This window comes from Miniopterus schreibersii (assembly GCF_964146895.1).
Source record: "Miniopterus schreibersii genome assembly, chromosome: 1".
Lineage (NCBI taxonomy): Eukaryota > Metazoa > Chordata > Mammalia > Chiroptera > Miniopteridae > Miniopterus > Miniopterus schreibersii.
The window spans coordinates 38,600,937-38,745,115 of NC_138101.1; the positions used below are offsets into that span (position 1 = coordinate 38,600,937).

A 144,179-nucleotide genomic window follows, 5' to 3' on the forward strand; every position below is an offset into this window, starting at 1 on the left:
GGGAGGCAAATTTTCAGCTTTTGCCTGAGGGGAGAAGCAATTGCCCCACACTGCTGGAAAGCCTCTAGCCCTGCCCAGAGGAGTTTCTACAGCTTGAAGCTTGTTAAGAGACTGATAACAACCAGCCACCTCACCCTGTAGAGCTTCTATAGCCTGAGGCTCATTAAGAGAATCAGATTAACCAGTCTGCAGGCAGAGGCAGACCTCAGGGTGCTTTGAGTCTTTGCATGATCTCTTTTGGGACCCGGGCCTTAAAAAACAGGCTTTGGTGTGCTTCTCAGTCCTGTCCAAGTGCATCCAGCCCCCAGCAGTGGAGACTTCAAGCCTGGGGTTGTTGATAACCCCAAACGGGTACTCAGGGTACTCAGAAGTTCTGGACCGCTTCTTCCCGTTTGTGCTGCTCTCTCTCACCATCTATTTCTTTCATTTGTTCTGACCGAGCCTTCTGAACCTCCCTTTCTCACTCCCGAAGGCTGACCTCAATGCAGGCTTGCCTTTCAAGCTCCTTTTCTTTTTCAGAGTGTAAATTCTTGGCTATTTTTTCAATGTACTGCTTGAAAAGGTCCTCTCTCATTGATGAACTATCCACTGCTTTGTACCGTGGATTGCCTTCCACTTTGTCTTTTACTTTGCTCCATCAAGACTGACTGTCCAGGTGATGATTAGACAATAGCTCAAAGAAATCCGATTTAATCTTCTCACCTCTGGTCTTCGAATCTTCTTTCTCTTTCTTCCTTGCCGCTGCCACAAATTCATTAAACAAGGCTTCTCGATCTTTCATCTTTTCAATTGCTTTGAATCTTGAATCCTTAGAATGCTTGGCTGCAAATTCACTAAAAGTTGCTCTGGGATTAAATTTTACTTCCTCCATCATCCTTCTGAAGTCTTCCTTGGCTTGCATTATTTTGTTTTTCTTTTCCCTGCATGCTTCCTCTGCCCTGGTCTTTATGTACTGATCAAATACCTGTTTTCGCTCTTTAGGGTTGAGAAGTAAGTACCAAGGATCAAAAACTATCTTGTGCAACTCCTTCTCCCACGTTGAAAATGCAGACACCCCTCTCTCTAGCAGCATGTCCTTGAACTGCTTCATTCGGGCCTCCAGAGGGACAATGGCCCTTTCTTGGGCAGCTTTAATTTCAGCTTCCATTGCAGCTTCTTTGTCTGAATCAATGTCTTTATTATCATCTCTCTTCCGTTTTTTGGCTTTAACTAGTTCATCTTCTTTAAGTTCTTCCATTAATTCTTGCTCTTCTTTAACCGCACTCATAGAGAACTGCCACTTTTGGATGGACAGCATTGTCGGAGTTGGGTGCCTTAGCTTCCTCAGCTCTTCCATTCCTCTTTTATGAGGGGTCTCCTGAATAATTTTGTCAACATCTGCCCCTCCAATGAGATCATCAGGCTGGTCCCACATAGAAAGACTGGTGGTAGGGTTATAAAAGAAGACCCGCTCATCACCAGTCCAAACAACACTCCACAGAGTACCAGGAATAGGGGTAGTAGCTACTGGCTTTGCTTTCTTGGCAGCCTTTTCTTCTTCAGTCATCTCCTCTTCTTTGGGCTCCTCCTTTATCTCCTTTATCGGCTCTTCTCCAGGATCCTCCTCTTCCATCTCCATTGGCAAAGTTTCTTCAGAAGGTTCTTTAATTGGATCTTTAATCTTCTCTTCTAATTTTTTTTTCCTTCAGTTCTTGGGGTTTTTCCCATGTTGATTCTAATGTTTTATTATTATAATAATATGTCTTCCCATCTCCTGTTTTATATTCAGTCCATTCAGAAACAGCTGTTGCTCCAGCTAAGGTGGCAGGTGAAGCTGCAATAGCGACCTGGGGATGTATCATGGGGACAATGGGAGGGTCCATTCCTGGCAACATGCCAGTCTTGGTGGTAGTGACTGTCTTTACATCCAGGCAGCTGGCTATTTGCATCATTGCTACACCTGGAAGTGGAATTGGCTAGCCTGTACTAGCGCCGTTGTACCGAAAACAGCCACTGCTGCATATCTTCCTATTGTTTAGCCACTTTCAAAGGTGGAATTCCAGCTCAGCATTCAGATCATGGCTTATCTGCTCTGAGACACTGGCCAGGGTGGAAACCACAGGGAGACCAAGAAGGGTCATTTCCTCTTCAAAACTGATGCTAGTCTACCTGAGTGTGCCTTGGCCAGGAAAGGAAGAGCAGACGAAGGAGGTGGCATTTTTTTCAGGACATTGCACTGCTTTAGATATTTTTCTCCTATTTCTTTTTATTAAAAAGGAACTGATGACTGAAGGAAAAAGGAAATTATCCAGCTTTTACTACTAACCAAGCCCTGGGTCAGCTGCTTTACACACAGTACCAGGTCACTAAGTATGATTATGATCCCATTTTATGGCTGAGGAAACAGATTCCAGAAGCTCACAAATTGCATCTGACATTGGCCTGTACCAGATACCCTACAAAAAGACTGAGAATCCTAGCAGATCTACCTAACACTTAGCCAAAATGAGACCAAAAACCAAGCCTCAAATGAAAGAACAAAAGAAGTCTCCAGAAAAAGAGCCAAATGAAACAGAGATAAGCAATCGCTCAGATATAGAGTTCAAAATATTGATTGTTAGGATGCTCAACAGCATGGAAAAAGATTTAGAAACTATAAAAAATAACCAATCAGAAATGAAGAATGACATAGCAGAAATAAAGAATACATTGGAAGGAATAAACAGCAGATTAGACGAAGCTGAGGATCGGATCAGTGAATTAGGAAAAAATCACTCAATCAGAGACCCAAAACCAAAAAACCAAAAACAGGAGGACAGTCTAAGGGAGCTGTGGGACAGTATAAAATGTAACAATATTCATATTATAAGTGTGCCAGAGGAGGTAGAAAGTAAGCAGGGGGTAGAGAAGCTGTTTGAAGAAATAATGGCAGAAAACTTCCCTAACCTGCCCAAGGAAAAAGGCACACAGGTTCTGGAGGCACTGAGTCCCAAGCAAGAAGAATCCAAAGAGGCCCACACCCAGACACATCATAATTAAAACATCAATAATCCAAGACATAGAGAGAATCTTAAAGGAAGCTAGAGCAAAGCAATATGTTACCTATAAAGGAGCTCCCAAAAGTCTGTCAGCTGACTTCTCATCAGAAACTCTACAGGCCAGAAGGGAATGGCATGAAGTATTCAAGGTAATGCAAAACATGAATCTGAAACCAAGACTACTCTATCCAGCAAAATTATCAATCAAGCTGGATGGTGAAATAAAGAGCTTCTGAGACCAAAAAAGGTTAAAAGACTTTATCACTACAAAACCAGCATTACAGGAAATGTTAAAGGGACTGCTGCTAAATTATAAGTAGAAATAAAGAGAATGAGAAACATAGCTATAAAGAAACAAAATGTCAGTAGATAAATATCTTTCAATAATAAACAAATGTAAATGTATTAAATACCCCAATAAAAAGATATAGAGTGGCTGAATGGATAAGAAAACATGACCCAAATATATGCTGTCTACAAGAGACCCACCTCAGAACAAAAGACTCGTACAGGATGAGAGTGAAGGGATGGAAAAAAAATTTCCATGCAATGAAAAAAAAAAAAAGCTGTGGTAGTAATACTTACATTAGACAATAGACTTCAAAATTAAGACCATAGCAAGAGACAAGAATGGTTATTACATAATACTAAAGGAATCAATTCAACAAGAGGATATAACCCTTATAAACATATAGGCACCCTATATAGGAGCACCTAAATTTATAAAATAAACTTCTAGAGGACTTTAAGGGAGAGATCGACAGCAATACAGTCATACTCGAGGACTTTAACACCCCCCACTGACTTTACTGGATAGATGTTCCAGACAAAAAATCAACAAGGAAACAGTGACCCTAAATGACACACTAGATCAGATGGATTTAATCAACATTTATAGAACATTTTACCCCAAAGCTGCAGAATATACATTCTTCTCAAGTGCACATGGGACATTCTCAAAGATAGACTACATGTTAGGACACAGAACAAGTCTCTATAAGTTTAAGAAGATAGAAATCATATCAAGCATCTTATTGGATCACGATGGCATGAAATTAGAAATCAACTACAATAAAAACACTAAAAGACATTTAAACACATGGAAACTGAAAAGCATGTTTTTAAACAATGAATGGGTTACCAAAGAGATCAAGAAAGAAATAAAATACTTCCTGGAAACAAACGAAAAGGAACACACAACAACTCCAAATCTATGGGACACAATGAAAGTCCTGAGAGGGAAGTTGATAGCACTACAAGCGTACCTCAAAAAACAAGAAAAACTTCTAATAGGCTCTTTAATCCTACAACTGAAAAACTTAGAAAGAGAAAAACAAGAAAAGAGCAGAGTAAGTAGAAGGAAAGAAATAATAAAGATCAGAGTAGAAATAAATGACATAGAGACTAAAAAAAAAAATACAAAAGATCAATGAAACCAAGAGCTGGTTCTTTGAAAAGACAAACAAGATTGATGAACTTTTAACCAGATTCATCAAGAAACAAAGAGGACCCAAATAAATAAAATCAGAGATGAAAGATGTGACATAACAACTGACCCAACAGAAATACAAAGGATTGTAATGAAATGGATAAATTCCTATAAAAATACAACCTTTCAAAACTCAATCAGGAAGAGACAGAAAGTCTAAATAGGCCGATAACTGCTGATGAAGTTGAAACCGTAATCAAAGGGCTCCCAGGACACAAAAGCCCTGGCCTGGATGGCTTCACAGGGCAGTTTTATCAAACATTCAAAGAAGAATTAACACCTACCCTCCTCAAACTATTTCAAAAAATCCAAGAGGAAGGAACACTTCCAAACTCTTTTTGTGAGAACAGCATTACCCTAATTCCAAAACCAGATAAAGACACTACAAAGAAAGAGAATTACAGGCCAATATCCCTGATGAACACAGATGCTAAAATCCTCAACAAAAATATTAGCAAATCTGATCCAGCAATATATTAAAAAGATCATACACCATGACCAAGAGGATTTATTCCAGGGATGTAAGGCTGATAAAATATTTACAAATCAATAAACATGATACATCCTATAAACAAAGTGAAAGATAAAAATCACATGATCATATCAATAGATGCATTAAAAGCATTCAATAAAATCCAGCAACCATTTTTTATAAAAACTCTCAGCAAAGTGGGAATAGAGGGATCATATCTCAACATAATAAAGGCCATATATGACAAGCCTACAGCCAACATCATACTCAATGGCAAAAACTAAAAGAATTTTCCCTAATAACAGGAGCAAGACAGGGGTGTCCACTTGCAATACTCTTATTCAACATAGTACTGGAAATCTTAGCCACAGAGATCAGACAAGAGGAAAACATAAAAGGCATCCAAATTGGAAAGGAGGAAACAAAGCTATTATTATTTGCAGATGTTATGATATTGTACATAGAGAATCCAAAAGACTCTAACCAAAAAACTACTAAATTTAATAAATGAATTCAGAAAGGTAGCAGGATACAAAATTAACACTCAGAAATGGATATAATTTTTGTACACCAATAATGAACTCTCAGAAACAGAAACTAAAAAAAAATTCCATTTACCATTGCAACTAAAAAAATAATATACCTAGGAATAAACTTAACCAAAGATGTAAAAGAAAAGTAAAGGACACTGAAAGAAGAAATAGAGGAAGATATAAACAAATGGAAAAATATACCATGTTCATGGATTGGAAGAATTAACATCATTAAAATGTCCATATTACCCAAAGCAATCTGTAAATTCAATGCAATCCCTATTAAAATACCAATAGCATATTTCATGGATCTACAAAAAACACTTCGAAAATTTATCTGGAACCAAAAAACACCCCAAATAGCCACAGCAATTTTGAGAAAGAACAAAGCTGGAGGGATCACAACTTGGCACAAGAACAGACATACAGATCAGAGGAACAGAACAGAGAACCCAGAAATTGACCCATGCCATTATGGTCAATTAATATTTGACAAAGGAGGCAAGAACATACAATGGAGTAAAAGCAGTCTTTTCAATAAATGGTGTTGGAAAAATTGGACAGATACATGCAAAAAAATGAAACTAGACCACCAACTTACACCATACATAAAAGTAAATTCAAAATGGATAAAAAACTTAAATGTAAGACATGAAACCATAAAAATCTGAGAGGAAAACATAGGCAGTAAAATCTCAGACATTTCTCATAACAATATGTTTGCTGATTCATCTCCTAAAGCAAGAGAAACTAAGGAGAAAATAAACAAATGGGACTGCATCAAAACAAAAAGCTTCTGCACAGCAAAGGAAACCATCAACAAAATGAAATGGGAGCCCACTGTATGGGAGAACATATTTGCCAACGACACATCTGATAAAGGTTTAATATCCAAAATATATAAGGAACTTATACAACTTAACAAAAGGAAGACAAACAGCCCAATTAAAAAATGGGCAAAGGACCTAAATAGACACTTCTCCAAAGAGGACATACAAATAGCTAAGAGGCATATGAAAAAATCCTCAATATCCCTAATCATCAGAGGTGAAAATTAAAACCACAATGTTGTTATCACTTCACACCTGTCAGGATGGCCACCATCAACAAGTCAATGAACTACAAGTGCTGGCGAGGGTGTGGAGAAAAGGGCACCCTAGAACACTGCAGGTGGGAATGCAGACTGGTGCAGCCACTATGGAAAGCAGTATGGAGTTTCCTCAATAGATTAAAAACTGACCTGCTATTTGACTCAGTGATTCCACTTCTAGAAATATATCCTAAGGAACCTCAAACACCAATTGCAAAGAACTTATGCACCCCTGTATTTGTAGCAGCACAATTCACAATAGCTAAGAGTTGGAAACACCCCAAGTGCCCATCAGTAGATGAGTGGGTAAAAAAGCTGTGGCACATTCACACCGTGGAATACTACGCAGCTGTAAAAAAGATATTTTATCCTTTAGCACAGAATGGAGGGAACTAGAAAGTATTATGCTAAGTGAAATAAGCCAGTCAGAGAAAGATAAGTACCACATGATCTCACTTATATATGGAATATAATAAAAAAACGGATGTACAAAGTGGATCCAGAGACATAGACGCATGGAACAGACTGAGGGATCTCAGAGGGAAGGCAGGGAGGGGGGTGTGAGTGGGGAGAGATTAATCAGGGATTTTGTATGTTTATGGGCATAGCCTGTGGACACGGACATTGGTGTGGGTAGGGCCTGGGGGTGGGATGGATGTGAGGTGGAGGGGATCAGTGAAGTTAAAAATGGGACATCTGTAATGGTCTCAACAATAAAGATAAGGAAACATTAAAAAAAAAAAGAAAAGAAAATGTCAGTGAACACTAAAGGAATAAAACCAGACAGAATATGGTCTCTGGTCATAGTCAAATTAAGTTATAAATCTAATAAAACATTCCAGTGAATATTAAACTATACATTTTAATTAAATGATCATAAACTAGGGCACTTCAAAAGCTGTAGGGTACAGATAAAGACATTTTCAAGTGAATTATATTTAAATACACATATTACAAAATAAGCTGAAAATTAACGATCAAAGCTTCCATCTTAAGAATTACTTGATGGATAGACGGAGAGGGTGATGGAGTCCCAGTCAACAGTGCCTCAAAAATGGCTTTGCTTTGCTTGAAAAGAATAAAATAATCAAACCTAAAAGCAAGAGTAAAAGACAGAAAAGAACATGAGTGCTCCACTGGCTATTTTTAATCAATATTTTATTAGATATCCTAGACAACACAGTAGGAATTAAAGATAAATATATAAAGTTTATAAAGGAAGAATTAAATGTTATTATTCATAGATGGCATGATAGTGCAAGAAAAAGTACTTGACAGAATCTACAGAGAAATCATTAAAATTGATAAATTGTTTCAGTAAAGCACCTGAATATAAAGTTAAAAACAAAAATCAATTGTATTTCTGTGTACCAGCAACAAAAATTATTAAATAAAATTTAAAGAAGGCTTTACTTAAAATGACACCAGGTAGATAAAATATAGAAGAATAATTTTAACAAAAATTATGCTCTATTTTTACACTGAAAAAATTATTAAAGTAAATTAAAGAAATCATAAATAAAAGAGTGTGTTGTATACATGACACTTCTTGATCAATACATTAAATTTAATCCCAATACAGATCATAGCATTTTTAAAAATGGAAACTGAAGAATTAAAATGTATATGGAAACGCAAAAGGCAAATAATTGACAAAGCAATCTTCACGGATAATGAAAATGGAGATGTTATACTACCAAATTCTTCGTTATTTTTTAAGCTATATTAATTAAAACACTATGATGATGATGCATGAATAGAAAAATAAACTTACAGAATGAAATAGAGTCCAGAAGGAAACCCACATATATATAAACAACTGATTTTTAACAAACCTGGCTATAGTACAGTGAGGAAAGGACTTGTTTTTAGTAAATTGTACACAGTCAACTGGGTATCTCTCTGAAAGTAAAATGTATCTGGAGTCTTATACAAATGGATTGTAGATTTACATATAAAAGGTAAAAAATATATATTTTAGTAAAAAATGGAACATGTTAATGACCTGGTAGTAAGCAAATATTTCTTATATATGATATAAATTCTTATCATAAAAGAAATAATGATGAATTGGACTACATTAAGACTATGAATATCAAGACACCCTTAAGAAACCATAACAAGTAGAAGAGTCAGGGAAGATATTTGAAATACAAATAAAGGATATATACGTCTATGTACATATATGTAAATACACAACATACATGTACACACACCCACACACAAAGACTAACACAAAGACACATCCTCTCTTTCAAATCATTTTAAAAAGACAGTCAATGCATAGAAAAATAAGCAAAAAATATAAACAGGCACCTCACTCATAAAAAGGTTATTCAAATGACCAATGAACATGAAAAGTTACTTAACTTTATTAGTCAACAGGAAAATATAAATTATAACTATAGCATGATACACACCAAGATGACTAAAGTGAAAATTATATAAAATACTAAGTGATGGAGAGAGTGTGAGATTAAAATGCACTACTAGTGTAATTGCAAATCATATAACTACTTTGGAAGACTATTTGGTGGCATGTCTTAAACCCATGCATATTATATTATCTAGTAATTTAACCCTTAGGTTGGATTCAAGGAAAATGCAACAAGAATGTGTATACCAAAAATATGAACAAGAATGTTCATAATAATATTTGCAAACCATCAAGAACAAATAAATATTGGTAGAGTCCCACAATGGAATACTATATAGTAATTAAAATAGGGAAAAAATACTACAGCTATATGCAACATGGGTAAATATCCCAATTATAGTGTTGAGTGAAAAAAGTCAGTAAAGAGTCCATCTGTATCATTCCATTAATATACACTTCAAAACAGAAAAACCTAATCTTCCGTGTTGGAAAACAGGATTGTGGGTTTCACTGTTGGGAATATTGATTGGAAGAGGGTACTAGGGAGAGGAAGACTCTGATATACTGAGCAACTTCTGTTTCTTAAGGTATGGATCTGGTTACTTAGATATGTTTCCTTGGGAAGATTTATCTGGATATTTAAGATTTGTACACTAGTCGGTGTATGGTATCCTTAAACAAATAAGAAAAACTGCATTAATTAAGGAAAATTCAGATATTGGGATAGAAGTTTTGTACCACTCAAATACTATGCCTTTACCAATAAGCTGCTTTGAAAAGATTTTACTTTATATGTAATTATTATATATCCCTGCCCTTTTCTGATTTACTCTCTGTGTTTTGACTTTGCTGCAGAGACCCAGTGTGCTTCAAACCTAAGACTCCAAAATATGTCAATAAGAATTCAGGCAAAACAATGGCAGAGTATAGTTTTCCCACACACTAATCTATTCAAAAATGTAGCTTTTATCCAATGGAAGGTATAATTACCCAGGAAATAAGCAAAAATATTCTCAATGAAACAATCTGCACCAGTTCTTTAAGTTTACGAATAGTTCACACACTGAGCAAACTCTACTGGAAAAGTTGCCCATTTCTTTTATTTTAAAACACAGTGCGTATTTGGATGAAGGCCCAGAGTTGAGCTCTATAGTTCACTGGATTTTCTTCCTCCTTTTAAATTAGGTTTTATTTGCTTAATTTTTTTGCACCTCCAAATATAAATTCAATCAGTACAAAAAGAGTATCTTGGTAGCCATTATATCTGTTTCTCTCTTTCCCTCTCCTTCCCTCTTTCTCTCTCCCTCCATTCATACATCTATCTGGCAATTACTTTTAAAACAAGAATAGTTCATCTCTATCACTTGAAAAAAGTAACAGTTAATATAGCCATTGAAGCATCTTTGGTGTTTATATAAAATGCATAATTTGGAACAACCCCTTCCCAGCTATCTTATTGGCATCACCAAGGAGAACCACAAGAATCTTGTTTTCTTGACACATGTTTTCAGTAAGCTCAGGAACTTTGGTACTTCTGCTAATAGGACTAGAGGGAGGGAGGAGATAGAGAGGACTCAAGTTGTGAGAAAATATTTTGATCTATCTCCTCCTTTTTCTCTCATATTTAAAGTCGCATGGGAAGTTTCTCCATAATATTTATGACAGCTTGTTCTCTCCCTCCCTGAATAAGAGAGAACAGGACAGAGTACAGTCAGTCCTCATCTTATAAATAGGGTGCATTTAACAGTCTTGTTAGTCGTTTATTTGGACTCTATGCATTTTAACGGAGTTCTTTCTTTTGAGATATTTCTTTCTAATTAGTAAGTTCTCAAGTCAACACTCGAATCTTACATTAACCTATATGAGCTTGAACCATGGTATTGCCATCTTTATTTAAACATAACAAGAAACAACATGACATAACTCATAGAAGGAAAACATTCATAAATCTATTCTTCACATGTTTGTAGGCAGTATCCCTGCAACAGTCAGGCTCTGAGAGTGGATAGAGCTATGAACCTTTAAATTGTCAGCCTGGATACCACTACCTAATTATGTTCATGGTAGTGTTTTGAGGTATAATCTAACATTTGAAGGAGAGTATTTATATATAATTCTATATAGTGTCATACAGCAGTTAAGGATGACATTTTGGAGTTAAACAGGCTTAGATTTAAAACCTAGCTCAAAGTTTGAGTTTCCTCACTTTATAACAGATATACTTCTACTTCTACAGGATTGCCTGACATCTAATAAATGATCAATGCAAATGTTAACAAGATATAAAATATAACAATTATTCCACATATATCATTTAATTGTATACTATACAATAGCTATATATGTTAGTGAAGTCAGAAACTTCTTTGACTCTCAGCAACTTGCAAAATACATGTCCATTTTGAAGTCAGCTAACAACATGAAACTGAAAAGTAAAGAGCCCCCAATGGACAAAACTAGAAAAATTTGAGCAAGAAAATACAGTATTATTGACTTATAACCAAAAATATAAAATAAATATCCATAATTACTTACTGATATAAATAAATAAATGAGTAAATAAATAAATAGTGAAGTAAAAAGATCTCCCAAGCAGAATAATTCTAAGTAATTTCTGTAGACACTCCACCTTTCAGAAGGTAAACCATTGTTCTCTGCTTCTTAAGTGAAAGCTGTAGACTGTGATTTTCTTCCAAAGTGTATACTATGGAAAGGGAAAGAAAAACAGAGAGTAGAGACCTTTGTAGAGACCTGATAAACACTACTTCAAGTAGGTGATCAAGGTCAACAGCAACAGTGATAAGTCATAGTTAGTATATACTCTTGATGTCATATGTTGAGATGGTATTTTATGGTCTTTTCCCCCCAAAATACATTATTCCAGTATAGTCCTGAGAAAAATATCACATAAACCCCAATTGAGGGACATTCTACAAAATAGCTAACTGTTAAAAATGTCAGGATTATCAAAACCAAGGAAAGTCTAAGAAACTTTCACACCTAAGAGGAATCTAAGAATACAAGGTCATTAAATGTACTGTGGTACCCTGAATGGGATCCTAGAAATGACGTTATAGAATAAGGAAGAAAATCTAAATACTGTCTGAACTGCAGTAAATAGTAATACATCAATATTGCTTCACTAATTATGACAAATGTATCATATTAATGTAAAATATTAGTAATAAGGGGGACTGGGTCTGGAGTACCCAGAAACCCTCAGTACTATCTTGGAAATAAGTCTACAAATCTAAAACTGTTCAAGAAGAAAAGTTTATTAAAACCCCCAAAAAACACAACTGGTGTACTTGAAACCAGAGAGGGAGGTGGGACAAATGTCCATCACCTCTTTTGCTATATCCCCAGTCCTGTGGCAGCTCTGGAGGACCCTTTACAGACCCCAAAACTCCCATGCAGTATGATCCATAAATCTCTATACTTAATTGCCAATAAGACATGATGAAAATAGAAGTATTACTGAGGTCTCCTGAATGGCAAATCTATTCATTTCTCTTTTTCTTCAAGGCCTGTTCATCTATTAAGATAATAAAATTGATTAGTTATAATCTTTTCTTTAAAGGGCCAAGTTTAATGCTGACCAGAGAGATTAAAGATGGTGGAGGACTGAGTGAAAGCTACACTGACATCCTCCCAGGACCAAACTGGAATTACAACTAAAATACAGGAAAACCATTCTGAAGAATCAATTGCAACTGAAGACAAGCTGGAGAGCACCCTCATAACCAAAGAGGAAAAGCAGAGACAGCATAGAGACTGGTAGGAAGTGAGAGAGCTGGCTGGATTCCCACAGGCGGCAGCAGCAGCAGCAGGTTGGGAGGAATACCTCATGTGTGGGGGATCCCCAATGAGGACTCTGGGACTTAAACTCCAGGCTGAGCTTCCCAGCCAAGAGCACCAGAACTAAAAAAGGTGCCCACATAACATCTGGCTGTGAAAAGCACCAGGGTTTTTGTCTGCCAGGGAGAGATAGCTGGAAATGCAGACACCCTCTTAAAGAGACAATACACAAAGTTTTGTGTGCAGCCACTCACCATGGGCTCCAGCAGAAGGAGGGCAGAGTGGACTGAAGCTGTGTGAGGAGAATCTAGGGTTGTGGGCTCTGGAAATAGAGCTCAGAGGGCATCCCTCTGGATTCCAGTGCCGAGTCATTCCCCCATACTGCAGAGAACCTCTTTCACAGGCAGACATTTACCTTCCAATCAGCTTTTGCCTTAGGGGGAAGCAATTGCCCCACCCTGCTGGAAAACCTCTTGCCTTACCCCATGGAGTTTCTACAACCTGAGGCTCATGAAGAGAATCAGATTAATGAGCCTGCAGCCAGAGGCAGACCTCAGAGTACTTTGAGTCTTTGCCTGACCTGCTTCTGGACCTGGGCCTTGGAAAAGCAGACTTTGGTGTACATCTTGGTCCTGTCCAAATGCACACAGCCCCAACAGAGGGAATCTCAAGCCATGGGTTGATGATAGCTCCAAACAGGGTACTAGCAGGCCTACCTAATACATAGGAGCAAACCCAAATAGGCAGCCAAGATGGGGAGACAAAAAACAAGGCGCAAATGAAAGAACAAGAAAAGTCTCCAGAAAAAGAGCTAAATGAAACAGAGATAAGCAATCTATCAGATATACAGTTCAGAATACTGATTGTAAGGATACTCAACAGCATGAAAAAATATATGAAAACTATAAAAAATGACCAATCAGAAATGAAGAATGACATAGCAGAAATAAAGAATACATTGGAAGGAATACACAACAGATTAGAGGAAGCTGAGGATCAAATCAGTGAATTAGAAGACAGGGTAGAAAATATCACTCAATCAGAGACCCCAGAACAAAAAACAATTAAAAAACAGGAGCTGTGGGATAACATAAAATGTAACAATATTCACATCATAGTAGTGCCAAAAGAGGTTGAAAGTAAGCAAGGGTTAGAAAACCTGTTTGAAGAAATAATGGCAAAAAACTTCCCTAACCTGGTCAAGGAAAAAGTCACACAAGTTCAAGAGGCACAGAGAGTCCCAAGCAAGAAGAATTCAAAGAGGCCCACACCCAGACACATCATAATTAAAATGCCAAAAATTCAAGACATAGAGAGAATATTAAAGGAAGCTAGAGAAAAGCAATCTGTTACCTACAAAGGAGCTCCCAAAAGTCTGTCAGCTGACTTCTCATAGGAAACACTACAGGACAAAAGGGAATGGCATGAAGCATTCAAGGTAATGCAAAACATGGATCTGAAACCAATATTACTCTATCCAGCAAGGCTATCATTCAAAATAGAGAGTAAAATAAAGAGCTTCCCAGACAAAAGAAGGCTAAAGGAGTTTATCATCCCCAAACCAGCATTACAGGAAATGTTAAAGGGACTTCTGTAATAATAAGAAGAAATAGAGAGAGAAATATAGGCATAAAGAATTAAAATGTCAATAAATAAGGACCTATCAATAATAATGTTCAGGACTTTAAGGGAGAGATCAACAGCAATAGAGTCATAGTCATGGACTTTAACACCCCACTGACTTCATTGGATAGATCTTCCAGACAAAAAGTCAACACAGAAATGGCGACTCTAAATAACACACTAGATCACATGGATTTAATTGATATTTACAGAACACTTCACCCCAAAGCTATAGAATATACATTCCTTTCAAATGCACATGGGTCATTCTCAAAGATAAACCACATGTTAGGACACGAAACAAGTCTCTACAAGTTCAAGAAGATTGAAATCATATCAAGCATCTTCTTGGATCACGATGGCATGAAATTAGAAATCAACTACAATAAAAGCACTAAAAGACATTTAAACACATGGAAACTGAAAAGCATGTTTTTAAACAATGAATGGGTTACCAAAGAGATCAAGAAAGAAATCAAAAACTTCCTGGAAACAAATGAAAATGAACATACAACAACCCCAAATCTATGGGACACAGTGAAAGGAGTCCTAAGAGGGAAGTTAATAGCACTACAGGCCTACCTCAAAAGGCAAGAAAAATTTTTAGTAAATTATCTAACCCTACAACTTAAAGAATTAGAAAGCTCCCTTGTGAAGCTGCCCGAACCAGGGCTTTTGTTTGCTGGGAATTTTTTTTATTGCTGCTTCAATTTCATCAATTGCTACTAGCCTATTTAGGTTTTCTGATTCCTCCTGATTCAGTTTTACAAGATCTCACTCATAAGTGGAATCTAATAAACAAAATAGACTGAGGAACAAAATAGATCCAGAGACACAGAAGCATGGAACAGACTGATGAATCTCAGTGGGAAGTCGGGGGTGGGGGAGTAGGTGGGGAGAGATTAACCAAAGAATTTATATGCATAACCCATGGACACAGACAATAATGTGGTGAAGGCTTGGGGGTGTGTGGATGTGGGGTGGATGGGATCAGTGGGGGAAAACGGGAATATCTGTAATACTTTCAACAATAAAGATAACTTAAAAAAAAAAGAAACATACCAAAAAAATGTTTAATGCTGGCAAATACACTATCATTAGAACTCCAGAGCACTGGATACTTTCTTCAAGGTATCTAAAAAGTGTTAAGGCAATTGGTTTATGATTATGCAAGATCTGGGAAGGAGAAGCTATGATATTGAAGATGGATTATTAATATTGTGGAATCCTACCTCTTGTCTGTATTTACTTGAATGTGCTCCATTGCCTGTGAAATAAAAAAATGCTAATAAAAATAAATCTGATTTAACTTATGTAATAGCATGGACTGACATTACCAATAAGTGTAAATGGCAGATTGAGTATGCTATTATAAATTCCAAAGTTTTAAAGAAAAGGTATTTAAAGCACACAATAATAAATAAATAAAAAGCTTTTGTCAGAAATAATGAATTGGAAACAGTATATATTAATTAATGGCACTTTAATTTTTCCAACTTTTGAAATACTTATCAGGTTAAAGTATTTGCTTTATGTAAAAATGTAACATTAGTAATTAAAGATTACATGATAAGTCTTGGTAAAGTCATTTTACCATTCTTTTAAAGGCACTACAACCTAAACTTTAAGATCATCAATTAGAATGATGCACTAGCATTGTAATTTTGACCTGGTCACCTGATTCCCACTATTGCTAAGTACAGTTTTCCATTTCACTCAGGAGCATCTTTCATGACAAGTATTTTAGAGTGCTTAAAAGGGCAGAAAACAAGGAGATGTGGCTATATGCTGGCCTCCTTGCTAATAGATGTTGGCATATAAGGTTGAATGCTTTGTGACACTGTTTCATATAACCTGATAGAAGAGTTTATGTGGAAGAATCTTATAGCTTTAAATACTTCTAACCCATTGGAAGTTCACAATACTTATACAATAACTTTGAATGATCAAATGACTTGGTCCAAAACATTTGTGAAAACATAGAATAGCAATAAAGTTTAGAACATGTACTCTATTCATCAAAGAAACGGAACCATGAGATATGTATACATATGTACATGTATAAATGTATTTGCATATACACATGGGTACATGTTTATACGTGTGAAAACAGTTTAATTCCTACTGTCTGGACACATAAAGCAAATACAGCCAGAGAATTTTAGAATGTGGAAGAAACACAAACCAATTATTTAATTTTATAGATGAGAAAACTAAAACCTTATTTACTCAGTTTCCTGAAGTGTAAGCATCTCACTAAAGGACAATCCAAGATACTGTTCCTTTGGGAATCTTTTTGGCTCTTTCCCTTTTATCAATAATGACAAAGATTCACAGTAGGCACCTATTACAATAAGTACTCTAAACAAGTTCCAGTACTTGCTTTGAATGTCATGATGAAAATATTTGTTAAGCCCTACGTTGGCTTCTTAAAAAACAATTCCTTGACTTGATTAATGAGGTGTCATGGATGAGGGTATTTGCTATCCCTGTCTTTACATCACTTGCTATGGTTAGAGAAAAATTGAATGAGATTAATCTAAGTGGTTTTGTTTGAAGATAATACCAATGATTGCTGAAAAGGAATAATAATGATAAATTCATTGTTTAGGGAAAGTCACTTTGGTGGCAGTTCTCTAAATAATTTCAAAAGATATTCGATACTTTTAAAGCTGGAATTCTAGGGCGTGTGTTAATGTGTGGTGAGGAGCAGGTGAACCAGGGTGTTGCCATTTGAATCAGTGACTAAAAAATGGATAAGAAGCATTGACCTGTAAGAAAGATCAAGGACGATCTAAATTCTATTGTTTTCTCCACTCTTATCTCCAGTGCCTAGAAAACTACCTGGGGCAGAGCTAAAGCTCACTCAAATTTTTTGACTAAAGTCCAGTTACAGAGACATATTTCCACAAAGGGAAGCTAGGAAAAGTGGAAATTATTTAATCCTGCTAGTGAAGCAGTTACTGCAGCCAGTCTATTACACAGATTAAAGGCTAGCTCAAAGACACTTAATTTTTTTTCAAAAAGCGACCACAGCATCAGAAGTCCATACCACATTAACTTATTACTAAGATAATAAAGTGAATAGATACATGATTGCCTTTACTTTTTTGTTGTCAAGAGTATTCTAGAAAGTTGGAACTGGTCCACAATACCCTTAGTTATTCAAGGTTAACTAAACATGTTTCTAAGAAACATACATGCAAATTTCATTCCCAGAAATAATTTATAATACATATGATAAGTCATAAATGTCAAAATAACTATCTTCAGAATCATAGCTATATCACTGCCTATATCAAATTTCCTAGAACGTTTGCAGTTGGCATTAGATCAATCCTCTGCTGAGTCTGGGAAAGAGAAGTTACCAGCTTGAGGAGCAATTCCAGGTGCAGGGGCTGACAGCAGAGATTCGCTTACGAAGGCAAAATATTGTAACCCAAGTGATCGTAGCCACCTCAGTTGTGGCTCAGGTGGTCTGTCATGTGTCAGAACTTCTCCCCAGAACAAGTGAGGGCCCAGGGCATTTGGACCATGCTTGAGTTTGGGAACTTGGTTTAGCATTTAACTTGGCACATACAGATATGACCTGCAGGCAAAAGATTTTTTTTTTAACCCTCACCAGAGGATACTTTTTCCTATCCATTGATTTTCAGAGAGAGTGGAAGGGAGGAAAAAAGAGGAGGGAGGAGAGAGAAACACACACACATCGATTGGTTGCCTCCTGCACCCTGATGGGGGCCAGCGATGGAGCCTGCAACTGAGGTATGTACCCTTGATGGGAATCAAACCTGGGACCCTTCAGGCCAACTCTCTAACCACTGAGCAAGCCAGCTAGGGCAAGGCAAAAGGTTTTGCTGCACAGGGGGATAGAAATAATTACCTCCAAGGCAAAGCTGGACTTAACATATTGAAGAAGCCAAGCTGAGAGGCATAGTGTGAGATAGTGGATAGAATGGACATTGCATATGGAGGGCATAGTGGAGATTCAGCCAAGCGAGCATCCCTTAGACACTAGATTGGGAAATTTTAGCCTCAGCTATGATCTTGTCTGGGGTACCGAAGGTGCTATTAAAGGATCCAAACCTGTTCAGACACAAGAGGAAATAAACTGAAGTTCCCAAATGGAGACCAGAGCACAACAATAGGCAATTCTCAGGAGTTCAGAAGAGGCTGGTAAGATATGGGCAGGACTCTACCCAGGAAACAGGTTCCAGCCCTCAGTCCGGTTCTCAGAGTAGAGCTCCAGTTCCCAGGGAAGAGCCCACCGGGGACTAATGTTGACCTTTAACCTTTGCAAACTCAGAAATTAGATACTCAGAAATTAGGAATTTGGATACTCAGGTTAGAGATAGAAACATTTCCAAAATCCAAACCACATAATTTGGGACATGAAGCATGTTATCAAAATAGAGACACTGCAAGGTCATGAGCTATGACTCAGGGAACAACTTGAAACCCAGAAGACAGCAGTGGAACAGTGTGTCCAGATTTGTTTTCAGCAAAGGGAAACTGGGGCAGAGCTAGGAAGTATGGTGTCAGTGTGCAAACAACATTTCTTGGGCCATGTTAATAGGGAGGGAAACTTAATTTTAAGCCAAAATATATGGAGATTGGGTAGGATAAATACTTTCTTGACAGTGCTAGCTAGCCTAGGAAAAGGCAAGAATATTCTACAAAAAACTAATGATTGGTCCTAACTTTACAGAATTTGGCAGCCTGAGTAAGGAGCAAAACTGGGAATTGATTAATGACACTGAAAAATCAAAGTTTTAAAAGCACATTTGTTCCTTTAAAAACCCATTTGATTGCCCAAGTCAAGTCATAACTGCCCCTGTTTCAACAAATTACAGGTCAGTTCTTTCAGATTTGCAGCTTAGGCTCTTCAAAACTCTGTGTGGAACTGAAGGGCACTTCCAGCCATTTCCTTCTTATAAAGAACATCGAATTTCTCATTTTGGGCCATTGTGAAGTAATTCTTCCAGTCACCTACAATCCCTAAAAATAAGATATACAAAAACATGAAGAAATAAAATATTTCCATTATGAAGGAAAAGCTAACATATATCAAAAGAAAGCCTTAGAAAAGTTAAAGAAAGACTTCCCTTGTATTTGAATACTTTAAAATATCATTTCTGTTGTACTGGTAATTCCTCCCATCTAAAATGTGGAGTATAACTATAGAGTTTGACATTTAAAGACACATACTGAGAATTTTCTTGTCCAAATTTATGGGCTGTACAATGCATAGTTTCCTAAAAGAAATTCTTTTAGAGTTTCTAATTTTTCCTGGGTCATGGGGTTACAACTGGACACTGGTCGGGGCATATTTTATTTCATGAGTTACTTTTGGAAACTGTACAAAGGAGTGTTCATCAGCACAAACAAGCCATAAAATAAAAAGCTGATTAGAATCAGTTCCCAGGATACACACATGAGGGTGGTATGATAGTTGTAGGATACTTGTTATTTCTGAGTTCATTAGACTTATATTTGCATTTAGATGAGAAGAACAGCAAGAAACATAACATCCCTGAATGATCTTTACAAAAGTAAACTTTTGTCATATAAATTTATTTAATTTCTTCATCTTGGATGCTTATTAAATACTTATTTTAAAAATAAATTTTAATGTGCTGCCAATGTGCTTGGAGGAAAATATTTACTTTACCCTGTTATGAAATATTAAATATATCCTATTGACTTGCAATCTATATTAACTTGTGATGGTTTGATAAAAATTTCAAACCCTTTTAATAAAAGGCACCCCTTAGACAGGTTGTTTCCTTGGTTATTATACTTTGTTCTATGTTCACTTGATGGCAGGAGCTCTTAGGAACATGAGGGGAGTGTATATTCAGGATAGTACATCTATGACGATGTCATTAAAAACAGAGAGCACAGCTTTAACAGTAAAGAGTCACATTTAAAGTACTCTAATGAATGATTGTCTGTTCTGAATATAAATTAACACACACAAACACATTTGCTTTATAAGAAAAATGAAAGAATAAAAAAATTTTTGATACAATAAATATTGGCCAAAGCCGATTTTTCTGTTTTGTTGCAATTTGCGGCACAGATATAAATATTGGACATCATCTATCCTGTGCCTACTACCTTTACTACTGTGTCACTAAATTATAACATTGATTTATCCAACATAGCATCCTTCAAGAGTTGACTAGCCCTTTGGTCATTTCACTTTGAGGCCTCCTCAGCGTCCGTTTACACGCGCCTCTTGCGTTGCATTATGAGCCTCCTGAGGCAGACGCATGTGCCATTCAGCCTTGCATATTCTGGAGAATATGTGCCACATATAGATGCTCATGAAGAGTTTTTCCTATATGTAAATGAATGAATGAATGTGTATTCTTTAAATGTTTATTGAATGCATGAATGAATAAATAGAGGAATCTTGAACTGTTTAATAAGACTGGCTACTTTTTTATGTATTATTTACTATCAGAAAAATATTCCAAATGCTTCATATCATTTACCATAATCTTCCCCAAAAACATGTGCCATAGATGTTAGTACTTTCTCCATACTTTCAGTGATGTAACCAGAGTTTTGGCAGATTAATTTATGTATTCAAAGTCATAAATTCAGCAAGTGGCATAGTCCGGATAAATTCCAGACCAGTCTAACCACAAAGGACATGTTCTTTACCAGTTCCAGAGCCCATGTATAAACTGTGTCTCTTATTAGGCCAGTGTGCACTCTTTCAGGTTGAAGTTGGAGAAACCATATAATTCAGATACTGAGCTTATCTCCTCTACCTCTATACCCTACGCATAAAATGGTATCAATTTTCATATGACTGGGGATAAATCTCTCCTAGAAGTTTCAGTCAGTGACCTGACATGATAAAAATGTGCCTTGTTTTATAAAGATAATCTTCTGAGTCTTCCACTAGAAAATATGTGTGTATTATTAGTGGGGTTTTTTCAAACTTAAAATGCACCATTTACAATGAAAAATTTGCTTTGCCCTCTTATACTAGAGGTTATTTTTGAAAAGTTAAATGTAGTGTTTTTGAAAATGAAAAACAATTTTAAAACACTGAAACTATTTTCTATTTTAATAAATTATGGAGAAAAATGTTTTATAAAAAATTTAACCATATAACTCTTTCAAAATTAAGGGTTTTCTTCTACACACTTCTATACACAATTCATTCCTAGGGTTATATTTACCTCCCAGTGCAGCAATTCAATAAAGAATATTGAAAACAGAGGGTAGCATTATTAGGTGAATAATTTCTCAAATTTGTTTAGGTTAATAATTTTTTAAATGCATTTTTTTATCATTAATAAAACATTTTAACACAAATCATATACAAAAAGCGACATGGAAGTAAAGCTGTATTTCAACAATGAATGCCATAGTCCTCTACTGTCATCTTCCCAAGTTAAATTTAGATTCCATGTGTCCTATAATTCAGACAATATTTTTTGGAAGCAAAAAACTTCCATAGGATTAAAAAAAGTCCTTTCTCTGGTGAGTCCTTTTGAACAAAGTGACCACTATTTTCTAAATAATATGAGGACTTTAAAGAATATGGTACTGTACTGAGTGACAGTTTATCGCTGAGCAGAAAGAGGCCTATGCCAATTTAGACAAAGACTGAGGATTTAGATACAACACATTTGGAATGACTCATATCAGAATTGACAAGACCAGTCTCATTTAGCAGAGTAGTAGATTAGAGGAGAGATATGTATCAAATACTCAAGGTATTCTGACAATAGGTTTACATGCATTATTTCCTTTAACAGTTGCTAATCTGATTTTAGCAACATTTTTGTGGTTAGTATTTTTAGCGTGCTTATTTTACAGGTGAGGAAACTGGTGCCCAAAATGGCTAAGTAATTTGGTAGAGATGACAAAGCTAATCCTCCTGTCAGAGTAATGTATAAGAAAGTAAAAGGGGAAATTAAAATCAGAAAAATATTCACCTTTGCGCATAAAAGGAGATTTGCTGTGATCCATCACTGTACTTGGTAGGTGTGTGTAATTCACCAGAGGGTTGTCCTTCATCATTCCAAATGAGGTGTGATGGATGATCTTATTCAAGATCTCATCGTTTAGGTTTTTTTCTAGGAATCTAGCAACCTTCTTAATTTCCTGCATTGGATTCTATTAGTGGGGAAGGAGACATACCCAAGAAAGTGGTAAACATAATGTAAAAAATGATAATATTTATAATCTGTTATAATAAATGTTTATTTTGAATATTAAATCTATATTTGGTTGTCATTAATAATTTTAAACAATTAATTATAAAAATGAAAAAACCAATAATTTATATTTAGCAAAAATAAAGTAGAAATGTTTTATTTGTTATAAATCTTTTAATTTACATTTAAAGTACAATAAGAACAAATCTTGAGCTAAATATTAACAATACTTATAGAAAATAATCTTAAGGGCTATTTTAAGCTTGACTTGTAATCAGATTTGAACTGTGCATGTTTTAGAGACCCAATATCTTTTTATTCTTTCCATCTCTTTTTTTCTGCATTTAATCAAAATTTCTTTTTTGTTTTTAGTAACAATATTTAAAGACAAAAATAATAAATTCATGGACAACATCAAGTATAAACACTGACTTGGCCTTGCTTAAACATAGGTTATTAAAAATAAACTCTAATAGATGAGCAAAGATATCGAGACCTAAATTATTCATTAATCATTGAGGATAAAAAGAACAAAATCTGAGAAATGGATCATTTTCCAGATTTTAATGAGATAAACTTAATATTTGTAACATTTTAGGAAGCCAAACTAAAATCTGCATGGAGATGTCTAGAAAGATTTCGAAGAGTTGATATCTAAGCTGAGTTTAAAAAGATGAGTCAGAATTTACCATGATGTGTATAGTCTTTTGAGGTGTTGGACAATGAATTTCCATTAATAAAAAAGTTACAACTCTTAGAAGTATTAGTGTCTCATAGTATGTTCAAGGGAGAAAAATAGCAAAATGGTCAGAGTTAGATGTAAGTTGTTCGTAGGAGTGATAGAAGCTATAAAACTGGAAAGATAAACTGGGTTTAAATTGAGAACAACCTTGGATGTCCCATTGAAGGATTTGGACTGTATCTGTAACGCCAAAGGAAAGAAACAGCTTTTAATAACGTGTCTTATTAACTCTGTGTGTGTGTGCACGCACATGCACGTGCATGTATACACACGTATATGTTTTGGCAGGGAGTTCCCTAGAAAGGAAATTATGGTAATATTTTATGTGTGACAGCTTGATGAGGAAAAAGTGAGATGACTAATTAAGGGGTGGCAATGCTTAGAATAAATTAGAAGTCAGAAATGATGATGGTGGAGAAAAAGCCAAAAGAAAAGCTAGTCGTAGTACTAAGAAAACACATAGATGGACAGGCAAATAGAGAGCAATTTCTGTTAGGGACTCAAACTGTTTGGAGAATAACCTGGCCACAGCCAAAGTATCAGTGATGATGTTACTGTATAAACCAGCACAAGTTCAAGTGCAGAGTGCTGGCTCCTATCGAGTCTTCCTCTGCTGCATTTCTCTTTCAACTCATTTATTGAGAATTTATGAAGGCACTAATAAACCTGAAGTAAATTACTAGGCTTCTCTCTGAATTTTATTCGTGATATGTAATTATAATTTTGCTCTAATATTGTTATATTAAACCTCTTTATATAACATTGTCTAAGAATATCTGTATGGCAGTAGAAAAACATTGCCTTTTAATTATGATCTATATAGAAGATTTGAATGGGATACAAAGTACGTGGATATGTTTATAAAGCTGATTAAAACACACTGTAGATCAATTTAAATGAGTTGATTTGAATAAGGCATGTTAGCTCAGTAAAGAGGAAAGGTTGACACAAGAGAGTCATGTGGGATACAGCATATGTGTGACTCAGAATTTGGATACTGTGCCAGGTCAGAAAACGTATTTCTCCATTCTATGGAGAAAAGAAACTATATTAAGAAGATAAAATTTCTATTTTCAGAAAGCTAGTGTTATTTACGTTTACAGGAAGAGAGATACTTGGAATAGAAGAACATTTTTCTCTCTTATAAAGAATATGTAATTTAATCATATTAACCAAAACCACTTTAGCTGTGTATGCCACCAAATTGACATTAATTGCCTCAAACATTGGTAAGTTTTAGAGCACAGGTTCTCTATGGGCTGCAAACAAGTATGACAGAGGGTGGGAGCCTGTGCAGAGCAGAAAAACGCAGAGGACTCTTTTTGATAAGATGTGAGAAATAATCTGGGGGTTAATTAGAAATATGTGGAGCAAGGGAGATTGTACCTGGGGCATGATTTCTGGTAGGCAAAGTAAGAAAGTCACCAAAATGTTTATTTTACTGCTCACTCATCTATTTATTCATTAATTCAATCAATCAATTATTAACACAACAAATGACCATTGAGCCCTTATTTATGCAGTAGGTGCTAAATTAGGTACTGCGAATGCAGTCACACGAAGGTAGATATGCGCCTTGGCTGGTGTTGCTCCGTGGTTAGAGCATCGGCCACACACTGAAGGGTCACGGGTTCGATTCTGGTCCAGTCAGGGCACGTGAGGGAGGCAGCAAATCGATCTCTCTCTCTCTTTCTCCCTCCTTCCTTCCCTTCCTTTCACTTTTTCTAAAAATTAGGAAATCCTCAGGTGAGGAGGGTTAACAACAACAAAAGAACGGTAGGTATGGCACCTTCCATCATGAGCTGAAAGTCTAACAAGTATTCTCATTTGTATGCCCAGGCTCGTAGAACTAGAAAAGCTTGGTTTCCATATATTTCCCGTGTGTGGGCACACACACTCCTCCCATTTGCCTAATTTAAGTGAAAGAGCTCCAGAATAGGCCTGGGATCTGGCAGTAGTATTTGAACTAATGCCAGTTCATACAGGAGACAAGATGAATGTTTATGAGTCCCTGGCTAAGAGGGAGGTAGTAAGCAAATAAAGGAGGGGGGCACATTTGAAGAATGTAATAGGGCATGTGAACCAATGGGATGTTCAAGACATAGTTGAACTATATTCACTAAAGGGAAACTAATGAGGACAATTTAATTTCAAGCTTTGAAAACTGAATGGACATATAACATCATTAATCAAAGGCGAGAATAAAAGAAGAAAAGGATTACCTGGTGGAGAGAGAGAAGCAAGATTAGTTTAGTTTTGAACATGTTAAATTTGAGGGTCATTTAAATAAAAGCATGGGTTTGAATTCAGTGTAGAAATTAAAGTTTTGAAGGCATCAACAGCATATAAATAGTTTTGGCAATAGTGGGCATGGACATGAGCACCAAAATATAGTAAACAGCTTAAAAAGAGAAGCGACCAAGTGATAGATAGAGATCCACTGAAAAGCTGTGAGAGTATGATAACCTGTTAAATGGAGGAGAGAATTTCAGAAAGAAAAGGTGCTCACAATAAATACAATGGTTAAGAGGGGTAAGAGGAATAAAAATGTTATAGGTTTTACAATTAGAAAGTCATTAATGATCTTAAGATTTGGGGAAGTAGGCATGAAGAATTATATCATTTTGGACTCCATAGATTAAGTTGAAAATTTTATGTTAATCTTTTTACCCCAGGATGTAATGAGGAATTACCCAGAATGAATTTCTACCATTTTACCTCTTTCATATCTTCATAGAGCAAGAAAAGTATTGGGTGTTCTTCTTTTTTCTTCCACCAGCTCTTAACATGATTAAACCAGGAACCATAGGCCACTAAAATCAGAGAAAAAGTCTATTTCCATAAGCATTCATAAAATTAAAGATTTGTTTCTGAAAAATAAGTCAATGTTCAAACATTCTGTGGCATTAATAATCAAGGGGACTGAGAATATAAGGCCAATTTAAATTATATATATAGAGACCAAATATGAATTTACAAGCAATCAGATTTAAAAATATTATGTACAAGGAAACACTTTAATTGAAAATACATTGATCTCCACTAGGTTATACTTAGCCTCACATGGAAGAAAACTATTCTTTTATGAAGTACTATATAAATTATTTATTTAAGTACTATAAGTATGTGTACAACAGATTATACTAATGGTTTCGGCAAGGTAAGCAATTTCTACTGTGAGCAGAAAGTGAAAATGGATTTCTAGCAACTGAAAAGAGCTTAGAGAATATTTTCATTAAGCCAGTGTTTAATACCAGGTTTATATATTAAATACCATAGCAAAATATTAGACATATTTGATTTAATTTTTAAATGGTATTTGAATGTACTTGTTACTGACTTGGGAAAAATAAATGTTATGAAAGGAAAATTCATACCAGCAATAGTTAATAGTGTTATTAAAAGTTAAAAACATTACTTATCAATTTTAGGCCAAGGCCTACCTACCATTTCCAGCCATGAATCTCTCCAGATATTCTTCCCAGGTGCCAGGAGGAGGTTGCAAATTATTCATTAAGTCAAAGTGGTAATATGAGACTGCGACATCCTTGGCATTTCGAGCCAGATAAATCATCTGTCGGAGGAGGGGAAGAAATCAAATGGATGTGTGTGTGTTTTTTAAGAAAAAATTAACATACAAGCAAAGAAAGTAACATATTTGAAATCCATGAAATCTCTAAAAATCAATTAAAAAATTAAAAACACACACAACTAAACATACTCCTACCATTCAATTCAGCAGTTTCACTACTTGGAATTTACCCAAAGGAGTTGGAAAATAAAGTACACAGAAAAACCTGCGCATGGTTGTTTGTAGTAGCTTGATTCATAATTGCCAAAACTTGGAAGCCACCAATATGTCCTTCAGTAGGTGAGTGTACAAGCAAACTGTGGCACCTCCAGACAGAAAAGAAACTAAAAAAACACTAAAAAGAAATGAGCTATCAAGCCATGAAAAGACATAGAAGAATCTTAAATGCATGATACCAAGTGAAAGAATATAATCTGTAAAGGCTACATACTGTGTGATTCCAATTATACAATATTCTGGAGAAGGCAGAACTATAGAGACAGAGCAGTGGTTTCCAGGGTTGAGGGAGAGGGGGGGATAAATAGATGGAGCACAGAGATTTTTTAGGTCACTAAAACTATACTGTATGATATGATATGATATGATGATATATATATATATATACACACACATATATATCATGACAAATACATTTATCCAAACCCATAGAATGTACAACACCAAGAATGGATCCTGAGGTAAATTATGGGCTTTGGGTGATAATGTGTATCAATGTAAGTTCATCAACGGTAACAAATGTACCACTCTGGTGGGAGATGCTGACAGTGGAGAATCTAAACGTGTGTGAGGGCAAGGGATGTATGGGAAATCGCTTTGACTTCCACTCAGTTTTGCTGTGAACCTAAAATTGGCCTAACAACAAATAAAATGGCTGTAAAAAATAAAGTCTGTTAAAAAAAAAGAATAAGAAGGGAATATTATGAATAGCTTTTCGTTATAAAATTCAACAACTCAGAATTCCTCACACATCACAAACTAGCAAATGTCAGCTGAGATGAAATAGATAATCTGAAAAGCCCCACAATTACTGAAGAAAATGAATTTCAAATTTCTCCAAAAGCAAATTTCTCCAAAAGTCATAAATGTTTCACTGGAGAATTTTACTAATCAAATAAGAACTGACTTCCTTATGTTGAATTTTCAGAGAAGATCAAAATATCCAGGGGCTTGTACTGAGATGGGAATCCTGTTGCTACATAACTGGAAACTTTTAATATGTAGGATTAGACTAAAATAATTGAGCCCTGGCTGGGTGGCTCCATTGATCTGTCGGCCCATACACCAAAATTTTGCGGGTTCAATTCCTTGTCAGGGCACATACCTACATTGAGGGTTAGATCCCCAATTGGGGTAAGTACAGTAGGCAATTGGTCGATGTTTCTCTCTCTCATCCTCTCTCTCTAAAATCAATAAAAACATATCCTCAAGGTGAGCATAAAAAAAAAAATTCAAACACTTTCATGGAAATACTTTCTTATATAGCTCAGCTCTCAAGGTAACAAATAAATAAAACACCCGAGCAATTATTTACTATGTGAGTGAGTGAAGGGATTATGGTCACATTAAAAAATTGAGTGGCAGTCTAGAGTGTACCTTGCAGTTGTTCTTCCAAAAAGACTTAGGAAGAAGATCAGTTGGTAGATGTGTCTTCACAAGCCAGGGTGATGGATTCTTCTCTAATTGTTCTACACCTGGGAACATTCAGTTTGGTATACAGAGATATTAGAGTCTCCAAGGAGCCTGCATTTCCTAATTTTCTCAACCAACCTTTCAGAATATTTTTGAACAGTATATAATGCTACTAAATTTTGAACTAATCATAGGCATTATTTACCTGGATTGTAAGAGGCAATATTATATGATGATTAAGGGCATAGGTTATGAGGTTAGCCTTCTTGGATTCAAATTCTAACTCTATCGCTTACTCACTGCGAGACATTTGAAAGTATCCCAGTTTCTATATTTCACTTTCTTTACCTCCAAAATGAGGAGTAATAATAGCAACCTTAGCACTTTGGTTTTATCATGTCTGTGCCTATCATAAATAATTATAAAAATGTTTTTTCTTTGTCAAAGAGTTATTGACATCTAGTAAATCTCACATCAACTATTGTTTTGCATCAGCTATTATAGTATAGATGATGTCATTTTTGTGTAGCATCAGCTGTTTTTTCCTGCCTTTTCATTATTTCCTTTATGTGTCATATGTATAATGCAAAATGAAAATGTTGTGTAACTTTAAGGTATTAGTTGAACTCTCCAAAGTCATACAGCTACTATGTGGTAGAACTTGGTTTCACATTAAGTCTTTGGATCAGGGATATATAAACTTCCCTGAGGCAGAAAGCATTCATTTATTTTCTATGTTTAGAGCCAGAAGGATCTCCCTACATAAGTGACTTGGCCAGTCTGAAGGCACTTGTGGAGTAAAGGCATGCTCAGAGAATTTGTGACGTAGGCTGGGAAGAGCTATGCTAACCCCTTTCACTCACTATTCTCTTAATGGGCTAGTGGCCTTTATCGCACCCCAGATACAGCTGTTAAAGGTGTCATCTCCTAGAGTCACCAAGATCTCATTTCTTGTTCTCTCCTCTTTCAGGTGTCACATCCAAAAAATATTAAAGTCCTCTACATATATTTCACAATATTACTTATATCCAGTCTAACCTCTAGATTACGTGCTAATTCTACATTATCTTCCCATCTTTTGCATATGAAGACACACCTGCCCCAAATTTTATCTGACTCACTCATTCAAAACAACCCTATGCTTCAACAGCTTACCAAATTTTATTGCAGATGCTAAAAAACCACTCAGTCTTTCTAGTAAAACATCCCTTTATAACATTCTACATAGCACTTAATTTCATCATTCATTTACCTATTTGTTATCAGTTCCCATGCTTCTTCCATGTCCCTACCCCCAAACACACAGGGGTGGCATTTGTTTTGTTCACCAACAAATGCTCTGTAGAGAGCATTATATAACACACAGTTGTATTAAGAACTCCTTAAGATCAATGCGGGCAGGGTTGGCGGACTTAGAAAATAAAGATGCAAAAATTCCTGTTAAATTTGAATTTCAGATTAACAACAGATACTTTTTGGTATAAGTATGTTGCATGTAATATTTGGAATATACTTATATTAAATAAAATAGATACCTGAATTTCAAATTTAATTGGGTATCCTGAATTTTATATGAAAAAATTAATCACACACCTATAAAATTCCACAAGGTATTTCATTATGCTTCTACTGACCTGGTAGTCACAGTCTCTTTACTCAGCATGTAGAAAGCACAGACCATACTCTTCCACAGCTCACTATTCCTCAGTGCCATCATATGAACTCTTACGTCTGTTTCTTTCCTGACACTTTCCTCACATTGTTCCCTTTCCCTCCCTCAGCTTCTCTGAAAGATTTCTCAACCTCTTTCTTCTGTCTTGTCATTGTTTTGCCATTGAGATCCTTTAAAGGAACCCTTTACATGGGGAAATATAAATGTTGGGAACATGTAACGACACCACACGTATTCACATTCAGGACCCATAGTAAATCTGAGTGCCAACTTGTCTTCCTTTACCTGGGGAGCCTCACCTACTCACTCTCCAGCAATGCTCGCAGCCTCACTAACCACCTCCAACTCCTGTCTCCCACAAATAACCCCCCTCCCATATCCCTGATTACTTTGATTCTACCACTTTTTTAATTTCCTACTTTTCTTCAGCCCCGGAGTCTAAACTCACTCTAACATTCATTTTGGATGCTTGTTCAAAAATAATCCTTTAGTTCCAAGCTTTAGCATTTGCTCTCTGACTGACCTCACGCCACCGCTCAGGAGGAATGACATGCTCCCAACTGGTCCTGCTCCGCCTGTGCAAGTAGCTAGCTACAGCAGGGGAGAAAATTAGGATTCTGCTCTTTAAATTGATACACAGTTTCACTGCTGTACTTATGCCAGGTTTCCAGCAGCATGGAAGAGCCAGGCCTCATTTCCTAACACTTCTCACTTGCCTACAGGATACCATACTTTACTGATTGTCTCTTAGCTCACTGCTGCTTAAAAAGTACAAGCCCTCATGACCTGTCTCTGTCTAGCCTCCAATTGCTTTGCATCTCATACTTCCCTTCTTTCACTGTTGTTGGTTGTTGCGGTTGTTTTCTAGTCCCAGGACCACACCAGTGCCTTTTCTGCATCTAGGGCTTTGTAGCTAATACTCCATGTTCCTGAAATATGCTTTCTCCAACTATGTGCATGGTTTTAGGTCTCAGTTCAAGAGAGATGTCTCTAATCATCCAATCTAAAGTAAACTCTCCTGTTGTTCTCTTTCACTGAGCCTTACTCTTTGGATACATAAGGCCAATAACATGCACATATTGATAGTTTATTTACTTATTTAATGTCTCTATATTACCATAAATTCCTTGGGATTAGGACATCTAATTTACTAATAATTTTGTATCTAGCCCATAGAACAGTACATAATTCTTTAGAGGCACTCAAAGAATTAAGAAATAAAAATTGAACTGTATTAATAATAAATTTTATTTTTTAGGAGATGTTGGTACTTCTTTACTTATTTAACTACAATAAAGTCCTAAATTAGGAGCTTATTGTTCTAATCCATCAAATTCTACACAACAAAAGTCAATAAAAGATAAGGTACTTTCCTTATGTTATTGACCAAATTTTTAATTGTTTCCTACAACAAAACTTATTCATTTTTTGTTATCACACCCAAATATGTCATAGACTAAAACTTCAGTTTCTCTACATGCCTTGGTTATTGTATTACTTTCAAATTTCCACTTTATGTTACCAAATTTACTCCATTTTTTCAGTGGAAATCATAAATACAATAATTAATATGCTAGATAAATAATATAACAAAATTATAATTCCCAAATGGTTTAAAATTACCTGAAGTTCTTAGTCCAAGGACAGCCATTTCCAACATTGGGACTTTCACAGTTATAAAATCTCTCTTACACTTTTCAACATCTCCATCATTTAAAATCATGTCCACAATTTCACTTATCCAAGTGGTACCTGTGGCAGAAAGCAACATGTTTTTATAACCATCACCCAAATCTGAGGGATAAAGTACCTGTTGGAATCCTAACACTTTCTATTAAAAACTTAATTCTGTGGAGTTTTCTATGCCTCAAATTTCCATTTTAATATACTTGAAGTAGATAGCTAGACTAAGTGATAGGAATATTAATTTTACTTAGGATGATAATGATTTTATAGAGAAGTTGATTTTCAGAAAACAAAGGTTGAAGTCAGACCTGTATTTGTCAGGCCACAAAACTCACCTGATTTGGGGTAAGTGGCTATCACAATGTCATCTGGCCTGCTGTGGAACTGCTCAATCCTTTCCCAGTTGTCCACAAAAGCATAGATCATGGGATAGCCATGCACCATCTCCAAATTCTTTCTCAGGACATCTTTGGGGATACTCATTTTTTGTACCAGATTGTGCAAATTCTTAATAAAATATTTTCTGACAATCAAATCCTGGAGAAATAAAAGCATAAAAGTCAGAAGCTGAGTAACTAATGTTAATCTTAAGACACTGCAACATGACGCAAAGTAAAATTGGCCTCTAACACACTGAGCACACAGAGATCTAAATACAAAGGGCATTTTTGAGTGTATAAAGCTCCTGGCTCAGTGACAAGCAGAACAAAGGTCTTCAGTAGAAGCTTTGGAAAGAAATGGAACTGCATATTTTACTTTGAATTTAAAAATCACATTTCACACATCAATGTTAAAAAGTATATGGGCTTAATGCAAAATAAGTCCATCACTCATAATTACGCTTTAGTTGACCTCATTTTTCCTTATAGAAATCTGTTTTCTTTCTTACCTTTTTTTTTCTGTACTTAATGCATCTGTTTTATCTTCCTGCTTGTAAGATTACTTTTTCTTTATCACTGACTTTGAGTAATGGAATTATGATGTGCTTTGGTGTGGTTATTTTCACGGGCGTGTGTGTGTGCACGCATTGTGCTTCAGGTTTATCAAGCTTCTTAGACATGTGGGTTTACACTCATTATTTTTTTTTTTCCTGTCTTTCCCTCTTCCTTCCGGGACTCCAGGCCACATGAAATTGTTCACAGCTCACTGATGTCCAATTCAGTTTTAAATAATCCTTTTCTTGTGGTTTTAATTTGGTTAACATCTATTGCTTTGCCTTTGTGTTCGCTAACCTTTTCTTCTACAATGTGCAATCTGATGTCAATCCCATCCTATGCATTTTTTTCAGACATTGTGTTTTTTATCTTTAGAAGGTCATTTTGGGAATGATTATATGTTTCCTGTCTCAACTTTTCAAACATAATGAATACAATTATAGTGACTGTAAGCAGAGTCTGCTTAAAGACACGAAACAAGTTAGTGGCAACCCAGAAATAGACTTCAGTTTTCCCAGCTCCGCTCACTTTGTCATAGTGCAAATGTACCACGGGTGGTCTCTACCCAGAGTCAACAAATGTTCTTGATTTATCTTAGTCAAATAAGAAGTTCACAATCTATAAGGAAATTTTTCTTTCACAAAATAAACTTTCCCCTGACATAAAGCACAAGCTCTCCACACTGCAAAAATGTCAGAGAAGAATGGTATGAGTAACAAGATGAAAATAAGGTAGCTGACTTGAATACACGCTGGTCACATCTGGGATGGGGTGTAACCAATTCAGAAACCTGGGAGGATTAGTCCTGAATTAGCATTGCTTCATTGTGACTAGTGGATGAAGATGATTTCAGAATTATATGGGGAGACAGGTCCAGGAAGTAGGACTACAAAACATAAAATGACTAATCTCATTGAACTAGGTACATTGGAAGATGCTCCATGAATGATACTTACTTTCAAATATAAAGTTAGTTCATAAAAAGTCTTTTAAACCCTATCATCAAGTAACAATTTTATGTGGTTCTATAGTATAGCCTACATGACACAGGAAGTCTTCCTATTAAAGTTAAGCCACAGGTTGAAAATGAAAATGTCTAAAATTTGGTTTTTAAAAAGATTAATGAAAAAAAGAAAAGTGAAAAACAATACACCTCTTAGGATAAACTAAGTCATCTGACTTCCAAACTGAATGGCTCTTTCACTGAGAAAAGAATATTGCTTCCATTTGTCCCATCCTATACAAAGTCCAGCTTTACTTTGTCCACATCGAGTCCAGGATACTGAAATAAATAAACAACATACTCAACATACTGGAAAGTACGTGTGTGTGCACACACGTGTGTGGGGGTAGAGGGGAAATGGGAGGGGAGAAGTGAGGACTGAGAGGATTCCTTTTTCCCTTCTGAAGCTCCGTGATTCACCAGAAGACAATCCTGGCGTGTTTCGGAAGAGTCCCACCGGACCCAGAAAAATGAAAGTGACCATTGGAGGCCCGAGAAATCCTGCACAGCATAAACAAGAGCTGAGTTTCCTGTGGAAAAAATGAAACATGGCAAAAACATTCTAATCATAAGCATGTTCAAAACAGAAATCATTCAGAGAGCACAGTTCTCTGTGGCTGAAAGAGAAAAACTTAAAGAAGACAGATTTACAAAGCAAGCTTTACCTCACAGTGTGGTCCCTGTTTTGGTGGTCATTGTCTGCCAGTGCTGCTGCTGAAGGGAACCCTGGGAGCTGGAATAATTCACCAGGGCAGGGCTGGGGGCCAGGAGGGGAAAGATAAGTTTAGGAAATAAGCTGAATGTGGTCGGCGATGTTACAGGCAGTTACCATCCAAAGGTTTGAGCTGCAGAGGCAAAGCACACAGAGCAGGGCCTGCTGCTTCTCCAGCGGGCAAAGCTGGGAGGCGCCGAGAAGGAGCTGGGCCAGAGGGGCCAGGGGGAGTGCAGGGGTGCTCCAGGGCCCGAGAGGGGTGCCCAGCCAGGAACCAGAAGGGTCCTCGGGGACAGGCTCGCTCCTCCACCCCAGGCAAGGATGGCTTCCAGTCAGCCTCGTTATGATAAAAAGTCCTGGGGGGGGTGTGTGTGTGTGTGTGCGTGTGTGTGCGTGTGTGTTTTCACCTGAAAGAACCGTGAATTGCCAATATCTTGGACAGAGCAAACATTTGCTGAAGAAGTAACAATTTTGGCAGCAGAAACAGCCAGGCTAGAACTAATGGTTTCAGAATGTACTTGCTTTCTGTTGCTCTGATCATTTCTACAAGGTCTTAGCATTTTTTTTTTGATTTTTTTTTTTTGTATTTTGAGTGACAGATACACAGAGATGGAGTGAACAAGAAGTTTGTAGAGTTCCATATGTTTCTTTTTTCTTTTGTTTCTCTTGCTCTAGGAGATGTATCAGAAAATTCCACTATGTGGGATGTCTGTGACTTCACTGCCTATGTTTTCTCCCAGGATTTTTATGGTTTCGTGACTTACATTTAAGTCTTTTATCCATTTATCCATTTTGAGTTTACTTTTGTGTATGGTGAAAGTTCGTGGTCTAGTTTCATTTTTTTGCATGTATCTGTCCAATTTTCCCAGCACCACTTATTGAAGAGACTTTCTTTTATCCATTGGATACTCTTGCCTCCTTTGTCAAATATTAACTGACCATAATGGCGTGGGTCTATTTCTGGGGTCTCTGTTCTGTTCCATTGATCTATATGCCTGTTGTTGTACCAATATCAAGCAGTTTTGATTACTGTGGTTTTGTAATACAGTTTGAAGTCCGGTAATGTGATCCCTCCCATATGGGACTACATCAAACTAAAAAGCTTCTGCAGAGCAAAAGAAAACAGCCTCAAAATACAAAGGAACCCCACGGTCTGGGAAAACATATTTGCCAAGGATGCATCTGATAAGGGGCTAATTTCTAAAGTGTACAAAGAACTCATATTACTCAGCAAGAGGAAGACAAACAATCCAATTAAGAAATGGGCAAAAGACCTGAATAGACACTTCTCCAAAGAGGACATACGGATGGCCAAGAGACACATGAGAAAATGCTCGACGTCGCTAATCATCAGAGATGCAAATTAAAACCACAATGAGGTATCACTTCACACCTGTCAGAATGGCTCCATCAACAAATCAACAAACGACACGTGCTGGCGAGGGTGTGGGGAAAGGGAACCCTGGTACACTGCTGGTGGGGATGCAGACTGGGGCAGCCACTATGGAAAACAGTGTGGAGGTTCCTCAAAAAATTAAAAATGGAGCTGCCTTTTGACCCAGTGATTCCACTCCTAGGAATGTATCCTAACAATCCTGAAACACTAATCAGAAAGAATATATGCACCCCAATGTTCATAGGAGCACAGTTTACAATAGCTAAGATCTGGAAACAGCCCAAGTGCCCATCAGTAGGTGAGTGGATAAAAAGCTGTGGGACATTCACACCATGGAATACTACGCAGCTGTAAAGAAGAGGAATCTCGTACCCTTTGGGACAGTATGGATGGACCTGAAGAATATTATGCTAAGTGAAATAAGCCAGGCAGAGAAAGACAAACATCACATGATCTCCCTTATACGTGGAATCTAAAGAACTTAATAAACTGATGAACAGAATAGATTCAATGACATGGAAGCATGGATGAGACTGACGAAGGTCAGAGGGATGGAGGAGGGCGGGTGGGTGGAGGGGGAGAGAGTAACCAAAGAATTTACATGCATATATGCACAACCCAAGGACATGGACAATGATGGGGAGAGGGACGGGGGAGTGGGAGGGGACTTGGTGGAAGGGGTCATTGGGGAGAAAAAGGGACATCTGTAATATTTTAAACAAAAATAAAATTTAAAAATTTAAAATAAATAAATAAATAAATAAGAAAGAAGTTTGTGGAGGGTTAGAAATATGCTCCTGCCCTTTACCTCCGCTACCTCAACCACCCTATAAGATTCTCTCTCTCCCTTTTTTTTTTTTTAAATCTATCTTTATTGATTCCAGAGAGAGGAAGGGAGAGGGAGAGGGAAAGATAGAAACATCAATGATGAGAGAGTCATTGATCGGCTGCCTCCTGCACCCCCCCTGACTGGGGGTGGAGCTGGCAACCCAGGCACTGGCCCTGACTAGGAATCAAACCTCGATCTCCTGGATCCTAGGTTGATGCTCAACCGCTGAGCCACGCCCGGCAGGGCCCCGATAAGATTCTCTTATGGTCTAGTTATAACCACCAACTCCTTGCCCTGGCAGTTATACTGATATAGGCTTAGGGTAGTCAAAAAGCACAGAAAGAAACTAGCACATTCTTTTAATATCTTCCATTTACTTACATATTTTTAAAGAAAATTTAAAGACATATTTGAGTTTCTAAAAGACCTTGCTGTTACCAATGGATTTCTAATTTTTTTCAGTGAGTGTTTAATTTTTAATTCATGGGGGGGGGGGGTGTAGAAGTATTTGTGAGAGAAAGAACACAAAAAAAGTATTTATGTGCACCTGGGTTAGTTGTATTTTGTTGCAATTATGGGAACCATAATCCTCAGCCTATCTGCTATAAGAATTTGGAGAGCATTGAGACCCATCATATTAACGCCAATCTCGCTCTCCTTGAGGATCTGGAACATAGGATTTTTCTGAGATATTCTCTAAGCTAGTTTGTTCATTTTTTGTATAATTTTGTGACTCTCTAAACTAGGAATTTTTTTTTCTTTTGATGGCACATAAAGATATTAGCTCCCACAAATCGCCTCCCCTTCTTGCTAACCATGAAATCAAATGACACGTTCCAAAGACACAGTCAATACAGTTCTATTATCACCAAAAACAAAAGTTGGGGAAATTATATTTTCAATTGGATATACAAATCTGTTACTAAGAATTAATATTTTCATTGTTTGTTGAAAAATCAATTGAAATAGGCAAGATGATAATGGACATCTAGACAACGTGAAATCAGGCAGAGTTTGGAGACCTGTACAATTCTACCTCAGGATCTCTTAAATAAATTTATCAGTAAAATAGACGAGTGCACTATCCCAACCACAATTAGTGAAGCTATTTGAAACAGCAGCAGGAACGCTGAAACAGTGGGAGGAGCCTAATGGGCAAGGGGGCAGACTTCAGAGCCAGACCCTCCAGAGCTTTCAGTCTCAAACTCAAGTTTAACTTCTCTGTGCCTCCACAAGAAAAAAAAAAAAATTCTAACAAAAAAATGTAAAACTCACTTATCTTAGTTGAAGTCAACTTTAAAATCACCGTGTAATATGAGTTTATGCACCACAGGACAATAAGGGGAAAAATGTGAAGCCCATGCTGTAGATTTAGGGCAGGCTGTCGGGGCAGCAAAGAGAAAGGTGTGTCAACCAGGTCCGTTTGTTGTGTTAAATATATGAAGGGTAAGGAAGCACTAATAAAGAAATTTTCCACACAAGAAATAAACTTTGGTTATTCTTGTTTGCTCGGTTGTGCTCATAAAAATGTTCACAATGACAAATATTTGTGTACACGTGCACTGACCTAATGAAAAGAATGTGTACAGAAAGCAACACTGTGACTGAGAATTTTCATCAAAACAGCATGGGTACTGCACCAATATCCACCGCATGGACTGCTTCTAAATGTGACTCTTAGTGTGATTAACAGATACATTGAAAAGAAATACATTGTAAAAAAGATTCTAATTTTTTTACAGTAAGAACAGCCTTGAATGGTTGCAATAGGAAGTGGAAGAGAGGAGGGGATATGACAGCTCCCTATTCCTGGGTAAGCTCCACAGACTAGCTAAATCCTGTTTTTTAATGAGAAAAACATTGCACACTTACTGTACTACACTGATGTTAATTTGGTAAGATTTCTTTATGTGGGTTGAATTTTGAGGTTTTTTTCTTCATGAAGAAAAATAATGTTCTTACAAAAAACAAATCTCTGAAATAATAAAGCAGCCTTTAGAAAATATGCTTACTGACTTTTTATTTTATTTATTTATTTATTTATTTATTTATTTATTTATTTTTAAAATATATCTTTATTGATTTCAGAGAGAGGAAAGGAGAGGGAGAGAGAAAGATAGAAACATCCATGATGAGAGAGTCACTGATTGAGCCCACAACCCGGGCATGTGCCCTGACCGGGAATCGAACCCCGATTGCTTGGATCCTAGGTCGATGCTCAACCTCTGAGCCATGCCCAGCCTGGCTGACTTTTTATTTTTAAATAAAATCTCAAGCAACTGCTGCAATGGAAACCTAATTTTTTTCATGGAAAAATTGCTGCAAAACAAATTATTGGTTTGAAAGAAAATTAATTATGGAAGCTATGAGAAGTTTAAGATTAAATTTACAGTGCATGTAAAATAAAATAAATGTTATCATCAACAATATCCCTCACTAAAAAAATTCTTACAAAATTTCTAAAGAAACTGAAAATGGACCCATGGGAAAATTTTGTAACATTACTAGTTTGTGCCTGAAAGGTCTCCATGTGTACCTATGTACCAGCTTTGGCAAAATACCGGACATTTACATATAGGCCTTATCATGATCACCAACAGGGAAAACATTTTAATTTTTATACATATATTTATATATTTATAAGAGCCAGTATTCTCAAAATACTGTAATGGCAAAACTTGGAAGTTAGATTGGTTGGAAGTTTTAATCTTATGTGTAGTGTTTTCAAGTTCAATTTATCCAAACTTCTGAAATAGACTCAATGCAATGAGTCGCACCCTAGTTCAGTGACATTTCTCCAACTGGTTGAAATGGATCGAAGACACTTTTCTCCTCATATTTGTCATTTCTTTTCATTTTAAAATATATATTATGCAGAATAAAATTTTACATAGATTTTTTTTAAGCAGAATATACTATTTTAAAGAAATTTTATTACAGCAGAGGAAATATAGTCAATAATAATGTAATAAATATCTATGGTACTCGTTGGATACTGGAAATATCAGGGGGAACACTTTGTAAAGCTTATGCTTGTCTAGTCACTATGTTGTAAGCCTGAAACTAATACAAAATGATATTGAATGTAAACTGTTATTGAAAATTTTGTTTTAAATTTTGTTATCAGAAAAGTCCATTTGGGCTCTTAAACGTGCACATTTTTCTCTCCCCATACCTATAAGGTCTCATTTACTTTCGTCTCTTATTAAAGGATCTTCAATATTAACTTTGAGAAGGGTTGATGTGAGCCTAGAGTTGCAAAAGTAAATGCCTATGAACAGGGTGACATAATTTATCATCTAAACCTGCGATTTTCAACCTTTTTATCACATGACACACATAAACTAATTACTAAAATTCTGTGGCACACCAAAAACTATATTATATTTTTGCCGATCTGACAAAAAAAAGGTATAATTATTTTTCTTAACTTTATTGGGGATAATAGAAACATGCAGGTTTCAAGTGTACATTTCTATGATATAAGATCTGTACATCGCTCTGTGTGCCCACCACCCAAAGCCACATCATCTTCCATCACCATATATCGGGTCCCCTTCACTCCTCACCTACCAACCCCTTCCCTCTTAATGATCAGCACACTGCTGCTCTCACTACCTGAAAGTTATATAAAGAGGATTTTTGCTTTTGTGAAAAAAAGGTGAAAATAAAAAATAGCATTAAACGTCTGTCTTGCACCTTTGAGAGGCAGTGAGCACCCTGAGCAGGAAGAGTGGCCCTGCTAAGCTGCTTCCCTGGGAAGTGCACTCAGCCATGTCAGCATCAGTCGGTCAAAGCTCTGAGCTGTGTCTACGAGCATCTGTGCTGTATCTAAATTTATTTTGTGCATTCGTTAGCAAATTGCTTCCTTGCTTTACACCATTTAAGCTTATGGAAGCTTTCACAGGAGGGCTCTACGTTTGGATAGTGAGGGAAACCTCTATTCCTGACCTCATCTTGCCCCTGCAGAAGGAAATAATAACGAAGTTTGTCCAGTCTCCATTTATACACACCTCACCCACCTCCAACACACACACACACACACACACACACACACACACACACACACACACACACACACTTTCTAGGAAGAAATAGAGGACAAGAGTTGCTTTCCTGGGAACCAGACCAACACTTGTACTTTGACTCAACAAATACGGAAAGGGTAACCCCACTCTCATTCACATAAAGCTAAAGGGCTGGCTTGAAGACCTTCCTTCCCTTCCCTTCTCTTTCCCAGGGTGAGCCTCGGGAAAAGTGAGTAGCTGCCTTTACCACCCCATACTTTTGCCGGTGGTTTCCATTTCCGGAAGCAACCCCACAAGCTTTCTTAAGGAGAGCTTCTTTGGCCTGAGACCTCGTAAGCTGCCTCAGCAAAACATTAAAATGATATATTCTTTTAACAACTTTAACAAAGTTGCACTTTAACAGCTCAAGTTTTGCCTCATCATTCCTCCCCCCGACCTGCCCAGCTTTGAAGATGCCCCACCCCATAGCTGGACCTCACCCACCCTCAGCCTGATGAAGTTTATGGCTGCGCAAGAGTCCCTGTTGACTACGTTGCTTGGTTTAAGTTTTAAAAATGGAACATTTAATGGTTTGTATTTCAGATTGAGTGGTAGCTCTTTGTAAATATATCAACAATGGAGTCAAATACTCTATAACCAATTTAAGGAACACAGTGTCTCCCAAAAAGTACACACTCTTTAACAGCACATAGCTCAATTTCAAAAAAAAAAGTGTTTTAATAAACACTGCCTTTATAATTATTCAAAGAGTGTGTATACATTTAAGGGGGACAACTGTATATCTTTAGATTTCATAGCTTAATTTGTCCTTAGGAGAATTTTCTGTTGTCTTTAAACTGTCTACCTTCTAAATTTTTATCCAAATTGCTTTTTGCAGACAATTGTTCCATTTACTGCTTTAGAAGAAATGTTGCTTTTAATACTTTTGAGAATTTTGACTTTCAGAGCTGGATGAGGTGAATGTGTGTCAAGGAGTAGCTAGTCTAAAAGTTTGCCCTATGACGATGTGAAATACAAAATTTTTTAAATTTTACTTGCATGAAATAAAGTGGATCTTTTTTCTTTCAAAGGGAATAATAATAATATTTTCATTTTGGTTTTAGTAAAATTAAGGTGGTATACATTACAGCTGTTAAACTTTCCAGAGCTTATGTTAACTTGAGAACTGTGAGAGCCTTTAAGGTTTTGTATATTTTTAAAGAAATAAAGAGCTGAGTTTAGGGTTTAATTTCATGCCACCTGGCTATACAATATTTTAGTTGACATTGTTGGGTAAATCACAGCTTATAATTATCTCAACGTACTCAAAAACAATAAAGGAACATTTAAAAAGGTATTTGTGAAGCGCTCGGTACAATGCTCCACTGGTAGTCAGCGCAATGCGAGTGTGAACTTTTATCATTATTATCCCTGCATTCACTTTCTAATTCAATAGCAGAAAAGGCTACAACAATGGGTGTAGCTTATTAGCACTGACTAGGCAGAAATGAGCTGTTCAGTTGAATTCTTTAAAAAAAAAATTTTTTTATTGATTTTAGAGAGAGAAAGGGGGAGGAAGAGAGTGAGAGAAACAGCAATGATGAGAATCATCCATCGGCTGCCTCCTGCACACCCCTCAATGGGAATTCAACCCCTAATCCAGACATGTGCCCTGATAGGGAACTGAACCATGACCACCTGGTTCATAGGTCACACTCAACCACTGAGCCATGCTGGCCAGGCTAGTTGAATTCTTAATGAGCCAGAAGCAGTTATGCTTACAGAGAGTTCTGTAAGCACAGCAGTCGTGGCTTTATCCCCCAGGAATTGCTATTGAGAGCTGGCTTCCCCCCAGCTATGCTAACTCTACTTCTCTTTAGAGGGCATCCCTAGAAATTATATTGAATTATCTCGGAAAGCTCCGTGAGGATGCCCACTGCAGCCACTGTGCACCTATCTATAGGTGAATGTGAAACTTCAATGCACGCCTGCATTCCTTCCTCCCCTTCTCCAGTTGCCTTATAACAACACCTCGGCCTCCAGAGCTCCCACACCATAAGCATCCACAGGCTCCAATGTTCACTATGCTGTTTACATTTGCTTTCACCAAACTTGTTCTCAGGAATTTTGAAGGCATTATAGTGCCTTGCCAAAGCTCTTACTACAGACGCAGCTGAAGGAATTGTAACTTCTGTGTTACTGAGAATTATTTGTTTTCCCCCAAAAAGCATACCATGGATTGCTGAGTTAAAATCTAGTTTTGATTTATTAGGCCTCATGTTATAATCTTTAACAGATATCTAGCAAAGGATGTAAGTAGGACACACATATCACTGCAAATCGCTTGACTGTCAGAACCATATAAGCACAGATGTTATTCTTTTCTGAAACTGTCTTAATTGAGGAGTGTTGGTGGTCTGACAGTGAAGCAGAACATATGGCTTCAGAATTATTTTATTAGAGCTTGCTTAATGTAAAACTGTTTCTTTTTTTCTTTTCCTAGTTTTGTTCCAGCTGAACACTGAGTCTGGTTTCATGGGCAACATTTTGGGGAATGTTGCTTGCGGTAGAAACCAGCCACAATTCATCAGAAAGCTCCACGATGTTGAAGCCAGTGCCATTCCGTATTTCATTTCTAAACTTTGTATGGCTTCCGCTTTTTAATTTTTTGGTAAAATATACATAAAATCTTTTAGTTTGTGCCATAATGTAGTAATTTCACCAGCAGTTCCTAGAAGGCAGAAAGAAAAAGTGAAAACACAAAACAAGATTTTTAAGTGTGACAAACAAAATGTTAAGAAATTCTTTTCATGATGAAATAGAATTTATTACAGCACATATTGCAGAGCTAATAAAGTCAAGGAACCCCTAGAATGAAAGCCAACCCTCCCTGAGAAGACTCTGAGTTGACAATATTAATAATAACACTGCATTTGAATTTGTAACCATAAGCCTGCAGCATGTGGGCCTGTGATTAAATGTGTACTCTCTACGTAGGTTTGAAAATAGGAACCCAGATACTGAAGCTGCAACAAAATTATTCCAGGTTGGTAAGGGCACTGATATCTGAGGGATACAAATGCAAATATGTACTAAAGAAACTTCTTTTAAATATAGGACTTTAAAAATTCCAACCTGTAAGGTTTATACAATTATTACCTCCCAATAAAAGTACATGACACACAAGGGAAAAGCCCACTATAAAATAGAGGTTGTAGAAACAAAGATAATGAATATACATCTTCCAGTATGTCAGGTATCGGATGTAGCAGACAATTTAAATTAATTATGCATAAAATATTTTTAACCTACCAAATTGACTGTCTATGTAGCTGTAAGGAAACACTAAAATAAAATTTTAAAAATAAAAGTATTGAAATAAAAAATTCAATAAACAGGCCAACAGCAAAATAGTAAAATTAAACAGCACTAAAAAATTGAAGTTTTGAAAAAAGGACTATAGCCAGAGACATAAATAGAGTCTTTCTTCAAATCCCAGGTTGAAATTTTTTTAAATGTCAAATATATTTCCATTTTTTTTCAGCATAGTAGTCTTAGGTTTTTTTCACTCTGAAAAATAAAAACACAGACCATACTAATGAGTAGAATTCAGAAAGTTAATTTTTGTTTTAAACTGTTCAAAGAATCACATATAATTCTATACTTGTTAGAAAGAGTTTGATTTTGATTTCTAGTATTTATTTTATCATCTTAATTCTGATAACAAATAGAAAGCAATGGAAGATATTCACCTTCCCACTTCTCAGGTAGTAGTCTTGCAGGACACTGACCACATATATAAAATGGAATTCTCTCTCTCTCTGCCCCTGTCTTTTCCTCCCTCGTCTCTCTCTTACTAATTCTTTAAAATTCTCTTAAAAATATTTCTTTATTTTTGCTATTTAACATTTAATATAGAAATTTTGACCTATATCTAGCTATTGTTTTGATTCTAACAATTTTCCTTACATCTTCTCAGTCCCTATTTTTTGACTTATAGAGCAATTAAAGCTTAATTGTTTAAAAAATTAATTGATAAAACCCTAAAGAAAAATGTCCACCTCTTTTCTTCTAGAGACAAAGGACGATGTCAACAGGCAATATCTACTCTGTTTCTTCCCCCTGAAATCAATAACAGATCAGAATTCCAGAGGCCTTTAATGTCTGAGGAAGACAATTTAGCACACAAGATGCAGGGCTGCATTTCTCTTTTATTTATTCATTTGTAAGCTCCCCAGAGACAGGCAGAAGCCATATGCTCTGCTTTTTAAAATTTTTTATTTGTTTCTAACTTTGACCAGTATAGTGATAGAAACATAGACCCACATGTTCATTAACCGGTTGATGGGAACAAGAGAACCAACTATAGAAAAGTATGGTTTAGAAAAACAGTCTCTTTTGATGATTCTTTAAGAATTCTATTTATTTATATGTTTTATAGGCTTTAATTTCCTAAATGTTGCCATTCTAAATAGAATATGTATGAATGTAAATCATAGATATTTTTATTTATATTCTTCTTCCCTGTGAAAAACTGTAATTTTTGCCTTTCTTTCTTTGAGTTCTTTATAAGCGATAATATCCCAAGATATTTCACCTAGAGTTGGTTTACTTGTGTGTGTACAAATTATATAATATATATATGTACTTTATTTTTTAAAAAAACCACTATTGTATGGCTACTGAATTTATTAAACATATTGTACACTTTAAAAACTTTTTTAATCAACTAGAAATGGGTCATTTAAAATGATGTATCAGTAGAGCATTGGTTTACTAAATTAATTACTATCATAAGAAAAGTGACTACACATTAGTTGCTGTAACATAAGACAGTTACTTTGAGCAACCACTTACAGTCTTAATCTTGAATACCTATTCCTTATTTCTCCATTTTAGTTTTAAAAGTGTCATGTGGCTGTATATAGGATGACATCTGAGCAACTGTCTTATAATATGTTTTAGGTGACTGTGAGATACTCAAAGTAAAACTACCACATTTACTAACAAAGACTGAGAACATGCCAAACTCAATTATTCAACTGCTAATTTCAATAAACTGAGATTTCCTAACCTCAAATCAGAGCTTTTGATGGCTATCACAAAAGCACAGGACCTGGTTGTCGAAATCACATGAGATTATAGTATTTATCAATCTCTTTCACATCATTTGTATGTCAAGTATTTTACATGAAATGTACATTTTAGATAGGTCCATTTGAACTCTTTCATGGCAACTGTGTGCTATAGATAGACCCAGGTGTTACTTTATGCTGATTAAGCTCCAGGTGTTATTTTTACACGGATTAAGTCAAGAATTACAAGTGCAGTGCCAATGTTTTCTGAATCAAAACACTGATAACATGATCTGAAATTTACATATATATATAAGAAAAGAATAAAACATGTTAATTCACTCATTAATTTGTTGTGAAATTTCCTTGTTGCTGAAAAACATAGAATAGCTTTTTCATTTCAAAATATTGGTGTTCTTTTTTTCTATTCTGGAAGAATTAATTTCTTATTTGCATAATTCATTTGAGTAGCTAAACAGAATTGAACAAATAAAAAACAATAAAAAATTATAATGGAAGTAATTATACTAAGGTAGAAAACTAGGTTAAATTATTTTTGGAATTTTATACTTAAAATATTACATTCTAAAATTTTAGAATTTGATGCACAAGCAGCACTTTTAAAATAGGTAGAATATTTTATTTCACTTTGGAGAATGCCTTGAGAACCTGAGAAGCATTTATCTAATATATGGTAAAGGTGTAAGTCATTGAGAAGAACAAATAAACAGTGAACTTACCCCAGGAAAAAAGGAAAAGATTTACTCCCCCTGGATTAAAAGACTCAGCCTCAATTCTACAGCATGGATATATTTCTATTCTTTTTGGAGTAGTCTGATTGTAGATTTATTGTTCTTCCTGGAAACTCAATCTCTTTAATCAGCTTGCATTAAGCTGCTTTTTTGTTAAGAGATTAACAGATAAATCATGCAATCACTACTTCACATATAATTGAATAATGTGAGGCCATTATTAGACCACCACCAGAATGCTAATGGGTATTATCTCCTATATTTACTATTTTACAAACAATAATTGAAAACTCAAACTATTGAGTAAAATATTTTCTCCAATCTTCCTTCAGTCAAGGTCATCATAGCAGTTTAAACAAATTTCTGTTTATTTTTTTTAATATTTGTCTATTATATCACAAGATTATTAATCTTTTAATACAAAGACATATTCACCTCTGTATCCCCAGGGCTCAGAGCTAAATGAGACCTATGAATAGTTAGCCAAGTGCCCAGTAACTAAAGGTGCCTTTCCCTTTGGAGTTTCCCTTTATCGCACCCTTTAATTAACTCTTAGAGCCCTCTTAAACTGCACCATAATTGATTTTCTTTAGCTAGGTTTTATTTCAGGCTGTAATTACGTGTCTTTCTCAAAACTGTTCTTTTCTTAATTATTATATTTAAATTTTAAGATACTTATAGATTCTCATGAAGTTATAAGAAATAATATAAAGACCCTAAGTGCCCTTTACCTAGTTTTCCCCAGGGGCAACATCTTGCAAAACTGTGGTATAATATTAACACCAGAATATTAATAGTTAGGACACAGAATATTTCTATCACCACAAGTTCCTTCGGGTTGTCATTTTATAGCTTCACCTACTTCACTGCAGTCCCTTCCTTAAAATCGAAATTCTAAAGAATGTCCATAATCATTTGTCCTTGTGGTCAGGATGTCTGCTTTTTCCTGTTAGCTTTACAGTTGTTTATAAGATAATGCTGGTTTAGACCAACCCAAAGATTATTTTGCCCCAGTTAAACATTCCAAAGGGTTCAAGGAGTAAGACGTGCAAAGCATTTCCTCTGGACTGGCGCCTCTGACTCCATTTGAAATGGCTCTGTTTATTTATTTTTTTACAATATAAATGAAATAATACAGTCTTTGACTTTGGAGATTAGCTGTTTTTACTCCACATAAATCTCTGGAGATTTTTCCAAACTGTTTGCTGTATCAATAGCTTGTTTGTTTTTATTGCTCAGTAGTGAATCTTGGGTAAAAGGGTTTTTTGCAAAACTAAGAATGGTCAATGCCAGAGGGAGAAATGCTATAGTGAATACTTTGATGTAGGCCAGAAGCCAGGTAAAGAGAAGAGGACTGACTGAAAGGTGATTTATTGTACATAAAAATCCTGACAGAAGCCACCCAAACCTAACTAAATATTAGGACAAAAGGTTGGTCATTGCTGGGAATATTTTGAACAAATATCACCAGCTACAGCAGCAGAATTTTACAATAGCTTCAATATGTGATATAAAAAATAAAAGTAATTGGGTCATTGTAACCGTCTTTGTTTTAGATAACACAAAATTAGTGCTGTTGACCCATTCTTTTGAAATGTAATGTATCTAAAATAAGGTATTCTGACATCATGACCAATAAAATTGTCTATGTCAAAGTCACGATGCCTAAGATGTAAAATAACTTCAGAGTAAGTCAATGAGTTGATTATAATCTCAGATGGGGACCTATGTGCTGGAGTCAAATTGCATCCTTCAGAAACTTGGGTTCTAAGAGCATGAGAGACTAAGTAGAGAGATGGGAAATCCTCAGTCAATGAAAGGTAGTGGAGCTTTTGAAAATAATACATTGGTGGTAAAAAAAAAAAAAAAAAATGTGGAAACAACTAGTTAACTCTTCTTCTGTGGCAGAGAACAAGGATTATTATCTGTGATTTATAAGATTGGTCTCCAGTAGCATGCATGCACTCCACAGAGCACCAAAGTCAATAAAATGTGACTCAAGAAAAAAAAATTATTCATATTTCTCTGTCTCTCTGGGTGGGTGTCTCTTTCCATTTATATATACATGGGGGCAATTATGTATAATTATATATTAGGACAAAAAAATTGAAGTTTACTCCAGTATAATTTTTAGATTCACACTGGCATCCTTACTTTGTCTTTATGTCAGATGACCATGAGTCAGGTATGATAGCACCACAAATATTCTGAGGAAACAGAGGAATTCTAAGGAAGACAAAGGAGTTGACAGTGGCACTCTCAATTGTTTTTATTGTTTTAATTGAAATGTAATTGACATATAACATTATATTAGCTTCAGGTGTACAAAAAATGATTCAATGATGTATATATTGTGAAATGATCACAATAGGTTCCTAGTCAGCATCCATCACCACATGCAGTTATCATTCTAAGCATACACAAAAGAGAAATTAAGGCCTTTTAAGGGGATATTTTGGTTCTAACTAATCTATCTTGAAAACTGCCCTAAATATCTTCTTTGCAAGTTCAAAGACCCAGAAGTTGAATTTAAAAAAATAAATCAGATAAATTTATGAATTTTAAACTTTATTTTATTGTTTAGGCTTTAAGAGTAGTGAAATCATTGTGGAAGACAGTTAAAAGTCATAGAGATAGTGCTGATTTTTCATATGTAGACTGAAATTCTTTTAATATTCTATTACAAACCACTAATATTAGTAAATAAAGAAATATCACATACAGAGTTTTCTTTTACTAAATGTTTAAAGAGACTTTTTTCTATTAAGTGCCAGCTAAAGGAGTTGGACAAAGGGCAGGTATTTCTTAGACTTCTGAACGAAACTTCAGTGTAGACCCTCTCATTTTCTTTTCATAATCTTCTTCAAATTTCTCATATTGGGCTACAGTAAACTTATTCTTCCAGTCTCCTGAAATACCTGAGAAGAAAGATAAATGTTAAGATTGAGATTACTGTCAAATTTCCTTCTAATATGAGTTCTGATTTGAATTATCACACTTATATTTTTAAGTCTTTAACTTTAGGATGTCATATGTACTCCATACCTCCTGCTACCATTCCCAGACTCTTAGACCTTCTTAGTTTTCTAAAAATTCTATGCATTTTCCCTGTATCTTATATAAAGAAAAAAATCTTTTAAGTAGCTTCAAGAAATGTCTTAGGGAGAATATCCAATATATCAAAATATTTACTCTTTGGCTTCAAGAGATTTGTTAACAAAAGATACAGAGAATGTTTCAGTCCTTTTAAACCCCTATTTTCCAATATCAAATGATAATTTATTTTAAAAGTTCTATGATCAAGTAAGACTGGGAAATCACTGGGTTAAATGTAATTAAACATATATCTTTATTATATGTTGTTCAATCTTCAAAATACTAAGCAATTTAAAACCTCAAAGGAAGGATACAGGACACAGCATTTGCAATAAATACACGATAAAAAACAATGCCATTTTCATAGAATGTCTCTCAGTGTAATCCAGAAGACACATCTGGAAGCCGAGTTTTAGAGAGAAAAAAAAAGGAAGAAAATATGCCAAAGTAACTTTGTCAGTCTGGCCCAGGATTTCTGAACTTTGTCACTTTATTTACATCTCCATCTTTGACATTTGAAGACAAACAGTTCTTTGCTGGGGAGGATGTGGGTTGCCCTGTACATTGCAGAGCATTTGTCAGCATCCTTGGCCTCTACATATTAGACGTCAGTTGCACACCCTTATCATGACCATAAGAAATACCTCCATTAAGTTTCCAAATGTCTCCTGGGAGGCAAAAGCATGTGTGTTTGAGATTCAGATATCCCCAACAAGACTTATCCATGGCATACTTCCTAGATTTTTAAAAGAAAAATCTCTAGAATACATGAAGATATATTATAATTAAAATTACCCTTACCAAGTCCCTTTATAGGCTCTCACCAAAATGTCTGTTTCTCCAAGACTGTCTCAGTTTGTACTATTCACTCCCTCCTTCACTGTAAGGAGGTTTTATATCTCTAACAATTGTCATGTGTTGTGTGACTCCTACTTGCCTCACTAACTTTGGGCTTGAATTTTGGATATGCTTTGGCCAATGAAATTTGAATATGCGCAATATATACCACATCTGAACAGAAGCTTTTAAAAGGCATTGCAAGGTTCCACTACTTCTCTTGCTCTTCATCTAAACCATGATATTGGCCATGCCCCACAGATGGCAGCTCTTTCAGCCTGTGTTTCAGAAAGAGAAGACACAGGAGGCTAAGCCCACGACAGACCATAAACAATGATCAGACTGAAAAAGAGCTGAGCAGAACTGCAGCTGCCACAACTGACCAACATCCACCAACATTAATGAAAATTAAATCTTATGGTTTTAAGTCACTGAGATTCTCTGAGTTGTTTGTTTTATAACAAAGCTGACTAATACATACACAACTAACAAAATTAGTCTCTCTCACTCTCACACACACATGTAATTCAATTTAATTCATATTTATTATTTATTAAGGAACTATTCTGTGCAAGATGCTAGCTATATACTGAGTTCAATGCTGAGGATTCAATAACTTACCATAATCATAACAACACTTCAAGGATTTGATAGTTTCCTTCATAACTTAGTATGCCTAACATGTAAACTTGCTACCTACCACAGCAAAATTTCTAAAGAATGAAGGATAGATATCTAGATAATTCAGAAAAATGAAGGACATTCTTCTGACGTAGCAATGGATGCCGAGCCTCATGCTTATCGATACATAGGCTCTTGAGTAAACATTTCTCATTAAAGACTTGTCTTACATGTTAGTTTTACAGCAATAACAGAGTTTCTTCATCACAAATTATTTTCTCTAAAGTTTTTAGTTTTTCTAAATTTTTCTCTCAATCTCTTTCCATTTCTTATAAATTTCTTTTATTAATCCACCTATATTCCCTTTAATGTGACTAACAAGCTCTATAGAAACTAGTATATGATGTTCTCACCTTTTCTCATGAAGGGAGATACAGAATGATCCATATCAAATGATGGTACAGTAGTATAATTTGCACAAGGATTCTGCTTCATCACATCAAAAGAAGTATGATAGATGATTTTATTCACAGTTTCTTCTGGCAGGTTTTTATCTAGAAATTTTAACAACTTCTGAATTTCACGCTTTGGATTCTAAAAAAATATAAAGACAAGAAATTATTTCAGGTAGATTTAGTCATGAAGGAGGCAAATATATTCAATTAGGTTCTACATGTCAATGTGGTGGAGGAAATTATTTTATATTTTATCCACACTTTTAATTTTGCTTTCCCAAGTGCATAACCTACTCTTGGTTGTAACAGGCAATCATCTACTAGAAGAAATTTGACTCCAAAAATTACAAAGAAAAAGACTGAATTAATATTCGACCTTTCATGTTCAAAAACAGAATTAACCTATAGAATAAGAGATGGTGATAAAGGAAGTTACTATTATCATAAGATATAATTTTTAAAATTCCCTAGTCTGTTTTTTCATAGCTAACATCAAGAATAGATTACCTACTAAAAATTTTAGTAAGAATTAATACAAATCCTTCTCAAATTCTTAAAAAATATATAGAAGAGGAAACACTCCTAAACTTATTTTATGAGGCTAGCATTACCTTGATACCAGAGCAGACAAGAACAGTACAAGAAAAGAAAATTAGAGGCTAACATCCCTGATGAACATAGATGCAAAATATTAGCCAAAAAAATAAATAAATTCAATAGCACTTTTAAAGGAACATACACCAGGATCAAGTGGGACTTATTCCAGTGGTGTAAGGATGGTTCAACATCTGTAAATCAATCACAGTGGTACACCACATTAATAAGTGAAGGGTAAAAATCATATTATCATCTCAATAGATGTAAAAAAAAGCATTTGACAAAATTCCACACCTATTTTTTTTAAAGATTCATCTTAATTGTTGAAAATATTACAGAAGTCCCCTTTTTTTTCCCTTGACCCCTCTATGCTGCATCTGCCCCCCTGTCCCAGGCCTTCACCACACTATTGTCTGTGTCCATGGGTTATGCATATATGCACATAAGTTCTTTAAAAACTCTCAACAAAATGGGTATAGAGGGGACATATCTCAGCCCAATAAAGGCCATATATGACCAGCCCATACCTAACATACTCAGTGGTGAAAAGCTGAAAGAGTTTCCTCTAAGATCAGGAAAAATTGTTAACTACAGTTAATAATACTGTATTGTATATTTGAAAGTTGCTAAGATAGTAGATCTTAAAAGTTCTGATCACAAAAAAATTTGTAATTATGTGTGGTGATGGATGAAAACTAGACTTAACATGATAATTTCACAATATATACATATATTGAATCATTATGTTGTACACCTAAAACTAATATTATGTTATATGTCAATTATATCTCAATAAAAAAAGAACAGATTACTTATCTGAGAGAGTTCCCTTATAGTGGAAAAAAGATACTCTTTATACCTTTCACATCCACATAGATTTTTTTGATAGTATAAATATATTAGGAGAAAGTAAAATAAAATTCTGTCCATTTTCCAGCCTAAGGAATGATTGGGAAGGGAAAGAGAGAACAATGAAGAAGGGAGACCCATTTGATGTATTTATTATGATTTCTCTTTTTGTGCTTCAGACAGTACAGAGGACAGCATGTTAGATAAAATGAAAGAATGGTGCTGAAACCCAAGAGTTTTACCCTGCTACCCATTGGTGAGATGTTCTTGATGGTACAAACCAAAGAGAGGCAGAGAGGCATAATTTTAGTGACCTGGTGAGATCAGGCAGAAGGGCAATCCGAGGTTTAGCTTTCCTGAGCTACCCATCTAAATTCATGGAAACAGAACCGGAGAGTTTCTGTAGTGGCTCTAAAAGAATCTATTTCTTACAGCTACAGAACTAAATTTGCTGGAAATTAGACACACATCTTTATTATTCTACTAGAGGAATTACAATGAAAGTTGAAGTCCCAGTTGTGCCAAGTCCATCATGTGAAAGTTAAATGGAAGAGTGATAGGGAAAGGGTGGACTGATCAAGATGTAATGAGAATTTGAGGTGGATCTGATGACATAAAGACTCTGGAACCCTTGAGTAATTTTGAGCCTTTTCTGCCAGCAGATATAGTTTCCTCCCATATTTGAAGAGATTTTACTTCTTTTACTGGAAAACCTTATTAAGGCCTCATTTGGGAAGTTTTCTTCCAAGATAATACCTATCCTTTTCAAGATGCACCCCAACCACTGCTTATTGCTTCTAGACCCACAACTAGGGTAATATATCACCATAAATCAGAGTCACAGATACAAAAGGGCTTAAACAAGATGCAGAAACGACTGAGAATTTAACTAAGGAATCTACCAGAGGGGGTCACCTTAGCTGGGTAAGGGGGTTTCCCAAGAGACTGTAGAAGAGAATTCCCAAATAAGATGAATGGTAGTCATAATCATTTAAAAGAATTCAGAGAAATCTAAGGGACTAAGATGAGGCTGAGTCAAGGTATGGACTCCTCTGAGCAATTGAGGCAGATAAGCCAGATACTCTTTGGGGAGGGAGAGATCAGTAGATGTTGTTTCCAGGGATCCCATCTCATCCTCATACTTATGATGTCTTAAGTAATTTACCCTTTGCCCTACACACATAGACACCAAGTTAAAGAGAAAAAAGAGATGAGAAATGTAGACAAGCTATCTGAGAAACATTCAATTTAAGAGGTGTGCAACACTTCTTAAATGGATTGTTTAAATAATCAGATCAGAATAAGTTTTTGATCAAATTAGGGAGTGAATTATTTTCCATTCTAGAAATCAGATAGAAGATGAGAAAAAAATTGATTAACAAGGAAATTATATTGTTTTCCCACTGTGCTTCCCACTTAGGGAAACAACCATGGACAAAATAATTTTAGTTTCTACATTCAAGGAGCTTACATTATAATAGAGGAGACCAACAAAACATAAGTAAAGAAACACATACGTAAAATAATTAGAGGCAGTGTTAGAGACCATGAAAAGAACAATAGCAGCAAAACAGACTTAAATAGATAATAAAGAGGCAGTTTATTTGACACTGTGGACATAAAAGATCTTTGTGGAGATGTAACATTTAACTGAAGACATGAAATATGAGAACTTAATCTGAAAATAGTGAGAAAAAATATTTCAGGTAGGCTCACTTACAGAGAAAAGAAATGATGGCACCAGAAGAGGTTGGAGAGATAAACAGGAACTAAACAATGCTGAACTTCATAAATCATCTTAATGACTTTATATTTCACATGGGGATAGAAGCCATTGAGAGATTTGAAACCTCTTTCAAAGTTGACATATTTTGATTTAGGTTTCAAGATCATTCACTGAGTGGATAACACAGCAAAATGAGATAGTCCGAACAAATCAGGACAGTTGCCTGAACTAGAGTAGGAAGCAGTAGTGGTAGAAAGAAGTGGATTGCATGAAACATGAATTTTCAAGGCAGAGTTAATAAGATAGCGGATTAGTCATATTTATAGATCAAGAGGAAAAGAAAGTGTGATATGAAGAAGATGAAGCTTAGATTTCCTTAAAAAATAAAGAAGAAATCATGGTTGTCTCTTACCTCTTTCATGTCTTCATAGAATAGATAGAGGATACGATAATCTTTCCTTTTCTCCCACCAGCCCTTCACATGCTCATACCAAGAACCAAAAGCCACTACATTGAAAGATAAAATGTTTGTAAAATTAAAACTATTAACATGAAGTCAAGAATTGTTAAATTGTTAAGTGTTATTCTAAGTCATCATTATTAATACATTCATACTTTTTACTTATTAGTTCAAGAATAAGAGATGATAGAAAAAGAAAAATATATCAAATCATCCCTGATCTCACTGAATTTACAGACTTCTTAGAAAATAAAATACTTCTGTTATGGGATGAATTGTGCCCCCCTCACCCCAATTCTTAGATTGAAGTCCTAAACCCCAGCCAGTACTTCAGAATATGACTGAATTTAGACATGGGACCTTTAAAGAGGTAATTAAGTTAAAATTATGTCATTAGGGTGGACTCTAATTCAGATGACTATTCTCAAGCATTAAAATCTAATGGAATTTGTCTTGCTAGGTTTCAGGCATTTTCTTTCTGATTTCTCTTTTTTTTTCATGTGGGAATGTCTATCTTAATGGCTGTCTCACCATTGTATTTTGGAAGCAGATTATCTGGTTTCACAAATTGACAGCTAAAGAGGAATTTTTGTCTTAGAATGAATCATACCCTAACTCTTTCCTCTACATAATTTATATGACATTTGGATGAGATTTTAGATTCAGCATTGATGCTGGAATAGTTTAAGATTTTGGGGATTTGGGAAATGGAGTGAATGCATTTTGCATCTGAGGACATAAATTTTGGGAGCCCATAAGGCAGGGTATTATGGTTGAATTGTGTCTACCCCAAAATTCATGTGTAGAGGTCCTGGGCCCAGTACCTCAGAATGTGACTATTTTTGAAGATAGTGTCTTTACAGAGGTAATTAAATTAAAATGAAGTCATTAAGATGAATCTGTGGGGGTTCAGAATCAGTCTCCCCAAGATGTGCCACTCTGGCATGCAGATTATTTCAAGCTAAAAATAATCAAGGCTCAGAGGCACCAGAAGAAACTTTGGCCTTCCCCTTTACCGACTAAAAGAATTTAAGAGAGTTGGACATGCTCCAGGAAGGGAGATATCATCATAGAATACTCTAGTTTAATTTGAACTAGGTATCATAGACAGGGAGGAATTTATCAAAGCCCATTTGATCAAAGTCCTTCACGTGTTGCATTGTTTCAAGATGATCCATAAACATTTTCTTATTAAAAATCTCCTTGTACATTTGCCTTATTTCCCAGTTTCTCCTCCTTGGTCCAGAATGACATAAATATATCATTTTGCCTTTCAGTTCTTTAATTTTCATGCTTATGTGAATTCCCCATGTGCATGCATTAAAGTTTGTTAATCTGCCTTATGTTAATTCTACCAGCCAGAAAAACTAAGAGAGAAAGGAGAAAGTTTCCACATCTCTGATAGGTCTTAATCCAATATGACTAGGTGTTATAAGAAGAGGTCATTACAACTCAGACATAAAGAGAAAAGACCATGTGAAGACACAGAGAGAAAATGGCCATCTAAAAGACAAGGGAAAAGGCCTCAGGAGAAATCGATCATGAGGATACTTTGATCTTGGATGATCAGCTTCCAAAACTGTGGGAAAATAAAATTTTGTTGTTTAAGCCACTCAGTCTGTGGTATTTGGTTGTAGCCGCCTTCACAAATGAATACAACCTTTGTTAAATAAAACTAAAACTAGAAGAGCAAGATGGGAGATAATAATACAGACAATAAGTGGTACAGATGTTCATATGAGAGGAAAAGAGGGAGAGAAAAGCATAAGGAGGGAGAGGTGAAGAAAGGGCTGTGCAGGAAGTAGAGTGTACCTGGTCCTAAGAAGGGTTGGACATTGATAATAATAAGAATGAGTAGATATTCTATGGATAGAGAACAGTCCAAACAATGGCAGGAGTAAAAAGTTTGCAAGATACCATTGGAATGTATTTCCCTTGAAAACAGACTTTTTATTGGAAAATGTTTAAATGAGAATTAAAGTAGAGTAACTACCATGGGTATGAGTATGTTTCCTGAAAGAGAGGATACACCAATAGAAAAACAAAATCTTGAGGATGAAATCTTCACTCAGCAATTTTTAGTCTATAGAATTAAAATGAAGAAATGCTTAAGAGTACCCAAGAAATGTGTATAAAATCAAAACAGTGCTATAATACAATGACATATAGCAAGAGAAAAAGCACCTGGCAGTAGTCTCCAGGTACTAATGAAACAGTGATACTAAGGGCTGAAATATCTGTGTGTAACATATTCCCCAAGGCCTTAAAGGGAAGAGATGACAATGTATTCTTCTACTGTTTTCCTAACGCATTAGTAGAGTGCTGGGTATATATTAGAAGTTTATAATAAATACAAAATTTATATCTGAACTTTATATATCCTTGCAAAAAAGTCTTTTCATTACAGAATGCCATGATTCAAGTAAGAGTTGGACTCACCATTCCCAGTCATGAATTTTCCCAGAAACTCCTCCCAGGTACCAGGCTCTGGGTGCAGTTTTGCCATTTGGTAGAAATAATAGTAAGACACAGCCACATCTTTAGCATTCCTTGCCACATAGATCATCTGTGGGGATATATTAGAAATCATAATTTTGTTTCTAATCTTTAATAGTTTGTAAACTCTTGCTTACAGAATGCCTATTTTCGCCCTATTTCTTGATCTGGGTGTGTGTATCTATATCCTCACATGGCATATTCACAACTACTTAATTGTTTTAACACAAAGACATCTTATCTCTGACACCCCGGTACTCTCTTTAGCCTTTGAAAAGACATCTTTTGAAATGTGGAAAACCAAGTATAATAAGAATTACAGTAAATATTAACTTAACAAAAATTAATATTGTTCTAAAATTTAGACTATTTTTCTGTGTCATCACTTATTAAAACTAAAAAAACCAGCAAGTTTTAGACTTAAAAAATACCCTATTTTTCATTAAAAGTAAATTATTATTTGGGTAAATTTAGTCAATAATTATTAAGCATTCTTCGTTCTGTCCATGTTTACAATGATTAGTATGAGATTAAAATTTATTTTATGTTGAAAGCCTCCATTTTACTTAAAGGTAGAAATTTTGAACATATTTCCCAATAGAAATAACATTGTTATGCCTCATTGCAATGAGGTTTAGGTCAAGTCTGCTGAATTCTATTGTCTAATTCTCCCTTGAAACACACTTAATAGTACTGAGGCTCCAGCCACCCAAGAAGTATATATATTTCTTAGGGAAAATGCATTGAGAAAGAAATCTCCTTTTATTTAAGTATATCCAGAGCTTCCGTCTTCTCTTCCAACTGATAGGAAAAAGAAATGAGAACTTTTATATTCCCAAGTCACTAGTAGTAGTTCTCACATTCTGGGACAAGAATGAGAGAATGAAAGGAATGCCTACAAAGGTATTTTTCAAAACAAACTACAAGTGCTGGTGAGGGTGTGGAGAAATGAGAACCCTAGTACACTACTGGTGGGAATGCAGACTGGTGCAGTCACTATGGAAAGCAGTATGGAGTTTCCTCAAAAGATTAAATATTGACCTGCTATTTGACCAAGTGATCCCACTTCTAGGAATATATCCTAAGAAACCCCAAACACCAATCACAAAGGACTTATGCACCCCTATGTTAATAGTAGCACAATTTACAATAGCTAAGATTTGGAAACAGCCCAAGTGCCCACCAATAGATGAGCGGATAAAAAAAGCTGTGGCACATTTACACTGGAGTACTATGCAGCTGTAAAGAGGAAAGACCTTTTAGCCTTTGGCACAGCATGGAGGGAACTAGAGAGTATTATGCTAAGTGAAATAAGCCAGTTAGAAAAAGACAAATACCACATGATCTCACTTATATGTGGAATATAATAAACAAAATAAACTGATGAACAAAGTGGATCCAAAGACATAGAAGCTTGGAACAAATTGAGGGATCTCAGAGGGAAGGTGGGGAGGGAGGTGTGAGTGGGGAGAGATTAATCAGGGAACTTGTGTGTTTATGGGCATGGCTCATAGATGAGAACATTGGTGTGGGGAGGGCCTGGGGGTGGGGTGAATGTGGGGTGGAGGGGATCAGTGGGGCTAAAAGGGGGACATCTGTAATGGTCTCAAAGGTAAAGATAAAAAAACATTTAAAAAAAGATTGAGTACAGACATTTAAGAATTGAGACTCTGCTGCAGTTGTAATTCTTAAGAAAACACTAAACCTTGTAAACACTACCAATCATTTCCTATTTCAATACCAAGAGATTATTGTAATAAATAAACTGTTTTCTTTTCTTATCATCATAATTCTTAAAATCCTTAGTAAAGTCTGTTTCCACTTGCCTCAGTGTGGACAGAAGGCTATCTAGAAGATATCCCCCAGTTCTCTTCATGGCAAGGCCATGTGATTCTGGGGACTTCTATGGATTTTTATTTCTGGAATAAAAATAACAAACTTTATTTCTATTTTCTTGTCATTTTTCTTTTTAAAACGACTTTGAGTGAGAAAGGAAGTCACACATAAGCACATGTACAAAGACATTTGTATAACAAAATTGAAAGTATAATCAATTTTTCAAAAGGAAAACAACTGTTTTAGTCATTCTGTTACTTTCTCAGATCTAAGATTGACTGCCTACCTTCCCAGATTCATTTTTTAACCACACTGAACCACTTGTAAAATTTGACACATGCCTTGCTGTTTCACATCTGTTAGCCTATGTACATGGAGTTTTCCGTAAAATGACTTTGTGCACCTGAAAAAAAAATTCCTACTCTTTTTTTAAGGATTCTGCTCTAATTTTTCTTCATCTGTAAGATGTTGTTCCATAGTGTCTCTTTTACTTCATATATTAGCACTTACCTTACTAATATGTAATTATTTTTCATATATATGTATTTTTCTCACTACTTGAGGTATTCTTCAGGACTGGAAATACAGCTAAAATATAGAACAATCAATCTGGAAAACCAACAGAAGACTAACTGAGCAGAAGTCTTATAACAAAGGATTTACAGAAGAAGCCACAGAAAGACTGGTAGGGAAGGCAGAAATGCAGAAAGGGCTGGCCTACAACCAAGACTACTTTACCCAGCAAAGCTGTCATAAAATTGATAGAAAAATAAACAGCTTCCCAGACAAGAAAAAGCTAAAGGAGTTCATATACAATATTACAAGAAATGTTAAAGGGTCTTCTTAAAGAAAAAGAAGAGGAAGTAGAAGACTGAGAAGAGAAGAATCTAATGAACAAAATAAACAAACAAAATAGAAACAAAGTCATAAATTCAGAGAACAGACTGAGAGCTGTCAGAGGGGAGGGGGCTGGGGGCTGGAAGTGAAAAGTGAAGTGATTAAGAAAAAATAACCTCATAGACACAGACAGTAGTGTGATGATTAAAAGAGGGATAAATGGTGTTGGAAGGAGATTTCACTTTGGATGGTGAACATACAATACAATATACATGTATTATATATATATTGATGTATTATAAAATTGTACACTTGAAACCTATGTAATTTTATTAACCAATGTCACCCCAGTAAATTCATTAAAAATTTTTAAATAAAAGATAAGAAATTTAATTATCTAATCAAAGGACTTGTATTCAGAGCATATGGGAGTTTTCTACCTTAATAATAAAAGAAAGAAGCCTCTATAGGAAAAAAAAGGAAAAACCTTGATAGACACTTCAGAAAAAAAAAAAAAATCTATCAGTAGATAAAACATTTGTGGTACATTTACACAATGGAATACTGAATACTACTCAGCCATAAAAAAAAAAAGAAAAAGAAAAGAAAAGAAAATTTTAGCCTTTGCAATAGCAGAGATGAGCCTGGAGAACATTATGCTAAGTGAAAGAAGCCAGTCTGAGAAAGACAAGTACCGCATGATTTAACTCATATATAGAATCTAATGAACAAACTGAACTGAAAATCAAAATAGAGATAGATTCATGGATAGAAAGCAGGCTGACAGCTGTCAGGTGCAGGGGGCTGCTGGGGGAGGGACTTGGAGGGATTTAACAAAAAGAGAAAAAAAGGGAGAAAGAACTCAATGTGTTGATTGCTGGGGGGAGGAGGGGTTGGGGACGAAGGAGGAGGGTATGGGGGGGGATAAATTAAATGGTGATGGATGGAGACTCAACTTGGGGTGGTGAACACACAGTACAATGTACAGATGATGTGTTGTAGAATTGTGTGCCTGAAACCTGTATAATTTTGTTAACCAGTGTCACCGCAATAAATTTAATAAAAAGGAAAAATATCAAAGTTTAAATTGGTGCATATGATTTGAAAAGATGTTTGAAAATATCTACTAAAGGTGAACCAATGCATACCTTAAGATCCAGAAATTTCACCCCAAGATATCTAACCAAGAAATATGTGTACATATCAATGAAAGGCTTGTATAAAAATGTGCATTGCTGCACTACTTTAATTATTGACAACTAACAGCAACCCAACTGTCCACTAATAGTACCATGGATAAGTAAGCTGTGAAATAGTCACATACACATAATGAAATGCGTTACATTAGTGGTTCTCAAACATTAGCATAAGTCAAATTCACCCCAAAGTATTATTAAAACTCAGATGGCTGCACCCACCCCCATTGTTTCTGATTTGGTAAGTCTGAATTGGGCCTGAGAATTTTTGTCTCTAAAAAGCTACTTTTGTTCAGGGCACCATATTTTGTGATCCAGAAGGCTACATTAAACAAAACAAGCATAATAAGAATTGATCGCACAAACATTATGTTAAATGAAATAAGCTAAATATTCAAGATTTTATATTTTATGATTACAGACAAAACAAGCAAATTAGTTCATGGTGAAAATCTTCTGGATAGTGTTTATTTATGGAGACAGGGGTTATTGCCTGGAAATGTATAAGAACAGAACTTTTGGGGTGTTGGTTGTGTTTAATTTCTTGATCTGAGTGCTGGTTTCATGGGTACACTCACTTTGTGAAAATTCTTCAAGCTATAGATTATGATATATACACTCTTCTCCCTAATTGTTATGCTTGAATTAAAATGATTATAAAAAAGAAGTCTAAAATGAATCCATAAATATATAATTTATAGGTTATAAATTAGATATAATTATATATTTATAAATTGCAATTACACTGAATTCATGAATAAGAAGTTCTGGGCTTATTTAAATATATAATGTTTATAAGTAGACAGTGAAGGTACTTTAACAGAAAGGCATTTTGTTTATTTATTTATTTAAAAATATATCTTTATTAATTTCAGAGAGAGGAAGGGAGAGGGAGAGAGAGAAATAGAAACATCATTGATGAGAGTCGTCATTGATTGGCTGCCTTTTGCACTCCCCGGGACGAAGATGGAACCTGCAACCCAGGCATGTGTGCTGAGTGGGAATCAAACTGTGATCCCCTGGATCCTAGGTCAGTGCTCAACTGCTGAGCCATGCCCGGTGGGGCAAGACAGGTATTTTAGAGAATTGAAAACCTGAGAGAATCTCAGGGCCTGGGCATTGAGTATCAGTAATCCCTTAGCTACAGTGCTAACATCCATTGGTATTATTTTGATCTTTAGAATATATGAATCACATTATTATTTTTAAAATGATGTAGCCAGGAGCTGAAATCTGTCATCTTGATTTCTGCATAATTAGTAAAAGAAATTACAACACAAATAAGAATTTCTTCTTTAAAATTTGCTACCTTGCAGTTATTCTTCCAAAATGAAGAAGGAAGAAGTTGAACTGGTAAGTGTGTTTTCACTAATCGAGGAGGCTGCATTTTTTTCAAATCCTCAATGCCTGCAAGCATAAAAGTTAAATTACATTATAAATATGGAATCATAAAGGTCAACTGCAATATAATCTAAGACTCTGTAAACTTTAACCCCACTATATGGCTTGAAATGATTATATGGCTAACTGGCCTCATATGTTTCTAAAACTTACAATGAGATTTTAAAATATGGTAAGTTCTGGTTAGTTAGGCTGTTTTATTGCGTATGAATAGTAGAGTTTATTGTCTTTGTAGGTGCCCATACAATCTTCAGATATAGCAACAAAATGAAGCAGAAACAGCAGTAGGTGAAGTGTCAAGACTTCCAAATTTTCCCTTCATTTATCACCCTCTTGGTCTTATTTTCAATGTGGGGAAATTGAACTAGAAGATTTCAAAATCCCTTTCTAGCTTTTTTTTTTTTGACACTTTAAAATATATTTTTAAAATTTACTTTTAATTACAGTTGACATATAATATATATTTTTTTAGGTGTACAACACAGTGATTAGACATTATAATGTCTTATGAAGTGATCACCCTGATTTAAGTCCAGTACCCTTTACATCCTCATGACTATTTTTATAACTGGCAATTTGTATTTCTTAATCCCTTTCCAGCTTTCTTAAATTAAAATTTTGAGATCAAACTAAGCTGTGAGGTTCATGACTAATGAAATTTTAAAAAAATTTTAACAACATAAGACCTTATATGCCCATAATTCTTTTTCCTGAGTCTGTGAACATTAGCTAACTAGGGGTAGATATGATTCTATATTGTTTTATGTATGATAACCCAATATTCAAATGTTAAACACTTCCACCTACCCTATTAATAAAAAATATACTCCTCAAAATTTCTTCTTATGCAGATATTATGTTTGGGTGGAAGTGGAGTATAATATGGCGATTGCAATAAGCAAATACTCTTCTATTATAGACACTTAGGATTCAACTGTTGAAGCTCTGTATGTATCATTTTTCATCATGACTCCTCTAGACACCACAAGGAGATAGGGGAATTTACTTCTATGGTGAAAAGGAACATTAAGAGAAAATACCATTTTCTAGTCCAGGAATTATAAGCTCCATGAATGGCACTCGGTTGTATATTGCAGCCCTTTTACATTTCTCCACATCCCCATCGTTATAGATCATATCCACTATTTCACTGACCCAGGTTGTTCCTGAAAAAAAAGAAGAAATAGAAGGAACTCTAAACTTTTTTTTCAAAAAGAATATGAGAAGGTCACAAGAAGCTCTGTAACATCAAAAACAAAAATGTGCTCTCTGAATTCATTCCTCTTCTCTATTCTCCCTTTTCCTAGTAGGCACCCTTATCTATCTTGAACATTTGAACGTATACATATGTACTGTACCTGTGTGTAAAATCCAATAAAAAACTCAAAAAAGTAAAATCTGGAAAGGAAGTAAAAATGTCAGGTACAAAAGACACATTGTGGGCCCTGGCTGGGTAGCTCAGTTGGTTAGAGCATCCTCCAGATATGCCAAAGTTGCCAGTTACAGTTGGTTGAACCTGGGAATATGGACGGCCAACTATATATTTTTTAAAAATCTGTAAATAAGCAGACCTGTGCAGTTCAAACCCATGTTGTTCAAGGGTCAACTATACAAGTACATGAAAAAATCTTACCAGATTTGGGATAGGTGGCGATCAAAAGGTCATCTGGTCGACTCTCAAATGACTCCACCTGAGACCACTCCTCAGCAATGCTCCAGAAGAGAGGGACACCCTGCACATCCACTAACTCCCTTCTGTAGAAGTCTAGCTTGTCGTCCATGTTCAAGGCACTAGATTTTATACAAAGAGGCCCATGTTAAAAGAGTCTTTGTTTTAAAAGCATCAATAAAATAAAAAAATAAATTTTATTAAATAAAGTAATATTTTATTCCTTTGGATCTAGCAGCATCAGATCACAGTACTGTGCATTATGAATCAGCAGAAGGGGAAAAAGTATTGTAAAAACCAATGAGTTCTTGCACAATTTATTTTATATGTGCTGTTTATATGATAATATAATCAATGCTTTTCATGGGTATACTGAATTATGTACAGCTTTTCCTCAGGCAAAATTTTCTGGGATAGGTAATAAAGTTACTGGACTTTGGAGTTAGAAGAAAGTGTCTTTCTTAACCACAGAGCTGCCAATTCATTGCAGTGGGAATCTGAATAAGCCCCATGACTGCACTGAACTGTCTTAACTATAAAATCAGGAGTGGTCTAACTTAGGACATCCCTCCCTTAAATTACTGGCTGAACCAGTAAAGGTAAATTATTCTATGTTATCTACAACAGACCACAAGAATAAAAGGGGTGGGGGTGATTGAGAAGAAAAGAACCTGAGGTAAGTGTAGAAGTGGGAATACATAGTTCTGATAAACTTTTAGCACTAGTGACATCACATGTCATTTTATATTCTGGGCTAAGCTCTACTGAAGGTACTTATTCCTCCTTAGCTGTCAAATGTCAAAAGTGGAAAAGCTTGAAATATATCCTAAATATACTGCAAAACATGTTGTTTCTCAATTTAACATTAGCTGAGTGGTTATTTTTTTTCTCTAAATTTCTAGAAAAATGAGACAATCTAACAATTTCAGATTTAAAAGTTTTCCTGAGGCCCTCTAGCAGCTGCTGAATCTTTTTTCAATAATTAAAATCAGAAGTCTCTGAAGTCAATAGACATTTCTTAACTTGTATCTCTTCCAAAGTCCAATTTCTTATCTTCTTTTTTTTTCAAGTCCTTCCCACTTCACTCTTATTCTACCTACCTCATCCAAATACCTTTTACTTTAAAAAGGTTATAAGGTTATGAAATTGCAAGATACCAAAGAAATATGCAAAATCTGTTTCATATCTATAAACTAATGAAAAACTATCACAAAGATAAATTAATAAAATAATCCCATTTGCAATTGCATCAAAAATAAAATACCTAGGAATAAATTTAACCAAAGAGGTAAAAGACCTATACACTGAAAACTATAGGACATTAAGAAACTGAAGAAAACACAAATAAATGAAAATACATTCAGGGGTTGGAAGAATTAACATTGTTAAAATGTCCATACCGCCCAAGGAAATCTACAGATTCAATGCAATCCTTGTCAAAATTTCAAAGACGTCTTTCACAGAAACAGAACAAACAACCCTAAAATTTATATGGAACCACAAAAGACCCAAAATATCCAAAACAATCTTGAGAAAGAAATTCAAAGCTAGAGAGGCATCACACTCTATGATTTCAAACTACATTACAAAGCTATCGTAATCAAAACAGTATGGTAGTAGCAAAAAGAAAAACAGGTATGTAGATTATTAGAATAAAGAGCAAGAGTTAATTAGGAGATGAGTAGAACTTTCCAGCCAGGAAAAAGCATGTGTAAGGACCCTATGCTGGGAGAGGAAATAAGATCTATGCGCCTAGAGTGCAAAAAGTGAAGAGGAGTGGTGAATACATTGACAAATTATGTGGTAAGAAACTAAAGAGTTCAGGGCTAGGTAATTGTGTCTGGGATATACTGGATTTCTGACTAGTCTCTACTAGAATGGGAGGGTCCACTGCCCTGTCATTATGCATACTTTCAACAGTCCTAATATGAGAGAATGGTGATATAAAACTGAATCTGGGATGTTCCTGAGTGTCACTGGGGGAGGATTATATAATTAGATATTATTTGCATTTGTTTTTTGCTTTTACCAAAAATCTTGGGATTAATAAACACCATAAAGTTTCAATTCCAGTAGGTAATAATAAGTTGATTCTAGTGTTTGTTATACCTCAAAAGTAAATCTAAGACATCATTGGGCTATAATTTGTGTTAGCACTGTACTATTTCCTATTAATATATTAATTTCATGGATATCTGCCTGTGAAAAAGAAAGCGTAAGAATTCAAAAAGTTCACAGATGTTGTTTTTTTCCCTTCCTCTTTCTAAATAACAAATTCTGACATATTTATTTAATAGTATTTGCTGGGAACTACTGGGTACCAAACAGTACACGGGGCACTGGTGTTAGAGCAGGACCTGGGGAAGAGAAAATGTTGTGCATTTACAATGCATTTACAACATCTTTACCTCTTTCTGGGCACAAAGACTGTATTTTTTACTCTGTTGTAATTAATGGGAGCATGTGACTGAATTCTGGCTGGTGGGCTATGGGTGATGCAAAACCTTTTCCCCACCCTTCAGTCCTCTCTCCAGTGCCATGGAGCTTTGGAGTTTATGTGTTCAGTTGACTAGTCACAAGATAGAGGTGATTCCTCACCCTTCTTCAGAATGTGAGAGTGAGAAATAATTCATTATTTTGTTATTCCATTGATATGTTGGTGGGGTTTTTTTTGTTCGTTCGTTTGTTTGTTTTTTACTGCAGTATAGCCAAACATATTATAAATAGTACTGGAAGATTCTCAGACAAAATATCTACTCTTATAAAGCTTATGGTCAATGTGGAGTTAGATAAACAAAGGATAGATATTATATTACACAGAGATAAATACCATGAAGAAAAATAAAACATGGTAAAATGTAAAAGATGAAAAATTAAGTGGTAAGGAAAAAATGATAACTAAAATGCATATATAAAGGACAAATTAATGAGTGTCCAAAAAATGATGACTCATATATAGCTTCAGAATTCTTATGTATTCTGATTTTCTTCATTGATTTCACCCAATTCAAAGTTTTAAACACCCTCCAATGTGCTGATCTACACATCTAAGTGTCAATATCACTAGCCTGACAAACACTATACATCAACTACCTTCTGGACATTTTCATCAATGTCTCAACTCTTTTGCAAATTGAAAATGTTTAAATCTGAGGTCATCCTTTTGCAACCAAATCTGTTTTTCCCACTCTATTATCTAGGCCCTAACTTAACTGTAAATCTTGAAACACACTAGCAACAACATAAAACTATTCCTGCTGAATTTTAACATATCCTCTGCTAATTTATAGTAAATTAAATGATGAGAAATGAAAAGTAATTTTCTGAAATGAGATCTGCTCTTCTGAATGGTAGACACAGCTTCTGTCTCAATTATATCAAATAGATATATTTTGTTACATACTTGATATCTCCACTGGATATATCATCTCAAAGGTATGGTAGAAGAGGAGCCTTTTTGGCCTGTAGAGTTGAAACTGTCTTCACTTCATCTCCCTCCCATATGGACAAAATTTTCTTATATGATGCTAAGTATTTCAGTTCACCTCTATGACCTCTCATTTTTCATCTATACAATGAGAAGATTGAAATATATTACATCTGAGAGCCCTTCCAAATTTATCCTTCTATGAATTTGCATTTTTGGACACTGAGTTATGGATTGGCTAGCATGGTAATCCTAGTCTGGCTACATTATAACACTGAAAAACCTAAACCCAACAGATGGAATATACTCAAATGTATCAGATGATTTTTCGCAGTACATTTACACTGAAGTGATATATTACAATGTGCATATATATATATATATATATATATATGTATATATGTGAGACAAGCTGGTGAATACACTTACTTTATTACAAGTTTTAAAACATATTTTATATGCATTATAGTCAATAGTTCTTGATGTACCTATTATGTGGAATGCACTAATATATACACAGATATTACTTATTTTTGTAAATTCTCATATTAATAAATTCTTTTTAAAAAAATCATTATATATATTTCAACACATTATTAAAGTTATTGGGGTGACAATGGTTAATATGAACATATAGGTTTCAGGTATGTGTTCCTATGTTACTAGATCTGTATATTGCTCTGTGTGCCTACCGCCCATAGTCATAATTTCTCCTGTCACCACATATTAAGACCCTCTTCACCTCCCACCCTCCCCACCCTCTTCCCTCTGGCAACCACCACACTGCTGTCTGTGTTCACAAGTTTCAGTTTTATATCCCACATATGAGTGACATCATATGGTTCTTAGCTTTTTCTGATTGACCTATTTCACTCAGCATAATGTTCTCAAGATCCATCCATGTTGTTATGAATGGCAGTAATTCATCCTTTCTTATGGCTGAGTAGTTTTCCACTGTGTACATGTACCACATTTTCTTTATCCAGTTGTCTATTGCAGGACACTGGTTGTCTCCATGTCTTGACCACTGTGAATAATGCTGCAATGAACATAGGGGTGAATATATCTTTGCGAATACATGTTTTGGGGTCTTTTGGGTATATACTTGGGAGAAGAATTGCTGGGTCATATGGTAGCTCTAATAAACTCTTGAAGATAAAAATGTTTATATACCAAAGCTGAATTAACATAAGTATCCTAAAATAGAATCTTTGATCAAGATTCAAAGAAGGAAGACATCCAACTGAGGGTTTTAGCCAAAACCTGTAGAATTATAATAGCATTTGAGATCAGGTGTAAGAGCTTGATAGTAGTTTAACAACAATAGACATCATGATTATTCATGAGTGTGTGCAATGCATAAACATAAGTAAAGGAGAAGAAATTTATGAGAGATTTAAGAGAGGGTGAGTGGATTGCGCTGACTGAAAGTTTCTTGATTTTCAAGAGAATATCTCATTCATTCATTAATTCCTTCAACAACATCAGTTGTGTCAACTATGTGCCAACATTGGCCAGACAAAAGACAGAAAAGCCTTTTGCCTACATATAACTTGCTGTCTAGTGGGTAATGAAAGACATGGCTGGAAAATTGTTCCTATTGTGTACAGTTGCGAATGTTGCTCTCCAAAGTTTGTATTTAATTAATGAGGAAATAGAGGGTCACTTGAGATTTTGAAGAGAGGAATGACGATTGAACTAGTATGGAAATGAGAGAAAGGATTAAGAAGGGATGAGTGTAAATAAAGCAATGTATATAATTCCCATAACTTCTCAATGTTCTCTCAATGTTAAAATATGATGAAAATATTAAATCCACATTTTATTTCACTTATATATGGTATTCAATATTTTTTAAAGAGAGGAAGAGAGAGGGAGAGAAACACTGATGTGAGAAAGGAACATCATTTGGCTCCCTCCTGTACCCCTACTTACAGGAGATAGAGCTTGCAAGCCAGGCATGTGCCCTGACTGGGAATAGAACCAGCAACCTTTCAGTGCATGGGATGACACCCAACCAACTAACCCACATCGGCCAGGGCTGGTATTTGATATTTTTGACCATATATTCTTCTGAAACTCTCCTCTCTTGATTTTTATGTTACCACATTCTGATTACTTTTTATGTTTTGTTGTTTTTTTTTTAATATTTGTATTTATTTCAGAGAGAGAGGAAGGGCGAGAGAGATAGAAACATCAGTGATGAGAGAGAGTCATTGATCGACTGGCTCCCCCTGTTGGGGATTGAGCCTGAAACCTGGGCATGTGCCTTGACTGGGAATCAAACCGGGATCTCCTGGATCATAGGTTTGATATCCTGGATGCTCAACTGCTGAGCAACACCAGCCAGGCAATCTTTTATCTCTTTAATTCTTGATTTCCCAAAGGAATATTTATGACATCATTGTTGTTGTTTTCATGGAGTCCCATATTTCATAGTTAGCTCTTTTATTTTATACATTTTTCCTTGATTTTAACAACCACCTGTAAGCTGATCCTCCAGAAGGCAGATTTATCCTTTGCTTGTTCTGCGCTCCAGACCTATAAATCCAACTGCTATTGCCCATCTTTTCGCAGATGTTCCTTAGACATCTTATACTTAATAATCACAAATTTAACTTGTGAGCCTTGCTCTTCAGAGAATAGTTCTTGTCCTGGAGTCTCTATGTGCCGTACAATTTGGTGAAACCACATTCGCCTCACCACTCAGATCAGGAACCTGGAGACACTGCCTTCTCTTTGACTTTTCCAAATCCAGTTGACTCTCAATATCTGATTATTTCTTTTTTCCTTTCCGTGTCCCTGGGAAAATCAGCTTCTTTTAATGAGCTAGCTTAGTAGTTAAGGCCGTAAGGTCTTTAGATTCATAATGAATATGTGGGATCTGTCATCCACTACCAATGTGACTCCGGACAATCAAAATTCTAAATTCAATTTTCTAATCTTAAAATGGAGGTAATGATTTACTAACTTTACACACCTATTGTGGTGGAGAAATAAGACGATGGGTGTAACATGTATGTTAATAAAACATGGTGAATATTTAGTAAAGGGTAGTCATTATTAATATTATCATTATTATTATTACCCAGAAAAGTGCAAGTAAGCCTTAATTTATGTCCTTATCATAAACCCTGTACTATGGCAATGGCCTTAAAATTAGTCCCCTTATCTCTAAGCGCAGTTCCTCCCTTCGCCCTGCCAACGCTCAGTAAGATATCTCTAAAACTAGCACACAACCACATAACTGAAAAGGTAAAGTTTAAAGAGCTTCACCTTGGTGTTTTACGTATAAACTTCTCTGACCCTCCTTCTGTTTACCTCCACTGCGCTTAGACTTTAGCCTCTAACAACAGCCAATTAAAAAGCATCCGCCCCCTCGCATCTAGCTGTTGCAATTGCATGTTTCTGTCTTCGAGCTGTTACTCTTTTCTTGTTTACCTGGAAAACTGTTCATTTCTCAAAATCTTGTACAAATTACACATCCTCTGAAAAGCCTTCCTCATGATTTAAAAACAAAAGTAGCTACTCTCTCTTCTCCATTTCCATATCTTGAATATACTGATATTGTTTTATACATTTTTAGTATGTTATTATCAGTTTACAGTGTCTGTTTCTTTGATTAGAACTTAGGTTCCTTTTCTCAGGAGGCCTTGACTTTACTGAGGTTAATGAATGTGTACCAAAATGAAATGAATCTTCCCAGTACTCTATGTGGAATAGTCAGGGATTGAATTATTTTATGTTACTACTATAATTTTGATTAGCAACCTAACACTTTGGGATATACTGGGAAGTATCAGTAGGTCATAGAACCAATCAATAAGGAGTTTACATTCTAAATCATTATTCAAAAGACACACATACACTCTCACACACATACCTCCATGCACACACACACACAAAACCCTGTTTCCAGGGCATATATTATTATTTAATTCTCATAAAAAGTCTTCTAATTTAAATCCTATTGTCCTCATTTTACCAAGGGGGAAATTAACATAGAGATAGCTTAAGTAACTTGCCCAGGTAAACTGTCAGTAAGTGGCAGGACTTGGTTTGAATCCAGATGGTTTGAGAACAGAATCAGCAATATCAATTACTTTTCTATACTCCTTTCTAAATATAAACACTGAAAAGATAAACTTCAATACAGACAACAATAAGAAAGGTGCCAAATTATGATAAGATGGTCATCAGATCCGTATAGTGCAGGTGCTGTGATTTAATTTTAACCATGATTTTTGGTTAATTGGAGATACAAAAGAATATTATAGGTGGAAAAGATAAAGAAACAGTATTCCTTTTTGGTCATTATTGCACACATTAAGGTGCTTTGTAAATATATGGAGATTTAATCTACTATAGTGCATATGAAATGACTTTTAGAAAACCTAATTCACACTAATGATTTGTTTTAATAATATTTTTCCTTCAATATTCAGATATTTTAGGTGATAATATAATATTTTATTTGGAATTATTTCTAAAGGGACAAATTGTACAGTTTTAACCCTGTTTTATGTGTGAAACTTGTATAATAAAATATTTTAATTTATGTACAATTTTTTGTAACTTTTTGGAATATCTGCGTTTTTGCCAATATCTGGTTATTTTGGGTCATCCATTGACGAGGAACTAATCACATCAGTGTATTCAAATTTTGCATGAGTTCTATATTTTAAATTAGCATTATGATTCCTAAAACACCCAAAAGTATTTGTGGAAGAAATGCAATCAAATTTAACTTACCTTTAAACTCCTGAGAGCTTTAAATGAATATCTTCAAGTTAAGAATCAGAGCCAAAAAAGTCATTAAAAGGATAATACCCTTGAGTGGCATATAACACTATGTGAGAGAAACTGAGTTGGTAAAAACTCAGGAAATGTTGCAGAAGCTGATTGTGTCCCTTAACTATCTTTTGTTTACTTCTCTGAAGATGTCCCTTGAAATATAACTTCCTCTAGAGGATAACTGTAAGACCTTGGACACAATTTAATATCCTTCATGCTGTTAAAGTCAATGTTAGTCCATGTTTACCTGAATGAAACTATTGACTCTTAAGCCCATCGGTGAGTTAAAATAATGAAATGTTGTACCTAACGTTATGATATGCCTTAATCATTAAGAAAAATTCAATATTAAACTGATACTACATTATTCTCCTAGAAAGTGATATTTTAATATTTATAGATTCTTGACCTAAACAGAGCAGATCTCATTAGCTTACTTTTAAGTATGTAAAGGCTCAAATATTTTAATGATAAGAATGCAGTATTTCTGGGGTTCTTCTAAGCACAGCATTGGGAACTGAAGAGAGGTATTTGTGTCCAGCTCTTCCACAGACCAGCACTACGACCTATTTCTGAGTCATATTTTACCTGTCTTCAAAACATTGGAAATGTACAAAATGGTCACCCCAGTTTGTTTCATCTCTAACATTATACAATATTAAGTGAAATTAATATTCTTTGATTAGCAAACTATATCCTTCAAGTTACAACAGAAAAAAAAAACAAGAAAAGAATAAGCAGTTGAACAGAACACCCCTTTATAGCTAAAAAACCCCATTACAATACTACTTCACTTTTATAAAAACTTAAAGTGGACAGTTACAAAGCTTCTCACTTATAAAAATTCAAAAGTTATAAAATGCCAGTCTGTATTTTTCACATTACCTGTGGCAGTTTATCTCTAAAATAATTGATTCAATTACTTGGCTTTTGATTGTTGCATTTTGTTTGTTCTCCGCACACCTAGAAATGAGGCCATGTTCTTTTCCCACATACTGTATCTTACAAACAATTGTAACTTATATTTCATAATTAAATTTAGTTGGCTAAAACAACTTGAAGTAATATTAAGGCTTACACTATGAAGAAGATTAATACTTATTGAACATTTATGGGCATTATAATTTCCATATTATATATTTCCACTTCTACCTATAATGATAGACTCTAGATTCGTATTATCATTAGAGATTTTCAGAGTTTATGCACCTTGTCCAACTACAAAAAAACTTATAAATGGTAAAACCAGGTTTCGAATCCTAGGACATAACACATCTATTGGTGAAAGTATTTAGCTTTGTTGCTGCAAAAGTCCACTGCTAGAAAATCTAGAACTTACCAACTATGTAGTTTTGGGGCAAGTGAACTTTTTTTTTAAGCACAGAATTCTTCATTTTAGCAGATAGTATTCAATTCACAGAATCACTGTCACTGTGTCACTGTCATTGTTATAATCTCATAAATGAAATAATTTAATGTGTATAAAAATGCAGCATGCTGCCTGGCATGTAAAATTTGCTCAATATACTTAAGTATTACTAAAAGTATATTATCTACATTTATACCTTCTTAATATAAAAGTTCATGCTCTTTTTAAAATTTCAACCCTGCCTCAAATCAGAAGAAAAATGCATTCTCTTTCACCTAGAGAATTATTCACTATCCTTCACTCAGTCCCACACAAAAAGAGATTAATGGGTCTAAGTTTTTATATTTAATCCCTGCCTTATAATTAGTCTTGAGCAAGTCATTAATCATACAAGTGCTTGGGAACTTGAGCCTTTATGAGGAGATAATTGCACTTACCTGTTTCCTCCATCTCACACAGAAATTCTAATGTTAAATACACCCTGTTTGATATCCTCAGACACTTAAATGTACATAGTCAGGAAGCACTGGATGCCATTTACTATTAGGCAATATTTTATTGTTAGGGCCTTTTAACATAAGTACTTATTGGTAAAGAATTAATTTGAAATCCCAAGGGCCTAATACAGCTTTCCAGTACCATAGCAATGGAAGACATTGGTGAGATCATCATCTCAGTTCCTACAAGCATAAACAACTCTACTTTAAAATGGGCCTTGCTTGTTTGTCAGCCTAAATGAAATATATGTGAGAAATAAGGTAATAAACATGTACCAACATTAAAAACACAACTGTGTATGTGTGTGTTTGTATAGGTGGGTTTTTTAACTTTATTTTGTCGTTGGTGTTTTTTAATGGTTTGGTTTCCTATCACCATAGTGCTGTTTGATTTTACCTGAATATTTTAAGTAGGAGACTGAGAAATAGACAATATCCTTCAGAGTTGGTTGCAAGACAGGTTGAGTCAAAGTTTCTTGTTTTACTAAGTCAAAAGTAGGCAAGGGTAGATAGGTGGAGAAATTAACATTTATGGAACATCGACTGTGGATTGGGCTACATTTTCAAAAGAACCTTTCAAGTGTGATTTCAAATAATGTACGTAAATTTTCTTTACCACAATGCCCTCATGTATAAAATGGGAATTATGTTATGTCCCATTATATTGGATAGTTGTGAGAATTAAATGAGTGTAATACTGTACTTGGAACAATGCTTGACACAAAGTAAAGATCAATGAAATACTAACAACAAAAATAACTATAATAATAATTTAGCCTTATAGCAATTTTTGCGATAGATACTATTAATCTTTATCCTACAGGGAAAGAAACTGAAGCTTGGAGAAGTTATGAGCATTTCCAAAAGTAAAAAATTATACATAATAAAGTAAAAAATCATAACCAGTTTTACGGACCCTGAGACCATCTTGTCCCCTTTTTTTTCTTCAATTAAATAATTAATTCATTTTCTTTCTTTTAAACTTAATATGCAAGTATTTAAGGTTTTGAATTTGCCACTGATCACAGATTTGGCCAAATCCCAGAGATTTTAATATTTCTAGTTTTTATTATTTACTACATAATTTATGTTTAATTATGTAATGATTGCTGATCCAATATATTTTAAAGAAAATATATTGGGTTTTGTTTTAGTTTTCTAATCAATTGCATTTTACAACAATTTTTAATTAGACTCTCAATGTTAATTGGTTGGTCTAGAGAAGGCAAACATTATAAATTCTACATTTTATTTAATTAATTAATTTTTAATAGTTTTTTTCCATAACCATTTATCCCCCATATACCTTCCTCCACTTTACCCACCCCCTCTTACCCCACAATCACCACATTGTTGTCTGTGTCCATGATAAATCCTACATTTTCGATTTGATGGTGATTTTTTGGTAACAATATATGATCATTTTTTTGCAAGTTGTATTATCTATTAGTAGTATAAGCATAAATCTAGTATTTATACATACACATACAAATGCATTTAATTTAATATCAATATATTTTTATATTTTTTATTGAATTTATTGGAGGTGACACTGGTTAATAAAGTTATATGGGTTTCAGGTTACAATTCTACAATACATCATCTGTACATTCTATTGTGTGTTCACCACCCAAAGTCAAATCTCCTGTCACCATTTTCTCCCTTTTACCTTCTCCTACCTCCCCCTAACCCCCTTTCCCTCTACTGTTGTCTGTGTCTAAGAGTTTTTTCTTTTTTGCTTAATACTTTCAGCTTTTTCACCCAGTCTCCCTTCTCCACTCCTCTCTAATAGCTGTCAGCCTGTTCTCTGTATCAATGAGTCTGCTTCTATTTTGTTTGTTAGTTTATTTTGTTTATTAGATTCCACATATACATGAAATAACATAGTATTTCTATTTCTATTCTCCAGGTTGATCCATGCTGTTACAAAGGGTAAGATTTCCTTCCTTTTTATGACTGAGTAGTATTCCATCGTGTAATTGTACCACAACTTTTTTATTCACTCATCTACTGATGGGAAGTTGGGCTGCTTCCAAATCTTGGCTCTTGTAAATAGAGCTACAATGAATATAGGGGTGCAGATATTCTTTCAAATTACTGTTTTGGGTATCTTTAAATATATTCCTAGAAGTGGAATTGCTGGGTCATAAGGTAGTTAATTCCATTTTTAATTTTTTGAGGAAACTCCATACTGTTTTCCACAGTGGCTACACCAACCTGCATTCCTGCCAAGAGTCCACCAGAGTTCTCTTTTCTCCAAATTCTTGCCAACACTTGTTTGTTGATTTATTGATGATAACCATACTGACAGGTTTGAGGTGCTATCTCATTGTTGTTTTAAGTTGCATTTGTCTGATGATTAGTGACATTGAGCATCTTTTTACATGTCTATTGTTCATCTGTATGTCCTCTTTAGAGAAGTGTCTATTCAGGTCCTTTGCTCATTTTTAATTGGATTATTTGTATTCTTGGTGTTGAGTTGTATAAGTTCTTTATAAATTTTGAATATTAACCCTTTATCAGATGTATCATTGGGGAATATGTTCTCCCATTCAGTGGGCTGTGTTTTTTTTTTTTTCTCATTTTGTTGATGGTTTCTTTTGCTGTGCAAAAACTTTTTAGTTTGATGTAATCCCACTTGTTTATTTTTTTTGTTTCCCTTGCCTGAGGAGATATATCAGAAAAAATATTGCTATAAGAAATGTTTGAGATTTTACTGCCTATGTTTTCTTCTGGAGTTTTTATGGTTTCAAGTCTTACATTAAAGTATTTAATCCATATTGGGTTTATTCTTGTGCGTGGTATAAGAATGTTGTCTATTTTTTTTTTTTTTTTTTGGTATGTATCTGTGCAATTTTTTCAACACTACTTATAGGATAAACTGTCTTTACTCCACTGTCAGTTCTTGCTCCTTTCCTGGATTAATAATTGACCATAAATGTGTGGGCTTATTTCTGGGTACTCTATTCTGTTCCATTGTTTTATGACAGTACCGTGATGTTTTGATTACTATGGCCTTGTAATATAGTTTGATAGCAGGCAGTGTGATTCTTCCAACTTTGTTCTTCTTTCTCAAGATTGTTGTGGCTTGTCAGGGATTTTTGTGGTTCCATATAAATTTTTGGAATATTTGTTCTAGTTCTGTGAAATATGACATTGGTAATTTGATAGAAATTACATTGAATTTATAGATTGCTTTGGGTAGTATGGGCATTTTAATGATGTTAATTCTTCCTGTCCATGAACACTGTATGTGCTTCCACTTATTTAGATCTTCTTTAATTTCTTTCTTTCAGCATTGTACAATTTTCCAAGTACAGGTCTTTTACATCCGTGTGTAAATTTATCCAAAGTATTTTCTGATGCAATTGTAAATGGAATTGTTTTCTTAGTTTCCCTTTCTGATAGTTCATTATTGGTATACAAAAATACAACTGATTTCTGGATATTTATTTTGAATCCTGTTACTTTACTGAATTCATTTATCAGTTCTAATAGTGTTTTGTTTGTTTGTTTGTTTGTTTGTTTTTTAATCTTTAGAGTTCTCTATATACAGTATCATGTCATCTGAAAATAATGATGGTTTTACTTCTTCCTTTCCAAATTGGATGTTTTTATTTTTTCTTCTTGCCTGATTGCTGTGGCTAGGACTTCCAGTACTATGTTGAATAAGAGTAAAAGAAGCAGATATCCTTGTCTTGTTCCTGATCTTAAAGGAAACACTTTTAGTTTTTGCCCATTGAGTATGATGTTTGGCTGTGGGTTTGTAAACATCAATATATTTTTAAATCTTTAAGATCTTTTTAAATTTAATCTGTTGAATAGATTATTATTGTGTAAGATCTTCTTCTGCACGTTTCTGCTAATTTCTCCCCAAACTTTTAACATACAGTATATGATTTGGTTCTTTTTACTTTGAAAGTATACTATTCAAAGCATAAAATTTTAACTGTTTTATATTTATTATGTAATATAATATTTATTACCACAGATTCACTTTTTTACCACTTAACTCTTTTTATTTTGATTCATCTTATAAGACAATAGCATTGTTACTTTTTTTCTGCCTATATCTGTTATCTGTTCAAACACATATATATATACATATGTATGTATATTTATCCAGAGGTGTTTCATTATTGTCTTTCAAAATATGTTTCATTCTCCCTTGCCTATCTTTAATTTCTATGAATACAGTAACTTTTATAGTAGAAGTTTCTTTTAAGGATAGGAGACAAAATGCAGTTTTCTTGGAGAAATAATGGTATTTATGTAAGCTAAAGCATTGCTAATTTCTGCCAACTTGAGAAGGCTGGAGTTAAAGTTAATCTTAATTGCACATTTGCAACTATAAATTGACCCATGCTGAACTGAATCAGACCTAAAGAAAACCAGCTGGATAATGTCAGACCCCTTATCACCAAACCTTTTTCCTAGCAATGAATTTCTCTTCTCTATGAAAGATCAATGTTATCTCCACTCTTCTTCCTCTTTAAAATCTATTTTCAGCATGTGGTGAGATGAGATGGGGTGAGAAATGTACATTGTGAAGCTTAATAAAGCAACCCTTCAATTCTTCCTAGAAGTAGATAACTACTTGCTTCAACCAACTAGTGTATCTTAGACTGGAACATTTTAGAATCTGCCTGGTCATACGTCCTTTGCCACCTGGCCACAGGTCCATGCAAATACTCTGCCTATTTATAAAGTCTTTTGAAACCTAGCTCCTATCAACTTTTGAAATCATTATCAAAGATGTTTATAGTTATTTGTATCAAGTTTCAGAACACAAAAGGACATTGCCCCTAGATACAATGAATAAAGATAAAAATTTGCTAACATTACAAGAACAAAGGATGGAATTCATGTTGAAAACAGCCTCTAAATCCTTTGAGCCATCATGAAATACTAAATGAGTCTGGTGACGCAAAATTAACTTTTTAAAAATCGCATAAAAACTTATTTTACTTTATCTGGAAATTTAGGTATCACATAATAATATAAGGCTTTGACTATATATTTCCTGGATTTTAAATTGAGGGTGTAATTATGTTAAAGTCCAGTACAGCTTTGTACAAACCTACATACCATTAAAAATAAAAATATAATTTTGAAACATTTTCAGAACATTGGCTTATAAACTTCAAATATTTAAATTTTTATGTATCTAAGGAAAATATTTAGATTTTAAAAAAATAGTAATAATGAACCATTTATCCATTGGGAAAAAAAATGCATTAACTGGTCACAGGCATTAGCCTAAATACTAACTTACTGACTTAGTAGAATTTTAATTTAAAATATTTGGATTTAAAATATATTGAATCTTTTTAGTTTGTTGTTAAAATGTTAAGTGTTTTCATTACTACAACAAAATAATTAATTATGTTGTATGACTTCATTTATCAGGGCTTTCTGTACTGATGTAGGGTTCTTGGAATATTGCTTTGATAATAAACCCAAGGGAAAAGACAATGGGTTGTAAACAAGACCATACTGAAGCAATTATTCATAAAAGTGACAATGGGAGAGTACATTCGAAAAAATAAAACAGCTTTAATCTTGTTTTAGAAACCTTGAGGAAGTGATCAGTTTTCAGAAATGTGAAGAACACATCACTGTAGTGGTTCTCTGATTTAATGATTTAAAAAATTGAATACATATTGTGGTGAAAAATATTCCATATAGTCAAAATATTTTTGAAATCAGAAATAAAGCAGTTATTAGTGGAAAATGCATTTACCTAGCAGCTGTACAATACATTGTCTTTGAGGTTTATAAACTTAAAATTAGTAAAGCAGACTACCTCAACACAATTTAAAATATAAAAAACAATCCTGTCCATTTATGATAGGAAATCTGTGCCTAATAATTCCCAAACAATTCCCTTTTGAAGACAAAACATCCATAGTAGAATTTTTCATTTCTCATTCTCTAATTTTTCAATTGTTGAACATAGTTTTACACAAAATATGGGCACTTTAAAGATTGAGTTAATAAATCACTTACCAGGTACTTGTCTCAAGGAGCTGGAAGTACAGATTTTGTTTCTACAGTAACTGGTTAATGGAAGTTTCGCTCTGTACGTTGTTTCCGTCAACCAAGATAATCTGTTTTATACATTAAGAAAGCAAAAGATAAGTCTTTAGAGCGGTGGCAAATTAATGATTAAGCTATGAACAAAGTCTGTTGTTTTAAACATTAAAGGATTAAGGGAAGGCTTTTTGCTGTCTCTTGTGGGAGGGACTGGAATGAAACAAAGAGCCCATGGAAAGCATCTAGCATTAACTGCTATCAAGTAATTATGTATAGTAAATGAAGGCTTTTTACCTTAACTTTTACTTTTGCTTCTGATTTCAACTATAAAAGGGAGGCGTTGTTTTAAGGCTCCACTGCTGCTTTTAGAAACCATAACTGAAAGGTGGTTTATCTGAACCTCTATAACTGTGTGGGCAAGTTAGACAGGCAAGAGCATGCTCCCCGTGTAGGAGCAGAGGGGAATAAATCCAGCCAAAAAAAGCTGGAGCACATTCTACACCTCCAATTACACACATACCGTCCAGAGGCAGGTCTGTACATCACCTTCCTTAGTTACCTGGTGACTGCCGTAAAAATTGCCCGTTTCAAAATAGAAAAACTGGTTTGAGACTCATCATTTTCTTTTAAAATTTATCTTTAGTGCTGAAAGTATTACAGATGTCCCCCTTTTCCCCCTCATTGACTGTACTCTGCATCCCCCCCACCAATTTTCTATGTGACCCAAATACTTTCTATGATGTGGTTTCTTTTTGTCTCTAGACCCCGAAATTATGATGTTGAGAAAGGACCAAGTTTTTAAAATTTTTGAGTTTATCAGTTCTGTTTAATAATGGAATTTGAAGCCTCTTATTCAACAAAATATGAAAATGTAAATATTTTATATTATCATCCTCTAGGAACATACGAAACAGGTATTTTCTTTGAATTCCATGGAAAAATCTATATTAAGATTTTTTTGCATGTGTGAAGTCTGCTTCAGGGAAGAAATCAAGAAACCATTTGAATGTCATGCTGCAGAATTACAGGAAGGGAAAACAACTGGAAGCAACTAGAAACCGTTAGAAATTAGTCTGAAAAACAAGGGAAAAGCCTTTCTGGTTTGCCTCCCCACATGCCTTGACAACCAGAAAATCATCCTCAGGCTCTCAGCATGCTCCCATTTCTGTCCCTTGCAGGAGATTGGAGATTTATGTTCTAGAAATATTGCAAGAGAGAAATAGAGCTTTAGAGTCACTAGATATAGTTGAGGAAAATATGTTGTAATGAAAACAAAGAAATTAAGTGTTAAGACCCTTCCAGTTAATTTGACTGAAGTATTCAGTCCACTTAATTTGATCTCATGGAAAAGAGCCAGGGAAATAATCTACTTGACTTTGCTTTTCCCCTTCCTTTAGATCTCCTGCCAAACAGAGGCTGGATGGCTTAGAATTCTGTTGATGTAATTCATACACATTAGCCCCCAGGGCACAGAGCAGGATGGAAAAAGGTGGAGAATGAGTCTGGAGGAGTAAACCAATGATATCCAGCACTTGTTCCATGTTTCAGAGGGAACAACCTAATCAAACCCTAATTATTAATTTTTAAAAGAATTGCCAGTATGATTAGTAAAACATTTCAAATATTTTTATGTAGAGATATATTTCATAAATATTCTCTTAGAAATAATTTTTACAAATCTGCAGAACTTATGTGTATGTAGGCATATACATATATATTACATAAGTTTGACTATCCACACAGAATATAGAGACATTATTTCAAGATTGAAATAAATGGAAATACACGCTTTAGTCTAAAGGTGGATTATACATAGCACAAGACCATGAATTTCTGAGGAGGGTATCACATGAGTGTATTTTATCAATACTATTGTGGCTCAGACAAGACTGAACCTAAGGGCAAGATATCTCAAAGCACAGTTTCTCATAACTACACTGCCTTTGGCAGTATGTACTATGGATGATCTCTAAGATGTGGATCAATTTGTGTTTCCTCCATGGCCCAGGAATCTCAAATTTTCTGATACTTTGACCAAACATTGGGATCTCAGAGGACTTAATGTGAGAACCATGTGATGAATTCATAATATTTATAAGAAGAAACTAAATAAGTGACTGAGTTTTATGTGTGACAGGGAGTTAAGAGTGAAACTGGGAAGTGCTTGAACTCTTGATAATGAATTTTTGCCTGCAAATTTTTAGCAGTCTTGATTACGAAAGGCTGTAAAAGGTAAGAGAAGACCATAGAAGATGGTTATATTAATGTTGGAAATATTTACTGTCTGCCACTTTGTCTGTGAAAAGAATATACTTTTCTTTACAATGACTTTGGCCTTGATATTTTTGGGCCCATTAAAAGTAACAGAAGTGAGAACACAACAATGATGATTTAAGAGACATTTACAATGGATCTCTTTATTTTATTTTTTGTCTCCCTTGAGAATGAACATGGCCCACAAAGGGGCTGCTGCTTAAGCTTGCACCTAGAATGAGAAGTACATGTATCATAGTCTCAGGCTCTCTAAAGCCTGCAAGTGCAGTCTAAAAGTAACATGAACAAGGTATTGCTTTTCAGAGACCTCCTTAAAATAATCACTATGTTGGAGACTAGTTTAATGTTTTTCCTATGAGTAGTTGTTCTAAAATGTGTATAATAAATCTTTCTTTTTTACAATTTTTTTTAATTGATTTTTTTAGACTGAGAAGAAGGGAGAGGGAGAGACAGAAAAGTCATGGATCAGCTGCCCCCTGCACACTCCCTACTGAGGATCAAGCCCAGAACCCGGGCATGTGCCCTGGCTGGGAATCGAACTGGTGACCTCTTGGTTACTGGGTGGATGTTTGACTGCTGAGCCACAAAACCAGGGCTCTTTCTCTTTATATACAACTTTAGTCTTGATTTTTGGAGATCTGGACAAAATTACTGAATAATTCAGTTAAAATAAATGTTAAATGGTTTCAAGAGTTGACATACATGAAAAATAACATTTTCTTTGATAAGTAAAGAATTTCCTTTTTAAGCTCTTGCTAATTGCAGAGATGTACGTATGTATGTGAGTAGACATTCATTTATTCATTTATCAAATATTTATGAGTACCTACTGTATACAAATCTCTGTTCTGTGTACTTTTTTTTTTATCAATGGGTGAAACAAATTTCCTGCCTTCACGGAGTTTAATTTTACTTGTGTTGGAGAGAGACAAAATAAATGTTAGTCTTGGTTGGTTGGTCAAGCTGGGGTCTGATAGGTTGGACATCTTAATGTCACAATTTTTCTCTTTGTAATTGATAGTATTCTCTGGAGAGATACACTTAGTATTTGCAATATCTAGTTCCACATTGGATTAGTTATATATTGAGAGATATAAGAGATTGAGAAACAGAGAATGGGTAGTTGTCCACTAGGAAGTCTTAGAAGCAATGACAACCTAGTAACAATGAGCACACAAATTACCCAGGTCTTGATTTCTAAATGTTATCCTCCACTAAAAGGAACTTAAATTTCTTGGAGAAACAGCTAGTCCCAGGGCTAAAACAAGGAAAATATATGAGAAGCCCTAAACTAAGGAAATTCTCAGAAGATGATTAGGGGAATGTTAAAAAGAAACAGGGCCTGTTTGAAGGGACTCATATTGGCCACATCTGTGATAACTTGAATATTAAAATAAATTATGCTATGATATATTATGGCTTTTGAATTATATAGGAATCTATGAATTCATATTGGTATGAATGAATAAATGGAGAAAAGTTCTTTCTTATAGTATGATGCCATTTAATAAGTTAAGGATGATAGAGATGGAAACCATTAATAAATCTGCAACCATTTTAATGGTGAATGATTCAGGTTAAATGGTCAATGGGTGCTAAACACAGAGGTGTGGATAATATTCTCAGATTACCTCCCCACAAAATACTAATTAATTACAAAGATAGAAATGGTGACATTGTGGTAGAGAAACAGGGCAGGCACCAATTCAGCCAAATGATTAAATTTGACAACACCAAAGAGGTGAGACAGGCCCATATTGCATGCCCTCTAATGTGATGCACTGAGACAGCCACAGTATATTTTCTGTTCTATTCCTCACAAGAATGTTGTCCTGAGTGTTGATATTGGCAAGGTTGAGAGACATTCTATAAAATTAAAAGTCTATATTCTTAAACTACAAAAGTCATAAGACACAGAAAATGTGAATAACTATTAAACTTGAAGGAAACAAAAGACATATGACAATTAAATGGAGCATGTAAACTCATTGTATCTTGGACCAGAAGAAAAAAACCAAAAAGCCTTTGATGAAACAGTTGGGATGAATGTAAATGTGATCTATGAATTGGATTGGTATTGCATCAATATTGATTTCTTGATTTGCATAGTTGTGGTTATGTAGGAAGGTACCCTTATTTGGGGGAAATACATGCTGGCATATTTAAGTGTGATTATATCTGTAGCTTTATCTCGGTTCAGATAAAGAACAGTGATAATGAATGAATGTGTATGCATGTATACATATGTGTATGTGTCTGTACACACACACACACACACACACCAGAGAGAGAGAGACAGAGAGAGAAAGGCACTTGTTTCCAGCAATGTGGGTGTCTCAACATTCTGAAAGATAATAAAAAAAGAGCAATTAAGTTCTGGATAATATATAATTTTTGGTGCATTTCTAGGCTTTCTAAAAATAGAGGACATCTCTACATTTCTAAAAATGGAAGAAAAATTATTATCTCGAGAGTGTCTGGCAAGTTGTAACCCTCAAGCTAAATTTTCATTTCCATTTGTTTTCATCTATCAACATTAAAATTAATAAACTAATGGAGACCTATGCATGTAGTGAAAATAAATGTTCTGTAAGTTCAAATATTAACTTAAGTGAGTTTTAGTAACATAACCTTGAGCCAGGATAAAAGCAAGTCACCAAAGAATACATTAAGTATGATTGTTTATACATGATTAAAAATGCCCATTTAAGCAATAGACTGTATAGTAAGCATGCAATTGTGTTAAGCAATAAAGGAAATCCAGGGAATGGTAAATATAAAATTCTAACTCTAGTACTTGTACTTTAAATGTGATGTTTAAATCTCAAGTGCAGATTAACCCTAGATGAAGATTTTGACTTCTAACACTTGTCTCCCACAGTTAACATTCAATATTAGTTTCAGATGTACAGTTTAGTGGTTAGACAATCATATATTTTACGAAGTGTTTCCCTCGATATTTACGGTACCCAACTGACACGGTACATAGTTATTACAATATTACTGACTATATTCCCTACACTGTACTTTATATTCCTGTGACTGTTTTGTAACTGCCAAACTGTACTTCTTAATTCCTTCACCTTTTTCACCCAGTCTCCCAAGCTCCCTACCCTCTGGCAATCATCACTTTGTTCTCTATATCTATGTATGTTTCAATTTTGTTTGCCCATTTATTTTATTCTTTAGGTTCCACATATAAGTAAAATCATATGGTATTTGTCTTTCTCTGACTGAGTTATTTCAGTTAGCATAATACACTCCAGGGCGCTCCATACTGTCAGAGAAATGCAAATTAAAACCACAATAAAATACCACCTCACACTTGTCTTAATGGCTATTATCAATAAGTCAACAAAGAACAAGTATTGGCAAGGAGGTGGAGAAAAGGGAGCCCTCGTGCATGTTGTTGGAAATGCAGATTGGTGCAGCCACTATGGAAAACATTATGGAGGTTCCTCAAAAAATTAAAACTGGAACTGCCTTATGTAAATAAATTTTTATTTTAACAAGTGACACACCCATTTGTTTATGTGCTATTGTCTATTGCTGTTTTCAAGCTAATGACAAAGTTGAATAATTGCAACAATGATCATATAGTCTTTAAAATTGGAAATATTTACTATCTGGTCCTTTCCAGGAGAATAATAGTTTCAGAAATTTTGCAGAGTTTCTGTATTTTCTGCACTTATTTCCCCCTATTGTTAACTCACACTGCTATGGTGCATTTTTTATAAACTAATATACAAATATTGCTACATTATTATTGATTAAGTTCATACTTTAATAGAATTTTATGAGTTTTTTTGTTTTTTTGTTTTTTAAATATATCTTTATTGATTTCAGAGAGAGGAAGGGAGAGGGAGAGAGAGAGAGAGAAACATCAATGATGAGAAAGTCATTGATCGCCTGCAGCCAGCAACCTGGGCATGTGCCCTGACCAGGAATCGAACCCTGATCTCCTGGATTCTAGGTCGATGCTCAGCCACTGAGCCACACCCGGCTGGGCGAGTTTTTAATTAATGTCCTCTTTTTGTCCTAGAATCTCATCCAGGATACCATGTTGCATTCATGAGTCATGTATCTTTAGATTCCTCCTCACTGTAACAGTTTCTCAAGATATTCCTTGTTTTTAATGATCTTGACAAAACATGCATACTGGTTGAATATTTTGTGTATTTTCCTTCAGTTTGGGTTTATCTGATGTTTTCTCCATGATTTTACAATGGTTATAGGTTTTTTGGAGAAAGGCCATCTAGGTAAAGAGCCATTTCATCACATATTAAGGATCTCACTGTAAACAAGTCTTATCACTGGTATTGTTGACTAGCTGAGGTAGTTTTGGAAGGTTTCTCTACTATAAAGTTATTCTTCCCTCCCCATCCTACCACTAAGCCCTTTCATACTCTTTAGAAGGAAGTCACTATGTGAATTCTATACTTAAGGGATAGGATGGGAATTACACATTATTAGTTGGAATTTTTCTGTGTAGGATATTTATTTATTATCCTGAATTTAATTATTTATTCAATCATTTATTTACATCAGCATAGATTTATGGATATTAATTTTATACTGTGGGTTATAATTCAGTACTACTTTATTTATTTTGTTACATGATTCAAATTATCTGTAACTGCAACCCTCGTAAATAAATGCTTAGTGAGCATCTTAGTCTTACCATGGTATCAATTAATCAGTTAGTCAACAAGAATTTATTAAGTGTTTATAAGTTTTTAGCAGTTGGCCTGAAGGCATGATATAGGAAATCCAATTATTAGGACATCTTATACATTAAGGTAACCAGAAATCTCTAGCTTTCTTGGGAGCATGGAACAGTGGCTACCCCTGTGTACCTCACCACATGGTGCTATATAAGTTCTTCATCATCTCCAGCCCACACACACTTTAAGGTCAGCTTAGGAAAGATGCCAAAAAATCTCAGGGGAGCCTAAAGTATCTATTAGAATTTTAAGCTAGATCTCGACCTCCTTCTTTCTCCAAGAAAGTTATAAAATGTCTGGACAAGCTGTGGGGAAATGCATTTGGTCCAAATTTCATTCAGGCAATTTGGAATATGTTGTTTTACTAAGAACTAAAGTCAGAAAGATACTTGAGTTTATTCTTATTTAGTTACATGTGGCAACATGAACTATGAGTTTTGCAAATTATAAAATTAAAAAGCTATTACAATACACTTTAATGTTAAATGAAAAAAAATGACAATTACAACTAAATTATAGAATAACCACCATTCAGAACACCTAAAATATAGCTAAACAGAAGTCCTATAACTAAAGATATAAAGAAGAAGCTACATGGGGACTGGTAGGAGAGGTGGAGATGCAGAACAGGCTGGTCCCACACTCACATGTGTCAGTTAAAAATTGGGAGGAATATCTTGGCTGTGGAGGGCCCCAGCTGAGGAGTGAAGGGTCCAAGCCCCAGACCAGGTTGCCCAGCCCAGGGTTTCAGTACTGTAGAGAAACCTCTCCATGAGTTCTGGCTGTAGAAACCAGCAGGGATTTTCCCTGAGTGAGATGAAAGGCTCTGGAGTCCCAGGCAGTTCCTCTTTAAGAGCCCAAGCAAAGACTTACTCAATGCACTCACTCTGAGCTCCAGCTCTGGGCAGCAGCTTAAAAAGCACCAGAGATATAAGGGAAAACTGAATTGTTTGGCATCAGTGTGAGAGCTGAGGCAGCTTGTCCTAGACAGAAATGCTAGCAGAGACCATTGTTCCTCTGCTGAATACTCCACAGAGCTGGCAGGCAGGCATCATATCTGAGTCTCTATCAACCTGTCTGACACTGCCCTAGTAATTCCCTGAGACCATGCCTCACCCAACCTGTGGGCCTACATAGCATTTCCAGTAGCTTGTCCATACAAATGGCCTCTTGGCTTATGCTTTGGACTTTTCTAAAATATCTCAAACAAGCAGCATCTGGCTTCTGTTTACCCTATAGTCTGGCTAAGTGGCCCCATGGCCTGGCACAAGCAGCAGCCACCACCAGTTGACAGGTTGGCTTCTCTCAGGTATATCCTAGCTCAGTACAAGTAACAGCTATCTGTAGATTGCTCTGTAGCTCATGCCAGGTGGCCCCTGGTGGCACGCAGACTATGGCTGACCTTGCACCTCCTAGGAGGCCCCAGAGACAGCACACCCAGTGAATAGCTCCAGACCACACAGGAATACTACCTAACCACCTCTACAGGGACACACTAAAGGGATGGATTGAGTGGGCACGAAAGCTCCACTGAAGTGAATCCTACTCCATGGGGTTGGGCCCTGCACAGCAACTCCTCCTCTGTAGTTGCAGCCAGTTCTCACAATTGACCAGCATAGGGCACAATCCCTCCCAGTTATGTGCTGACAGCAATTAAGGTCCAACGACAATAGGAGGGTGTGCACTGCCCAGACTGGGGACCACACCTGGAGTGCCCAGCTTGAGTGACCAGGCCCTACAGGATACCTACTACATAAGACAACTCTACCAAGTCCAAGAGACATAGCAGCTCTTCCTAATACATAGAATCAGACACAGGAAGGCATCCAAAATGAAGAGACAAAGAAACAGGTCCCAAATGAAAGAACAAGAGAAATGAAATGGAAGCAAGCAAATTACCAGATACAGAGCTCAAAACAATGGCTGTAAGTATGCTCAAGTAATTTTGTGAGAACTTCAACAGCATAAAAAAGGACATGGAAATCATATGATAAAATCAGTCAGAAATGAAGGATACACTAACTGAAATGAAGAGTAAATTCCAGGAAATCAAAAGTAGAGTAGATGAGGCAGAAGATAAAATCAGAGATTTGGAAGATAAGAAAGAAAAATCACACACAATCAGAACAGCAAAAAGATAAAAGAATCCCAAAAATGAGAATAGTTTAAGGAGTCTCTGGGATTACTTCAAGCATACCAACATTTGCATCATGGGGGTGTCAGAAGGAGAAGGGGGAGAGTAAGGAATTAAAAACCTGTTTGAAAAAACAGTGATGGAAAACTTCCCTAACCCAGTGAAGGAAACAGACAAACAAGTCCAAGAAGCACAGAGAGTCACACTCAAGATAAACCCAAAAAGTCCTACACCAAGACATATCATAATTTAAATGCAAAAGTTAAAGACAAAGAGAAAATCTTAAATGCAGCAAAAGAAGAGTAATTAGTTACCTACAAGGAGCTCCCATAAGACTGTTAGCTGATTTCTCAATATTTGCAGGCCAAAAGGGACTAGCAAGAAATATTCCAAGTAGGAAAAGCAAGGACCTACAACTAAGATTACTCTACCCAGCAAAGCTGTCATTTAGAATTGAAGGACAGATAAAGAGATTCACAGAAAAGAAAAATCTAAAGGAGTTCATCACCACCAAACCAGTATTACAAGAAATGTTAAAGGATCTTCTTTAAGAAGAAGAAAAAATCATATGAGTAATAAAATGGCAGTAAATACATATCTATCAACAATTACTTTAAATGCAAATGGATTAAAAGTTCCAATCAGAAGGCTGATGGAGGCTGAATGGGTAACAAAACAAGACCCTTACAAATAGTGTCTACAAGAGACTCACTTCAGATTGAAGACACACACAGGCTGAAAGTAAAAGGATAGAAAAAAGATATTTCATGAAAATGTAAACAAAACAAATCAAAAAAACTGTGATAGTAATACTTATAACTGACAAAAATGGACTTTAAAACAAAGGCTATACTGAGTTAAAATAGGTGAAGGGATTAAGAAAAACAGACAAACTCATATACACAGAAAACAGTATGGTGATTACCAGAGGGAAAGGGGGTTTGGGGGACATAGAAGAGGGTAAAGGGGGGATGAATGGTGACAGAAGGACACTTGACTTTGTACACTACAATATACAGATGATGTGTTGCGGAGTGGTACACCTGAAACCTATATAATTGTATTAATCAATGTCATCCCAATAAAATCCATTAAAAAATAAAATTAAAAATTTTTAAAAAGCAAAAGCTATAATAAGAGACAAAGCAGGGTCCAGCAACTCCATTTCTGGGTATTTATCCAAAGAAAACCCAAACACTAAATCGAAATGACATGTACATCCATATGTTTATTGCAGCACTACTTCCAATGGTCAAGATGTGGAAGGCACCTAAGTGTCCATCAACAGATGAGTAGGTAAGGAAGAAGTGGTGCGTGTTTGCCATGGAACAGGATTCAACCATAAAAGAGACTGAAATCTTTTCATCTGCAACAACATGGGGGCACCTAGAGGGCTTTATGCTAAATGAAATAAGTTAGACTGAGAAAGACAAATGGCAGATGTTTTCATTTATATGTGGAACCTAAAAAACATTAAACAAGCTCAACTGGAACACACTCATAGATACAGAAAATATTTTGATGGTTGTCAGATGGAAGAAAGACTGAAAAAGGTGAAGGGGTTAGGAAGTACAAATTGGTAATGAGGCAATAGTCATGGGGATGGAACATAGGGAATATAGTCAACAATATTGTAATGACTATATATGGTGTCCAGAGGTTCTAAATTTATCAAGGTAATCACTTCATAAGTTATATAAATGTCAAATCACATGGTTGTACACCTGAAACTCATATAATATTGTATGTAACTTTAATTAATTAATTAATTAATTTTTATTTTTTAAAATCTTTATTGTTGGAAGTATTACAGATATTTCCTTTTTTCCCACATTGATCCCCTCCACCCTGCATCCACCCCACCCCCAGGCCTTCCTCATACCAATGTCTGTGTTTATAGGTTATGCATATAAGCATATAAGTTCTTTGATTAATCTCTCCCCACCCACTCCCCCACCCCCGCCTTCCCTCTGAGATCCCTCAGTCTGCTCCATGCTTCTATGTAAAGACAGTCTCTCCAATAAATGGTGTTCAGAAAACTGGACAGGCATATTCAGAAAAAAATGAAACTAGACCATCAACTTATACCATACACAAAAATAAACTCAAAATGGATAAAAGACTTAAATGTAAGACATGAAACCATAAAAATCCTAGAAGAAAACATAAGCAGCAAAATCCCAGACATCTCTCGTAACAATATGTTTGCCAATACATCTCCTAGGGCAAGATAAACAAAGGAGAAAAACAAATGGGAATACATCAAAATAAAAAGCTTTTGCACAGCAAAAGAAACCATCAACAAAATTAAAAGGGAGTGCACTGTATGGGAGAACATTTGCCAATGACACATCTGATAAAGGGTTAATATCCAAAATATATAAGCAATTCATACAACTTAACAAAAAGACAAACATTTCAATTAAAAAATGGGCAAAGGACCTAAATAGACACTTCTTTAAAGAGAACATACAGATGGCCAAGAGACATATGAAAAATTGCTAAACGTCCCTAATCATCAGAGATGCAAATTAAAACCACTGTGAGGCATCACTTCACACCTGTCAGAATGGCTCCATCAACAAATCAACAAACGACATGTGCTGGCGAGGGTGTGGGGAAAGGGGACCCTGGTACACTGCTGGTGGGAATGCAGACTGGTGCAGCCACTGTGGAAAACAGTATGGAGGCTCCTCAAAAAATTAAAAATTGACCTGCCTTTTGACCCAGTGATCCCACTTTTAGGAGAATACCCTAAGGATCCTGAAACACTAATCAGAAAGAATATATGCAGCCCTATGCTCATAGCAGCACAGTTTACAATAGCGAAGATCTGGAAACAGCCCAAGTGCCCATCAGTCAATGAGTGGGTAAAAATGCTCTAGTACATTTATACCATAAAATACTGTGTAACTTTAATTTAAAAAGAAATAAAAGAAAGAACAATTGTTGCCTTTAATGATTGAGATTCTGCTTCTCATCTTGACCACAATGAAAACTTAATATTTTTCAAAACTCTCCAATTTTTCTATAATGTATAACTATGTTATATTTCTTTTTTAAAAAAATAAGTAATTTTACTTACTTCAGAAGCTTTAATTCTGAAAAATCATACTACTAAACAGGGTGTTCAGAAATCTCTAGACTTTTCTCTAAAGAGTAAGAAAGCAAACCATATTTATTTCTCCTTAGATTTGACCTTGTAGGTTAGGAATTAAGAATGTAATAATCTACTAAAGACCCATAGTAAATTTTTTAAGATCTTGTTTGTCTTCCGATTTAGAGAAAAGAGACATCAGCTGTGAAAAACAAATGTAGTATAGGGGAAAAAAATCATCAATAGAGTGCAGAAAAATAGGAGACATAAGCAAAAACAATAGTTTATATAAAAGATAATAACTGTTCTTCTATTCCTTTTGTTTTTTTGTTTTGTTTTATTAGCAAATATCAAATTTTGTAAAACTTTCGTTTACAGAATGAAAATTCATTACGTTTTTATATGACATTCAAGCATAAATAATACACAGGAATATTGACAGATATCTGATCAATTCAGCTATAGCCAAAATTTACATTAGATTAAAGTAAATTTCAAATTAAGTCATTTTGCAAAAAATAAAAAAAAAAATCAGGATGTAAATAATAGGTATAATTATGCCCCCAAATTTATTTATTGTAATTATTTCTCCTAAAATTTTCAAAGTTCCTGTATGTACTAAATATACTACTAAATGGGGGTGTGGAAACCAGCATGAAAATAATTTGGAATGCTTGTTGATTTTTAATGAGCTTCTAACTTAAATTATCTGTGTGTTCCTACATCATTCAAATAGATTATAGCTTTGTGTAATATTTGTAAAAAGAAGAAAATGGAGGAGAAAAATAAAGATTAAAAATAAAATAAAAAGATAATGTCAGGAAAAAATCCTTCTTGTCTTTTTATATTGAGATCTCAATAACCATGTGAACCTGACCACATAACCTTTCACATGGCTCTCTCTCTACCAATCTAAAATAAGAAAAGCTTAAATCTCTGATATGTTAGGGAAACCTTTCTTAGATCTCAGTTCGTAATTTCAGTGTAGAGCCCTTCATTTGCTGCTCATAGTGCATATCAAATTTCTCATTCAGGGCTACTGTAAAGTGATTCTTCCAGTCTCCTGCAATCCCTGTAACAAAGAAAAAACACAATAAGTATTATGTCTTCAAGCCAGAATCATGAAGTTTCCTAATATTCACCCCTTTCATTAACACCTAATCAACTTTTATTCTTGTAACCCTTGATTATAATAAAATATATACCATAAATAATATACATATTTGAGCTTACAAAGAAGAACTTGTTGTGATTGTTAATGCAACAACAAAGAGCAAATTTCTTTCTCTGATTCTTCCCTCTAATGCTCCTTCATTGAACTTTTCTTCTCCAATTTCCTCTCAAATGTTGCGGCTTCCTCCTAATATGAATGAGATCTACTTTTTATACATGCCCAAAATATTAAATATCATCTTCATGCTGAGCACACTCAAATCCAGAGTTATAGTTTCATATTCAACTGTCTAGATGGTATTCCATACAAGCATACCCAATTTAGTTAAAAAATAAATTCATTTTGTTCCCCACCAAATTGTGTTTTCTTTTTCACAGCCTGATTAATGGCAGCACTAGTTATTCAAAGCATAAACTTGGAAGTTGTCCCCTCAGTCCTCCATCTAATTCTTTATTCATATTCAGGTTTTCTTCACACTTCTTTTCCTTTCTTCATTTCTGCTGCCACTGACATTGAAGCTCCTCAGTGTTTCCCACCTGGGTTATTGCAACAGTCTAGTAGTCCCTTCCCTTTTGCTTTCCATCAAATCCAGCTCTCCCCTGGCAGAAGGAAGGCACCCTGATTGTAAATAAGTCAATAGTTCAGTTCCCACTTTAGCTCAAGAAGCTCTAAACTTTCCCAGTGAAATAACCCGGAAAGCAAAAGATAGAAAATATGTGTTCTGAGGATACAGCAGTGAGCAGCCCTTTACAAGCATGATAATTAAAGTCTAGTGTTTTATTTTAAATAGATATATGGACTTTATGGGAAAGGAGGCAGAGATAATCTGGAAATGGGTCATTAAAATATTACCTGCGTGCTAACTCTCTTTTCAGGAGCTCCCTGTTGTCACTCAGTGGCAGGTTTGTTATTCCCATTATTTTAAAAATTCCCTGGCCTTTTCACTGACAATTTAGTTCAAAGAGCAAGATTTTCTCTATTCTGCTTCTAAAACAAACAAATAAACGAACAAAACCCCCCAAATACATGTTCTTCGCATATCAGTAAGACTGGATATCCCAATACTCTTCATATCCTACATGTCTTTGGATTTATAAACTGTGTCTCATCAGACCACACGTCTTCTCAACAGAATGTCACTTCATTGTATTTTGAAATTTTTGCCAAACAGAGCCATATTTGCTACTTAGGGCTTTGAAACTTAGTCTTTTTTTAAAAAGCGTTATTGAGGTATAAAGGTATTAATATATAAAAACTGTACATATTTAATGTACATACAGTTTGATGAGTTTGGACATTTGCCTATTAGTCTCGAAAATGTCTGCCACTTCGTCAAGGAAAAGCTGACTAATCATTGTAAGCTTGTTTCCTCATCTCAGAATGAGATAATATTTTGAAGCTCTCTCCTGAGTCTCTGATAAAAATTTAAAGATAATTAGAATTTTAAATGTATATATATTTCCATAATGTACATGGTGTAGCACCAGGGCACCCAGCCTTAGTAAATGGTGGCTAGTGGAGTGTGGCACTAGTCCTGGGGCTGAGGCTGCAGTAGCTGCCAGTCATTCTTAATACACTATGCTGCATATACTAAGTAACCAACAAGTAATAGCAATTTATCATGAGTAGTAGAAGTACTAATATTTTATGTCTCTGAAGAACTGGTAACACAGGAAAGTGAGTTTTCAAATGTGAAACAGCTCTGCAGAAAACAAGCTGAGTTCGCAGGCATGAATAGGCCTCGATAGGTGTTTGCCTATAACTATTTCAACTTGTGACTTCGGACAGCAGTAGAGGCAAATCATGTGACCATCTCACCCTTTCTCATGAAGGGAGATATTTTTTGGTTCATGACTTCATCTGGTAGTGTTGTGTAATTGGTAGATGGGTTGTTTTTCATCTCTTGGAATGAAGTGTGTTGAACAATCTTTTCCACAAGCTCCTCTGATGTCTTCCTTCCCAGAAATTGCATCACTTTTATCACCTCTCTTCTGATATCCTAAGAAGAAAAAGTATTTTGAAGATTAAATTACTGAAATTGAGTACATTACTATTTGGATTGAAAAAAGAGAGAGAAAAATTTTTCTCCCTCCTCTCACTGATACTAGAATGGGCTTCTAATGTGGAAAAGTACTTCTTGTATAAGTTATATTTTTAAAACTTCTCTAAACACAATTTTCCTGAGCCATGAAACGGACATAAAAGATACTTCCCACCATATAGTTTCTTACATACCATATACACAATACCACTTTATTACCCATATATGAAAATAAACTCAAATGTATTAATTACTTAACTGTAAGAGCTGAGACCATAAAACTTCTAGGAGAAAACACACCCAGTGTACTCTTTGACATTCGTCTTATCAATATCTTTTTTGGATATATCACCTCAGGCAAGGGCAACAAAGCCACTGCACAGTGAAGGAAACCAACAAAATGAAAAGACAACCTACCGAATGGGAGAAGATATTTGAAATAATATATCCAATAGCAGTTAATATCCAAAATATAGAAGGAACACATACAACTCAACATAAAAAAAACCAATCTGATTAAAAATGGGCAGAGGATATGAATAGACATTTCCCCAAAGAAGACATATAGATGGCTAACAAATATAGAAAGATGCTAAACATCACTAATAATCAGGAAAATGCAAATCAAAACCATAATGAGATATCACCTCACACCTGTCAGAATGACCATTATGAAAAAATCAACAAATACCAAGTTTACCAAGGATGTGGAGAAAAGGGAACCCTCATGCATTGTTGGTGGGAATGTAAATTGATTCAGCCACTATGAAAAACAGCATAGAGTTTCCTCAAAAAATTAAAAATAGAACTACTATATAACCAATCAATTCCATTTTTGGGTATTTATCTGAAGAAAATAAAAACACTAATTCAAAAAGATGTATGCACCCTATGTTCATTGCAGCATTATTTACAAGAGCTAATATACAGGGTGTCCCAAAAAATGTATACATATCCTCAAACATAGTACATGCTCAATAAATATCTATCAATATTAATATATACTCTCAAATAGTACAGTCTCCTGTAATAGATCAAGTTTTGGGTTGAAAATATGCAGATAGCTTTTATTTTTCTTCTAATTTATTGGTGTAACTAGTGGAAAGCAAAGGAACCAGATAGATTAAGAAAATGTGTAAAAGGTCAAATACTCAACATGGAACATCCGATGTTATATATGAGCTGTAGCTACAAACATCCCCATCTCTGTCTATGTCCCTCCTGTTGTGTACCTTATGATCCAGCTACATCAACCAATGCAACTATTTTCAATACTAACCATAATGCTTCTTCTGGCATGTAGTTACCTCTACCTAGAATGCTTTTCTCAAATTCTCTATTCTACAAATTATAGCTTGCCTATTAAACTTCAGCTTATGTATCACCTTCTTTGAGATGATTTCCTTGACTCTTCCAGTTTGAATTAGATGACATGTATTGATGATTTAGTTATATGCGTATTTAGGTTGTTTCCAGTGTTTATGGTTATGAAGAATGCTGCTGTGAGAATTGTGGTACATATAACCTAATGTACACAAGCCAGAGTTTCTCAAGAATATATATCGACTAGTGGAATTTCTGGATCTTCAGTTACATTCATGTTTTGCTCTTTGTAGACAGTGACAAGTTGTTTCCATAGTGTTTGTATCTTTTTACACTACTATCAGCAGTGTGGTACCTCTTACTGATCCATATCCTGACTAACATTTTTATTGTCAGACTTTTTCATTATTGTCAGTCTGGTGGGTATGGAATAACATCTCATAATGATTTTTATTTGCAATTATCCTGATTACTAATGAAACTAGAGAAAAACTAGATTATAAGGAAATTTTGGGACCATCAGACTTTTGTATATTGCTGTTCTAAGCATTCTCTTAACTCTCTCCTTCTGAAAGTTTGAATTTATATATGTGGGACCTTATCATGTTAGCCTACATATCCATTACTCTTTTTTAAAAAATAAAGTATTCTACTTATCTCAATGTGGTAAATTCTATAGAATTAGCTCAGCTCCATCTTCCACATTACCAATCCATGATTTAGTAATGTATCATCTGTTATTTAAACCATCTCTTAGTTTCTAATTTTAATTTATTACTTTAGAAATCCTATTTTGTTATTTTTTCTAATCTGACTTGTTAATTTCAGTAACCTCTTGCTCCTTTGTAAGATCCAAATTTCATCTTTTATTTCTTTAAACATGTTAAGGATAATTATTTTAAAGCTCTTATTCGATAATTCTAACATCTGTGGATTTGGAGACCAGTTGACTCTTCTTGCCTTCTGCGATTCCTTGTATGTATGTATCCGTGTGTATGTTCATATGTTGTTATTTTCTTTTATGAACTCAAGTTCCACAAAATTTTATTGTTGGTAATTTTTTGAGACTTGGATTTAAACATATTCATTCACAGGAGATTTTTATTTACTAACTTTAAGTCTGTGTTAAATTATCTGGATAATTGTAGCTTTTAGAGGTACTGCATTATTTATCTAAAGGCAGATTTTTGTATCTAGATGTTGCCAAATGATAACATTTTAGAAATTACTAAATTGTCCATATGTTTTCAGTTTCTCACCTCCTTCATGTCTTCATAGAAAAGAAAGAGCAAATGTTGATTATTTCTCATTTCCCACCAAGATTTTGCATGTTCATACCAGGGACCATAAGGAACTAAAATTAGAGATAAAAACAACGTAAGAGCATAATATCTTCTTTATACAGCTTGAAAAAAGAGTTTTTAAATAACAGTAGCAACAAATAAATATAAATAAATGATCATGGAATGAAAAGTAGAGATCAGCCTCATATGTTAAGCAAATTTCTCTGCAGCAAGGAGGCAAAATATGTTGAATAATTCATGTACAAAAACATATTCTCAACTTTCATTATTATGACACGGTTTATGGCACAGAGAAAAAGTGAAGGAAGTCCCCCTCCCATAATTTTGATTCAGAGTTTATTAGATAACTTTTGAAACCAGAGTGAGTGAGTGTGTGTGTGTGTGTGTGTGTGTGTGTGTGTGTAAAATCAGATTGTTAGTGAAGAGAGTTTAGTTAGTGGAACAATCAACGTTCTTATAATAAGAATTCAGCCCAGTTCTCAAATTTTCCGTTTACAAACTGGTTTTGGCTACTGAAGCTAGTAACTATGTAACAGTTTATTACATTGCTTGCAGTTTAGATTATAAGAGCTGTTTTCTGAGGGAACTTTAGTGTCATTCTCACTCTAAAAGAATTAGATTTTGGAGATGATGTGATACGACCAAATGCTGTCTCTTCCCTTCTTTTTCCTTACTTCTCTCACATATATCCAAGTGTTTCCCCAATAAAAGCTGACAGAATGATATAATAATGTGTGAGTCAAAGTATTTTGCTTTGCATTAGATCACTGCATATTTCTTCTATTCTTTGACTCTATTGGCAATTTTTCTTTACAGAAAAAAGTTATATGGTGATATTTATAATTATCTTATTCATGTTTTGTGGAGGTTCAACTTTATGTTTCTTTGCCTTACAATGTGGGTTTTGATGATCTGGAGGCAAATATTTTATTCATTATGCATGAGCATAAATTTTCTCAAATATAGCAACAAAAATAAAGCATATATATCCTACTTTTACTGAGTCAATTTCATTTTTATGGACATAAAAGTGGGATTGTTATCATTTTCCTTACAATTTATTACCATGGGATCAGAATGGCCTTCTTCAGTTAATACTAGAATCTCCTGAACACTTTCTTCCTCAAATCTACTTAGTTGCTTTCATCTGGAGTTAACTAAAAAGGCAAAATTTTCCAGAATTACTGTTCAAGTAACCTTGTACTGTTCTGAGAGATCTAGTTGAGTCATTCAGACTGTACACTAGGTAGAATGCATAAAAACTTCATAGGTATTCAGACTTCTTTATAAATTTTGGTCCATGTAACACCTGAAATTTTCCTTGGAAACAAATGGACATTCTCCCTCTTCTATTCCCTTCTCCTTCTTGTTCAATAGAGTGGTAATAATATGCTGTGAAATGCTTTTCTAATAAAGACAAGAAAAAACTGGACATGAAGTCTCAATCTTACAGAGAGAAATTGTTACCTCCAACATCTTACATATTTATTTTTAGGCACTGAACTGAACTTTCTATATTCTACAATTCGCCATCCACATCTGGAAACCCTATGCTTGCTCTAAAGTTCAAGGTCACCTAAAACTTCTGTGTTTTAATTAAGGATCAGGGATGATAAACCAGGAAAGGCAACAAAAATTTTTGCTCAGAGATGCTATTTGTCTTGAATCATTTACCTTGAAAGAATTGAAAGAAACAACACTGTTATTACCTTGTCCATCCATGAATTTCTCCACAAACTCTTGAAAAGTTCCAGGATTTGGATGACCAGCTACCATTTTAAAGAAATAATAATAAGAAACAGCCACATCCTTGGCATTCCGGCAAAGATAGATCATCTAAGAAGGCAAAATCAAATATTAAAATACCTAAATTCTCAAATAAAGTTTCATCAAAATTTAAAAGGAAAGCATTAGTGTTTTCAACTATATGTTAATATGTTAATATTGTGCACCCATTTTAGAAAGTATATAAAATTATTTTTAAAAGTCCTTCAACAGCCTGAAGTGACAGCATCTTTTGCAGTGTTGTTCAATATTAGTGCTCACGTTTCATTTTTATGCTATTTTTACATATAATACCTCATTTAATGCCTGTTACAATTCTAGTGTTATCCTCAGTAGAGGATAGATGATTATCCTCATTTTATAAGTGAAGAAACTAAACTGAAGCTGAGTCACAATCCAGCACTGAGACTAAATCAATGAGAGTAAATGATTTGGTAAATCACTCAGTCAATAGTCGTCTTCTGATCTTGATATTCTACCACAGTTCTCTATAATAAAGGGGGAAAAAGGACTGTTGTTTCCTCACTCACGATCTTAAAATAAATTGTTTATGAGGGTCTATATGCACATTAGCCTCAGTGAAAATGTAATCTTCACCAGCATCTTGTTGAGTTTCTGTTTTACATATAGAGAAGACACCAGCAAATTAACAATCAGGAACCTTGGCTTTAATTGCTAGCTCTGGAACTAAAAATTTCTATCATCTTGTACAAAGTACCAATCATTTTGGACCTGAGTTTCTATCCACTAAACAAGTGAGTTGGGTCAGTTCTCTATGGTCTCTTCTAGATCTGACACTCAATGCTCCAGAAAAAGTTCTGCAAAAGTTCTGCAAAAGTAAACTCCATATCCCTGTGGTCTTCCACTTCTGCCCTCAGGCACCCGAGCAAGGCCATCAGGGGAGCAAGACTGCTCTTGACTTAGCTAGCCACTGTTTATGGGATATGATTAGGCTCACTAACTGGTCTTACTCAAGTCTCCACATTATCAAACAATTTTAAGGAAATCTTCTATTTCATTCTAAGAAGGATGGATCTCAATTTTAAGATCCCACTATAAAACCTCTAATTATTAAAGAAAAAAAGTGAACTTTCTTTTCTTATCAAAGCTACAGTTAGCCCTATTGAACTTTCCCAGTCTTATTTACAACTCTCCTGAGTTGTTTTTGCCTATTAATTGAATGGAACTCTTTGCCACTATATCCATGAATTTGCTTCAGAATTTTCACCCCTTTACTTTCTTCTGATATTACCTCTGTCTTGAATATTCTTTGTATCTCAAAATACTGTCCATACTTAAAGCTTAGCTCCAGGTCTTCCATGAAGCTTTTTATTTTCCCAGATTGGAGGGGTGGGTGGGTGGGGCACAAAAGTAATCCCTTTCTCCCTAAACTTCCATTTTGGCAGATCCTATTTTATACCCCAAACTTTTTACTACACATGCTCTTCCTACCTTCAAGGAAAGTGTAGCTCTTTCCTGAAGATACATGAATTTCACCACAGCATTCTCAAGTCAGTTAGTTTACTACACTGCTACATACGAAAGACCTCTGTTTCTGACACTCATTCCATCTCTCTTAACTGATGCCATTTTGTTTTACGTTAATACCATTTACTATGCATGTTCAGACTCCTTTTAAATTGGGTAGGCTTTATTTTATTTTGAAATGTTTTTTATTTTTCAGTTACAGTTGACATTCTATATTATATTAGTTTCAGGTGTACCGCACAGCGATTAGACGTTTATATAACTTATAGTGTGATCCCCCAATAAGTTTTGCACCCACCTGACACCACATAGTTATTACAATACTATTGACTATATTCCCTATGCTGTACTTAACACTCCGTCACTCTTTTGTAACCACCAATTTGTACTTCGTAATACTTTCTCCTTTTAAACCCAGCCTCTTAACCCCCCTCCCATCTGGCAACTCGTCAGGCTGACTGGATGTGAGGGCTGGCTGTGACTACAGCAGCGGACAAGCTGTTGTGTGTGTGCTGACCTCACAGGGTGGGATTTGCTTTATTGGGGTTCTGGCACCTGCCCAGTCCACTCTTTTGGGGTGTCATTTGTGAGGCTAATGGGTGGTGCTCTGGGGTAGTCTGAAGCTGACTCCCAGGTGTACTGGTTTGGAGGCTTCTTGGGAGGGGCTTAAGTGCAGTCCAAGGTTAGCTGTTGCTTGTGTCTGTTTTGGGGCTACCTAGTAGGAGTTACAGAGTAATCTGCAGTTAGTAGCTGCCTGTGCTGGGCTTGGAGGCACCTGGGAGTGATTATGCTGTGAGCCGAGGCTGGCTGCCACTAGTGCCAGGCTTGGGGCTGCTTAGCAAAGAGGTTCAAAACACCTGAGACTAGCCACTGCTAGTTTGGCATTTGTGGACCTTTGATAGATTTTAGGAAAAGTCCACAGCATGGGCCCAGGCCAGCTGCCTGTGTGGATTAGCCTCTGAAAGAGGTTCAGGTTGGACAAGTGACTTGAGTGGGGCAGGGTCTCAGAAAATCACCAGGGTGGGGAGATCAGTGTTAGCCAGGTTAATGGAACTCAGAGATGGCACGCTGCAAGCTGGGTCAAGGAAGGGCACAACAAAGGAATAATGGCACCTGCCACCAGCTGATGCCATTTCTAAGCTTGTGGTTATTCCCTTGATTTAACTGAAAGATTTTAACACCTGCCTCTTAGTATCATTCTCCACTTCAGTATCATTGTGCATAATCCATCTGATCCTCTAGGTTCTCCTACTCATCCATCATTATCTCCATTTTACCTCAGCCAACCAATTTTATAATCAGACTGTGAAACTCATCAGTGCCCTAAACGTTTCACTTCTGGAGCCTTATCCTGCAGCTTCATGTTTTCTTCAAGCTCCTCCCTTCTCCCTTATCAGTTATTTCCAATATACCTCTCCTGCAACCACTCTGAGGCCTCAAGCCTATTGGCCTTATTACCTATTATCTTATCAGACTGCTTGTTTTGTTTTGTTTTATCACTTATAGTTTCTGGTCTACACCTCTATACACACTTTTACTAAGAGCCTCAATCCATCTGTGTTCTTGTTGCCTAGTGAATCATCCTGGAAATACTCAGAACATGAATCGTTCCAACTATTTTCTACTCTTTGATGACCTCTGACTTGATAAGCAATTTTGTGAAGACTGAAACCATTGTAAAAGTATACTATCTCTTTTCTTTTGAAAAGAAAATGGGGTAACATCAAGGCTACAATCCATTCCTCAAAGGAAAAAAGTGACTTAGTGAAAATTTGAAAACTGGTAATGACACATCTCCTAGAAAATATACTGAGAGAACATGAAATGATTTTAGCGGAATGCATGTGGACTATCTAAGGTTGCTTATAATAAAAGGAAGTAAACAAGCAACATTAAGATCTACAGACTTTTTGGACCATGGATCTTTAGAAAAGGTCAAATATACCATGTAACAACAGAGTACAAAGTAGAAATGTTTCATGACTGTGAAAAATCCCCTTTTTTGTTAATAATGACAGCATCTAGTACTTTAATATCTCATATGTATAGTACAGGATATAATACTGATACTAATACTATTCCTCAAGACCTTAATAACTTTTTAGAAAAATAAAAGGTCCTGCTTCTTTACAACTGCATAGTATTCCATGGTGTAAATGTCCCACAGCTTTTTTATCCACTCATCTACTGATGGGCACTTGGGCTGTTTCCAGATCTTAGCTATTGTAAATTGCACTGCTATGAACACAGGGATGCATACAGTCTTTGTGATTGGTGTTTCAGGATTCTTAAGATATATTCTTAGAAGTTGGATCACTGGGTCAAAAGGCAGCTCCATTTTTAATTTTTTGAGGAAACTCCATACTGCTTTCCATAGTGACTGTACCAGTCTGCATTCCCACCAGCAGTGTACTAGGGTCCCCTTTCTCCACACCCTTGAGAGCACTTGTCATTTGTTGATTTGTTGATAGAGCCATTCTGACAGGTGTGAAGTGATACCTCACTGTGGTTTTAATTTGCATCTCTCTGATGATTAGGGAAGTTGAGCAATTTTTCATATGTCTCTTGGCCATCTGTATGTCCTCTTTGGAGAAGTGTCTATTTAGGTCCTTTGCCCATTTTTTAATTGAAATGTTTGTCTTCTTTTTGTTAAGTTGTATGAGTTGCTTATATATTTTAGATATTAACCCTTTATCAGATGTGTCGTTGGCAAATATATTCTCCCATACAGTGGGCTCCCTTTTCATTTTGTTGATGGTTCCTTTTGCTGAGCAGAAGCTTTTTATTTTGATGCAGTCCCATTTGTTTATTTTCTTCTTTGTTTATCTTGCCCTAGGAGATGTATTGGCAAATATATTTCTACGATAGATATCTGAGATTTTGCTGCCTACATTTTCTTCTAGGATTTTTATGGTTTCATGTCTTACATTTAAGTCTTTTACCCGTTTTGAGTTTATTTTTGTGTATGGTGTAAGTTGGTGGTCTAGTTTCATTTTTTTGCATGTACCTGTCCAATTTTCCCAACACCATTTATTGAAGAGACTGCCTTTAATCTATTATAAGTTCTTGCCTCCTTTGTCAAATATTAATTCAGAGTAATGGCATGGGTCAATTTCTGGGTTCTCTGTTCTGTTCCAATGATCTATATGCCTGTTCTTGTCCCAGTACCAGGCTGTTTTGATTACAATGGCTTTGTAGTATAACTTAATATCTGGTATTGTGATCCCTCCAACTTTGTTCTTCTTTCTCAGGATTGCCATGGCTATTCGGGGTGTTTTTTGGTTTCATATAAATTTTTGAAGTGTTTGTTCTAGATCTGTGAAATATGCTGTATTTTAATGGGGATTGTATTGAATTTATAGATTGCTTTGGGTAGTATGGACATTTTTATGATGTTAATTTTTCCAATTCATGAATATGGTATATTTTCCATTTGTTTATGTCCTCCTCTATTTTTTTTTTTTTTTTTTTTAGTGCCCTGTAGTTTTTCGAAGACAGGTCTTTTATATCTTTGGTTAAGTTTATTCCTAGCTATCTTATTTTAGTTGTGATTGCAAATGGTATTGTGTTTTTAGTGTCTGTTTCTGAGAGTTCATTATTGGTGTATAAAAAAATGCCATCAATTTCTGGGTATTAATTTTGTATCCTGCTACCTTGCTGAATTCATTTATTAAATCTAGTAGTTTTCTGGTTGAGTCTTTAGGATTCTCTATGTACAATATCATGCCATCTACAAATAACAACAGTTTTGTTTCCTCCTTTCTAATTTGGATACTTTTTATGTTTTCTTCTTGTCTGGAAAGATCCAAGATGGTGACACACTGAGTGGAAACTACACTGACAATCTCTTGGGACCAAAATGGATTTACAACTAAAATATAGAAAAACCATCCTGAAAACCAACTGAAGGCTAGCTGGAGAGCACCCTCACAACCAAGAAGAAAAAGTGGAGACTGCATAGAGACTGGTAGAAAGTGCAGAAACAAAAGGGCTGGCTGGGCTCCCACAGGCAGCAACTGAAGCTCTGGAAAAAGATCTCAGCTGTGGGGGTTCCCACTGAGGACTCTGGGGCCTAAACCCCAGGCTGGGCTTCCCAGCCAGGAGCACCAGAACTGAGATAGGTGCCCACATAACATCTCACTGTGAAAAACAGCTAGGTTTCTATATGACAGGGAGAGGTGGCTGGAAATGTAGGCACCCTCTTAAAGAGCCAACACAGTTTCATGTGCAGCCACTCACCTTGGGCTCTGACAGAGGGAGGGCAGAGTGGCCTGGAGCTCTGTGGGGAGAATCTACTGTTGTGGGCTCTGGAGAGTGAGATCAGAAGGTGCCCATCTGGGTTCCTGTGCTGAGTCATTCCTCCAGACTGCAGAGGACATCTTTCTCAGTTAGACAATTTTCAGCTTTTGCCTGAGGGGAGAAGCAATTGCCCCAACCTGCTGGAAAACCTCCTGCTCTACCCAGAGGAGTTTCTACAGCTTGAGGCTTGTTGAAAGACTGATAACAATTAGCCAACCCACCCTGTGGAGCTTCTACAGCCTCAGACTAATTAAGACAATCAGATTAATCAGCCTGCAGCCAGAGGCAGGCCTCAGCATGCTTTGAGTCTTTGCCTGATCTGGTTCTGGATATAGGCCTTGGAAAAGCAGGCTTTGGTGTGCATCTTGGTCTTGTCTAAACCCACCCAGCCCCAGCAGAGGAGACCTCAAGCCGAGGGTTGTTGATAGCTCCAAACAAGGTACTCAGGGCCAGTCACAAACTGTGTCTGACATTGGCCTGCGCCAGGGACCCTCCAAAAAGACTGAGAGTCCTAGCAGATCTACCTAATACTTAGAAACAAACCCCAAAAGGCAGCCAAAATGGGGAAACCAAAAAACAAACCCCAAATGAAAGAACAAGAAAAATCACCAGAAAAAGAGCCAAATTAAATGGAGATAAGCAGTCTCTCAGATATAGAATTCAGAATACTGATTGTAAGGATGCTCAACAACATAAAAAATAATATGGAAACTATGAAGAAAATGAAGAGTGACATAGCAGAAATAAAGAATACATTGGAAGGAATAAACAGCAGATTAGAGGAAGCTGAGGATCGGTTCAGTGAATTAGAAGACAGGGTAGGAAAAAATCACTCAATCAGAGACCCAGAAAGAAAATACAATTAAAAAACAGTAAAACCACAATGAGGTATCACTTCACACCTGTCAGAATGGCTGCCATCAACAAATCAACAAATGACATGTGCTGGCGAGGGTGTGGAGAAAGGGGAACCCTAGTACACTGCTGGTGGGAATGCAGACTGGTGCAGCCACTATGGAAAACAGTATGGAGGGTCCTCAAAAAATTAGAAATGGAGCTGCCGTTTGACCCAGTGATTCCACTCCTAGGAATATATCCTAAGAATCCTGAAACATTCATCAGAAAGAATATATGCACCCCTATGCTCATAGCAGCACAGTTTACAATAGCTAAGATCTGGAAACAGCCCAAGTGCCCATCAGTAGATGAGTGGATAAAAAAGCTGTGGGACATGCACACCATGGAATACTACGCAGCTGTAAAGAAGAAGAATCTAGTACCCTTTGGGACAGTATGGATGGACCTGGAGAATATTATGCTAAGTGAAATAAGCCAGGCAGCGAAAGACAAATATCGCATGATCTCACTTATATGTGGAACCTAAAGAACTTAATAAACTGATGAACAGAATAGATTCAATGACATGAAAGCATAGATGAGACTGATGAATGTCAGAGGGATGGAGGAGGGCGGGTGGGTGGAGGGAGAGAGAGTAACCAAAGCATTTATATGCATATATGCACAACCCAAGGACACGGACAATGGTGGGGAGAGGGACTGGGGAGGGGGAAGGGATGGGGTGGAACACGTCATTGGGGAGAAAAAGGGACATCTGTAATATTTTAAACAAAAATAAAATTTAAATAAATAAATAAATATTAAAAAAACACAAAAAAAAACCAGGAGGACAGTCTAAGGGAGCTGTGGGAAAACATGAAATGTAACAATATTTGCATTATAGGAGTTCCAGAGGAGGTCGAAAGCAAACAAGGGTTACAGAAACTGTTTAAAGAAATAATGGCAGAAAACTTTCCTAACCTGATCAAGGAAAATGTCACACACTTTCAGGAGGCACAGAGTCCCAAGCAAAAAGAACCCAAAGAGGCCCATGCCCAAGACACATCATAATTAAAATGCCAAAAATTCAAGACAAAGAGAGAATCTTAAAGGAAGCTAGAGAAAAGCAATCTGTTACCTACAAAGGAGCTCCCATAAGGGTGTCAGCTGACTTCTCATCAGAAACTCTACAGGCCAGAAGGGAATGCAATGCCATGAAGTATTCAAGGTAATGCAAAACAAGGATCTGAAACCAAGACTACTCTATCCAGCAAGATTAACATTCAAGATAGGTGGTGAAATAAAGAGCTTCCCCCCCCCCCCAAAAAAAGCTAAAGGAGTTTATCACCACCAAACCAACATTACAAGAAATTTTAAAGGAACTGTTGCAATTAAAAGTAGAAATAGAGAAAGAGAGAAACATAGGCATAAAGAATTAAAGTGGCAATATATAGATATCCATCAATAATAACCTTAAGTGTAAATGGACTAAATGCCCCAATAAAAAGATATAAGTTGGCTGAATGGATAAGAAAACATGACCCAAATATATGCTGTCTACAAGAGACCCGCCTCAGAACAAAAGACACACAGGATGAGAGTAAAGGGATGAAAGAAAAATTTCCATGCAATTGGAAAGGAGAAAAAAAGCTGGGGTAGCAATACTCATATCAGCCAAAATAGACATAAAAAAATAAAGACCATACTGAGAGACAAGAAAGATCATTATATAATACTAAAAGGATCCATCCAACAGAAGGATATAACCCTGATAAACTTATAAGCACCCAATGTAGGAAAACCTAAATTTATAAAAATCTTCTAGAGGACTTTAAGGGAGAGATTTACAGCAGTACAGTCATACTAGGGGATTTTAACACCCTACTACTTTAGTAGATAGGTCTTCAAGACAGAAAACCAACAAGGAAACAGTTAACCTAAATGACACACTAGATCAGATGGATTTAATCGACATTTACAGAATACTCTACCCCAAAGCTGCAGAATATACATTCTTCTCAAGTGCACGCAGGACGTTCTCAAAGAGAGACTACATGTTGGGACACAAAAAAGTCTCTACAAGTTCAAGAAGATTGAAATCATATCAAGCATCTTCTCGGACCACAATGGCATAAAATTAGGAATCAAACACAATAAAAACACTTAAAAACACTCAAACACATGGAGGCTAAATAGCATGTTTTTAAACAGCGAATGGGTTACCAAAGAGATCAAGAAATAAATAAAAAATTTCCTGGAAACAAATGAAAATGAACACACAACAACTCCAAATCTATGGGACACAATAAAAGCAGTCCTGAGAAGGAAGTTCATAGCAGTACCAGCCTACCTCAAAAAACAAGAAAAACTTCTAATAGACTCTCTAACCCTACAACTTAAAACCTTAGAAAGAGAACAAGAAAAGCTCAAAGTAAAAGGAAGGAAATAATAAAGATCAGAACAGAAATAAATGATATAGAGACTAAAAAAAAAAAATACAAAAGGTCAATGAAACCAAGAACTGGTTCTTTGAAAAAATAAAAAAGATTGATGAACCTTTAGCCAGAATCATCAAGAAACAAGGGAGAGGACCCAAATAAACAAAATCAGAAATGAGAGAGGTGAAATAGCAACTGACCCAACAGAAATACAAAGGATTATAAGAAAATATTATGAACAACTATACACCACCAAGCTGGACAACTTGGATGAAATGGATAAATTCCTAGAAAAATACAACTTTCCAAAACTCAATCAGGAAGAGTCAGAAAACCTGAATAGGCCGATAACTGCTGATAAAAGCCCTGGCCCTGATGGCTTCACAGGGAAATTTTACCAAACATTCAAATAATTAACACCTATCCTCCTCAAGCTATTTCAAAAAATCCAAGAAGAGGGAACATTCCAAGCTCTTTTTACAAGGCCAGCATTAGCCTAATTCCAAAACCAGATAAAGACACTACAAAGAAAGAGAATTACAGGCCAATATCCTGCTGAACATAGCTGTTAAAATCCTCAACAAAATATTAGCAAATCGGATCTAGCAAAATATTAAAAAGATCATACACCATGACCAAGTGGAAATAATTCCAGAGATGCAAGGCTGATACAATATTCGCAAATCAATAAATGTGATACATCACATAAACAAACTGAAAGAAAAAAATCACATGATTATATCAGTAGATGCAGAAAAAGCATTTGATAAAATCCAACACCCATTTTTGATAAAAACTCTCAGCAAAGTGGGAATAGAGGCATCATACCTCAACATAATAAAAGCCATATATGACAAACCTACAGCCAACATCATACTCAATGGGCAAAAACTAAAAGCATTTCCCCTAAGAACAGGAACAAGACAGGGGTGTCCAGTTCCACCACTCTTATTCAACATAGTAGTGGAAGTCCAGACAAGAAGAAAGCATGCAAATACCAGCTGAGTTGTTACTTTCTCCTGGATGCCTTCCCTGCCTCAATGTCGAGGCTAGAATTCTTATCTTACTTGACCTATGGCAATGCACTGTTTGTTTATTTGTCCCTTTACCACAATGAACTATGTGCCTATTAAGACAAGGACAGCATATGACTTGTTAATTGTCATATTGCTGGCACATGACAGGCACTCAGTAAATAACCGTTATAAGATATTCATCTGGTTTATCCTTCTGTAGTTCATTTGTGTGAACTACAAAAGTTTGCAAAAGGAGTACATCCAATACAATCAGTAATAACAACAAATACAAAACTAACTACCATTGGTCATTTACAGTATGCTAGGCACTATGTTAAGCAGTTTATAAACATTATTTCATTTAATCTTTATATGAGGAAGATGCTATTATTATCCTTCTTTTACAGATGAGGAAACAGGCTTAAAGAGTTTACCTGGGGTTTTTTGTTTGTTTTCAGAATCACCTGTGACTATACAGACTATAATCTATATTTATTAAATGTTTATAGATACAATGAAAGAATAAAGAAACAAGTGTGTATATAACACATTTATGACTTGAACATTCTAAAATTTCTTTGAGTTGCATAAAGTGTTAAGAATACTTGACTCTATTTACCTTACAGTTCTTTTCCCAAAACGAGGCAGGAAGAAGCTGTACTGACAAATGAGTCTTCACAATTCTAGGAGATGCCATCTGGTTTAATTGTTCTACCCCTGATTTATAAAAAATATTAAAGGTTAGACAACTTCAAAAATTATAAATATTTTTGTAGATTTTATAGATATTTAAAACATAGAAGTAACTTTAAAATCTTATGCTTTATTAATAATAATACATACACTATGACAATTTTAGATAGAGAAAATAATAGAGAAAAAATAAGATCAAATAAAATTACATCACTTTGGAAAAATCATTATGAACCTTTAGGTAAGCAGAACTTCTATGTAAATATATCTATATGCCCAGACTCACAGCCATCCAAATACAATATATGCACATAAAACTTATTATTTTCTAATTATCCTTTTTCCTCAATATATTATGCTGATATTGCAATGTCAAGAAACATATGACATCCTAAAATTTGTAATGATTTTCCAGTGTTATTATACTGCTTCAAAATATTCTTTTGTTGACTATCATGATGTTTCTAATTTTTTACAATATTAAAACAATGTGTAATGAATATCCTTTTGCATAGATTCTTAAACAATATATGGATATCTTTCTAGTGTTTAAAGTATTATCACATTTAGCTCAAAGAGAGAGAAACACTCACATATCATGAGGCTCTACTGAAGGCATATAAGAGCTATCATTCACTCTTTTCTAGACACATGCTAAACTTTATCAAGATTTTCTAAAAATTTATCTTTATGGTTGAAAGTATTATAGGTGTCTCATTTTTTGCCCCCAATTGACGTTCTCCACCTCACTCCCACCCCCTCCCCAGGCCTTCACCCCATTATAATCTGTGTTTATGGGTTATGCATATATGCATAAAACTTCTTTGGTTAATCTCTTCCCATCCCCCACCCCTCTTTCCTCTAAAATATGATCTTCTATTGCATGCGTGAATGTCTCTAGATCTATTTAGTTTGTCAGATTATTTTGTTCATTAGCTTCTTCTTAAAGAAGACCCTTAAATATTTCATATAATACTGATCTGGTGGTGATGAACTCCTTTAGCTTTTCCTTGACTGAGAGGCTCTTTATTTGACCTTCAGTTCTAAATTATAGCTTTGCTGGGTAGAGCAATCTTGGTTGTAGTTCCATGTTTTTCATCACTTTGAATATTTCTTGCCACTCCCTTCTGGCCTGCAAGGTTTCTGTTGAGAAATCAGCTGACAGTTGTATGGGTGCTCCCTTGTAGGTAACTAATTGCTTTTCTCTTGCTGCTTTTAAGATTCTCTCTTTGTCTTTAACCTTTGGCATTTTAATGATGATGTGTCTTGCTGAGGGTCTCTTTGGGTTCTTCTTGTTTGAGACTCTCTGTGCTTCCTGGACTTGTAAGTCTATTTGTTGCACCAGGTAGGGGAAGTTTTCTGTCATTATTTTTTCAAATAGGTTTTCAATTTCTTTCTCTCTTTCTTCTCCTTCTGTCACCCCAATAATACGAATTTTGGGCTGCTTGAAGTTGCCCAAAGGCCTTCTTATAAAATGTTCATATTTCTGGATTCTTTTTTCATTTTGCTCTTCTGGTTGGGTGTTTTTTGTTTCCTCATGTTCCAAAATGCTGATTTGATTCTCAGAATTCTCTACTCTACTGTTGATTCACTGTAAATTATTCTTCATTTCAGTTTGTGTAGCCTTCATTTCTGATTGGTACTTTATTATGTCATCGATGGTCTCACTTGTTTCTTAATAGTGTTACTAATATCCTTGAACATCCTTAAACCAAAATTATGAACTCTGTATTTAGTAGTTTGCTTGGTTCTATTTCATTTCCTTCCTTTTCTAGAGATTTCTTTTGTTCTTTTCTTTGTAACATGTTTCTATGTCTCCACATTTTGGCTGCTTCTAGGTGTTTGTTTCTGTGTATTAGGTAGAGCTACTATGTCTCCAGGAGTTTGTTGAGTGGCTTTGTGTAGTAGGTGTCCTGTAGGGTCCAGTGGCTCAGCCTCCCCAGTCACCTGAGCTGGCCCTTCTAGGTGCTCCCCTGTGTGGGCTGTGTGCACTGTCCTGTTGTAGTTGAGCCTTAGTTGCTGTTGGCATCACTGAGAGGAATCGACCTCCAGATCAATCAGCTGTGAGGACCAGCTGCAACTACAGCTAAAGAGCTTCTATGCTGGAGACACCCCTATGGAGCAGGACTTACTTCAGTGGAGCTTTGGTGTTCACCAAGTGTGCCCCTTGAGTGTGACACTCATGGATGTGGTAGGGTTGTAACCCAGTGTGGTCAAGTCTGACCACCAGGTGCACTGTCTCTAGGGCCCCTGGGAAGGTGCACAGTTAGCCTGTGCCAGTGCCTTGCCCAGGGCCACCCAGCATGAGCTACACAGCAAACAGTAGTTGGCTGCTACTTGTGCTGGGCTTGGAGGTGTCCAGGATAGGCCAAGCTATGAGCCAATGCAGGCTGCTGCTAGTGCCAGGCCTGGGGCCACTTATCAAGCCGTATGGGGCCCACTGCTGCTTGTTTGAGAGATTTTAGGAAAGTCCTGAGCATGAGGTTCGAGAAGCCACTTGCACAGAAAAGCCACTGGAAATGGCCTGGATGAGCTTGCAGGTGGAGAGGGGTGGGGCCTCCAGGAATCATGGGGCGGGGTCAAAGGTGGGAAGTCAGGTGCTGGCGATTCAAATATGGTGCTTGCCTGCTGGCTGTGTGCGGGGAGGACTCGCCAAAGGAGCCATGGCCTTCGCCAGCCCTTCTGCCTGGGAGGAAGCCGCCCCTCCACCTCTCGCCCCGATTTCAAGCAGGTTAGTTCCTCCCCAAGTGTCCCAGGTCCTTTCAGGCTGCTGCCCGGTACTGGGCTCAGAGGGAGAGCGTCTGAATGAGTTGGTGTGTGGGCCCTTTAAGAGGAGAGCCTGGGGCTCCCGCAGCCTCCATGTCCCTCAGGGAGAGTCCCCGCTTGGGACAGCCTGAAGGTGTGGGACTTTTCTCGGCCCTGGAGCCCTGGGATGGGGGCCTGCTGTGGGGCTGGGACCCCTTGCTTCTCCAGGAAATCTCCACCACTGAGATTCCCTCCCTGGTTTAACCCGCGGCACCAGGTGTGGGCCCACGGCCGCGTCTCCGGGATCCAGCCCTGATTCGCCCGCGTCTCCACTCCTGCTACCGGTCTTGGTGCTTCTTCAGCTCCCTGGTTGTGGGGCTTCTGTTCAGCCAGATTTCAGGAGGCTCTGAGTGACGGTTCTGTATGTGAGTTGTAATTTTGATGTGGTTGCAGGAGGTGGTGGGTGCAGAGGTTACTTACGCCTCCATCTTATTTTCTCCTACTTTATCAAGATTTTAATTTAAATTTACATGCTTTGCCATGTAGAAGACATAATATTAATTGCCAGTTTTGCTTACAGTCTCTTTCCTTATACTGTCTCTATCCACACTTTAAAATATATATATTATAGCTTTTAAAATCAACTTAAACATTACCATTCATCATGTCATCTTTTCTGCATTCCAGGAAAGGTATTCGATTAAAAATGGCATCTTTTTTGCACTTTTCCACATCACCCTCTTTAAAGATCATGTCCACAATTTCACTCAACCAGGTTGTACCTGTAAAAAAATAAACAAACCTCAGTCTCCCACTGACCATGCTGGGGTGGTGATGGAAGTGATGAATTTATAGCTGGATAAAGTAGGGTAGTGCTAATGCAGTATTATTTTAAAGGTGCCAGAATAGCCACAGGGCCCAAAAATAACCTCAATAAATAAGGATGAATATTTTAGTAAAACATACCTGTGGTAGGAGTCCCAAATTGTCCATGATGAATTGTGACATTGTTCAAGCTGATAACAGTTTGGATCTAAACTTTTACATTTAAAAACTAAGGAGGCTTGAAATATAGATGGATACACTGAAGCGTGTTTTGAAACACAAATTTTACTGATAGTTTTTTATGCCTCAAGTTGTCTTAGTTCAGAGGATGTAGGAAAAAATAAATCTGGCCCTTGCCCTGTGGTGATTAAAGGCCATTTTAAGAATTAGAAACAATGTTCAATAATTACAACAGTTATTTTTTCTTACTGTGTTATAACACCAGTTAGTATAAGGATTTAAAGGACTGCAAAAGGGGAACATTTAATTCAGTATGAAGCCACTGCTGTGATGTTTCAACAAGAAATGTCTTAAAGGGAACATAGTAAGTGAGCTTAGCCTTAACAAATTATTGGCATAAATTTACCAGTTTTGTGAGGTAGGGAAGAGTTTTACCAGTCAGAAGAACTGTCCTTTTTTTTTTTTTTCAAATCAAAGGTCAGATACTTAAGAATACTATAGGGGTAAGGAAAGGAATTGGAAATAGATTGTAAAGTCTAGATCAAAGAGTCTACCTGAAGAGATGGGTGGGAATGAGGCTATGGAGGCAAGCAGACAGCAAGCGTAAAATACCTTGTAGTTCATACTAAAGAGTTCACATTGTTTTCTTAAAGTTTGGAGAGGCATAGGCATACATTAAGTAAAAGAACGAGACTATTGTGGTTGTGTTTTAGAAGTCATCTAGTGGGAGAGTGAGGGGTCAATAAGAAGAGTGATAAGAGAACCTGTAAGGCTGTGAGTCACAATGATAAGAGGAAACAGGACTGAATATGGAGGATGAAGATGTGGAAGTGAGTTTTCAATAGCTCTCAGGTGTCCCCTTCAGATGACTGGTATTGTGCTGACAGCGACCCTGATACTGATCCTATTGTGCTGATGGGAAGAGATGTGAAGGAGCAACTTCGGAGTCAGAGGAGCCAAAGACATATTTAGTGCTAAATGGAAAACAAGATAGAGAAGTCTGGATTGGACCATCCTAATTTCTGAAGGTCTGTTATTATAAGCATCCAAAACTGTAATTAACTATTGAGCTAACCTCAGAAGAAGAAAAAGTTACTTAAAAATGAAGTTTTGGGGATGGACTTATAGAGGAGCAGGTTAGCTGAAAAAGAGGGTTTTGTTTTTTTAATCTGTGAAAATTGGTTATATATTGTCTATACAACAATGATAATAATGACACAAAGTAAACACAGTTCATAGTCTTAAATTTTAGTTATAGTTCTATACTTATCCATCTATATTATATAATTTTCTAAAGTAGCCAACAATAGCCTAGCTGATTCAGTGGTTGAGCATCAACCTACGATTCAGGAAATCAAGGTTCAATTCCTGGTCAGGGCACATGCCCGGGTTGCTGGCTTGACCTCCAGTGGGGCCATGCGGGAGGCAGCCGATCAATGACTCATCATTAATGTTTCCATCTTTCTCTCTCCCTCTCCTGTCCCTAAAATCAATAAAGATATATTTTTAAAATAAAATAAATATAAAATAGCCAACAATACCCATTTTTCTTTCTTTTCCCCCCCACTATCGACCAACTTGATATTATTGATATTTCTAGAACATTCCATCCAACAGTAGAACATTGTCATGTGTACATTCACCAGCTAGATTGTATTCTGAGGCATTAAACATGGTTCAATAAATTTAAAAGGATTGAAAACATACAAAATATCTATATATTTTTTTGTTAATCCTCACCAAGTATATTTTTTCCATTGCTTTTTAGAGGGTGGAAGGGTGTGAGGGAGGGGGAGAGAGAGGGAGAGAGAAATATCAATGTGAGAGAGACACATCAATTGGTTGTCTCCTGCACACATCTGACCAGGGCTGGGGATCAAACCTGCAACACAGGCATGTATCCTTGACTGTGAATAGAACCCATGACCCCTAGGTGGCTGGGCCAAGACTCTAACCACCAAACCACATTGGCTAGGGCCAGAATATATTCTTTGACCATAGTGGAAATAAATTAAAAATCAATAAAAAATATATCTGAAAATTAGACAACACACTACTAAACCATACAAAGTTTGAGAAAAAAATCACAAAGCAATTAAATGCATGGTTTTCTACTGGCACAAATGATTATGCATTTACAGTTTTATACACCATATTTTACAAACAAACACACATGTACATGTATTTGAAGTTGAAAGTTTCATTTGTTTGAGTTTATCTGAAATGAATGGAATTAGAATAGCTGAATGTAATTGATTGATTTTGATAGGGCAAACAGGATAATCATGCTGTGGCTCCATATAATGGGAAATGCTCCTCCTAAGGAACATAATTCCCAAGGGGAACACAGTATCACAAAAATATAAATGCAATGCATTTCATGTTATTCTAAAATTTTTATAAACATGGTATCCTTAAAAATGGGTAATTTATTTATAGACTGAAGTTCACTGAACTCTCGGTTGTGAGCTTTCTTAGGGGGTGAGGAAAAACATTTCAGCAGTAGCTCAATCAGTTCAGTGTGTGAAGGGGAAGCCTAAGGAAAACATTGAAACGTCTCAGCTTTGTGAAAGAGACAACCAGATGTCAGCCTGAAGAGTAGCCTTTTTCTGCTTCCATGCTGTGCAGACAATGTCATAAAAGGGATAATAAACATATGGAATAAATTACTGAAAAAGGCAATTGAGGAAAGCACAGATGAGTTCAAGAGACAGCTAGACTTGTTTCTGGAGAAGGAGAATTGATGACTATTATGGGAAAGCAGGGGGTTTGTATTAGCCTGCATGGGTATTTTTTCTTTTGCATACTTTTTACTATTTTAATTTACATTTTATGTATTTTGAAATCTCTATTTTAAGGAATATATTCCCCAAATCATACTGCTTTTCACAAACAATTTTTTTTTTTCAACTTAATCTTCCATAAGGTCACATAAGCTTAGACTTGGGGCACCAAGAACTATTTCCTATAGTTTATTTAGCACATTTTGCTGATACTGACTGCAGCTTTTATTCACTAATGTAACCTTTCTCTTACCTGTAATCACTGAGAGTTCAGCTTTACCTGTTTGTTCCTCCTCAACTTCTATCTTTCCAATCATGATCATGGCTAAATCTCATAGTGTTTAACCAATTATGTTGAATATTTATGATTATTCTTAACTCCCTTCAAGTCCTATCTTGAAGTATTTTCAAATCACCTGGGGCAATTCTGTAATGTAAACAATATACTCTCATCACACTTTAAAATGGAAGTTATGGGTTGTCTCCTATTCCTCATATTTTTTAAAATACTTTTTTATTTTTCAATTACAGTTGGCATACAATATTATATTAGTTTCAGGTATATAAACACATGATTAGACATTTATATAACTCAAAAAGTGATCACCCTGATAAATCTAGTACCCATCTGACACCATATATAGTTATTAAAATATTATTGACTCTATTCCCTATGTTGTATTATACATCCCCAAGACTATTCTGTAACTGCCAATTTGTACTTCTTAATTCCTTCACATTTTTCACCCATTTGCCAAGCCCCCACCCATCTGGCAACTATCAAAATATTCTTTGTATCTGACTCTGTTTCTGTTCTGCTTATTCCTTTATTTTGTTTCTTAGATTCCACATTCAAATGAAATCATCTGGTATTTGTCTTTCTCTGTCTGATTTATTTCACTCAGCACAGTACCATCTAGATTCATCCATGATGTTGCAGATGTCAATATTTTATTATTTTTTATGACTGAGTATTCCCTTGTATATACACCACTTCTTTATTCATTCATCTATTGATGGACACTTAGATTGTTTCCATATCTTGGTTATTGTAAATAATGCTGCAATTAATATATGGATGTATATGTCTTTTTGATTTAGTGTTTTGGGTTTCTTAGATAAATACCAAGAAGTGGAATTGCTGGGTCCTTCTCTGTCTTTTGTTATAGCCTCTGTTTTAAAGTATATTTTGTCTGGGTACAAGTATTGCCACCCCAGCCTTTTGTTTTGTTTCCATTTTCATTAACTATCTTTTTCCATCCCTTTACTTTCATTTGGTTGAAAGGACTGGCCATGACCACCATGAAGGATCTGCTGTGCAAGGGCTAACTCCACAGAGCGGAACTCACTTCAGCAGGGCTCAGGTACCCGCTGAGTCAGGTAGTGCTTCAGCTTGGTTTGAAGCTGTCCACCATGTTCACCAGGTATGCTGACTCTAAGGCCTCCTGGGAGCTTCTGGCCAAAGTCAGCCACCACCTGTGCTTTGCCTGAAGCCACCTGGCATGAGCTACAAAGCGATATGCAGATGGCTGCTACTTGTGCTGGGCTTGGAGGTGCCCAAAAATGCCAACCTGCAAACCAAGGCCAGCTGCTGTTAGTGCCAGTCCTGGGACCACTTGGCAAGAGGTGCACCAGATGCTGGTTGTTTGAGAGATTTAAGAAAGTCCACAGCATGAGCCAAGATGTTGTTTGCATGGGAAAGCCATTGGAAACAGCTTGGATGGGCCCACAAGTTGGGTGGGGAAGAGTCTCAGGGAATTACCAGAATGGAGTGAATAGTGTTAGCCAGGTGGATGTCTACCTGTTCTGTGGAGGGTGGGCTCATCAAAGGAACAATGGTGTCTGCCAGCACTTTTGCCTGGAAAAAAGCTGCCCCTGTAGCCTTTGCACTGGTGCCAGACAATTTAGTTCTTCCTGGTATGTCCAAGGCACCTTTTGAGCTGTCGCCCCAGTGCTGGAGCTCAGAGAGAGTGACTCCAGGTAAGTCAGTGCATGGGCCCTTTAAGAGGAACACCTGGGACTCTACCAGCCTTCTGTCTCACTCAGCTACAATGTCCACTGATTTTTACAGCTAAAAGTTATGAAGACTTCTCTTCCTAGTACTGGTTCCCTGGACTTAGGGGCCTGGTGTGGGACTGGGACCTCTTGGTTTTCAGGGGGGACCTCTGCAACCAACATATCCTCCTGTTGCCTAACCACCACACCTGTGAGACCAGCCCATTCTGTGTCTCCACCCCTCCTACCAGTCTCAATGTGGCTATTTCTTTATATCCTTGGCTATACAACTTCTGTTCAGCTATATTTCAGGTGGTTCTGAATGATGGTTGTTTTATAGGTTAGTTGTAATTTTGATGTGATTGTGGGAAGTTCCAAGTACTACTTTTATCTACACCATCATCTTGACTAGAAGCCAACAATACCCATTTTTCAATATTACTACTCAAGTTATAGGTATAGATTATAGCCTTAGAATAGAGCTATTATATGACTCTTTTTCTATGTCTACCAAAACTACTATATCTGTTCTTATTTAATATGGGGAATGAGTATGGAGGGGGAGAACAGCTTAATATTTACCATTCAAGGTGAATCTGTCATTACTAGGAGAAAATGGAAAAACAGACATAGTAGGGAGACTTACCAGATTTGGGATAGGTGACAATAACTATGTCATCTGATCTTGCCTGAAATGTCTCCACATCATCCCAATATTTGATAAAATCTTTATACATTAGAATTCCATGGACCCGGCCAAAGAATTCAGAATCATCACCTTTGGAGGAATCCATCATACAGTGGTACACTAAAAGAAAAAAAAGGTATGTTTCCACTTTGTAAGTACTTTATAATGTTTTAGCATTAATAGTAGCTCTGTATATTGAGATTTTCTTGTTTAGCATTTCTTAGCTGTTGAGCATAATGGGGTAAATCTGTTTTTAAGAAGTATATAACATTACCTCAGTGCTTTAAGAGTTTCTAATCCATTTAAGCAGATAAGTCTAACAAAAGAATAATAAAATGCAAGGCATTATAAAGTTTTAAAAACTATATAAAAATATGTTATACATTGATATTATAATTTATACATAATATTTATATACAATAAATTCCATAATGAATGAAAACAATAGAGCCTTTAATTCTCTGTCAAAATTGCTGGGCATATAAAAAGATAAGAGGTTCAGAAATACAATAATATTTTGGCAAAGAATCATTCTGATTATGTCTACATTAAATAACAATAAAGTTGATGTTCACACTTGATAGCTATTGCCAGATCTCAAAGTGAGTTTCCTTGGTTCTTGAATATTTTACACTTAATGAAAAAATTCAAATGCTTATTGAGTGTATTTAAAAGAAGATGAAATTAATAACATTGTAATCGATATCCAAGGACCGATTCTTGAGGGTATAGAAGGTTCCCCTGTGACTACTGACATTATCTTTACTTTTCTGTCTCACTTAATCATTAGTATAGTAGTGGACACTCCCATTGAGTGACTTGGTTGAAAATTATAAGGTTAAACCAAATGGTTATCAGTTGATAATTCATCTCCCAGTTCCATGAAAATCCATATCATGTTCAGGGTTAGTCATGGAGTTTTTAATTAAGCAAATTTTCTTTCATTGACTTCTAACTTCTTTCACCACTATCTCCCTCCCAAATTACCCCATTTTGAGTTTTTGATATAGCATCTCAACTAATTTTGTTCTTCGTTGACATTAGCCTTTCTAGACCTTTCTTTTGTTCACCCTTTCCCAGAAAGCTGCCTGGTAGGTTGTTATACACTTATAGATTTGTGACTGCTGTAGCTTTTATTGTGTTTTTCAGAGAGTTTGTATAATAATAGGAGGCCTTTGAAGGCAGTATTTCTTTTAGCCACCTAATGTGTTTCCTTTAATAGAGAATCCCAATCCATGAGAGACATTGTAAAGAGGAAATGAAATTAGTAGATACTGAAACAAATGGATTATCCCTAAGGAAGAAATATCTGTGGTGAAATTTTAGAAAAGTATACTACAAATGAAGTTAAATAACTAAACCACTGACTTATGCTGAAGGCTTCTTCTGGTAGTGTTTTCCCCACTACATTTCTAGGCTGCACATTACAGATGTAAACCTTCAGATGCTGCCTCTTAACTCTTACTCAGCAGCACCTATGCTAAATCCCATGATTCTATCTCTGTTATTTTCCTTTCTTTTCTATTGTTAAGGTCACTGCTGTATTTAGAAACCTCTCCAACTCTTGATTGAATATATAAAAATAGCATTTCCCATTGGCCTTCCTGTAAAAAGTTCATATATCCCCTTTCTATAATCACCAGAGAAAGGAAAATGAATGTTATTTACTTATGTTGTGCCAGACTTAAAAGGTATTATTTTAAAATCTTATTTGTAAGCCATAAGGGTCTTTGAAAAAGCAGACATCATTATCGATTAGGTTAAGTTTGTCCTGCAGGAGACTTCTTAAGGATGGAACCATATTTGCCTTACACAAGGAAGGATAAATATGCACACATCTATGCATAGATGTAAATAGTGCATGTAACTATATTTTTTTGACACAATTGTTGAAAAAAATTAAACAATATAGAGAAAATGAAACTGCCCTCTTTATTCTATTCTTTAAGAGATAACACTCCTCATAGTATTGTATTTATGCTTCCAAATATTTCAATATATGTTAAAATCTACACTTGTGTATATATTTTGCATTATATTTTATATTTATTTGTAAACTATTTTTTTTCACTGAACTATATAATGTGAACATATTTTGGTGTTGATATGTAAATTCTGTTTTTATTCTTATAATTGACACATAGTCGTCCATAGTATGGATATAACATAGATGATACAATTCTTTCTTGATAGAAATTCTTATTTTTCCCTTTTTTTTTAAAAATAAGTAGTACTTTAATGAATGTCTTTGAGCATATGTATTTCCACACTTATCTTTGCAGTGATAAAGGAATTGTCAGAATAAAAGTTATGCACATGTAAGGTATTGATAAATATTTTTAAACAAATCACTTAGATATTGTACAAATTTGGACAGTATATGAAATTGCCTATTTTCTCACATCATCCCCAGTACTAGAAATTATTTGTTGTAATTTTTCATAAGAAAATATATATTTTTTAATCTGTATTTCATAGATATTTTCTAATTTTTCATATTTTCACATTTTGTAAGTTTATTGGTTATTTTAATCATTTTGATCCATTTTTCCCATAAGAATTATTGCTTTTTCCTGATTTATATTTAGTAATTTATTATATATATCTTGTATATATTATTATATATAATAATATATATTGTTATAATATATAATAATATATATTATATATAATAATATATATTATATATAATAATATATAATATATATATCAAAGAAATCTGTTGTTTTTCCACTTTTTAAATATTGTCATCTAGGATATTATTGTTCATAGAATCAAGTGTGTTAAATTTTTGCCTATGATTGACATGGTTATCTAAATATTTAAATATGCTCATATAATGCAAAACACATGTATTAAAAGTTTATACATTTATATTAATCTAGATGATTAATGTGTACATATCAGAGAAAATAATTTTTAAGAATATAGATTCCGCCCAGCCAGTGTGGCTCAGTGGTTGAGTGTCAACCCATGCACCAAGAGGTTGCTGGTTTAATTCCTGGTCCCCGCACATGCCCCTGTTGAGGACCTGATCCCCTGTAGAGAGTGTGCAGGAGGCAGGTGATCAATGTTTCTCTCATTGATGTTTCTATCTCTCCCTCTCCTTTCCTCTCCCTAAAAATCAATTAAAAAAATATTTTTTAAAAATATGGGTTCTAAAGTTGACCACCTTGGTTTAAATCCTAGCTCTGTTAATTGAAATTGTATCACTCTGGCAAATTAACTTTACTGTGCTCCATTTTCTCATCTACAAATTGAGAATGATAATAATTATACTTACCTGAAACAGTTATTGAGAATTAAATGAGGGGACAAGCCTGGCCAATTATAAATGCTTTATAAGTATGAGCTTTTATTGTTATGCCACATCTATATGATAGTGTAGAAGAACCAGACACTTGGACTCTCTCAGTAACAGTACATGGTAATATATCTGTTCAAAGCAGGGGAAATATTTGTTGTCAAAAAATTCCCAAGAATGTAAACATAAAATTGTCTGAAGAAACTCATAGTCAGTGATCTGTGTTCTACTGGAAAGGGTAAAACTTATAAAAGTCCAACATGAATTTTGCCTCTGTTTATTTGTCTAAAGTTCTCTGGGACAACCCAGTATGACATTCATTTCATTTGGGCCCCAGATTGCACAACAGAAGACAGATACAATATAAGAGTTTTTCTTTTGTTTGTTTTTAGCCCAAGAATAGCTTAACATTTGTTTTGGAAGCCACAGAACAATATTAATCATGGTTGTTCTTACCAAAAAGGGGAAAAAAATCAGTTCTTAAGGGCAAACTCAACTCTTTCAAAACCTCCCTCTCAGGTATATCAGAGGTAATCTCACCAAAATTATGATATTTTGATTAAAATCAGTCTTATTAATAAATCAGCTGGCTCACCAAACCTTCCTTGCTCTCAGAAAATAGATCTCTCACTAGAGGAAATGTATATAAAAGGAATCACTTGCCCTCCCTACTAATTTGTTTATTCATGTGAACAACTTCCTTGTTGTTCTTCCAACTTTGAAAGAATTGGTTTATAGTCTATTGGGAGTAGCTGACTTATCATTAAAGAGTTATTTGACTTTTGGCTGCCCCTTTATGATCAATTTTGGACTCAGAATTAAACTAGGTGACACATAATAAAATCTCTTTCTTTGTTTAACTTTTTATCTTATATCACAATGTATGGACATACTCTCTAGCTGCTCTGTTTGCTCTGTTCATATTCAAAGGCGTACTTTAGTTAACTGAGTATGTAGGTTAATGTTGTCTAGAAACACCACTAAATTTTTTTTTTTTAATCTGATTCATAGATTCAATTGAATTCAGAAAGACTTTCCTTTGTCTCTGTATTTCTTCTTTCCTGCCTGTTTCCTTCTTCTTTTTGCCCTCCCTTTCTTCATACTCCAATCTGCCTTTCACTCAGCAAGCGCTTTCCGTGTGAGTGCCTGCTGCACCCCCAGGCACAGTGTCCCGGGCTGGGGTGCACCGTGAGTACATGCACAGGCTCGCTTAGTCCTCACAGCCTTGGACTTACCTAGATTTAGGGAAAGCGGCTGAAAGCAGAGAATGTCCTTTTGTACATCATTTTAGCCCAAGCCTCAGCACTATGTCACAAAGTATATGGTCAAAACCATTCATTAAATTCAATTGTTACTTCAAGTTTCTCAGGGTTCTGCCTTGCTTTCTTTATCAGTAAAATAGAGAATGTGTCTAGTGAACAGGACTTACAAGGTAACTATGATACTGCAGCTTTATGTTAAAGCTCTTTAAACAGAAAAGCACTACATAAATCCAAGATGTTATTTCTAATGACAAACAAGTGATTTAAAAATCCTTTAAATGCTTTATATTAAGTGACCAAAGGATCGATAAATACTTTATTCTTCCTATATTTCTTTTTTTTACAGCTTTGTGATATACAGTTTGCATCTATATTTTCTATATGTAAATCTCTATATTAATATTGGTAATAATAATAAAATACAACCTGTCCAGATGATCCTGTGAAGGAAACTGGGTGATTCAGTGAAGTTTTCCTCAAATTCCCACTCAGGTTTTAAGCTGCAAAAAAAGATGAGTTGTGCATCTGAGATATTTCTGAGAAGCTTTTATTCTTAATGCCAGAGAAGGAGGCGGAGATAAATTTGTGGGCTTGGCTTTGTAGAGTCTGTGATGCAATGGAGTAGCACTAATATAGATACATACCTGCAAATGCATTCAGCCACACATAGCCATGCTCATCATGCAGAGACGTAGAAAACCTCTGCTGTTATTTTTCATTCTTGGCTCATAGTCAAATTCCTAGATTTGCCAGTAGCAATCAGTGGGTAGGAGAGGGGGAGGGTGAGGAAGTGAAGGGGAAGATGGGGGAGAAGATTGGAGCAAAGTATACAGCAGTTTGGGAAGAAAAACCCTCTTACTCACTCCTGGTGAATAATAAAATGGTTAAGGTTGACCTTCAAAGAATAAACTTCCTGGAGGAGTGAGAGGAGAGAAGAAAATGACAGGGAAGAAACAAGAAGGAAGTGAGGACCTTGGATCAGGAGACCAAGCTTAGTTTACTAAGTAAGACCTGTCAAGGAAGGTGTTGTAATGCTTGGTTGTGTCCTAACAAATCAACTGGAAAGTATCTTCTATTTAAAATCTTTGCTTTTAGCTCTTAAATCAAAAATTAGCCCTAAAAATCAAAAATAGATGACAGCTAAGGAAAGAATTTAACATCACTCACCTTTAGATTATTATTTTTTAAATCTCACTTCTCTCCACTCTAAATTACATGCTTAATGCAAGGCTTAGTATGGAATCTCCAGGTAAAGTTATCTATTAATGCCATTGGAATTTAGAAAAGAGGATGAGAAAAATAAATGCCAAGGGTTTATGGACTCTATGAAGCCTACACCTTTCTTACCACATCTCTGTACCTACTCTGTCTTTAGTTGAGAAAATTTTTCCTTGCTACCATACCTCCACCTCCATCAATACATCCAACTTAGCTCCAAACCTGATTAGTTTTCATTTGTTTCTCAATTTTGATTAGATTGCACTGCCTTTTGAAAGGCCTTTGGTGATTCTTATAAGACTGAATATCCCTTCAAGCAAGGTTCAAAGTCCTTGCTATTACTTACTCCACTGTGCTGAAGTTAAAATTTTCTTATCTAGCTTCTTTATCAGGAAATTTATTAGACTGTATATAGCTTAACAGGTCCTACTCTGTAATCAGCACACTGCATGGCATCTAGAGTCTAGGGATTGAATATATACCAACTAAATAAAAGTGGCTGGAGTGTTCAGGAAAAATAAAAAATTAAGAGAACCATAGTTGTTAGTTACTGAAGGCATTACCTACCCCTTGGGTAGGCATCCTGCCCTACCCAAAGTAAAAAAGAACAGCTCTGCGGTTTCTGAGAAATAAGGAACATCATGATAACCCAGGGTGGAGCATGAGAACCCAGGGGCTCACTTTAATATTATTTGGTTTTATGAAGTTGGTCGTTTTAATGTTTACATTTATTTGTTAAAGAAAATGTATTTAAAAACATTTAATCTTCAAATATAAAAATTTAATATGGACTATAATTTTTAACCCTGCTGCATTGCTTAATTTATTATTTTTTAAATATGTCTTTATTGATTTCAGAGAGAGGAAAGGAAAGGTGAAGAGAGAGAGAGAAACATCAGTGATGAGTCATTGATCAGTTGCCTCGTGCACTCCCCCAACTGGAGATTGAGCATGTGCCCTGACTGGGAATCGAACCCATTGCCTGGATCCTAGGTGGACGCTCAAAGGCTGAGCCACACCCGGCCGGGCTAATTTATTTTTTTTAATTATTAGTTTTTAATTATGAGGATCTGCAAGGCTTCCTTTCTTGTTTACCAAAAATATTCTTCCATCCAAAATGTCAGGATATGGGTACAAGCTAATCTGAACAGATTTAACCTTCTGACCACTTCCCTTATCTTTCAGTTATAAGCAACTGGCTGCAGGAATGTTACAAATGCTTTAAAGCATGTGATGCTGGTGACCCCAAAGGCCAAAACACCTTTAGCCTTAGAAAAACTTCTAAATGATGAAGATTCTCTTGCTAATATAAATAAAACAATAGGCACAATAGCCAGCTTAAACTTCATTCTTGTCAATGAGCAGCGAGTACAAAAGAAATGACAAAATATTCGAGTCCTTGGTCTGACTTTTCCTCCTCTGTACACTTGACTCAGAAAAAAAAAACAAACCCAGATAACCATCTACTTTTTCAAATGTTTATCTAAATTCTTAGAATTAGAGCAGATTTGCTATCATATCTGCCATACTGCCACTGTCCTGTTCTAAAACATCGTAAATAAATGTGGAATTTGCATGTCTGTGGGATAAAATGGTTCCAAGACAATGTTTCTTATTAGTGACCATTGAGCATTCTCTTTTCCTTCTGTGTCACATACTTACTCCTTTGGGGTCAAGTTTGAGGATCCCAGCTTTTGTTTTATAAATGATAAGATTTCAATATTAATAATAAAAAAAATAAGTGGCAGTGTGACTGAGCACTTTTTAAATTATTGTAAAAAGACCTATTTAAAAAAAATTTTTTTAAACATATCTTTATTGATTTCAGAGAGAGGAAAGGCAAGGGAGAGGGAGATAGAAACATCAATGATGAGAGAGTCATTGATCGGCTGCCTCCTGCACGCTCCTGACTGGGGACCGAGCCCACAACCCAGGCATGTGCCCTGACTAGGAACTGAACCCTGATCTCCCAGATCCCAGTTCGATGTTCAACTGCTAAGTCATGCCCAGCCAGGCAACACTTTTATTTAAGAACAGTTTTGGGTTTACAACAATTTGAGTAGGTAGTACAAAAAGGTTTCCTCCCCTGTACAGTTTTCCCCATTTATTAACATCTTTCATTAGTTTGGTACATTTGCTAGAAATGAAAAACCAATATTGATATATTAGTATTAAATAAAGTCTGTAGTTTACATCAGGGTTCACTTTTTGAATTGTATAGTTCTGTGATTATTGACAAATGCATAATGTCATGCATCCACTATTACAGTATCATATAGAATAGTTTCACCCATCTGAAAAATCTTTTGTGTTCCACGTAAGCATCCTACTTGTTATTGATGTAAGAAACATTCAAACCTGTACATAACTTATATACAGGTTTATTTAAGCCAAACTGACATTTGTTGGGGAGCAAGATCTCAAATTCTCTGGAGAAAAACAGTTTTGCAGCTTCTTTTATGCATTTTAAAGTCAAGGAGGGACCTAAGAAAGATTGCATGGTGGTGGAAGAAAGCATGGCAGAGATTGGATTATAGTAATCAAGACTGTGCTCTCTTTTTTTTTATTTTCCCTAACACCATTTATTCCCTCCATACTATTTCAAAGGTGTGTTAACCTTGATGCACAGAAAGAATGGACAGGATTTGCTGAAGGCAAAGGTAAGCCTTTTAGTCAGCAAATCAACAAATGACATGTGCTGGTGAGAGTGTGGAGAAAGGGGAACCCTAGTGCACTGCTGGTGGGAATGCAGACTGGTGCAGCCACTATGGAAAACAGTATGAAGGTTCCCCAAAAAATTAAAAATGGAGCTGCCTTTTGACCCAGTGATCCCACTTCTAGGAGTATATTCTAAGAATCCTGAAACACTAATCAGAAAGAATATATGCACCCCAATGTTCATAGCAGTGCAGTTTACAATAGCTAAGATCTGGAAACAGCCCAAGTGCCCATCAGTAGATGAGTGGATAAAAAGCTGTGGGACATTCACACCATGGAATAGTACGCAGCTGTAAAGAAGAAGAATCTCATACCCTCTGAGACATGATCTCACTTATATGTGGAATCTAAAGAACTTAATAAACTGATGGATAGAAAAGACTCAATGACATGGAAGCATGGATCAGACTGACAAATCTCAGACAGATGGAAGGGGGTGGGTGGGTGGAGGGGAAGAAATTAACCAAAGAATTTATATGGATATATATGCATAACCCAAGGACACAGACAATGTTGTGGTGAGGGACTGGGGAGGGGAGTGGGATGGGGTAGAATGGGTCAGTGGGGAGAAAAAGAGACATCTGTAATATTTTGAACAATTAAAAAAAAAAAGAAATTATATGACTGAGATGTGACTACCAGCCATGACCTGCCCAGTTAGAAATTTATGATCAGATCACCTGGTGAGGTGACTTTCCATAGAGCTCCATTTTTTTCACCCACTCTCCTCCCTTGAACTCCTGGCAACCGTGGATCTTTTTATTGTCTCTATAGTTTTGCCTTCTCTAGACTGTCATATTGTTGCAGCCAAACAATATGTAACCTTTCAGATTGGCTTCTTTTACTTAGCAGTGTGCATTTAAGGTTTTTCTGTTATCAGGAGTGGAGTTCTTGGGATGCTGTGAGGAAATGAATTATCTGAGGCCCCTGTGGGAGGATGGCTTTTGTAGAAAGCTTTATTGATGATGCAAAATTAAGGGGTTCCCCTCTAAGGTGCCATCTCTGTCTGTCCCACCATGGAAGAAGCCCAATCTTGTCTTCAACGGGGCCAGAATAAAGGCCACTGCCCATAGTTTCTGCTCCATATTAAAGTCCAGTCCAGCATCCTGTGGGGCGAGGGTGGGTTCCAGAGCAAGCGAGAACAAGAGAGAGGCAACCTTTTGTCTGGGAATTTTAAGCAGGAGCTTCTTCAAAGTAATCAACTTTCCAAGATTTCGTAGACTTCTGATGGGGTCTATCCCCTAGCCAATCCATTGTTCCTCAAGCTAGACTGACAAGCAAGCACCTCCCCTGTGCCACCCCGACTTCTACTGCACATGTGCCTATCTCTCCCTTCTCCCCTCAACAATCCAGTATTGGATAAGGGAAGGGAAGAGTGTTAATCCCTTTGGAGGAACAATGCTGTGTGAAGCTGTAGCTTCCCAGGTGACCATGCTTATAATGTCTAACTTTCCTTTGCTTTCTTTCCTTTCTTAATATTAACTAGCTATTTATGAGGATAACACTTCCATTTTTTGAAGGTTCTTTCATTTCTTTTTATTGCTGAATAATATCCTATTGTCTCAATGTACCATAGTTTATTTATCCATTCACCCATTGAAAGACATCTTGGCTGCTTCCAAATTTTGCAATTACAAATAAAGCTGTTATTAACATTTATGCACATTTTTTTCTGTGGACAGGAGTTTTCACCTCATTGGATAAATACTTAGGAGTGTAATTGCTGGATAGTATGATAAAATTATTGTTAAAGAACAAAAACCCAATCAAGAAAATTTGAAAATCTAATTGGCTTTATTAAGTGATTCATGAAAATGGCAGCATCCTTCATAGCAAGTACAAAGGAGCTCCTGGAAGCCATGTAATATTGAAGGCTTTTTTATAGGCAGAAAGTGGATAGGACAAGTTATTGGCAAAAGAAAAGAAAGTATTGTTTCTGGCAAGGTTACCTTCCCTTAGGGAAAAGTGGGGGTCTTACCAGGCAGATTGCCTCCGGCTCCCACTGGGGAATGAAGAGGGCTCACATGAGAGATTATCTCATTAATACTGACCAGAAAATTCCAGACTGAGTTAATAAAATTACAGACTTGGAGGGTTGAAATAGCAATTCAGTCAGGTGTTATTATGTACAGGTTCAGTGTCATGGGCTTTAGCACAAGTGACTCCATCTCGAGCCTGTGGTTTTCTCTTTAACAATCCTAAAAAAGTAAAACTCTATACAGTCTTCTCTTACTCATGAAAAATTCCTGGGAGTCTTTATGAAAGAAAGGCCTGACCACAAACTTTTTAGTAGCAACTATTTTAGGATGCGGGTACTTTGAAATGTCAGAAACTCAATATCTTTGTTTAATATCAGTAAAAGAAAATTTCTTGAATCCAGATTTTGGCAATGTCGAATTTAGTAGTTTACCTTTTCATTGTCATTCCTATCGGATATGTTCCTGCTCTCCAATTGTTGAATTAGCTTTAAAACTAAAAACAGGAGTTGTTGGCCTGTAAATTGTAGTGTTAATAACAAGTTAGCCATCAAATATTTTAACAACCTTGTGCATTTGAAAGTAATGAACTACATGTAAAAGAGACTATAATTCATATTTTTTACCATATCAGCCAACAAAAATTAGAATTACTATACTTTAAAAAAAATACAGCACTGATAATTTTATAAATACTTTTGAAAATTCTCACATGATGGCTCTATTCTTTTTAGATTTATTTATTTTGTGGGTAATTTTTCCCTTGAATTCAAGCAAGTAAGAGCTGTCAGGAAGACCATTAAATCACATTTTCCTCTTATTGTTTTGATTCCTTTCCTCCTCAGTGGGTGTTCTTCTCCAAAATGAAATCAATATGTAGGTTCAAGTTTCCTCATTTACCCCTTCCTGAATTCTCTACTTTAAATTCTTAGCCAGTTAAAAAATATTTTGAAAAAATATTAATAGTAAACTTATTTTATAGAAGTCAGTCTTGTTTCTGGTACCATGTTAACCTGTATCTAGTTACTGGGCTCTTTCTTTTCTCATACATCTGCAGCAGCAACAATGACAATAAGAAGAGGAGATAGTAAAATTTACAGAATACCTACTATATGCCACCCAGTTTATATATAGTTATCTGTGGCCTTCACATTTATCATATAGACATATGTCCTAGAAGTATGTTCTGAGACTTGATCAGCAGGTGGAAGGACACCTATGGTATTGGAATCTAGCAACAAGAAGCTTCATGGTAAAGAGTGAGAGAACTTGGGCTAATCATAAACCGTTTCCAGAAGGCATATTTTTAATCTTTAAAATTAGCTAGACTTGAATTGATTTCTTTTATTAAAAAATAATAATTACAGAGCAAATAAGCAAAAAATGATAGGACAATGGAGTAGAGGGAACATGGCAATAGACAGGCGAGTGTGTGGAGTCAGGAATTGGAGCACAGGGTAGTTAGTGGTATTCTGAGTTTGTGGCTTTACATTGACAGCTGGCATGCAGGGTGAGAAAGGGCCAGGTAAGTGGTAGAGGTGTTGCTAGAAGCCAGAAGCAAGACTAGTTTTCAGACAGAAAAAAAGCAAGTCTGATTCCTACATGAGAGGAGGTAAGATACCCAGATGAAGATTCAGATATGGGGGGAAAAGTGAGAAACCTGGGATATAAGGTTTTTGGTCATAAGAAACAGTCCCGAATTTGATTTGTAAAACTACTAAATCATAGTTAAATATTGATAATATTATCTAATGTTTTATAAGGGCTTATTATATCTCAGGAACTATGCTAGGTACTTTTCATAGATTATCTCTTTTCACCTTCACAATAACCCTATGAATTAGTACTATTATCCTCGTTTAAAAAAAAAAGAATAGAAGCCCAGTAGGCTAGGTAAGTTGCAAAAATTTACAGCCATTAAGTGGCTGACTTGGGATTTAAATGCAAACTCTCCTGTTGCCCCTGGTTCTGGAGTCAGAATGACTCACAAAAACCTTTCCAGGTGCAGCTGCGGGACCCCTGGCCCACCACTGTAACCCTGCTCAGAGGAACTGCCTTTGTAACCCCCAGTGTAAGCCACGCCCCAGTGGAAGGGACTGGAGGTGGAGTCTGAGCACTTCCAGACCGGTTGTGTGGCCTTGTGCCACTTTGCCCCTCTGAGCCTCTGCCTTTTGGTCTACAGAAGAAAATGTTCAGGGTGCCAGTTGTGTAGAGGTAAGAACATACTTGGGACAGGCAGAGGGTGGCTCAGTTGTGCCCCACAGGTCAGCCTCCTGCTCTTGCTAGTTCTGGAGAGAAGCCTGGAAAGCACGGTCAGTTAGCCACTGTTCTTCCTGGAGGCAGGATCAACACACCCTGTGGGTCCCATCCTTCTGGCAAGACATAGGGAGGCCCCATAAATCTCTCTCATGCCACCTGTCCTACCCTGGACACAAACCAGGCTGCTCAGCATGGCCACAGGCTGACTGGTCAGCTGTGCAGTGGGCAGTGGGAGCTGGGCTGCCTGTCATCATCTAAGGGGTGAGGGAGTGCCCCACGTGGTCCCCCAACCCCTGGGGTGTGAGATTTGTCTTCCAACCTCGTTTCACTGCTTTCTCAGGATGTTCCTGTGTTTATAAAAGTGTGTTTATTTCCAGAAGTGTTCTGGGATGTGTAACCTTCAACATGAATCACCAGCCAGTCTCTTGGGTCCCACAGGATCTGAGCTCCTGATTACCACCCCGTGTGGGCATTCAGAGCTTCGTCTTTGTTCTCCTGGGCGTTGGCAGTTTGTGCTTTGCCTCGATTACCTCCTGTTCTTCCCTTTGCAAACAACTCTGTATTATTCCCACCCAGAGCCTCCTGTGCCATTTACAGAGACTGTCGTCATTCAATAGCCTCAGCCAGTCCTCCCTCAGCCATCTCCTCCACCGAGGCACTGAGGACATGCCGGACCACAGGACTGTGGGACTGCGGGACTGCAGGACCAGCTGGCCTTAAATGCCAGAGCCAGGGTTGGGGGCGGGGGGGCACTGGGCCTTAGCCTGGCTGCCTCAGTTGGTACCAGAGTTTGGGAAAGCCCAGGGAGCTGGTTGGACTAGAGAGTGCACAGCTGGACCAAGGAGGGCCACCCAGGACCCTCCCTTCATGGATGGGGAAACTGAGGCCTGTACTTTGAACATGTGTTGACCATGTCTTTTATCATTTGCATTCTGATGCTTTGATATCTAGGCCCTGCCAACACTTGAGGGACTATCCCTCCCCTGGCTAGCCTGGTCTCAGAGAGAGTAACAGAGGAGTGATCACACCAGGGCAGGTACTAGGCAACCAGGACATCCCCTCTGCCCAGAGCTACTGGAGTTATTTGCAACAGCCAGTCCTGGGCCTGCTGGCTCTGCCTTGTCTTCCAGTGGAAACCATAGAATAGGCTCTTGTGCTTGTTTCCCTACTTTCTCACCCACCGGAGCATTCCTGTATGGCCCCCATGGCATCCCTCCTCCTCCTGGGACTTGCAAGTATCACCAACTATCTTTCCAGTGGCATGGTCTCCTGATCTGCTGGTTTCACCACACCTGAATAACAATAAAGCTACCTTTTCAAACAGTAAAAAGAAAGAGAAACAAACCCATTGAATCCCTGCATGAGAAGGACCAATGAGACAAAATAACTACATTTAATACATATGTATGCACGGGAACCCCATATACATGAGAGTCATACATGAGAAGTTCAGGGACAGAAAGTTAAAGGAGGAGTATATGTAGCATTTTGAGCTAAGGATAAGCTAAGTTTTGGGGGGAGTTTCAAAGGGTTATTGGAGGATGATAAGAAGAGAAGATGTTTAGAAATTAGAAGTTTTTTATTAAAAAAAGAAAGAAAAGAAAAAAATTAGAAGTTTCTCCTGACCTGTAGGTAGGTTATAAAGTTATTTCTAGTGATAACTCCTGTCATGGGCAAAGCTCCTAATTTAAATTCTTTAAGGAAGAAGTAAAAGTTTTTTGTGAATTTGCCTTCAGCTCAAAATAATTCACATGCCAAAGTGATACACTTTGGGGAGACCTGTCCTGAATCCCTACGTTTTCTCCTCTGAAACTTCCTAAGAAGTTTCACATTCCAGAGGTTGGGTTGGTTGATAGATGGTTCATATCTCATTAAACCACTCTCATTTCAGGAGGCAGTGATGTAGGTGGGCTCCCAAAGTTAAGCCAATGGTTCAAGCAATCAGGTATTTAATGAGAGCCATCTCTATGGAAACATAAAAAAATCAGTGGTCATTGATTAGAGCAGAAATCCCAATTTCTGAGTTCTGAAGGCAGCCGGTCAAGAAGATTCCTAGATGTCTGTTTCAAAACATCCTCAGATGGAGTGAAGGCAGGCAGTAAGAATCTGATAAGAATGATGTAACTCTGGTCTCCCACAAAAATGTGGCTCACCACCAGCCAGCAGCCCACTAATTTGTGGCACAGGACAGGCACTATTGGAATGGGATTTTTCTAGTACTAACAAGCAACAAAGGTTAAAACTACAAAGACCCTTTATGGGCTGGGGTCTCTATGACAAACTTCCCTAGTTGGCATGGCTGAACAAAGAAGACCAATAAACCTCTTATTTCTTAACCAAGGCAGCCTATCCAACTGGCCACCAGATGCACCCTTGTAAGTACATCTTCCAGATGGTGGAGACCAAAGAAAATATTCTCACTGGTCATAATGACTAACCTCTCAGGCCATGTAACAAGATGAAAGGAGAGACACCAGGCAGAGATAGAGAAAAACAGAATTAACAAAACCATGAATATATATACCAAATAACCACAACTCACTAAGTCCAAGAAACTAGTTCCACAAATATTTTTCTCCTGCTAATCTAAAATTAGAAAAATTTAAAAAAGGGTTCTCACCACTCTGCTTTCAATAAACTCAGCAGGTAGAGATATGGCTGCCCAACTTAGGAAGAATTATTATCTTGGCTAACATGCTAGAGGTCCCAGGATCTGCCTACTGCAATGCCCAGCCAGTGAGGTATACAGCTCACAGCACCAACTGTGAGGGAGAAAGAAACTTTCCTCTACCCTCAAGGTTCTTTTGGCTGGTCTAATAATCAAATAGACCTGAGACAAATATATAAGACAAAGCAACCAAATGTAATATGTGCATACGCATTGGAACTCCACATATATGAGAAAGTCAGAAACCTCGCATATAGGAGAGGTTAAGGGACAGCAGGTTAAAATGAGGCATGTATGGCATTCTGAGCCCAAAGGAGGTGCTTCTACGGGGTCTTAAAGGGCCATGGCAGGATGATAAGAAGAGCAGATGTTTAGAAATTAGTAGTTTGTCTTGCCCAATAGGAAGGTCATAAAAAGTTATTATGGGCAAAGCCCCTAACTTAAATTCTTTATGAAAGAAAAGTTTCTCATCAAGTCTGCAGAACTTGATAGCTCTCAGCTTAAAATAATGCACATGCTAAAGTGGCACATTTTGGAGAGACTTTTTCTGAACCTCTACACAGCCACACCCTAGGAAAGGAGTTCATCTTGGATCCTAATTTATTCCTCCACATCCTCTTATTTCAGGTAAGGTTTGTAGTCTACCTTTTTCAAAGGTCAGGGACAGAGGTAAAGAAAGAACTGTTGGCAGATTTATGACTTGTTTATAAGAATTGTAGATTAAAAAAGGTTCTATGGAAAGTAACCTCACAGGGTAACCTGATTATAAATTTCTAACTGTGCAGGTCATGGTGAGTAGTCATGCCCCAGGCACATACGTTTTTTATTAAAAGGCTTATCTCTGCCAGAAGCAAGCCCTGTCCATTGTTTCTGTTGATAAAGACTAACTAGAACTTTAAGGAAATATAATCAATAGGGAGGGTCTATGGGAAAAGCTAGGTCTTATGGACACTTTTGCATTAAGTGCGAGAACCTTCCATGAGAGAACTCCACAGGAAGAAATCTATGTTTATAATAAAGCTCTATGGTTCTAACTTCCCCTTCCCTTATCTTCCTTTTTCCCTGATATAAATACTTGTCGATGTTGGCACCCAGGCCAGAGTGTGCATGAGGCTTGCTGTATCTTCATAAACTCTTTTTAGTGATGAAATATCTAGTCTATATTATTTTTCAGTGAACATTTTGGGAGCTCATCTGAGATTCCAAAAGAACAACAACCTGGACAGCTTCAGAGCAGGTAAGCAACCAAGTGCTGGCACCCCGCAAAGAGCTGCTTTGGCTCACTGCTTGGTCTTCCATTCAGAAGCTTATGGTGAGTCCAGCTGGCATGGCTCAGTGGTTGAGCGTCAACCTATGAACCACGGTTCGATTCCTGGTCAGGGCACATGCCCTGGTTTCAGGCTCAATCCCCAGTAGGGGGTAGCTGGAACCCCAGTAGGGGGCAGCTCGATCCCCAGTAGGGGGGTGCAGGAGGCCCCCTATCAGTGATTCTCTCATCATTGATGTTTCTATCTTTCTGTCCCTCTCTCTTCCTCTCTCTGAAATCAATAAAAAAAAGAAGCTTATGGTGAGTCGTCTTCTGGAATTGAGCTTCTACTTTTTTGGGTTTTGAAGCTCTCCAGGATTTATTTGGAAATCTTTTAGAATTTTTCATCATTCCTATTCTTGTTAAAAGGCCTTGCTTGTTTGTCTGTCTTGTCTGTAAGTCAGCTTGGTTTCTTTGGAAACGGGTTGTCCTTTAGGGTCAGAGCTTATTTCTACTAAAATTAGTCAGTTTGGCCCAGTGTCAGACTGTGCTGTCTCATTGAGAAAAGTTTCATTTAGCACTCAGCTCAGCCTATAACTGGACTCTCCAGGAGTGGTTATTTCCCTAGAACTGGCTTTTAGCCTCCAGCCTAGTCCTCTGTGATTGGAATGTTCTAGAGTGAGGCTGAGTGGTGTCTTACCTGTAGGTTGCTCAAATTGTTGTAAATTTCTTGGATTTTATGCTCTAGAGAAAAGCCTCTGAAAAATGGGATCTCAGCTATCTAAATATTTTAAGACCATCCCTCCTCCACCAGGGACTCTGGCCAAGTACCTGGTTAAAAGCTGCAGGCAATTTTCATGTGCATATTTTATTACATGGACAGGTCTCACTGAAAGTAATTCAGAAAATTAGTGGCCACTCTAGGAACTTTTGAGATTCCTAAACTTAATTTTCTTAAAACCAAACTGGACAAATAATAGCACTAAAGTTGGTAAAACTGAGTGGAATGGCTATTTTGAATGGTATTTTGAGGCTTCCAAATGAGACAAAGAATCTGAAGTTGCATTTTGAGAAATAAAGTCTTAAAGTTAACAGATGCTGCTGAAAATTTGAAAGGAGAGAAAATGGCATCTGAAACCACATGCTTTTTCTCTGCAGTGTTCTCTTGCCCTTTCCCTTCTACTCCGTTGTCTTAGGCTCCATCTTCAGATTTGCCCTATTCTTCTACAAAGACTTTGCCTCAGGGTTCTCCTCCAGCTTGCACACACTTCCTCCTCAAATGCTTTGCTTCAAGCTCCACCTCCAGTATCATCGTGCCTTCCACTACCACCTTCTTTACCCTTTGTTTGACCTTCAGTGCCATTTTTCCTTGAATCTAAGGCAGAAATGTTGGAATAAGAAACAAAGGCCTCAAGCTCTACCTATCCCCTTTTCTGTCTTGGCTGGAACATCACAGATGTGACCGTCACTGACCATCTGTTCCCTCGCTTCCAACTTCCCAATTTCCTGTAATTGAGAGGACCAAAAAGAAATTGCTACCTGGAAAGGAGAGACAAGGACAAGACATGTCAGCAGTCACCCCACTGGTGTCAAAGGCTAGGTAACACCTTATTCCCCTCAATCCTTGCCCACTTTTAATAAAACCTTCCACTTAGATCCCATCAGGACATCTCAACCCCAAGGTCACCTGTACTCATTTCTTGAGTACATCCTATTGCTCTAATAAATTGACTGTGCTTCGCTAAATTTTTCTTTCATGCTTTTGAATTCTTTCTTGTTCCATGACAAGAACCTGGATCAAGTTGAGGCCTCCCAAGGTGCCAATCACCATCAGCTTTCAGGGAACCAGGCAAAGGGTCTATTCCTTTCACAGCAACACTTTGCCAGATTTGCAACCAGGGAGCAGTGAGCAGCTGCAGTTTGAGGCTCCTTTCCTGATGTTGTCTCAAGAAACTCATGTCATTTTTCTCCTCCACTCTCAACTGGGTCTGGGTCTCTCTCTTTCTCTCTCTCTCTGCCTCCCACTCCCCCCATTCTCTTGGACTCCCTCTTGAGTACACACCCTACACAACCAAGAGCCTTAGACCCAACCCCGGAGGAGTAAGTTTTCTGCCCACGGTTGCTGGGACGTTTGACCACACAAATTTGCCTTATTTCTCCTCTACTTTCATAAACACACATTTTGTCTGATTTCTCTCCTTTTTTCTGGTGACCAGACATCTACACTTTCTCCAGAATCCCCGTGTACCTCAACTTGATCTGGTTTGAGTGCAAATTGAAACTTCTACTGACTATTCTATGGCTCATGACTATTGTGGCCTTCCCTAAACATCCCATACTTAAAAACTGGCCATCGCCTTATTGGCCCAAATAGAGGGGTAAGCACCTGGGACTTCACAGACCTGCTCTCTCTGAGGGCCTTCCTTTCTCTCGTGGCCTCCCTATGCTTGGACAAGTAAAGGAACCCCCACAGAGTGGGGAGCCATGGGCCCATAGTAGGAGGGACTGCACTGGGCCACCTGGGAGAGTTTTACCAAACCTTCTAGGCCATTCTCAACAAGTGGTAGGTAAGGATGAGGGAGAGGGGGGATTCTCAGCTTAGTCCCTAGTGGGAGAACTTGTCAGGATGCTTGGCCTTCTGTTGTGCACCCCTTTTTTTCTCTAGGCCTTATGGAAAAGTCCACTAGGCTGCATTCTAGCCAAGTGGAAGTACTTCTAGTAGATGGTTTAAAACAAAACAAAATTCATTTTTTTCTACTGTGTCTTCCACTATCAAGAGAAACTCGAGTCCAGCCCCACAGGATTTACCAGAAGTGGAGCCTCTTATCACCCAGACCCCACCGAATTACGTTCACTCAGAGAAGCTGCAAACAGACAAGCAGAAGCCATCAGGATTTTTTTTCATCCCTTCCAGCAAGACAGACCTCACCAGACACAAAAAATAAAATAAAAAATTGGTCAAGTCCTCTGAAAACCTCCATCAGTTTACAGATAAATTGTAAGCTTTGACAATGTCTTTTGACCTGACTTAGGTGGACATTCATATTTTCCTGTCTGGCCATGTGCTGAACTCCTGAGGAGAAACACAGGGCCTGGTTAGCAGCTCAGGGACATGCTGATGGAATGGCAGCAGCTCAACCTGGTGGGAGCAACTTCAGTCCCAGCCCAAGATCTGGCCTGGAACTACCAGGTAGAACAGGCAGGCCTCACCAGAACAGATCATATGACACACTGCTTTATAAGTGGCATGAAAAAAAATGTGTCATCAAGCCTGTAAATTATGGAGAAGTAAAAGGTAACTCAAAGGGAAAAAATCCTGCCCTGTTTCAAGGGAGACTGACTGGGGGCTTTAAAAAGTGCACCAACATAGACCACTCTGCTTTTGAAGGATGACAAGCCTTACTTGGTCAATATTTTGTTAGTCAGATATCAAGTGGAAGTTACAAAAACTTTAATTTGGCTCTCAGACCCCAACAGCTCAGTTACTGGAAATGGCCTTCAGAGTGTTTAACAACTGAGACTAAATTGAGAGGGATGAAAGGGCCCAACGTGATATTAGTCAGGCCAAGCGACCAGCTCAGTTGGTAGTAGTCACCATTGCTGGCACTTTGCAACCTCAAGGTAACTCAGAGGAACATTAAAATGCTTGAGTACGGAACCCCTGGGGCCCCCAAAGGGGCTTGTTTTAAGTGTGATGAGTAGAGTCACTGTAGCAGGCAATGTCCCCAAAAGCTAGAACTAGGAGTCTCCTCCCCAGGAAAGAACTCACTGGGCCTTGCCCTGTGTACAACCAATCAAGCCATTGGAAAAAGGACTGTCTCCAGCTCTGAAGAAAGAGGGGACTCCTGAGGACATAATGGACTTAACTGAATAAGGGTGAAGCTGCCCAGGGTTCCTGGTGGCTCCAAATGAAAAACATCTTGTGACTATGGAAGAAACCTGGGTGGCTCTTGATGTAACAGGTAAAAAATGTTAATTTTTAAACTGACACAGAAGCTACCTACTCAGTCTTACGAAACACGTGGGGCCTTGAAAATCTTGGCTTGTACCATTATAGGACTAGACGAGCAGTCTAAAAGAAAATATTTTACCCCACCTCTCAGCTGCCACCATCAAGATTGTCTAGTTTCTCAACAATTCCTGGTAATGCCAGAATGTCCTTCTCCCTCAATTGGGAGGGATTTAATAATGGTCCTAGGTACTAATATTCAACTTCGTAGTTTAACCCAGAGGAATGGCCCACTCCATATTTGTCTTGGTCTCTAACCAAGACTCAGACAACCCTCAGCTGGACTTTATCCCAGTCCATATACAGTCTACTATCAACCCAATAATCTGGAACAATGAACTACCTGGGAGAGCCACCTAGATATCCACTGTACAAATTAAACTAAAAGAAATAGCTAGATATCTCCATAAATAGCAATACCATCTGAGACTAGCGGCCCACAGGGGACTAAAACACCTCACTTACAAGTTCCTTCAGCATGGACTCATAATTCCTTGTTAATCCCCATACACGATTTCTACTGACTGTAAAAAAAAAAATCAAATGGAGAGATTCCTATGATTCTGAACTTATAATCCATTAATGAGGTTTTGACTCCCATGCAACCCATTGTACCCAATTTATATTCTCTTATCCCAAGTTCCCATGAGGCCAAATGGTTTACGGGTGAGATCTCAAGGATGTCCTTTTTGCATCCCACTTCACTCATATAGTTAGTCAGCTTCTGTTTGCCTTTGAGTGGATAGATCCTGACATTCATGTAGCAGTTAAATATATTTGGACTGTCCTTCCTCAAGGCTTCCCAGACAGACCTCATATCATTGGACAAGAGCTTGTAAAATGTCTCTGGGAACTAGAGCTACCACATGGGACCATAATTCAATATGTTGATGGCATTCTGATCTTTAGACCCACCAAACAGGACTCTGACCATAACACTATCTTAGTCCTTAATGTTCTGGGAGAAAGGGATAACAAATGTCTCTCAATAAGGCCAGATTTTCTCCTCAACAGTCAAATATTTAGACTACCATCTAACCCAGGGATCGATCTCTCTCTCAAACAAAACAACAACAACAACAAGGCTATTCCTAATCTTGAAGACCCCCAGACAAAAAAAAAACAATCAAAAACCTTCTTTAAAAATGGCAGGTTTATGCCAAATCTGGATCTCCAGGTTTGAGCTGATAGCTAAGCCCCCTTATGAGGCAATCAAAGGACCTGATTTTGAGCCATTAGAATGGAAGCAGGGCTTAAACTGAGCCTCCCAGGCTCTCAAATCAACCTTACTTGAGGCACAAGCCTTGGGCCTCCCTGACCTAGAAAAGCTGTTTATTTGATACGTAGCAGAAAAGCAATGGATTGCCTTAAGAGTCTTAACCCAAAACCGACACAGCATTCCTAGACCAGCGTCTTACTTATCAAAACAAGTATACTCTGTGGCAACTAGATGGCCTGGCTGCCTACGGGCAGTAGCGGCAACTGCCTTGTTCAAAGAAGTAGCTAAGCTGACCCTAGGCTAACCTTTAGAAATCTAAACTCCACATCAAGTTCAAATGTCCTTAAGTCCAAAACATACATCATTGGCTAATGGGAGGAATACTTTGTAAATACCAGACCCTTCTCTTAGATTCCCATGAGTTCACTTTAAAAGCATGCCACACCCTAACCCCAGCTACCTTAATTCCTGAAGTGGACCCTGAGATCCAGGACATCTTGCATTCCTGTGTTGCAACTACTAAACAGACCTGACTTAAAGGACATAGCCTTTGACAGTCCCGATGTAGAATAGTTCACCGAATAAGGCAGCTCTGTTGATCAGAGAAGGAGGAGGGCAGGCTAAGCAATTATGAGTCTCCAGGAAACCCTAGAAGCCAAGTGTTTCCCTGGGAACTTTGGCCCAAAAGACTGAACTCATAGCTTTGACCTGAGCTCTTGAACTAGGAAAAGACAAAAGAGTTGACATTTACCCTGACCCCAAATATGCCTTCCTTGTTTTACATGCTCATGCTGCTATCTGGAAAGAGTGGTCTATTAACAGCAAAAAGTTCTCTATTAAACATGGCCCAGAGATTCTAAGGCTACTAGAGGCAATAAACCTACTCCAAGAATTAGCAGTGCTCTACTATAAGGAACGTCAAAGGGGCCCAACTAAAATAGCTAAAAGAAATTGCCTTGCCCATTAAACCAAGGTATGTACCTAATAAAAACACTTGGACAAAAAGGCAAGGTTAGTCCTTAAACAATGGAAGATAGTGGATGAAAGATCAGAGACTATTGCTCTCAACTAAGGATCAATAGAAAGTTATAAAACCCTTTCACGACTCTATCTAGTTCAAGATGCCACCTATTCTTAAATATCAAAAATCTTCATTAAAAAGACCTATCTAGAGCCATAAAAAAGTCACTTAGGCTTATGCCCTTTGTTCAGTTAACAAGCCAGGGATAAAAAATAAAGCCCCCTCTTTTTTCAAGCCATCTAGACAAGGTGTACCTTCCCAGGAGGAAATTGGCATATAGAGTTTACACAAATGCCCCCTCCCAGGGTTTCTGTGATATCCTGGTATTCATAGACACTTTTACTGGATGGGTAGAGGCCTCCTCTACCCAGACTGAAATGGTAGTCAAGGTAACCAAAGCCCCCTTTAAGGAAATCATTCTGAGCTTTTGACAACCTCAAAGCCTCCAAACTAACAATGACCCTTCTTTTGTGGTGAAAATTACCCAACAAATAGCCCAAGCCCAAGACATTAACTATCATTTACATAGTTTATGGAGGCCTCAGTCTTCAGAAAATGTAAAAATAAATAAATAAATAAATAAATAAATAAATAAATAAACCTAAAAAAAATCTTAGCAAAGTTA

General features: G+C 36.3%; 2 protein-coding genes and 1 pseudogene across 3 annotated transcripts; all 3 read right to left on the bottom strand.

Annotated features, from left to right (window-relative positions):
- Positions 1–442: 442 nt before the first annotated feature.
- Positions 443–1,931, bottom strand: LOC308563524 (transcription elongation regulator 1 pseudogene; annotated as a pseudogene). Its single transcript has one exon. The product of its transcript is annotated as a transcription elongation regulator 1 pseudogene (transcript).
- A 17,242-nt stretch (positions 1,932–19,173) lies between these two features.
- LOC308563611 (uncharacterized protein) lies at positions 19,174–80,896 on the bottom strand. Its single transcript, XM_081150821.1, has 15 exons — positions 80,785–80,896; positions 64,653–64,810; positions 64,060–64,185; positions 62,928–63,025; positions 57,693–57,819; positions 55,206–55,300; positions 51,580–51,760; positions 49,424–49,530; positions 32,239–32,536; positions 31,841–31,969; positions 28,510–28,607; positions 26,772–26,898; positions 26,043–26,137; positions 22,361–22,541; positions 19,174–19,397 (listed from the first exon to the last, which is right to left on the bottom strand). Exons 2-15 carry the CDS (start codon positions 64,798–64,800, stop codon positions 19,285–19,287), a joined length of 1,923 nt encoding a protein of 640 aa, XP_081006947.1. The 5' UTR covers positions 64,801–64,810; positions 80,785–80,896; the 3' UTR covers positions 19,174–19,284.
- Positions 80,897–93,382: 12,486 nt separating this feature from the next.
- On the bottom strand, positions 93,383–125,737 carry SULT1E1 (sulfotransferase family 1E member 1). The gene is made up of 8 exons (XM_081137347.1): positions 125,647–125,737; positions 120,613–120,774; positions 114,840–114,965; positions 111,365–111,462; positions 100,592–100,718; positions 98,838–98,932; positions 96,033–96,213; positions 93,383–94,112 (listed from the first exon to the last, which is right to left on the bottom strand). Exons 2-8 carry the CDS (start codon positions 120,761–120,763, stop codon positions 94,000–94,002), a joined length of 891 nt encoding a protein of 296 aa, XP_080993473.1. The 5' UTR covers positions 120,764–120,774; positions 125,647–125,737; the 3' UTR covers positions 93,383–93,999.
- Between the last annotated feature and the right edge of the window lie 18,442 nt (positions 125,738–144,179).

Bases quoted from the DNA above. Each gene is read 5' to 3' on its own strand.
- SULT1E1 (XM_081137347.1), bottom strand. From the start codon at position 120,763: ATGATGGATTCCTCCAAAGGTGATGATTCTGAATTCTTTGGCCGGGTC. The intron at 114,966-120,612 runs GTAAGTCTCCCT...ATTTTTTTACAG, and splicing joins TGTCACCTATCCCAAATCTG to GTACAACCTGGTTGAGTGAA. The intron at 98,933-100,591 runs GTAATAACAGTG...CTCTAATTTTAG, and splicing joins GAAATTCATGGATGGACAAG to TTCCTTATGGTCCCTGGTAT.
- LOC308563611 (XM_081150821.1), bottom strand. From the start codon at position 64,800: ATGGACGACAAGCTAGACTTCTACAGAAGGGAGTTAGTGGATGTGCAG. The intron at 55,301-57,692 runs GTGAGTCCAACT...CTTTCAATGTAG, and splicing joins AAAATTCATGACTGGGAATG to TGGCTTTTGGTTCTTGGTAT. The intron at 49,531-51,579 runs GTGAGAACATCA...CTTTCTTCTCAG, and splicing joins ATCTCCCTTCATGAGAAAAG to GTATTTCAGGAGACTGGAAG.